The following is a 138,337-nucleotide window of genomic DNA, read 5'->3' on the forward strand; positions in this document are numbered from 1 at the left end:
ACCTACACATTGCACACCCTTTAGTTCGTCAGTTTTCATCTCTCACGATTTTATAATGAGCTATTGAAATGAAAACATTTAAAATAAATAATTTTAAATAGTGTGAGATGTAAATCGACAACAATTGTGTGCAATGTGTGTCTATGCCATCGGGTTTAGCTAGAGCCAGTTTTGAACATTTAAGGAATAATGGTTAAAGAGCTGTTGAAAATTGAAAACTGTGATTTGTCACTATGTTGACGGTCCCTAACTGCTGTTGGTGGATGTAAGGAAAACTACAGGCGAATATCCATCAAATATCCAACCTGAAACTGTCTTTACCTCGGGATTAGACCATTGTGCCAGTAACCGAAAGGTTGCTAGATCGAATCCCAAAGCTGACAAGGTAAAAATCTGTTGTCTGCCCATGAACAAGGCAGTTAACCCACTGTTCCCCGGTAGGTCGTCACTGTAAATCAAAATCTGTTCTTAACTAACTTGCCTAGTTAAATAAAGGTTACATAAATAATGTGCTTAACTAAGGGCGAGAGAGCCTACCTTTTCGTGGTTGTTTCATCAATAGGAATATAAAGTAATCAAATGTAAGAGGACTCCTGTGGTGTTTACATATTTGCAGAAGTCCATTCAGGTGTATTTTGTGGCTTCTGGCGAATGTGTTCTAATGATCTAAAGTCGCTTGTTTGGATATGTGCCTAATGCAGCTTTGATTGGCTACAGCGCACTGGTCTGTGTAGACTCCAGTCCTGGACAAGACAGATGTTTCATGTTTTATTTGCTGTTAATTTATCTGTTAATTGTCCAAATGCACGGCCGCTTTCCTACTCTATATTGCTATAGAATTTTCACATGCCTTACTATATCTAGTTCCCAAACATTCTAAGAATTTATGAAACTGTGAAAATTACCATATCTAAGTGGTCACTTGTCAGAAAATGTTTTTAAAAAATTGCCATATTCTTCCTGGAGGGTGTTTATGAACAGATTTTAACATGTCATGTTGCTAAGATGCTGTCAGTTCCACTTTAAATGCAACAATGTTTCACACACAAGTTATTTTCAAAGAGATGGCTAACAATAGCAATGTGATTGGTTGATTCCAAGCTAAAATTTTGCCCTAATACAGTTGAATGTCAGATACCTTTATCTAGCTACTGGATATTTTGAACTCTTATTGTGGTGGTGATTTGACAAAATTACAATCATGGTCTTGAATTGGACTCACATTTTCCTGGTCTTGATTCGGTCTCGGACCCCCTCTGGCCTTGGTCTTGACTTGGACTCGATTTGCTCCTGTCTTGGTCTTGAATCGGTCACGCTTTAGGTGTTCTCGAACACAACACTGGCTACACACAAGTCAAATTTATTCCCTAATAAATAACATAGCAATATGTTTGTATGGCGATTTATGATTTTTTCCCCCCTCAAAATAACAGAGGGCCTATAATTAAAAAATCTAATCTGCAAAGAGTACTCTACATATTACGGTAATGACTTCTGCGCTCTGTTGTGCGTACTTTGCATTACGTTAAAGCATAGAGTCGTCTGACCTGTGAGAAGAAAGCCACAATAAGGATTAGCCACAATAGTGGAATTTTTGTTTTGCCTGTAAATTAAAAGTCCCCATTGAATGTGACAAAAATGGATATAAACAGTGGAATCTGTTTACAATGCATATACTGTAAGTATGCCCCCAATACAATTCCAAAGTCTAATAGTCTTTTGTTAAATCAACATTCCCGACCTTGTTAAGCATGATCTATTGCAGATATGGAAGGATTCCATTTTTGAATAAGTTTGAATGACTTTCAATGCGGGACCTTTTATTTTGAAGGCACACCGAAGTTCCACTATTGTGTCTAATACTTATTGCGGCTAGCTTCACACGTCTCATTCTCCACTCCATTGCAAACCTGAACAGTACTGTCGCGATTTGAATATCGTGCTGCTTTTCAAATACAAGTGAAAGGGCAACTACTCTTCGGATTGTGGTCGCTTTTACACTGCCTGTAAGTAGCCAAACACATGAATTGTATTTTTTATATATATATTTTTTATCCTGCTCAATATTTCTTTGCATTTAGTTTTTTCGGTTTTGAAGAGAAGTCATTTTGTGCGTTGGCATGTGGCTTATTTTTTATGTATTATTATGCTGGAACTTCTGTGGATAAATAGCCAATACATTGGTAGATTGAGAAAAGTTAATCATGTCTAGCGTGTGGCAGAACTATTGGAATTTAGCCAATGTTTGATACTCATAGAATTTAAAGATCCACGCATATATAAATTCAACAGCGCCGCGCTCCACAACAAACAGCGCGTGCCCATTTGACGCTTCTGTGTAATGTTTATTCCTTGATGCAACGTTTTCACATCTGGGCGGAATGAGTCAACTGCAGCCTAGGCTAATTTTATTGCGTTTATTGTGAAACTTTGCCCAAACAAACTACTTTAGATTGAAAGGATAATCACAACATTGCGAATGTTTCTGTTCATCCTTCATATCTCCTTCATTTTTTTGTCTGGGGCGCTTACAGCCCACCCAGTTCTACTATACGGGCAGCGTAGTGTAGCTTAAAAGGCAAACGTTTATGGAGTAATTTCATGGAGAGACATACATATTAATTATACGTTTGATTAATCCAGGTGATTAGAGTGGTAATTGTTTTCTATTTCTGTTCTCTTCTGTCCATCTCCGATGCTGTGTGCCCAGTGGTGTTGTGTTGAATGTGTTGCTGTTTTACAGGCTAAAGCACATTTCTCTACTAGATATTTTCTCTCAGTGAATCTGTCATTCCTCTTCATGCTTCAATACGAACTGTGAGTGTGTGAACTGCAGAGGACCAACCATACGTAAAAGGATAAACCACCGTTTTCACAGATAAGATGCATTGAATGCCCTTTTTCCACTATAGGGACAAACTATCACATCTGTTCAATTGAAATAATCCTTTTGAAATGCTTTAAAAGAGCTGGAACCAATCAAATGCACTTAAATTTTGACAGATTTGAGAATACAGGGATTAAGGGCCCTTTCAGGTAGAGAGCGAGGGGGACTGAATGAGAAAAGGAGAATTATACTTTTGTCCATGTAGTGTACGTGGACACCCCATAAAATTAGTGGAACCGACTATTTCAGCCACACCTGTTGCTGACAGGTGTATACAATTGAGCACACAGCCATGCAACTCCATAGACAAATATTGGCAGTAGAATGGCCCTTACTGAAGAGCTCTGACTTTCAATGTGCACCGTCATAGGACGCCCCCTTTCCAACAAGTCAGTTTGTCAAATTTCTGCCCTGCTAAAGCTGCCCTGGTCAACGGTAAGTGCTGTTATTGTGAAGTGGAGATGTGACTGACCGACTCAAAACCGGTCTTATGTAGCAAAATGTGAAATTGTGTTTTTACATTGGATAAAAGTAGAGACTCAGAGCTACAAAATGCTATATCATACACTACAGTTGGAACTATGGGAAAGTACTTTTGCTTTGAAAGTTGATTAACTTGTAAACTTACTTTTGAGAAAATTGCCTTTGAGTCTATTGGTACTACTACTGGAGAGGCTTTTCTTTGTCCCCACCCACTCAACATCGTTCCCACCCTCTTAAGCTTTAGCCCCACGATCTCTTTAAAGGTTGATCTGATCTGATCTAATCTGATCTGATCTGATCGTGTAACTCTGTGTTGTTGTCTGTTCACACTGCTATGCTTTATCTTGGCCAGGTCGCAGTTGCAAATGAGAACTTGTTCTCAACTAGCCTACCTGGTTAAATAAAGGTGAAATAAATAAAAAAAATCGTTCTGCTCTAACAAATCAAGCACCCAAATTCACTTTCTAGCTACTTCCAGACACAAATGACAGAATAGCTCACTGAACATTACATGCCCTGGCAGAGCTGGTTAGACTTTTACATTGTCCAGAGTGTTGGTGACTGCAACTGTGCTGTCAGATTGTCGGTTCGTTAATTCACAACGTGTCGCTCTCGGAGCATTCAGCGTGCACACCGATGCTCTGGCCGATGAGTAGGGTTGATCCGAACGTTCTGACCTCACAACGGCACTCAGGCACCCAAGCTAACTGGCTAACATTGGCTCGCTTGCTAGCTACTTCCAGACACATAATGAGAGAACACCCCACTCTGACCATTTTACTCACTCTAGCAGAGCTGGTTCGGCTGTTTTCATGTTATCCAGAGTGTTGGTGACGAACTGCTGCTGGCAACAATTTCATTAGGCTTTCTTGCCGACGTTTACTGACACGGGACATATTCAACGGGTGTTGAGTGTTGGTAAATTCATCAGTTATTCTGCACACTCAGATGAGAGTGCTCTGGAATCGGAGTAGATTACCAGACTGAATTTACGAACGCACCCGAAATGGTTACTTGCATAGTGGAGTCTTTTGTTAAGAAATGTAGCTAGGTAAACAATGAACCATAATCCCAACTCATTACATTATTACTCTGCATGAATCTGCAGGTACCTAGCCATCCAGGTTCAATGTTAGCTAGTTGACTTCTTATGGCTGCAAGCCTGACGTCAGTACACTTATGACAACAGCCAGCTCAAGTGCAGGGCGCGAAATTCAAAATATATATTTTTTAAATATTTAACTTTCACACATTAACAAGTCCAATACAGCATATGAAAGGTACACATCTTGTGAATCCAGCCAACATGTCCGATTTTGAAAATGTTTTACAGCGAAAACAGCACGTATATTTATGTTAGCTCACCACCAAATACAAAAAAAGGACAGACATTTTTCACAGCACAGGTAGCATGCACAAAGCCAACCTAACTAACCAAGAACCAACCAAACTAACAAACAAACAACTTCATCAGATGACAGTCTTATAACACGTTATTCAATAAATCTATGTTTTGTTCGAAAAATGTGCATATTTCAGGTATAAATCATAGTTTACAATGCAGCTACAATCAGAAATTGCACCGAAAGCAGCCAGAGTAATTACAGACACCAACGCCAAATAACTAAATACTCATCATAAAACATTTCTGAAAAATACATGGTGTACAGCAATTGAAAGACAGGCATCTTGTGATTCCAGACAATATTTCCGATTTATCAAGTGTTTTACAGCGAAAACACAAAATAGCGTTATATTAGCTTACCACAATAGCCAAAAACACAAGCAATTTCCCAGTAGCAAAAGTAAGCGATCGTAACAAACAAGCAAAAGATATATAATTTTTGACTAACCTTGATTTTCTTCCTCAGATGACAGTCCTATAACATCAGGTTATACATACACTTATGTTTTGTTCGAAAATGTGCATATTTAGAGCTGAAATCAATGGTTACACAGTGTGCTAACTTAGCTACTTTTTCCCACCACGTCCGGATTTTTCCTGTCACTTTTTCTGACACACATATTCTGACCAAATAGCTATTCATAAACATAACTAAAAAATATATGTTGTATAGGAAATGATAGATCCATTAAGTCTTAATGAAATCGCAGTGTTAGAATTCTAAAAATAACTTCATTCCGATATGCAGCTTCGGTATAGCTAGAGTACCCAAACGTTGGCCGCCCACGACTAGTTCACATGTACGACAGCTATATGAAATAGCATCATAAAATGTTTCTTACTTTTGCTGATCTTTCATCAGAATGTTGGACAAGGTGTCCTTTGTCCAGAACAATCGTTGTTTGGATTTAGAACGGCAACTTTCCCTCTTGATTTAGCACGCGCACTAGCCAAGTGGCACGGATCTCTCCATCGTCAACAAAGTCAGAGAACGGAACACGGCAAAACTCCCGAAAAAAATTCAATAAATCTGATTAAACTATATTGAAAAAACATACTTTACGATGATATGGTCACATGTATCAAATAAAATCAAAGCCGGGGATAGTAGTCGTCCATAACGGCAGCTAAACAGAAGGCAATCCCACTGTCCACCTCGCGCTCCTCAGAGTACCGGAAATGAGGGACACGTCATACAAAGAGCCTGTATTCCACTTCAGACCAAGATAAACACGAAATTTCCTCTCTCACAGCCTCTTGACATCCAGGGAAAGTACACGTAGACTCTTACGTATCATGCCCATGTATAGGCAGGAAGAAGAACAGAGCCTCGATTTCAGACTTTCCACTTCCTGGTCAGGAAGTTTGTGCCAAATGAGTTCTATTTGACTCACAGATATAATTCAAACGGTTTTAGAAACTAGAGAATGTTTTCTATCCAATAGTAATAATAATAATATGCATATTGTACGAGCAAGAATTGAGTACGAGGCCGTTTGAAATGGGCACCTTTAATCAGAGCTACTCAATACTGCCCCTGCAGCCATAAGAAGTTAACATACATCTTGAATAACGTTCCAACCGGAGAATTACATTGAAATCAGTTGAGCGATGGAACGGAGCTGCCTCTCACGTGAATCCGCGTGGTCACCTCATGGCAGTGGTTACTCATTCCTGTCTCCTTCGGCCCCCCTTCAAAGTAGAGTCATCAGACAAAGTTCTATTGACTGTTGACATCTAGTGGAAGCCGTAGGAAGTGAAAACTCATCCATATCTCACTGTAATTTCAATGGGAGCTTGGTTGAAAATCTACCAGCCTCAGAAAAAAATCCAAACAGAATGTGGAACTTCTTAGGTTTTTGCCTACCATATGAGTTCTGTTATACTCACAGACATCATTCAAAAAGTTTTAGAAACTTCGGAGTGTTTTCTATCCAATACGAATAACAATATGCATATATTAGCAACTATGACTGAGGAGCAGGCCGTTTACTCTGGGCACCTCTGTGCACCTTTCATCAAAGCCACTCAATACTGCCCCTGCAGCCATAAGAAGTTAAAAAATGTATCGTATAGAGTGTGTGTGTGGCAGGCTTACAATGATTGCAAAAAAACAACATTTGAGTGCACTGACCCTGGTGCTAGAGGGGGTACGCAGCTGGAGGTTGAATGTTTTGAAGGGGTACGGGACTAACACAATTGGGAACCACTGCAGAGTGATGAATCATGCTTCACCATCTGGCATGTAGTGTAAGAGGTTTAGCCAACTATAGTAGTCCTCCAGGCTCTTTCATGGGCAGAATGGTCCAAAATGTGCCTGGCATAATGTTATGGTCTCTCCTGCAGAAGGTGGAAGAGGAGAAGGCAGTGTGTGTGTGTGTTGAGAAAGAGAGGGAGCGTGTAGGTCCATGTTTGTACTTGGAGAGTTTTTGACTCTGAAGTTAGGATTATTTGAGGAAATTTGGATGGATACCATGCATGAGAAGAAAGGTTCTACAAAGGGCTTCTTCCTGTCCCTTCCTTTAAATTAAGCTAATTGATTGCACCCAAATTGGCCATTTTTAATTGATAGGATAAATATAATCTGCTGCTTGGAGTATTGCTTCTTCATATTTTGTGCTGTATACCCTGTGAATTTGGTTGTTTTTTTCGCCCCCTGTTCAGAGAAATCCATATTTATTGCAAAGAAAATGTTGTGATTAATTTATGTAGTGGGCAAAACCTTGTATTTTCACACTAATTTATGCTATTGACTTCAATGGATAATGTCTCTGAACAAGGTGTGGGGAAACTATCACCCGAATACAGGGAATACATTAAAAGTGGTGAAGAAACAGTATTGCAAGCCGCACCTGTCACGATCGTTATAAGACGAATGAGTGGACCAAGGCGCAGCGTGAAAGAAAGACATCTTCTTTTAATGAAGACAGACAAAACACTTATAAACGAACAAAAACAACAAACGATCGTGAAGCTAAAACAAACTACGTGCACACATGCAACATAGACATAGACAATTACCCACAATCACCTAAAGCCTATGGCTGCCTTAAATATGGCTCCCAATCAGAGACAACAATAAACAGCTGTATCTGATTGAGAACCAAACCAGGCAACCATAGACTTTCCTAAACCTCTCTACTGAACACAACCCCATACACTCAACAAAAACCCTCTATACAATACAACCACCCAAGACGAGACAAAACACAAACATCCCCCCTGTCACACCCTGACCTAACTAAAAATAATACAGAAAACAAATAAACTAAGGCCAGGGCGTGACAGCAGCTCCATACTAATTGTCAGACATAGAGAACTGATCAGTAGACTGGTTGTTAGGGTGGGATTGGTGTGGAGGGTTCGTGGGTGGCTTTGTACCATTTTATTGGATTCCTCATCTCTTATGCAATGGCAGGAAGAATTTCGGTCCAAATCGGCTGTTGAGTACTATATTTGTTGAATCCTATAAAAGGGTGAATTTGCTTAATTTCTGAGATTACATTTCAACATATTTCAGGAATGGTGATCTGTTTCAAACTCCAGAAATTATTTAAACAAAACAATTAATGAACATGCACCTGTGGAAGGGATGTTAAGACACTAACAGTTTACAGACGGTAGGCACCTAAGGTCACAGTTATGAAAACTTAGGACACTAAAGAGTCCTTTCTACTGACTCTGACAAACACCAAAAGAAAGATGCCAGGGCAGTAAATTGCAATGCCCATACTGTGAGACGCCTAAGACAGCGCTACAGGGAGACAGGACGGACAGCTGATCATCCTCGCGGTGGCAGACCACATGTAACAACACCTGCACAGGATCGGTACACCCGAACATCACACCTGCGGGACAGGTACAGAATGGCAACAACAACTGCACGAGTTACACCGGGAACGCAGAATCCCTCCGTCAGTGCTTAGACTGTCCGCAATAGGCTGAGAGAGGCTGGACTGAGGGCTTGTAGGTCCTCACCAGACATTACCAGCAACAACGTCGCCAATGGGCACAAACCCACCGTCGCTAGACCAGACAGGACTGACATGAAGTGCTCTTCACTGGCCAGTCACGGTTTTGTCTCACCAGGGGTGATGGTCAGATGCGCGTTTATCGTAGAGGGAATGAGCGTTACACCGAGGCCTGTATTCTAGAGCGGGATCGAGGTGGAGGGTCCGTCATGATCTGTGCGGTGTGTCACAGCATCATCGGACTGAGCTTGTTGTCATTGCAGGCATTCTCAATGCTGTGCGTTACAGGGAAGACATCCTCCTCCCTCATGTGGTACCCTTCCTGCAGGCTCATCCTGACATAATCCTCCAGCATGACAATGCCACCAGCCATACTGCTCGTTCTGTGTGTGATTTCCTACAAGACAGGAATGTCAGTGTTATGCCATGGCCAGCGAAGAAGCCGGATCTCAATCCCATTGAGCACGTCTGGGACCTGTTGGATCGGAGGGTGAGGGCTAGGGCCATTCTCTTCCCCCCTTACAGAAATGTCCGCGAACTTGCAGGTGCCTTGGTGGAAACATCTCACAAAAAGAACTGGCAATCCAGTGCAGTCCATGAGGAGATGCACAGCAGTACTTAATGCATCTGGTGGCCACACCAGATACTAACTTATTTTGACCGCCCCTTTTTTCAGGGAACAACTTAATACATTTCTGTTAGTCACATGTCTGTGGAACTTGTTCAGTTCATGTCTCAGTAAATATATGTTCATACAAATATTTACACATGTTCATTTTGCTGAAAATAATGCTGTTGACCGTTAGAGGGCGTCTCTTTTTTTTGCTGTGATAGATATATACAGTTGAAGTCGGAAGTTTACATACACTTAGGTTGGAGTCATTAACACTAGTTTTTCAACCACTCCACAAATTTATTGTGAACAAACTATAGTTTTGGCAAGTAGGTTAGGACATCTACTTAATTTTTCCAACATTTGTTTACAGATTATTTAACTTAACTCGGCTTTAGAAACTTCTGATAGGCTAATTGACATTGTTTGAGTCAATTGGAGGTGTACCTGTGGATGTATTTCAAGGCCTACCTTCAGACTCAGTTCCTCTTTGCTTGACATCATGCAAAAGCAAAATAAATCAGCCAAGACCTCCAAGTCTGGTTCATCCTTGGGAGCAATTTACAAATGCCTGAAGGTACCACATTCATCTGTACAAACAATAGTACGCAAGTATAAACACCATGGGACCATGGAGCCGTCATACCGCTCAGGAAAGAGATGCCTTTTGTCTCCTAGAGATGAACGTACTTTGGTGCAAAAAGTGCAAGTCATTCCCAGAACAACAGCAAAGGACATTGTGAAGATGCTGGAGGAAACGGGTACAAAATGATCTATATCCGCAGTAAAATTAGTCCTATGTCAACATAACCTGAATGGCCGCTCAGCAAGGAAGAAGCCACTGCTCCAAAACCACCATAAAAAAAGTTAGACTACGGTTTACAACTGCACATGGGTACAAAGATCTTACTTTTTGGAGAAATGTCCTCTGGTCTGATGAAACAAAAATAGAACTGTTTGGCCATAATGACCATCGTTATGTTTGGAGGGAAAAGGGGGAGGCTTGCAAGCCGAAGAACATCAACCGTGAAGCATGGGGGTGGCAGCATCATGTTGTGGGGGTGCTTTGCTGCGGGATTGACTAGTGCACTTCACAAAATAGATGGCAACATGAGGCAGGAAAATTATGTGGATATATTGAAGCAACATCTCAAGACATTAGTCAGGAAGTTAAAGCTTGGTTGCAAATGGGTCTTCCAAATGGACAATGACCCCAAGCAGACTTCCAAAGTTGTGGCAAAATGGCTGTAGGACAACAAAGCCAAGGTATTGGAGTGGCCATCAGAAAGCCCTGACCTCCATCCTATAGAAAATGTGTAGGCAGAACTGAAAAAGCATGTGCGAGCAAGGAGGCCTACAAACCTGACTCATTTACACCAGCTCTGTCAGGAGGAATGGGCCAAAATTCACCCAACTTATTGTTGGAAGCTTGTGGAAGGCTACCTGAAACGTTTGACCAGAGTTAAACAATTTAAGGCAATGCTACCAAATACTATTTGAATGTATGTAATCTTCTGAACCACTGGGAATGTGATGAAAGAAATAAAAGCTGAAATAAATGACTCTACTATTATTCTGACATTTCACTTTCTTAAAATAAAGTGGTTATCCTATTTGACCTAAAACAGGGAATTTTTACGAGGATTAAATGTCAGTAATTGTGAAAAACTGAGTTTAAATGTATTTGGCTAAAGTGTATGTAAACTTCCGACTTCAACTGTATTTCAATATTTGGTTTATTAAATGTGATTCGCGTCTCTGCCGTGTGTAAAGTCTGTTTTTCTAGTTTACTCCCTTGAGTCATCTCTCTCCTTCTACATGCCATGTTCCACCACACACAGCAATCCCCGCCCCCTGTCATTCAGCCATAACCATGGCCTAATGATTGTGTTGAGGACCAATGATGTCTTTGATAACATTGCCTGCCAAGGAGTCAATCCTGCTACAATGAAGTCGATTCAATGTGCTTACTCACCTAAGTGGCACCTATGATAAGTTATATATCCTAAGAATTGCTGTCCTCGTCTGTTTCAGCTTGGTAGACAAGGTTACCAATGTGTCACAATAGGATGCGTTTTTTGCGCTACCTTCTTGTATGAATGAGGTAACCATGGCCTTAATGATGGATTCATTGTGTCCCTCTTCTCCTGAGTGCTTCTGTCTCTCTGAAAGCACGATCCAGCCACCTCAACCAACCCAGTAATTACCAATTAGACACTTGTGCTTAAAGTGGTTGTCCTTCGAGCTCATCACAATCTACCTAATGGGTTACATTTAGCATTTAAGGCATGGGCAACAATGGGCATGATATTATTGTGGCCTTAGGCAGCACAGAATAATCAATAGGTCTGACTGCACAGAGGTGCTTGGCAAAATAGGTTACAGCGGGAGACCAGCGTATGTGTGTTGGGGGAAATCCAAGCTCCATCAGCTAGGACTAGGTATTGGTTAATCAAATCTTCCCATTCCTGCTCAATTTGGCATGCCTCCCTAAACAGCCAAACTGTATACGGATTCAGTATTCTCTCTAGTTGGGCTCGGGGATGGAATAACTATTGAATATTTTCGCTTTTGATTGTGTGGGGTGAGTCTATGCATTCCAGTTCTGTTGACAAACATGTAGATTTTTTTCTCTTCTACTGCCAGTCCGTGTTATAGGTAACAAGTGCTTATATTACTGTGCATATTTTGACAATTGTGGGAATAAATTATGATCTAAATCCCTGACCTAAAACAGGGATTTTTTTACTAGGATTAAATGTCACGAATTGTGAAAATGATTTTAACTGTGTTTGGCTAAGGTGTATGTAAACGTCCGACTTCAACTATATTTGTGGAAAAACCTCCCTGATTAATTCTTTAGTCATTTTCCGGTTTACCAATTTACTTATGGCCAAGTTTACAGTGAACGCTGAGGCTGTACCCTTACAGTTTTAGACGGTAGCCAATAGGCTATTGTGGCTATTTGAGCATAATGCAAGGCATGACAACTTTCTTACTTGGTCTGTAACACCATGGGCCAAATAAGTCACTGTAAATTGTGTTGAATGATGCAAGAAACTACTTTCCAAAGAATTTGAAAATGTAGGCTACTCGTCTGCATACTGGATTATTTGTATATTCAAGCCGGTCTCAAACACAACACTGGCCCTTTAAGACCTAAACTTTTTATCTGACGCTTTTCAAAGACAACTTGAAATGTAGCCTACATATTTTGTGCTCTTGTAGGAAGCAGTAACTCCCCATTGCTGGCCTATACTTAGCCCAGTTATAGATAACTAGCGAAGAATTTCAACAAATGTGTACACACGCAGCTCTGAACTGATCTGAAAAGCGCATTTACTTGTGTGTAAGTGAAAGACCACTTGTGGGCTACCCCTGACAATAGAATTGTCATTGAAAAGGAGTTAATATCACGTGGATTCCATCATAGAAAAAACATTGATCTATATACAAAGAAACTAATACTTTAAAACAAAAATAAATTATAGAAAAAATGATAGTAAAAAGCTTTGGAGCATTTCAAATTAAGTTTAAGGGGAAAAAAGCTAACTCTGCTCCATCGTTCATTGAATCAGATGGCTCATTCATCACAAAACCCACTGATATTGCCAACTACTTTAATTACTTTTTCATTGGCAAGATAACCAAACTTTGGTATGACATGCCAGCAACAAACGCTGACACAACACATCCAAATACACTACAGGTCAAAAGTTTCAGAATACCTACTCATTCATTGTAGAATAATTGAAGAAATCAAAACTATGAAATAACACATGGAATCATATAGTAATCAAAAAAAGTGTTAAACAAAACAAAATATATTTGAGATTCTTCAAACTTTTCCTTGATGACAGCTTTGCACACCCTTGGCATTCTCTCAACCAGCTTCACCTGGAATGCTTTTCCAACATTCTTGAAGGAGTTCCCACATTCTGAGCACTTGTTGGCTGCTTTTCCATCACTCTGGTCTGACTCATCCTTAACCATCTCAATTTGGTTGAGGTCGGGGGATTGTGGAAGCCAGGTCATATGATGCAACACTCCATCACGCTCCTTGGTAAAATAGCCCTTACGCAGCTTGGAGATGTCCAATTCTAATAATATTACTAAACAGATAATAGTGAGCCGGCAAGATGATGTTCACTAGCTGGTGAACAGGACACTTTAACTTGCAATGAAAACACTCCAATTTGCTTACTGCCCCAATAGGTCCACAGACGACGCAATCGCAATCACACTGCACACTGCCCTAACCCATCTGGACTACAGGGAGGAGGTGAGGGCCCTTGGAGTGTGGTGTCAGGAAAATAACCTAACACTCAACATCAACAAAACAAAGGAGTTGATCGTGGACTTCAGGAAACAGCAGAGGCAGCACCCCCCTATCCACATCGACGGGACAGTAGTGGAGAAGGTGGAAAGTTTTAAGTTCCTCGGCGTACACGTCACGGACAAACTGAAATGGTCCACACAGACAGCGTGGTAAAGAAGGAGCAACAGTGCCTCTTCAACCTCAGGAGGCTGAAGAAATTCAGCTTGTCACCAAAAACACTCAAACTTTTACAGATGCACAATCGAGAGCATCCTGTCGGGCTATATCACCGCCTGGTACGGCAAATGCTCCGCCCACAACCGTAAAGCTCTCCAGATGGTAGTGAGGTCTGCACAACGCATCCCGGGGGCAAACTACCTGCCCTCCATGACACCTACACCACCCGATGTCACAGGAAGGCCAAAAAGGATCCTGAAAAAAAGAGAAGTCAATATTTGTACAGTCTTTGCTGCTATGCTTGCAGAATCAGATGTGCAAACAGTGCCGGCTCTGGATGTTCTGCCACCCTAGGCAAGACAAAAATATGCCTAACAGCAGCCCAATTAATAGGCCCGTGCTGCAAATTAAACACAATTTAACACCTAGTTAGTAGGCTATATAATCAGTTCAATCTGATTACATTGATAAAATCACCAATGCCCTGGAACAGCAACGGAAGTGCTTCCCTAAAAGCTGCCTGGGTTTAAACAAACATCTCTTTTCAGAAAGAGAAAGCTCAAATTATGGGCACAGAATAAATAGCAAAGTCATCTCCTCGAATATTATAGGCTGCAGTTTGGTTTCAGATTGTCATAGAGGAATCAATATATCCCCATTTGCATCGCCACATCTTTCACGGGCCTTTTAGAGCGTGTTTCTACCACAAGGCATCACCGAGTTATGCATTGTTATAGAATGCTTGATATAATCTGGATACGTTTTATGTATTTATTTCACAATCAATTGTTATTTGTCACATACACATGGTGAGCAGATGTTAATGCTTGTGCTTCAAGTTCCAACAGTGCAGTAATTTCTAACAAGTAATCTAACAATTCCCCAACTACCTAATACACACATCTGAAGGGATTAATGAGAATATGTACATGTAAGTATATAGATGTGCGATGGCCGAGCGGCATAGGCAAGGTAAAATAATGGTATAAAATACAGCATGTACATGTAATGTAAGATATGTAAACATTATTAAAGTGGCATTATTTAGAGTGCATTGTATAAAGTGACTAGTGATCCATGTATTAAAGTGGCCAGTTCTCTGAGTTAGTGATTGCTGTTTAGCAGTCTGATGGCCTTGAAATAGAAGCTGTTTTTCAGTCTCTCGGTCCCCGCTTTGATGCACCTGTACTGACCTCATCTTCTAGATGGTAGTGGTGTGAACAGGCAGTGGCTCGGGTGGTTGATGTCCTTGATCTTTTTGGACTTCCTGTGACATTGGGTGCTGTTGTTGTCATGGAGGGCAGGTAGTTTGCCCCCGGTGATGCGTTGTGCAGATCGCACCACCCTCTGCACAGTTTCCTAAGGACTCGAAGCGAAGCTGGCATCTCTATCGGTGCCATCTTGCTTACATCAATCTGTTACCGACCGGCTCGATTCGGTCTTATGTAGCAAAATTTGACATGTTGCCTTTTACATTGGATGAAAGTAGAGACTCAGAATTAGAAAATGCTATATTATACACTGCACGTGAGAAACAATGGGAAAGTAATTCTGCTTTGAAAGTTGATAAACTTGTAATCACACTTTTGAGAAAATGGCCCATGAATGTTTTGGTGAAAATACTGCAGAGCACTTCTTTGTCTACACCCATTCAGCCTAGTTCACACCCTCTTAAGCCTTAGCCCTACCCATCTCTTTAATGATTCACATGTGAGGTTATGCTAAACAACAGAAGATTTATGACTAAAGCCTGGTTTAGACTAAAGGCTGGTTCAGTTGTCGCAGTGACATCATGAACATTCTATTGTCGTCTGACATCAAACTTGTTGTCGTTTAAAAAAAAGTACAAACACAAAACCTACAGGGTGCAGACATTTGTGGAGTCTTGCATGAATTGGCACATTTTCTGGCTGGCGCTCGCATTGCCTTGTTGTTTTCCTTACAAATATTTACTATTGGACGTGTGCGTTCCTATCAAAGTAAATGGCTTATTTTCTGTATATAGTGTTGTCGTTTCTACTGTAGCATACATGTATGTATGGAGCATAATTTATTTACAGTTTTATTCACGTTTTTTTCAAGTTCTGGTGACAAATAATGCATTCCAATTATTGCATAGATTGTAATGGACACCTATGATGTGTGTGAAATACTTTTTGGAAGGTTGTACTGATAATAATGAGCTAATGCTAAGCTATTTACCAGATGTGTGTGGCGCCATGTTTGTTGACATTATATAATGCGTTCTGGTTGTCACGTAAATGTCTGTCAGACCAAAGATGTTATTATGAAGTGAAATGAAGGGACGTGAATGATCGTAGACGACATATACATAGTAATTGCTATTTGCTAATTCATATTGTGGTTTCTTAAAGCCAAGCGTTATCTAAATATGACCGCTTTTGTTACGTCAATATTTCTTCAGTTAGCGCTAGGACTAATGTAGCCTACATTTTCCGGTTTGGATGATAGTGTATGCTGTCACTACTTCTGTGAATGTCGTAACATTGCATCCAAAAATGAACTGGTCACATTCAGGACATAACTTTGTAAGGACTGTGTTTGTAAAAAATGTCAATCGAAACTGGACGTTCTAAAAAAGTGTTATCACACCGTTTTGAATGTATGCTGCAGGGACCACTGTAGAATGATCACACATGTTAGTTGGTACGTGTGATAAGGTTCAGTTAGCTGGTTAGCCAGCTCAAATAAGGACCATATCATATAGTTGACAACGTCTTCACTTTAGCTCATTTGACTTAGTTATTACAGGAATATAAACTCACAAGATCATTATTTACAAGTTAATGGCGAGCCAATTACAGAAAAGAGTTTACGGTTGTGAGTGACGAAATAAAAGCAGGGCGAACGTTATCCTAATTTGCTAACATTAAAATCATTGGCCTAACGTTATCCTAATTTTATTATTATTATTATTATTATTATTATTATTATTATTATTATTATTATTATTATCCTAAGCCTCTGGTAAACACATACTATATCAAATTAAAATCAATGTTTGTTTGTCACATGTACAGGATACAGAAGGTGTAGTGAAACAGTTACTTGCATAGTGGAGTCTTCTTTTGCTACAAGTCTAAACATCTAGCTAAGCAATGAACCATAATCCCAACTCATAACGTTACTTACCTGCAGGTAGCTAACCAACCAGGTTCAATGTTAGCTAACATTAGGATATAACTAGCAATGCAAATGGCTCTGAGATACTAATAATATTACTACACAGATCATACATGTAATGTTAGCTAGCGAGCCAGCCAGCTAACGTTAGCTAGCTAGCTAACAGTACGCTTTAACTTAAAATGAAAACGACTTTCTGACAAAATTAGGAAACAAATATCTTATACATGGGATGGATGCTTCTCGCTCTCTGTCACAGATGCCATGGTTGCCCTTAGTTTGAAGATGTAATCCGGAGACCAGTGTTTTATACAACAGGATTCTGTGTGTTCTCTTTCCAACTCTCGCTGCATGTTTGCTAGCAAATGGCAGAATTTTCTCCATCTCCTTAGCTATCATACTCGAATTCCACAGGGCATAACACTAATTTCCAAACGCAGTCCTCCAGAAATTGGAGAGCAACACGTTTGCAGTTCTACTACGTGATATCTTTTTTTTTTTTAAAGCACTGTTAGAAATGCTACATGGCAGACCAATCCGAACTCATCACCCGGCATGCCCAGCCCTTCCATTATCGCAGCCATTCATGGCTAGCGGGAAGGTTCCTGGCTTTTTCGATGGCTAAACCAACTAGGCTCGTATTTGAACAACTGTATTTACAGATACAGACATCATTTTGGGCCCTCGTTTCCTGCGCCAGTGAACTCCAGACAAACACAGCTGTAGGCTATTATAAGGGATAATAAGTAATCAAGTAGGCCTTTTTTTATGACGTTTCCACCAGATCTGAGCATTACATTTTTTTTTGGCTTTAAAACTTCTTGCGGATTAGTGGTATGCTAGCGTCCCAAATTAAATTACTATAAATATTAATCATTCATGAAATCACAAGTGCAATACATCAAAATAAAGCTAAACTTGTTGTTAATCCAGCCACCATGTCAGATTTCAAAAAGGCTTTACGGCGAACGCAAACCATGCGATTATCTGAGGACAGCACCCAGCACACATCATTTTCAACCAGGGAGTTGCCATACGGAAGTCAGAAATGGCGTTATAATATATGCCTTTGAATATCTTCTTCTGTTGGCACTCCAAAAGGTCCCAGTTACATTACAAATGGTCCCTTTGTTCGATTAAAGTCCTTCTTTATATCCATAAGAACTCAGTTTAGCTGGTCCTCTGGGTTTTGCCTGCTATTTCAGTTTTGTTATACTCGCAGACATTATTTTAACAGTTTTAGAAACTTTAGAGTATTTCCTATCCAAATCCACCAATTATATGCATATCCTAGCTTCTGGGCCTGAGTAGCAGGCAGTTTTACTTTGTGCACGCTTTTCATCTGTACGTCAAAATACCGCCCCCTATCCCAAAGAAGTTTATGCTGAGTGGTTATTGAAAGAGAGAGAGCTGCAAATATTTTTCAAGTAGGCTACATTGAGGAACTATTGTCATTCTCAAAGGATATAAAAAATACTTTGAAGTGATGGTGAGTTAAGACTCAGCAATAGTATCAGATACCAAAATAGGCACATTTTATAAGCCTACATTTGTGTGCAGGCAAAGTAGCCTAGGCCTACTTCCTATGCGTAATCAAGTGCGTTTCCTTACTCAAGATTGACAGGAGTGCTCCAAATAACAGACAATGAATACATTGACAACTCGTAAATGGAGTGAAATAAACCCAAATATTTTTCTCGCTAATGTAGCCTTGGTTTTGTGCTCTGAAAAAAATGGGTCCACTCCTACAATGACAATGGTAAGACTGTAATAATAATATACTGATCGCATTAACATAAATTACCGTATCCAAACAAACATTGTACATGACAAATTAAGGTAATTAACGGTAAATGTACTACTGGTGATACTGGTGTGCCATCCCCATGGCCTCCGCAATTGATTAGTCCACTCAGATTGCCTTGACTCAAACAGGTCTTTTTAAATATTTGGCACTTCTCGTCTAAAAAATCTTGATCGACCAGTCGACTAAATGGAGTCATCCCTAGTAATGACCCTATGGATTTTAATGTGATGTTCCCACCATTGATTTGCTGTCTACCGGTGCCTTTTAGTATTTGCTCTCTGCACTTAGTGGAGAATGAGAAACCAATCAGAGAGACTGGATTGGAACAAGACGTGTGTGTGTGTGTGTGTGTGTCGTTTTTTTGTTGTTGCCTTCTGTAGAATGAATTCTGCCCGGTGACGGCCAATGACTTGAACAACTAATGACCGCCTCGGGCAACATGAAAACAACAACAATGAAACACACCGATAAGATGAATTCAAGGAATGAGGTGCCATAATAGCTGAAAAGGAATCTAACAAATTGTCTTGCAAGGAAGCCATTCAAATCGCTAGACTGAAAGTTGTTTGAAAGAAAGCAGTAAAGTTGGTGTTGCCGGAAGAAAGATAGCCGAGTGAAACCGGAAACATGGGTCACGTTCATCAGAAACATTGAAACATTTGGTCCTTTTTCCATCATTTGGTGCCTACTGAACACTATCCTTGCATTTCCGGCTTAATCCCATTGTCCTGGTGCCATCACATGTGAACAGCTCACTAAACCAACAGTGAACACTTAACACTGATTTTATAGGGCATAAACTTGATTTGGACCATCTGTTTCTCGCCTTATTAACGTTATGGGTAGTAGAACCGAGTATTGGGAAATACACTACCGGTCGAAGGGTTTTGAACACCTACTTATTCAAGGGTTTTTCTTTTCTTTTTACTATTTTCTATATTTGAGATTAATCTATGAATCTATCTATCTATTAAATAACACATGGAATCATGTAGTAACCAATAAAGTGTTAAACAAATATGTATTTCATATTTGAGATTCTTCAAATAGCCATCTGTTGCCTTGCTGACAGCTTTGCACACTCTTGGCATTCTCTCAACCAGATTCATGAGTAGTCACCTGGAATGCATTTCAATTTCAATTAAGAGGTGTGCCTTGTTAATTTGTGGAATGTATTTCCTTATTGCATTTGAGCCCATCAGTTGTGTTGTGACAAGGTAGGGGGGTACACAGAAGATGGCCCTATTTGGTAAAAGACCAAGTCCATATCAGCTCAAATAAGCAAAGAGAAATTACAGTCCATTACTTTAAGACATGAAGGTCAGTAAATACGGATTTTTTTTCAAGTGTAGTCACGAATGCCATCAAGCGCTATGATGAAACTGGCTTTCATGAGGACCGCCACAGGAAAGGAAGACTCATAGTTGCCTCTGCTGCGGAGGATAAGTTCATTAGAGTTTCCAGCCTCAGAAATTGCAACCTAAATAAATGCTTCAGAGTTCAAGTAACAGACACATCTCAACGTCAACTGCTCAGAGGAGACTGTGTGAATCAGTCCTTCATGGTCGAATTGCTGAAAAGAAACCACTAATGAAGTACACCAAAAAAAAAGAGACTTGCTTGGGCCAAGAAACACGAGCAATGGACATTAGACCGGTGGAAATGTGTCCTTTGGTCTGGATTCCAAATTGGAGATTTTTGGTTCCAACCGCTGTGTCTTTGTCAGACGCGGTGTGGGTGAACGGATGATCTCCGCATGTGTATTACCCATCATGGAGGAGGTGGTGTTATGGTAGGGGGTGCTTTGCTGGTGACACTGTCTGTGACTTATTTAGAACTCAAGGGACACTTAACCAGCATGGCTACCACAGCATTCTGCAGCGATACGCCATGCCATCTGGTTTGGGATTAGTCCCACTATTATTGTTTTTTCGACAGAACAATGACCCAACACACCTTCTGGCTGTGTAAGGGCAATTTTACCAAGAAGGAGAGTGATGGAGTGCTGCATCAGATGACCTGGCCTCTGTAATCCCCCGACCTCAACCAAATTGAGATGATTTGGGATGAGTCGGACCGCAGAGTGATCATGAGCACAGATTTTTTTTATATTTGTATTTATTTAACCAGTGAAGTTGCATTGAAATTGACATGCTCTAACCAAAGGAAGGATATTTTACTAAAGCCCTAAGGCTTGCTTTGTGTTCCCCTCTTCTTTTAATGAAAATTCAGATCAGGGTTAGTGACAATTGATTGAATTTTCCAAGGCTAGTAGTGTGACACAATTTTAAGGATAGGGGGCAGCATTTTCACTTTGGATGAATAGCGTGCCCAGAGTGAACTGCCTCCTACTCTGTCCCAGATGCTAATATATGCATATTATTATTGGATAGAAAACAGTCTGAAGTTTCTAAAACTGTTTGAATGACGTTTGTGAGTATAACAGAACTCATATGGCAGGCAAAAAAACAGAGAAAAAATCCAAACAGGAAGTGGGAATTCTGAGGCTGGTCGATATTCAACTCATCACCTACTGAAATTCCAGTGGGGTATGGATCTGTTTGCACTTCCTACGGCTTCCACTAGATGTCATGTGTGATGTTGAGCCGGATGGGAGCTGTTTGAGTCAGTGGTCTGGCAGAGAGCCAGGTCCTGGTCATGCGCATTCCACATGATATCGACTTGCATTCCATTACTTCTATAGACACAAAGGAATTCTCCGGTTGGAACGTTATTGAATTTTTATGATAACAACATCCTAAAGATTGATTCTATACTTAGTTTGACAAGTTTCTTCAACCTGTAATAACTTTTTGAAGTTTTCGTCCGAAGTTCGCCTGGACCTGCACGAGCGTTTGGATTTGTGTACTAAACGTGCTAACAAAAGTAGCTATTTGGACATAAATAATGGACATTATCGAACAAAATAACAATTTATTGTGGAATTGGGATTCCTGGGAGTGCATTCTGATGAAGATCATCAAAGGTAAGGGAATATTTATGATGTAATTTCGTATTTCTGTTGACTCCAACATGGCGGAGAAATGTTGTTTCTATCTGAACGCCGTCCCAGATTATTGCATGGTTTGCTTTTTCGTAAAGTTTTTTTGAAATCTGACACAGCGGTTGCATTAAAGATAATCTGTCCGCAGCAGTCGGGGACAAGATGCTTTGATGCCTTTGCTTTTCACACTTTCAGATGTATTAGTAGGAACTGAAGCTCAATGAGCTGTCAACAAGCTGCTAGGGCTGTGGCGGGCTGGCAGCAGCACACTTCCTCCTCAGGGGCTGGATGCCAACATATTTGTTGAGACTGTGGCTGCAGCTACAATCATTCCCATGGCAGTCTAGGTTTTTTAAAAACAGGAACGATACAGCGAGGGCTCCTCCGCCATGACCCCCAGTCCTGTCAAAATTGACATGGCCGTGGATGTGAAACAAGTCATCCTCTCCCTGCCTCTCGGACTTGGTCTCTCACAAATTAAAATTGTATATGTTTTGATGGTATAAATGACAAGGTCTGTGTTGCCAAATCGAAGTGATACATATAAAAATTCTGAAAACAATAGCAAAAGCAATAAGACGAAGATATGTAATAAAATACGAAGAAAAAAAAATATATATACAGTGGCTTCAGAAAGTATTCACACCCCTTGACCACATTTTGATGTTACTGCCAGGATTTAAAATGTATGAAATTGAGATTGTGGCACTGACCTACACACATACCACATAATGTTAAAGTAGATTTTTTTTCAAATTAATTAGAAATTTAAAGCTGAAATGCCTTGAATCAATAAGTATGCAACCCCTTTGTTATGGCAATCCTAAAACAGTTCAGGAAGGAACATTTCCTTAACATTGCATGTACTCACTATGTGTGCAATAATAGTGTTATAAGATGAATGACTACCTCATATCTGTACCGCACACATACAATTGTGGTGGGGGGGAACTTACATTGAATATCCTTTTGAGCATGGTGACATTATTAATTACACTTTGGATGGTGCAGGCATCCTTCCTAACTCAGTTGCTGGAGAGGAAGGAAACCGCTCAGGTATTTCACAATGAGGCCAATGGTGACTTTAAAAAGGTTACAGAGGCTGGCTGTGATTGGCTGTGATTGGAGAACAATGAGGATGGATCATCAACATTGTAGGTACTCCACAATACTAACCTAAATGACCAAGTGAAATGAAGGAAGCCTGTATAGAATACAAATATTATGAAACATGCATTCTGTTTGCAATAAGGCACTAAAATATTGCTGCAAAGAATGTGGTAAAGAAATTAACTTTATGTCCTGAATACAAAGCATTCTGCTTGGGGCAATTCCAATACAACACATTACTATTTACCACTCTCCATTTTAAAGCATGGTGGTGGCTGCATCATGTTATGGTTATGCTTGTAATCGTTAAGGACTGGGTAATTTTTCAGGATAAAAAAGAAATGAAGTGTAGCTAAGCACAGGCAAAACAACATCACAACTTTTTCTCACTGATCTTTGTCGATTCAATAGCGCCTGTTTAAATTCAGGACAGCACTTTTTCAGTTCTTCATGATACAGTATCGTTAAAAAAAACACATACTGAGCAACTCATGTTATAGACAGAAGCAAGCTACATGGCAGACCAATCCGAATTCATCTCTCAGCATGTCCAGCCCAGCCATTATCACATCCAGTCATGGCTATAGGGAAGGTTCCTGACTTTTTCCGTGGCTACACCAACTAGGCTTGTAATTAAAATGATATTTGTATTGTTAGGTAAAAACTAACGCTCAAACCAAGTTTTCACCCAAAGGGTCAGACAGCTAAACAGACCAAGATATATTCACCTATGGCAAGTCTCCTCCTTACACCTCTGTATCTAGACAGAACTTTAGGAATATATGTTCTTCCTCACTTCATCTGACCTCAGCCCAAATTCCTCACTCCTCCCCAACTCATGGCTGCCATGTTGACTTGTACCAGACTGTGGCCCTAATCCTTCCCATAGGATTCCTGATGTCTAACAATATCATATTCTAACAGAATGTAAATGTTCTACATTTCCCCCTCTCCCTCAGTGACATGAGTAAGGATATTTCATATTTCACAGTCAGAATCCATCAGTCCCCCATTTTGAACATTACGTCCATACTGTTTGTTCACCGTTATATCAACTTGGAAATGATTTATCAATTAACAAAGAATGATAATAAAACATGAACAAAAAATTAAAACATGGTTAACATTCGCAGTTGATTATTATGTTCCAAAAATCCAAGACGTATGGCCTCTGTTCTATAATCACACTATGCACACTCTTATTTCCATTTCTCGCCGGAAAGCAGAATTACATTTCAGCTGGAGCTTTTGCCTTCTTCCATTTCAGCTTCTGGTTTGTAAGAGTAGTAGCACAAGACTTGATAAGCAAAAGTAAACACAAAACATAACAGTATTAATAATGTGTTTAAACTATGCATAATTAAATGCAAAGACAAAACCAAAATTTGATAACATAATAACAATTCCCACTCTCTCTTTGCCTGACTCTATGCCTTCAGGATACTTTTGTGCTGGGTTCCACAGAAATGAAGGCCCTAAAAAACCTACTCCTTTCAGCCAGTCTTCCCCGTTCAGACCACAGGCTCCAAGAGGTGTTCCCAGGCCAGGTCATTTTCACTTTACTCCCCATCTCCTCCTTCCTCCATAGCCACCCGATATACACGTGCGGTGGCCTTAATCAACTTTACCTCATCTTGAGGTAACTCAGCACTGTATATACCTTTCAACATCAATGCATTAGTCTTTCCCCTGCTTCCAGGGAGTGGCCCTATAAAGTCTATCTGTAATGATGTAAATCGTCCATCAGGCAGGGGTTGCTGTCGGGCAGGAGTAGGCATTGTAGGTGCAATATTGTGTTGAGCACATATCACACAACCCAATCCCGAAATGTTCCTAACACCCCCTGTCCCCATCATGTCGCCTTGAATTGAGAGTACATGTTCACAGCCGATTAATGTTGTTGGCCCGTGATACATTTCAGAAAGAGTAACATGTATCACTACTTGGTGCCACGGGCCTCCCAGTGGTAGTATTATACCACAACCCCTCAGTGTCTACTTGTCACCCCTGCTCTAACCACTCCCACATTTCTTTATTGTTAATTTGCTGCTTTAAATCTTTTAGACTTAGAATCCCAGCCCTGGTATTCACAATATTTACATGTGGTTCCTTCACACCTTCTTTGACTAAGGCTGCCGCCTGCTCAGCAAATCCCTATGTCTATTTTGTTTGTTTGACTAGTATGAGCTTCACATTTCACCACTGCTAATTTACTGGGTAGCTGACACGCTTCTAATAATGCCTCTACCTCCTATTTATTATTGGTGTTCCTGTCACGGTTAACATGCCCTGTTGGGACCATACTGTAAATCATGCACTACCCCAAATGCATATCGAGAATCAGTGTATATTGTTACATTCTCCCCTTCAGAAAACCTACAGGCTTCGGCTAATGCATATAACTCCGCTCCCTAGGCTGACACAGAGGCTAGCAGTGGGTCAGCCTTTACCACACACCTGTCATCACACACAGTGTACCCCGTTACTCTCTTCCCTTTTCTGGTCATGTAACTAGAGCCATCTGTATACAATAATTGTCCTAATTCCAATGCTGTCTCTTCCAAATCAGGCCTAGGCTTTGGCGTAATTTGATCTGGGTCACATGTATGCGATTCACCCTCGACAGGCAACGGCGTTAATGACGCAGGATTCAAAGCACCAACCTTATGGAATTGTAGACTTTCCCCATTTTAACATGAACTCCCATTTTGTCCATCTTGCGCTTTTGTCCTGTAACAATGGTTGCTACTGCGTGGAACATACAAATACACTTTTTCCCTCATTGTAATCGAAGCTGTGTTATGCAACACCATTTCTGTTGCTTGTACTACTCTCACTCATGGTGGCATTCCTCTCGCAACTGAGTACTCCAGTACATTACTGGTCTCTCTCTTCCCCCATGATTTTGCGTAACCAGCACGCTACAATGTCCTTCATGTTCATGAAAAAACATTTTATAAGGTCATTTTAGGTTTGGCAACCCCAATGCTGTTGCTTGACAAAGACTCCAGCCAACCAAGTCCTTGACTGTTCTCTCTGATGCTGCAAGGCAAGCGGTACCGGAGCGCCAAGTCTAGGTCCAAGAGGCTTCTAAACAGCTTCTACCCCCAGGCCATAAGAATCCTGAAAATCTAATCAAATGGCTACCCAGACTATTTGCAGTTCCCCCCCCCCCCCATCTACGCTGCTGTTACTCTCTGTTATTATCTATGCATAGTCACTTTAATAACTCGACCTATATGTACATTTTAACTTAGTTAACCCGACACGGGTGCCCCCGCACATTGACTCTTTACCGGTGCCCCCGGTATATAGCCCCTCTATTGTTATTTACTGCTGCTCTTCAATTATTTGTTATTCTTTTTTTTTTCGGGGGGGGGGGGTATTTTCTTAACTGCATTGTTGGTTAAGAGCTTGTAAGTCAGCATTTCACAGTAAGGTCTACACCTGTTGTTTTCGGCATATGTGACAAATACGATTTGATTTGACACAATTGCTTCTTTAGTTCAACAGAAGCTTCCGCGCACTTGACTCCTCTATCCTTTCATGGGGACACTCCCCCCATTGGTGCCCACGTATACTGCTCCCCCTGGCAACAAAACCCAAACCAATCCTCAGCTACCGGCACTGACAAATTCATTTTTCATGTCTAGCACACTGTACCATTCTGAGTCTGAGGGAATAGATATCAATAGGTCTGCCAAATCCGCTACCACTGGTGTGATTTTCACTGCATGTTTGTTTACAGTGGTGTAAAAATACTTAGTTGTTTTTGGGGGTATCTACTTTATTATTTATATTTTTTTACAACTTTTACGGTACTACATTCCCAAAGAAGATAAGGTACTTTTTACTTCATACATTTTCCCTGACATCCAAAAGTACTTGTTGAATGCTTAGCAGGACAGGAAAATGGTCTAATTCACACACTTATCAAGAGCACATACCTGGTCATCCCTACTGCCTCTCATCTGTCAGACTCGCTAAACATTGTGAGTGTAGCAATGTGCCCCTGGCTATCTGTAAATACATATTTTTTTTAAAATAAGAAAATGGTACCGTCTGGTTTGCTTAATGTAAGGAATTTTAAATGATTTAAATTTGTACATTTACTTTTGATACTTAAGTATATTTGAGCAATTACGTTTACTTTTGATACTTTAGTATATTTAAAACCAAATACTTTTTGACTTTTACTCAAGTAGGATTTAACTGGGTGACTTTTCTTGAGTCATTTTCTATTAAGGTATCTTTACTTTTACTCTAGAATGACTTTTAGGTACTTTTTCCACCACTGTTTGTTTGTTTATGCTGCGAAAATCCACATAATACGTCATTAGAGTCCCTTTTTCACTGGGAATAAAGGGCTGTTGCATCGAGCTGGTCCACGTACCACTATGCTGCGGTTAAGTAATTTTTGAAGATCCTCCAACACATATCTCAGCCTCCGGTTTAATAGGATATTGTCTCATTGGTGGTGGCGGTTCTTTCTCCACCACAACAACCTTTGATCAGACCCCAATCTAATGCTGATTTTGCCCATAGTGGATGATCCTGAAACAGCAATTGTTCGGCTTTCGCCGTTCTTACTACCAATTTTAATTTGTTACCTTTCAGAATCCACTCTCCTGGCATCTTGCAAAGACTATCCAACCCAAAAATCGGTTCTACTCCCCGTCGCCATGTAAAATGATCCTGGTATTGTTCCCCAACGACATGGGTAATAGCTGTATCACCTTAGATTGTGCCCGTGTTACCCGTTAAATGTGATACTTTATCCTGTCGCAAATTTAGCCCTATGAACCCCTATTGATCGAACCGAGGCCATACACAGCTATGTAAATGTTTCCTGCCCCGCTGCTTTCAAGAGGGTTTTGTTGCTGTTGTTTTGACAAAGAGTCAAAAGTTTGCATCGCAGCATTCCCTCCGAATACAGCAGGCTCCATTACCACTCTACACTCATTTTTCCAATGACCAACGGCCCCACATCTAAAACCAGAAATCGATTTCCCCACGCTTAGATTTTTTGTTGTTGTTGCTACGCTTCCCTCCCTGTTCATTTTGTCTTTCTTGAGCCATTTTAACCACTGTTGGTGACTTTCACTGTGGTGTCAGATTAGTACGCAACGCGTCATCCATCCGATCCACATAGTCGTGTATTCCTTAGTAATCCCATTTACAAATTTTACTCGCATCTGGTCGAAACAATACATTTCCAGCTGTAGTTAAGAATCCCTCAAGTTCGTCGTTTGCTGTCGCTGGGTCACACACTTCGTGTCCCGAGGACCAAGCCAACGTTCGATATCCATGTGCGAGTGTTGGCAACATGGCCCTTGGCAAAAGCGAGCGTACAATATGATCATAGTCACCAGCACGGAATCTAAAAATTCTATCCTGTCTCCTCAAGAAACTGATAAATTCCTGTCTCTCCCTTACTGGATCCAGTGCCTCTCTTCATAATACTACGCATTTGGCTGATGGTGATGCTGAATTTTGATCCGTACTTGGGGCTGTGCGTCATCTGGAATAGGGTTGTCCTCCCCTGGTATTATTTTGTCCCGGATAATATGTAACCGGGGTTGCATGTGTTCGTACTGGTTGCACATCTCTATGATTACCTGGATCATGCTGATCCACTATCCAGTCCGGCACTACTATGTTGGGACTCGTAATGTGCCTGTCCTCTTCCTCTCGCAACCCATATCTCTTTTTTTCCTCTTTAAGAGGGGGGTATAATGGTGGCCCACCAGATGTGAACTGTTTCACCTTATAGCATGTGTGCTTCTGTTCATCTAATCTATGCGCATGGCCTACGGATATGCCTAGTTTCTTATTTGCCGCTTATTGTCTACTGCCTGCTCCATTTTACCTCACAGGTCTCCATTTTTCTCTTTTTACAGTTTTATCCGCTGCTGATTTTAAACTGCAATGGTTAGAATGCCTACATATTTTGGTCTAGATTAAATAGTACCCTCAAAACACCAGTCTCAACATCAACAGTGAAGAGGCGACTCCGGGATACTGGCCTTCTAGGAAGGAGAATTGAAGGTCCCCAAAAACACAGTGGCCTCCATTCTTACATGGATGAAGTTGAGGCAGCAAGACTCTTCCTAGAGCTGGCCTCCCGGCCAAACTGAGCAATCGGGGGAGAAGTTTCTTGGTCAGGGAGGTGACCAAGAACCCAACGGTTACTCTGACAGAGCTCCAGAGTTCCTCTGTGGAGATTGGAGAACCTTCCAGAAGGACAACCATCTCTGCAGCACCACTAATCAGGCCTTTATGGTAGAGTGGATGAAGCCACTACTCAGTAAAAGGCACATGACAGCCCTCTTGGAGTTTGCCAAAAGGAACCTAAAGGACTTTGACCATGAGAAACAAGATTCTCTGGTCTTTTGAAACCAAGATTGAACTCTTTGGCCTGAATGCAAAGCGTCACGTCTGAAGGAAACCTGGCACCATCCCTACGGTGAAGCATGGTGGTGGCAGCATCATGCTGTGGGGATGTTTTTCAGCGACAGGGACTGGGAGACTAGTCAGGATCAATGGAAAGATGAACGGAGAAAAGTACAGATCCTTGATGAAAACCTTCTACCGAGCACTCAGGACCTCCGACTGAGGCGACGGTTCACCTTCAAAAAAGGACAGTGACCGAAGCATACAGCCAAGACAACGTAGGAGTAGCTTCGGGACAAGTCTCTGAATGTCCTTGAGTGGCCCAGCCAGAGCCTTGAACCCGATCTAACAGCTCTGGCGAGACTTGAAATTATCTGTGCAGCAATGCTCCCCATCCAACCTGACAGGGCTTGAGAGGATCTACAGAGATTACTACCCCAAATACAGGTGTGCCAAACTTGTAGTGTCATGCCCAAGAAGACTCGAGGCTGTAATCTCTGCCAGAGGTGCTTCAACAAAGTAAAGGGTCTGAATACCTAACTTCTCTAGGGTATGTGGGACGGTAGCGTCCCACCTCGTCAACAGCCAGTGAAACTGCAGGGCGCCAAATTCAAAACAACAGAAATCCCATAATTTAAATTCCTCAAACATACAAGTATTTTACTCCATTTTAAAGCTACACTTGTTGTAAATCCAGCCAAAGTGTCCGATTTCAAAAAGGTTTTACGACGAAAGCACACCAAACGATTATGTTAGGTATGAGCCAAGTCACAGAAAAAGACAGCCATTTTTCCAGCCAAAGAGAGGAGTAATAAAAAGCAGAAAAAGAGAGAAAATGAATCACTAAACTTTGATCTTCATCAGATGACACTCATAGGACTTCATATTACACAATACATGTATGTTTTGTTCGGTAAAGTTCATATTTATATCCAAAAATTTGAGTTTAGGCGGGATGCTACTGTCTCACTTGGCAAAAAGCCTGAGAAAATACAGAGCGCCGAATTCAAATGAATTATTATAACTATTACTATAAATATCAAACTTTCATTAAATCACACATGAAAGATACCAAATTAAAGCTACACTGGTTGTGAATCCCACCAACATGTCAGAATTCAAATAGGCTTTTCGGCGAAAGCAAACGATGCTTTATATGAGGATAGCACAATTGTAAACAAAGAGAAGAATATTTCAACCCTGCAGGCGCGACACAACACGCAGAGATAAAAACGAGCTTCTGTTGTTGGCACTCCAATATGTCCCATAAACATCACCAATGATCCTTTTGTTCGATTTAATTCTGTCTATATATATCCAAAATGTCCATTTATTTGACGCGTTTGTTCCAGAAAAACACCGGTTCCAACTTGCTCAAACGTGACTACAAAATATCTCAAAGGTTACCTGTAAACTTTGCCAAAAAATGTCAAACTACTTTTGTAATACAACTTTAGGTATTTTTTTTACATTAATAATCAATAAAATTGAAGAAGGGATGATCTGTGTTCAATACAGGATTAAAACCAACTATAGCTAGCTTTCTGGTCACGCTCTTCTATCTAACAGGACACCTCGAGTGACTCTCCTTCAAGATGGCCGTACTTCTTCATTACACAAAGGAATAACCTCAACCAATTTCTCAAGACTGTTGTCATCCATTGGAAGCGGTAGGAACTGCAAGCAGGTCCCTTAGAAATCTGGTTTCCCAATGAAACCTCAATTGAAAAGTGACCTCAAAAAAAAAAAATCTGAATGGTTTGTCCTCGGGGTTTCGCCTGCTAAATAAGTTCTGTTATACTCACAGAAATGATTCAAACAGTTTTAGAAATTTCAGAGTGTTTTCTATCCAAATCGACTAATAGTATGCATATCTTATCTTCTGGGGATGAGTAGCTGGCAGTTGAATTTGGGTATGCTTTTCATCCAAAATCCCGAATGCTGCCCCCTACCCTAGAGAAGTTAAGTATATGTGATATTTTCGTATTTTTTTGTTGCAAAAAGAAATCTAAAGTTTTTTTGATTTCATTATGGGATATTGTTTGTAGATTGAGGGGGAAAACAACAATTTAATCAATTGTAGAATAAGGCTACAACGTAACAAAATGTGGAAAAAGTTGAGGGGTCTGAATACTTTCCGAATACACTGTATATTGTATATATCCCAAAATCAGCTGAAACTGTCAATAGTAAAACAAAGCTTAACTGTTTTAAGTGAACCCTGAATACAGAAAATGAATGGTGAAGTCCCTTCCGGACACAGTAGACGACTCTTCCTCACCACTCTTGGGATTGAGCCCTGGTGTTGGCTTTATGTAGACGGAGACTGAGCCTTGCTGCTCTGTGGGTTTTGAACAGTGGTCCAGTCATGTTGTTATAATGCAGGTTTAGTTAATAGGAGGTTTCTTCTGTCTGCTCATTGCGAGGCTCTGCTGAACTCCCGGGGTGCGTCCCAAATGGCACCCTATTCCCAGGGCCTGGTCAAAAGTAGTGCACTATATAAGGAATCGGGTGCCGTTTGGAGGTACTCAACTGTCTGCTCTGGGTTTTACTGTGTGTCTCTTGCAGTGAGATGAGTCACACGCAGTGTGGGCAGAGAGGGAAAGTGTGAGCTCTGTTTTCCTCATCCTGTTCCTGCTGCTCCTGTGTAATCATTCCCACTGAGCTATAGACAGATCCGACCACATAGACATCACACTGAACCCCAGCCCCCCCATACCAGTACAAACCATTCCCCACCCCAGTACCTGGACAGTCAGTCAGTGTGCTAGTCGTTCACCACTTACTGCCATGTGACTGAAGTTTTGGGAAGAGTGTGTGCAGGTTGCTATGGTACAAAGTGTATGTGTGTGGTACTAAGTGTATGCCTGTGGTACACACACAGTGAGCCACTACAAAACAGTGTGACTGTGTGAAGGAACATTTAGCCCTTCCTCTACACTTCCTGTAAATATAATATTCACTGTGTACAAAACATTAAGAACACCTGCTCTTTCTGTGACAAACTGACCAGGTGAAAGCTATGATCCCTTATTGATGTCACCTGTTAATTCCACTTCAATCAGTGTAGAAGGGAAGGAGACAAGTTTAAAGAAGGAGTTTTAAGCCTTGAATGGGCAAGACTAAAGTGCCTTTGACCGGGGTATGGTAGTAGGTGCCATGCACACCGGTTTGTGTCAAAAAACTGCAATGCTTCTGGGTTTTTCACGCTCAACAGTTTCCTGTGTGTGTCAAGAATGGTCCACCACCCAAAGGACATTCAGCCAACTTGACAACTGTGCCCCACAAAAGATTAAGTGGACAGGGGGGCTCGCTTCACACCATATGGTGTACAGTGTTCCTGTCTCAGTGTTGTGTGCAGAGCATCGTTGCCAGGGCTCGTACCCGTGAGCTGCAATGTGCTGTAGCCTGGTCAGACTGAGGGAATCCTCTGCCTTCCCCTTTGATCTTTGTTGATAAGGAGCTGTCATAGCACTGAGCATTGTGTGTCGGTTTTTCTACTGTTTTCACTGCCCTTCTGCCCCCGCCAGCCTCTGCCATTGTTTCCACTGTGTAGGTGTCAGACATAAAAGGACTGTTGAGGGGAATGGTGGAGCTCAAACACTAAGCTGTCTGTAAAGAGGTAGCCTGGTACCAGGTCTGTTTGTGCTGTATAGCCAACTCCTATGGTCGTTGTCATGACAAGACGGCACAGACTGGCCGACAGATATAAAAGGGATGCTGATGGTGGTGAGAGGAGCCGTGGAGCCGTGGAAACCCTGATAGAGGCAGCTTGCTGTCGAAACGTCGCTGTCAAAATAAACGTATGTAGTAGCTAGTCGGCTACTTTATTTTTCTTCGTGTTTTATTCTGCTGGCTGATTTACATTATGAAATATCATTTGTTGTTCAACCTTGCCTGCACCTCGTTAACCCAGGTGTGAAAATGTTCCCTTCATCCAGAGAACTGTGAAGCTTTAACACAAACGGGCTGTAATCAGATGGGGCGATTCTGTGCTTCCTGTCGATAATGGAGGTGTTCATTTATCACCTCTGATTTGAAATCAGTAGTGCTGTGACTGCAGCACTCACTTTGTGTGTGTGTAAAATAAATACAAGCCACTTCAACCCAGTACCCCTTAGTCACAGTTCCTGTCCACGGCCACAGCCTCCAGGGCTTGCATTAACAGAAGCACAGTCAGCCTCTTTATACTAGCCAGCTCTCTAAACACTATGCTCCTAATGCAGCTTCTAACTCGGCCTTAAACACAGACGGCTCCTCCAAACCTGGTTAGGTCAGCTGGAATTTAATTCAGCTCCTAGGATGGCTGCTGTAATTCCATCAGTTCACATGAGTGTAGCTTCCTGTCACTCATCTACCCTCAGTACAGGCGCTACTGCTGGGAAAACGTACCAACGACCCACGTTGCCCCTTTAATCGTGTTGGCTCAAACATTAGCCAAGCGGCTAACTCTAACATGACAGTTAATGTGTTCGCTAGACTAAATACACCCACTATCGGCTAACTAATCTGTCACTAGTCTAGCTACACCCCCAAGAGTGGGCATCAACCAGAGAAGACTTACAGAGACTGTGTGTGTCTTTGACTGTGTGCCTTTCCGCGGAGTGTGACGAGACGCTCAGTCGGTGAGTACGTTTACATGCACAGTAATAATTCGATATCAAACTGTCAGTAGGAAGATTATGCAATAGTCATGTAAACACCTTACTCTGCTTATCTTAATCGGCCTATGGTCAAAATCGAAGTAAGAATATGCAGATTAAAACATCTGGTTTTCTGAGCCATTTTTAGAATGATTAGGACATGTAAATACTTTAGTCGGTGTTCCAGCAGTGTATTTTGATCTGCGCATGTGCTCGCACCAGACGAGCAAGCCTCCCTTTTTTAGCGCGAGTGAAGTGAGTCTGAATGTATGCATCTTAGAAGTAGTTTTCGCATACAACCGTTATGTCTGAACCCCGAATCAAACATGCTTCCCAAAAATAACATGGTCACTGTGGTAGACTGTTTATTTTGATTGGGGATCTTCTGCATTTATCAGAGTGCCATCAGGTAGACTGATTTCAGATGAGATCTTTATTCTTGCAAAGCTTGTAAACATTTGAATCAAACTGTTATATTAATCTGATTATCCACAATAATCACATTATTTTGTGCATGTATTCAGTAGCGCAGAGACTTTAATCTGGTTTTGGCACAGAGCAGCAATGCCAGAAGTCCCCAGCTGTGAGGGTGATGATTGGGGAAGTCAACAGAACAGTCGCTCTGCCTCTGAGACTAGACTAGTAGCTGGTTCCCCCGAGCTCAACTGAGGGTGCATCCCAAATGGCACCCTATTCTCTTTATAATGCAGGGCCCTGGTCAAAAGTAGTGCACTATGTAGGGAATAAGGTGTTTTTTGGTATGCAGACTTGAGACCAGTAGCTGGTTCCCTCAGACTCAACTGAGCGTGTAGGAGTTAGTGTACCGTGTGTTGGACCTTGCACACAGACACATGCCCACACACACCGATCTGAGTGAGAGATTTATTTATCAGCTGTCAAAAACAAGGATGGCATTCCATCTCTGAACCCCTGAGTAAGAGTAGCCTTACAGAGAGGGTGGAGCGAGGGGGGAAGAAAGGGCTTTAGAGATAAAAAAAAAAAAAAATAGCTTGAGAGAGAGTGAGCGAGCTGAAGAGAGAATCTACTGTATTGTTTTCCCGTCACTCTTTCCCCATAATGACCTTACTATTCCCAGGTTCCACCAGTGTGATTTATGTTAGTCTCACAGTAGACTTATTATGTTACTTTATCACAGTAGAGCGTATTAGAGCTCTCTCTCTCTTTTTCTCTGTCCATTATCTCCCTATCTCTTTCTTATTATAGTAGATCTTATTATGTTTTCTCCCTTGTGGTGTTTATTCATAGTCATGTATTTCTCCTTGATAGATTTGGCTCTTTATTTTAATAGTTGGATTTGAACTGGCTGTTCGAACCCTAAGGACAAATGAATACTTTTTCATTATCTTTGTAAAGCCTTCTAATCCCACTCTATGGATCAATGTTGTATCACTACGCTATGACAGCAAACCTCTCGATTGGTTGGGGCTCTCCTCTCCATTGCATTCTGCTTCAGGTGAATTAGACTATCACTTTCTAAGAAAGTGTCATATCTACCGATTGAGTGCAGATATCCTATGTCTCTCATAGAAAGCCATACTCAGGACCAACTGAATGACGAAATCGAGAGAGCACTGCTCTCGTAGCATAGTGATAAAATATTGATCATTGTAGAACGCTCTGAGATGCTTCCAGCTATAGGAACACATAAGATACCAGGACTCATACATTATGGGTTTCTTTAGCTAGGAGGGGAGCATTTAAAAAAAAATAAGTAATGTATATATGTATTGTGGTGTACAGCAGGTCAGGCACCAGGGGGAGACTCGTCGAGGCCTGGTGGCAGACTGAGTCTACATCACGAGGCGATTCTGCTGGATGTGCCTGGTCTCGACGGGCTCTCCGGCCAGGACTAATTGGGGCTGATTTTGGTTGGTGGGTAATCAAGGGCTGATTTCTCACCAGCTGTCACCAGCTGTTTCTCATAGAGCTGCCAGACGGGCAGCACCCAAGGAGAGGGACTGGGGGAAGAAAGGTGACTTCCGTATAGTTGGAGACGGTGCCCGAGCTAAAAGGAGGGAGTTCAATTTTTGTGCCCGACAGGATACAGCAAGACCCGGAGCCCAGAAGACGGTATCCCGGAGAGGGTCTCTTGGGGGAGACCTATTCTTTTCTTTTGATTTATTATTTAAATAAATACCCTTGAAACCGAGCTAATCCTTCTCTGTCCGTGTCTGATCTGTGTAAACGTATTGACCAAACCAGGCATTCTGATAACATAGTCAGATTAGGGTTGACGTTTACACAGCATCAGCATGGACGAGTTGATAGCTCAGTTCGTACGGGCCCAACAAGCACAACAGACGGTTCAGGAACGAACGCTGGAGGAACAGCGATTACAAAACGTCTGCCTCGTTGAGGAAATCAGGAAGCTGCAAGAAGGAGCGTCTCCTGAATCACATCCCAACCCGTTTTTAATCAAGCTAACGGAAGACGATGACATCGAAACATATCTCTGTACATTTGAATGGACAGCACTGCGGGAAGGATGGCCAAGGCCGAAGTGGGCAAGTCTCCTGGCCCCATTCCCCTCTGGGAATGCCAAAAAGGCGTATTGGGACCTGAACGACGAACAGGCGGCTAACTACGACGGACTCAAACGGGAGATACTCAGCTACTACGGGTACAGCCTGGCCCATCAGGCTCAACTGTACCCGACACATCCCCCCCGAGCCCAGATGAGCAACCTACTCCGCATCACCAGGGAATGGCTCCTAACCGATGTATCCACCCTCGACAAAGTGGTCCTGGATCGCTTCTTACGGGCGCTACCCCACGACATGAATGCAGCGAGTCAATGCGCACCCCAGACCTTGGAGGGCCTCCTGGAAGCAGCGGAGACGCATCAGAACACTCAGGCCCTGCTGAGTGGGAGCCGGAGACCCGTTCGAGGGGACGGAAGGACAGCCCCACCGCTGTGTACCCCGAACCGACAGTCGACAGGGCCAAAGGACCGCAAACCCGTGGAGAGACGGCTGGGTAGGGCCGACCCGCTACCGACTACCCCAGGTAGATGGAGACCAAAGGAGGTGTTTTGAGTGTGGTGCCCGGGGGCCCATTGCCTGGAATTGCCTGGCTCGAGAGGAGTTGATGCCATCAGCAAGCCCTGGAGGTGAGGTGGGTCACGCCGTAAACTATGTCACCTCCTGTTGGGCGCACCATGAATCAAATGCACCCATGGTCCCGGTGAAGGTTGACGGACAAGACACGGAAGCTCTATTAGACTCCGGAAGTATGGTTACACTCGTAACCACAAGCCTGCTGAACCAGGAGACCGAACGTGGTAGGGAGATGTCCATTTCCTGTGTTCACAGGGACACAAAGCGGTATCCAACCATATGGACCAACATCGTGACGCCACAAGGGAGCTACCAGATGATGGTGGGTGCAGTACCAGAGTTGCCGATACCTCTCCTAGTGGGACGGCATTGTCCATTGTTCGCGGCCCTACGGGGGCCGCGCCCGGTTCCACTAGCCCGGGATGAGGAGAGCCGTGGAAGACTGTGGCAGCTGCCCGAAATGTGTCAACTCACTGCCCCAAAAGCACACATCCGAAACCCACTGGTCCCCCTAACAATCATCAGGGTGCCTTTTGAACGCATCGCCATGGACATCGTGGGACCCCTGGTAAAAACAACACGAGGACACCGGTACATCCTGGTGATAGTAGATTATGCCACCCGGTATCCTGAGGCCATTCCCCTACGGGCGGCGGTATCCAAGGGAATCGCCCGGGAGCTGTTCCACCTCTTTAGCGGGTGGGCATCCCAAACGAGATCCTGACAGACCAAGGTACTGAGTTTTTTCCGTCTAATGAAAGATTTGTGTGCTCTCCTGCAGATCAAGCAGATCCGGACCTCCGTCTTTCACCCGCAGACGGATGGGCTCGTCGAGTGATTCAATAAAATGCTCAAACAAATGCTGCGGAAGGTCATCAAGCAGGACGGGAAGAACTGGGACACTGCAGCAAATAAAACAGAATAAAAACAGCTGTCTTGTTCAGGACTGGCCTCTACACAGACGCGCTATAGCCAATCATAGTTTCAGTAGGCCTTTATACGAACAAGCCTTTTGCCTCATGGGCCTGCCATCATTCACTTTGAACTGGATTTGTGTTTACAGGTAGTTGCAACAGCACGACTTTAGATCATTAGAATGCATTCGCCAAAACCACAAATACACCAATGGATTTCTGCAAATATTTAAATACCACGGGAGTCCTCTCACATTTGAGAACTTTGCATTCCTATTGATCAAACAACCATGAAAAGGTAGGCTCTCCCTCCCTAAGTTTTGAACATCAACAACTGTTTGCCAGAGCAAGATTAGCGAAAATCTAACAAAGGAACATTTGATTAAGGCTCAACTTTTTCAGCTAGTTAGCCGTCAAAACACTGATAAACGATGGGGAATTGTAGCCTCCTCATCCTTCTGCAGCTTGCCTGCCAATGCATGCTTGTCCAACCAAGCACCCAAGCTAACCGGTTAAAGTTGGCTAGCAAGCTACTTCCAGACACAAATGGGAGAACACCTCACTCTGACCATTTTACTCACCGTTGCAGAGCTAGTTAGGCTGTTTACAATTTATCTAGAGCGTTCCTGACTAAATCAAACTTTTTTTGGTCTACGTTTATTGACACCGGTCATATTCAGCGGGTGTTGTGCGTTCATAGATTCACTCTGGCACACTCAGAAGAGAGTGCTCTGAAATCTGGGTAGATAGCCAGAGTGAATTTGCGAACGCAAGAGATAAGCTAACTGGATAAGTCATTCAAGTTCTTGCTAGCAAACCATATGACACCTGCATTTCTAGCTGTGTATAGCCACCGAGGTGATAAAATCAGTCACTCAACCACTCCTCCAATGGCATGACATGACATCCATTGAAACTGAAACATCCTGAATGGAGGCAGCAAACAATGTAACAGGCCAGCTGTGATTTTACAACCTGATAGCAAATAAATTGGACTAGCAAGAAATTAATTGGTGAATTATAGTAATTATGCATTGAACTGCATCCATCTACTGCCAACAATTCCTTAGTTGTAGTCATGGAATGTTGAGTCAAATTGAACATATTTTGAAAGTTTGTAGCATAATCTGGAAATTTTATATTTTTGACTGATATTTTGAAGTTCTGTTTGTTTTATATCTGCAAAGTAGTTAAAATGCTGTCAGTTCCAATTTTAAACTAGGTCACTGGTTACTTTGTGTGCTTAACTTAAAATATTTTTGGGAATGTGAAGTAATAGTTGTACATTTCGATTGGGAAATGCTTAAATCTCTCTGGTACAACAACAGCCAGTGAAATTGCAGGATGCCAAATTCAAAACAACAGAAATCCCATAATTAAAATTCCTCAAACATACAAGTATTATCAACCATTTTAAAGATAAACTTCTTGTAAATCCAACCACAGTGCCCGATTTCAAAAAGGCTTTACTGCTAAAGCACACCATGCGAATATGTTAGGTCAGCACCTAGTCACAGAACCATACAGCCATTTTTCCAGCCAAAGAGTGTCACAAAAAGCAGAAATAGATACAATGAATCATTAACCTTTGATCTTCATCAGATGGCACTCATTGGACTTCATGTTACACAATACATGTATGTTTTGTTCGATAAAGTTCATATTTATATCCAAAAATCTCTGTTTACATTGACGCATTATGGTCAGAAATGCATTGTCTCAAACAAACATCCGGTGCAAGTGCAGAGAGCCACATCAAATTACAGAAATATTCATCATAAATATTGATAAACGATACAAGTGTTAAACATACGAATAAAGATAAACTTCTCCTTAAAGTGGCTATGCATAGATAATAACAGAGTAGCAGCAGTGTGGAGGAAGGGGGTGGGGGTTGCAAATAGTCTGGGTAGCCATTTTTTCAGGAGTCTTATGGCTTAGGGGTAGAAGCTGTTTAGAAGCCTCTTGGACCTAGACTTGGTGCTACAGTACTGCTTGCTGTGCGGTAGCAGAGAGAACAGTCTATGGCTAGGGTGGTTGGAGTCTATGACAATTTTTCGTCCCATCCTCTGACACCGCCTGGTATAGAGTTCCTGGATGGCAGGAAGCTTGATCCTGGTGATGTACTGGGCTGTACGCACTACCCTCTGTAGTGCCTTGCGGTCGGAGGCCGAGCAGTTGCCATACCAGGCAGTGATGCAACCCGTCAGGATGCTCTCAATGGTGCAGCTGTAAAACCTTTTGAGGATCTGAGGACCCATGCAAAATCTTTTCAGTCTCCTGAGGGGGAATAGATTTTGTCGTGCCCTCTTCACGACTGTCTTGGTGTGCTTGGACCATGTTAGTTTGTTGGTGATGTGGACGCCAAGGAACTTGAAGCTCTCAACCTGCTCCACTACAGCCCCGTCATTGAGAATGGGGGCGTGCTCAGTCCTCATTTTCTGTTGTCCACAATCATCTCCTTTGTCTTGATCACGTTGAGGGAGAGGTTGTTGTCCTTGCACCACACAGTCAGGTCTCTGACCTCCCCCTATAGGCTGTCTCATTGTTGTCGGTGATCAGGCCTACCACTGTTTTGTCATCAGCAAATTTAATGATGGTGTTGGAGTTGTGCCTGGCCATGCAGTCATGAGTGAACAAAGAGTACAGGAGGGGACTGAGCACACACCCCTGAGGGGCACCCATGTTGAGGATCAGCGTGGCTGAGGGTGACCCATCAGGAAGTCTAGGATCAAGTTGCAGGGAGGGATGTTTAGTCCCAAGGTCCTTAGCTTAGTGATGAGCTTTGAGGGCACTATGGTGTTGAACGCTGAGCTGTAGTCAATGAATAGCATTCTCACATTGGTGTTTCTTTTGTCCAGGTGGGAAAGGGCCGTGTGGAGTGCAATAGAGATTGCATCATCTGTGGATCTGTTGGTGTGGTATGCAAATTGGAGTGGGTCTAGGATCCATGGCTTCTGGTTGGGGTATGTACGTACAGTCACTGTGGGGACGACGTCCTCAATGCACTTTTTGATAAAGCCGGTGACTGATGTGGGGTACTCCTCAATGCCATCGGAAGAGTCCCGGAACATATTCCAGTCTGCTAGCAAAACAGTCCTGTAGTTTAGCAGCTGCTTCATCTGACCACTTTTTTATTGACCGAGTCACTGGTGCTTCCTGCTTTAATTTTTGCTTGTAAATCAAATAAATGTTTATTTGTCAGATACACATGGTTAGCAGATGTTAATGTGGGTGTTGTGAAATGCTTGTGCTGCTACTTCCGACCATGCAGTAATATCTAACAAGTATTCAAACAATTTCACAACAACTACCTTATACACACAAGTGTAAAGGAATGAATAAGAATATGTACATAAAAATATATATGGATGAGCGATGGCCGAACAGCATAGGCAAGATGCAGTAGATGGTATAGAGTACAGTATATACATATGAGATGAGTAGTGTAGGGTATGTAAACATTGTATAAAGTGACATTGTTTAAAGTGACTAATACATTTATTACATCCAGTTTTTAATTATTAAAGTGGCTAGAGATTGAGTCAGTATGTTGGCGATGGCTGATGGCCTTGAGATAGAAGCTGTTTTTCAGTCTCTCGGTCCCAGCTTTGATGCACCTGTACTGACCTCGCCTTCTGGATGATAGCGGGGTGAACATGCAGTGGCTTGATGATCTGAGCAGGAATAAGAGTTATGGTCAGATTTTCCAAATGGATGGCGAGGTAGAGCTTTGTACACGTCTCTGTGTGTGGAGAAAAGGTGGTCTAGAATTTTGTTCCCTCTGGCTGCACATTTAACATGCTGATAGAAATGAGTTAAAACTGATTTAAGTTTCCCTGTATTAAAGTCACCGGTCACTATGAGCACCGCTTATTGCGGAATACAGCTCATTTAGTGCGGTTTTAGTGCCAACCTCGCACTCTGGTGGAATGTAGACAGCTACGAAAAATAAAGGTCAAAACTCTCTAGGTAGATAGTGTGGTCTACAGCTTATCATGAGATACTCTACCTTAGTCGAGCAAAACCTTGAGACTTCCTTAGATATCGTGCATCAGCTGTTGTTTACATAAATGCATAGGCCGCCGCCCCGTGTCTTACGGGGCGGCTGCTGTCCCTCTCGCACTCTTTCGTTTCTCTCCCTGTAATAAAACCCAGCTGGGCAATTTGGCTTATGAATGAATCAAAAGTTATTTTGCTTTCACTTACGGATATTTGTGTGTGTCTAACTGGGTTGATACACTTTCAATTGGACAAATGAAGCCCCTCTGATTCACTCACAATGCTTTGCTTTTTACGTTCTTCAATAGCAAATGGATCTTCATGTGCCTAGCCAAGAGTTCGTTTTTTTCTCTTGCAATTTCCTGTAGGGAAATCATTATTTTAAGAGGAAGAGAACATTAATTTCCCTCGCTTGTTGTTCATTTTCTTTGTCTGTCCGAAAAGATTTGTTCTTATAGACAAATGGCAGCAGGGTGTTACAGAGAATATCAGACTTCAGTTCCATTGTCTGGAGGGCCGCATTGTATCTGTCCCTGAAGATAATCCACGCACTACCTGTCCCAGATTGCTTGTCTGGAGGGTGACAATGTTGTCTCTGTCACAACGTTGGTTTGGAGGGTCACACTTGTCTCTGTCATCCCAGAGCGTTGGCCTGGAGGGTGACACTGAGTCTGGTTCCCCCTTCATTACTCTGTTCTGATAATAGCCTGGTTCCATTCGGGCCTCAGTTGGGCCTCTAGCTCTATTCATTAGCCCTGATCAATAGGATCCCTACAGCGTGTCCTGTTCCTCTCATCAATGGTCCTTATGGATAGACGACTGACAGACAAGCAAGCAGGCAGACAGATAAACAGCCATCCATAGTCCTTATTCTCTGCATTGAGGGGTCCTCATAATGGACAGATATCCAGACAGGCAGGCAGAAGTGGCGAGCCTTTGTTGCTGCCGGCACAATGTGGGTGAGTGAGGTGTGATATGATACAGATTATAAAAGGTGATTTATGGATGATCAATTGATTTATTTAGTTCGCCAACGTGTTGAACAAGAGTCATGTTCATGTAAGAATGATGTGAATCTCACCTTTTACCTATATTTCGCACTAATCCACATTAGGACTCTCTCTGAACTAGGGATGGGCAGGAGTAATCGAATGGACGTCAAAACTTAGTCTTTAACCAGAGATAAAAATGTCTTGAAGACCACGTTCAGTTGCTTGGACTCTCATGTTCCATTTGTACATGTGCATTTGAAGGGCACAACAAAAAAGAAACCAAGCCAACCATCACAGTTCTCCCTAAAATCCTTTTCCCATCCATGTCTCACTCACTCAATTGCGCTCCGACCGCGCCCTCTGCACACGCGTGCCGAGTGTGCACACAAGCTCCCGTTAGGCCTACAGAAATAAATGCCTATAAGAATGTATCTAACTGATGGGGTACACAAGCTACACAGTTTGATCACAAATTCAAAATGGAATGGTTGACTGAAGTAGGGAAATGTGTTCCAACAATGAGCTGCAGTTTTGGAATAAATGCGTCCGGTCTATTTTCCGCTGAGGCTACCTGGTGAACTGCTAATGCCATTTTGGTTAGACTAGGCAAAAATCCCCGTAAACAAAGACAGTGAAAATATTCAAATACTTTAATTTGATAAAGACAAGTTTATTTTCATCAGAATCATTCAGCCTCGGCCTACTCACCAAACGTGTCATGGCAGTAATTCATCCCCATGTAGTATTCAATGTGGAGTTGTTAATCCCATCACTTCTGATGTTGACAGTGGAACCTAATCGATCTAGACAGAGACACTTCTGCCTCCAGAGAGACAATGACAGACGGCTCCACTTCAATGTGTGTGTGTGTTCAAATACTTCCTCACGAGACGCCACCAGGTGGTATGGTAGGCAACAACACATCTGCCATGCTGATCCTCAACACTGCGGCCCCTCAGAGGTGCGTGCTTAGTTCCCTCCTGTACTCCCTGTTCACCCACGACTGCGTGGCCAAGCACGACTCCAACACCATCCTTAAGTTTGCTGACGACGCAACAGTAGTGGAGCGGTCAAGAGTTTCAAGCTCCTTGGTGTCCACATCAGCAACAAACTATCATGGTCCAAACACACCAAGACAGTTGTGAAGAGGGCATAACAACACCCCTCAGGAGACTGAAAATATTTTGCACGGTTCCCCAGATCCTCAAAACGTTCTACAGCTGCACCATCGAGAGCATCCTGATCGGTTGCATCACCGCCTGGTGTGCAACTGCTCAGCATCCGACCATAAGGCGCTAAAGAGGGTAGTGCGTACGGCCCAGTACATCATCCCTGGTGACAAGCTTCCTGCCATCCAGGACTTATATACTAGGCGTGTCAGAGGAAGGTCCCAAAAATTGTGTAAGACTCTAGTCACCCAAGTCATAGACTGTGGTCTCTGGTACCGGTGCGTCAAGTCTAATTCCAAAGGCTCCTTAACAGCTTCCACCCCCAAGCCATAAGACTGCTGAACAATTAATCAAATGCCTCCCCCCCTGTTTTTACGCTGCTGCTCCTCGCCATTTATTGTCTATGCATAGTCACTTTACCCCTACCTACATGTACAAATACTTTACCCCTACCTACATGTACCTCAACTAACCTGTACCCCTGCACATTGACTCGGTACCGGTACCCCTTGTATATAGCCTCGTTATTGTTAGGTGCTCTGCACCTGTTGTATTTGGCGCATGTGACAAATACCATTTGATTGAGCTTGCCTGTTGCAAAGGAATCAATAGAATAGTCACAAAAAGTCCAAACCCTGCCCATCTGGCACTCCAGGCAGGGTAAAGCAAATGCTCAACCTATTTGAAAGATTTCAAAGACTATTTGTCATCGATACAGTGTTGAGTACTACCTGTATCTGCAGTATAGAGATACTGTACAGGTACTGACTGTATTGTATGGGCTCTACTGTAGGTTACCCTATGGTTGCTTGTCCTCATCTGTCCTATCTTACATAATGCTGGTGTTGCATAAGATACTGTACTCTCCACCTAGTGTTATTGGTACAGTATGGTTGTATTTTTGTCTGTGATATCTAAAGGCAGGAGAATGACATTCCAAGGTTTTCTGAACACTATCTCACTCTCTCTTCGTCTCTCCCTATCCCTCTTTCCTCTCTCTGCCCTCTCCTCTCTCTCTCTCTTCCGCTTCTCTCTCTGCTTCATCTGTGCCCCCCCTTCTCTCTCTCTCTCCCCTAAATTTCTCCCTCTTTCCTGTTGATCTTTTTACATGATTGTTCTGAATCGAAAGGCCATGCCAGCTCTGTATTATCCCCTTAAGTGCTAAAATGTGTGTTTAAAACTCTCTCCCACTCTATCCAGGTTAGTGTACCATGGCTTCTAAGCCCCGTCCTCCTTTGATGAAGAAACACAGTCAGTCAGACCTGGTGAGCCGGCTGAAGACCAGGAAGATACTTGGGGTTGGAGGAGAGGACGACGATGGAGAGGTGCATAGGTCAAAGGTCAGTATAATTGATCTCCCAAATATACAGTAAGTGTGCACTAGCTCATTCTCCATCACGGTGAATCAATCGTTGACATTGTGCAAGCATTGACTAGAGGGAGATTCTACCATGATTTAATTCAATAAAAGTAGTGTGGATAGAATGGAAAGTTCAAAGTAGGGTGACCCAAGTATGAACGTTGACTGTAGCTGGTACATTGATAAAGTTTGATCATAAAGTTACTGGTCCCCTCCCCCCCCGTGTCAAACACTTGGATTCAGGAGGCAGGCATTACCAAAGATTTACTTCTGGCTTCATGCAACGTCACAAAGTCATTAAAGTGTCTTATCATCTTTACTAATTTAAATATGCACCACCTTAAAATCATCATCATGTACGCTTACGCCTTACTTTTTTGTAAACAAAGCCAAAGCATGTGGACACTTGCTTGTCGACCATTACATTCCAAAATCATAGGCATTAATATGGAGTTGGTCCCCCCCCTTGCTGCTATAACAGCCGCCAATCTTCTGGCAAGGCTTTCCACTAGATGTTGGAACATTGCTGCGGGGACTTGCTTCCATTCAGCCAAAAGAGCATTAGTGAGGTTGGACACTGATGTTGGGTGATTAGGCATGGCTCGCGGTCGGCGTTCCAATTCATCCCAAAGGTGTTCAATGGGGTTGAGGTCAGGGCTCTGTGCAGGCCTGTCAAAATTGTCCACGCAGATCTCAACAAACCATTTCTGTATGGACCTTGTTTGTGCATCGGGGCACTGTCATGCTCTAACAGGCAAGGCCTTTCCCCAAACTGTTGCCACAAAGTTGGAAGCACAGAATCATCTAGAATGTCATTATATGCTGTAGCGTTAAGATTTCCCTTCACTGAAACTAAGGGGCCTAAACCATGAAAAACAGCCCCTGACCATTATTCCTCCTCCACCAAACTTTACAGTTTGCACTATGCATTCGGGCAGGTAGCGTTCTCCTGGCATCCGCCAAACCCAGATTCGTCCTTTCGACTGCCAGAATGTGAAGCATGATTCATCACTCCAGAGAACGAGTTTCCACTGCTCCAGAGTCCAATGGCGGCAAGCTTTACACCACTCCAGCCAACGCTTGGCATTGCGCATATCGATCTTAGGCTTGTGTGTGGCTGCTCGGCCAAGGAAACCCATTTCATGAAACTCCCAACAAACAGTTATTGTGCTGACTTTGCTTCCAGAGGCAGCTTGGAACTCTGTCCTCGGTTGCAACACTCACTACTGACTATTTTTACGCACCTAGGCACTCGGCGGTCCCGTTCTGTGAGGTTTTGTGGCCTTCCACTTCGCAGCTGAGCCGCTGTTGCTCCTAAACGTTTCTACTTCACAATAACAGCACTTATATTTGACCTGGGAAGCTATAGCAGGGCAGAAATGTGACTTACTGACTTGTTGGAAAGGTGGCATCCTATGACGGTGCCACGTTGAAAGTCACTGAGCTCTTCAGTAAGGCCATTCTACTGCCAATGTTTGTCTATGGAGATTGCATGTCTGTGTGCTTGATTTTAAACACGTGTCAGCAACATGTGTGGCTGAGATAGTCAAGTACACTAATGGTGTGTATGTGTACATATATTATTATTAGTGTAGCTAGCTCAAGGAGAACGTACAACCGAAGATAGTGGTAGACTTTCATCTGTTGTGTGACTGTTGTGACTGGATGCCATAGTGTAAATTGAACGCTAATTCTGAAGACGGATGCTGTACCATTGTTGACAGTGGATCTTGCAAGCGCTGACCATAACGTAAGTATCAGAGTTGGATGAGTCTGACACCGCATTTTGGGGGAATCGGGGTGCTAACGTTAGATAATCTGGCTCTCGCTGTTATATTTTCTGTGACACACCTGATAGCCACTTTTTTTTGTTCCATCCCTAAACCCCCTACATTGAGTCTGAGAACTGGCAACACACAGCTGGCATGAAGGAATATTGTCCAGAAAATGAGTTTTTGATAGACATTTTCGGAAATTCAACATCTTCTCTGTCTGCAAAGCTTCCCAGATGCCCACCGCAGCAGGAATGCTGTGAGACAAAATCAGCTTTCCCAAAGGCAAAGAAGGGGGAATAAGCTGTGAAGACAAACCCAAGATGCTGTAAATCATAGTTAGTTATTAATTTAAAATCTGCATCAATTGAGAATTTCAGGCACACAAACATTTCCAAATACGAACATTGAAAAGTTTCACAAAAAAGTGCACGACCAAATATTGCATATTTCAAATTGAGTACTTCAAAAACACAAGAAAACACATTGTAGAATGAGTAGATCACTAAATCAACGAATTGATAGCATCATAACTCAGAACAATAAATACACTGAACAAAAAAATATAAATGCAACGCCATACACCTGCCGACCTAGTCACTGCGCCCGGCCCACCACAGGAGTCGCTAGTGCGCGATGAGACGAGGATATCCCTGCCGGCCAAACCCTCCCTAACCCGGACGACGCTGGGCCAATTATGCGCTGCCCCTTGGCCACCAGTTCGCGGTCGGCTGCGACAGAGCCTGGGCTCGAACCCAGAATCTCTGGTGGCACAGCTAGCACTGCGATGCATTGCCTTAGACCACTGCACAATCTGGGGGTAAAACATTTCCCTTTTCAATAACATAACAGGCTACTTAGACAGGATCCTGGATCTCCTCTTCAATGAGGTCACCCTTTATCCAGCACCGTATGAGGGAAAGCTGTGCTTGCTCTCCATCCCAGGACTCCTGTCTGCCCAGTGTGAGAGCCTGACAAGGAGGCCATAGCTGGATTTGTCTCTCGCTTCAGTCTTGGGGGTGACTGAAGCCTGCTTGATTGTACATGGGTCTCCCTCCTTTCCCGCTCCCCTCCCCATCAATCTCTGTAGTTGTTTGTATTTCTTAAAGCCTAAGTATTTCACTTTTACATGATATTTTGTTTCTTTGTATTGTTTTTTTCAAGCATTCGGACGGGAGATGAGTGTTACAAAATGTATGACTCAATGGGTCCTGTGCACGGCTGCCAGGTGCCTATGTAACGGATGTGAAATGGCTAGCTAGTTAGCGGGTACGCGCTAATAGCGTTTCAATCAGTTACGTCACTTGCTCTGAAACCTAGAAGTAATGTTGCCCCTTTTGTGGAGCGATGGGTAACGACGCTTCGTGGGTGACTGTTGTTGATGTGCGCAGAGGGTCCCTGGTTCGCGCCCGAGGTCGGGGCGAGGGGACGTACTAAAGTTATACTGTTACACCTATATTAGGCTTATGGCTCTAATTATAATAAGAAGTGTATCAGTGAACAGTATTCTGTAATTAGTTACAAAACAATAGAAATGCAATTGTGTATTGCTGCTGTTTGTCTGATATCCAACAGTCCATGATCAACTCTGTTGATCACGAGTGCAATTTTCAGAGAACATTGGGTTGAGGCATTTTATTTAGGCTTGGAATGACATGCTGTCCATTGTTTACCTTGTCATCAATGACATGTGGCCATTGTTTAAGTTGTTACCTGGCAACAACGACCACAAGGGTGTTTCAAAGAGCTGCCAGTCAAGGCAAAGTGTTTTGGTTTTTAGGGGTGTGACAGAATCTAGGGTATTACGCAAGGTTAAATTTAGTTCCTCGGTTAGGTGGTTAACCGATTTTTGTACTCCGACGTCCTTGGGTAGGTGGAGGGAGTCTTGAAGGGCATTTAGGAATCTTTGTGTTATCTGAAAATGTATAGCACGGATTTTGATAATCTTTGGTTGGGGTCTGAGCAGATTAATTGTTGCAATTGCAAATGTAAAATGGTGGTCCGATAGTCCAGGATTATGAGAAAAAACAGATCCACAATATTTATTCCACGGGACAAAACTAGATCTAGGGTATGACTGTGGCAATGCATAGGTCCGGGGACGTGTTTGACAAAACTCACTTTGTCGATGATGGCTCCGAAAGCCTTTTTGGAGTGTGTCTGTGGACTTTTCCATGTGAATATTAAAGTCATCAAAAATGTGAATTATCTGCTACAACTAACATCAAGGCGGTGGCCCGTTCCTGTAGGTTCATGCTCTACAACATCCGCAGAGTACGACCCTGCCTCACACAGGAAGCGGCGCAGGTCCTAATCCAGGCACTTGTCATCTCCCGTCTGGATTACTGCAACTCGCTGTTGGCTGGGCTCCCTGCCTGTGCCATTAAACCCCTACAACTCATCCAGAACGCCGCAGCCCGTCTGGTGTTCAACCTTCCCAAGTTCTCTCACGTCACCCCGCTCCTCCGCTCTCTCCACTGGCTTCCAGTTGAAGCTCGCATCCGCTACAAGACCATGGTGCTTGCCTACGGAGCTGTGAGGGGAACGGCACCTCAGTACCTTCAGGCTCTGATCAGGCCCTACACCCAAACAAGGGCACTGCGTTCATCCACCTCTGGCCTGCTCGCCTCCCTACCACTGAAGAAGTACAGTTCCCGCTCAGCCCAGTCAAAACTGTTCGCTGCTCTGGCACCCCAATGGTGGAACAAACTCCCTCACGACGCCAGGACAGCGGAGTCAATCACCACCTTCCGGAGACACCTGAAACCCCACCTCTTTAAGGAATACCTAGGATAGGATAAAGCAATCCTTCTGACCCCCCCCCCCCTTAAAAGATTTTGATGCACTATTGTAAAGTGGCTGTTCCACTGGATGTCATAAGGTGAATGCACCAATTTGTAAGTCGCTCTGGATAAGAGCGTCTGCTAAATGACTTAAAATGTAAAAAATGTAAATGTCCGATTAGGAATTTAGGGAACTCAGTGAGGAAGACTATATACTGCTCAGGATGTCTGTAAACAGTAGCTATAAAAAGTGATTGAGTAGGCTGCATCGAGATCATGACTAGAAGCTCAAAAGACAGTCTTTTTTTTTTTACTATTGAAATTTGCTGTCGTAAATGTTAGCAGCACCTCTGGTCACTTGTAAACAGGAGGAGAGGCCTCGTTTACCACAGTAAATTAATCAGGCTTGAGCAATGTTTCAGTCACGCCACTCACATCAAGGTTATGAACCGTGGCTCACGGTTTGTTTGTTCATCACTTGTTGAGGCGTCTGTTCTTGCAGCGACAGTCATTTGTCCTCATGATTTTTTGTTGTTTTAAAGTTGCAATCTACCTCAACCAACCAAGGTTTTAGTGGTATTACATTGAATTGATAATAATGAGGCAAATAGCAGTACTTTGGCTGTTAATTTTAATCCATATTTGTGTAAAACGCACCAAACAAGCTGTCGACCTAACCTTCAATGGATACAGCGAGCCACAACTGCAGATATCATACACAAGCGATGTCCTGCTCAATCTCCGACCCTTTGCTGCAAGTCGACACTGCAATGGAATACCACCATTAATACGATGAACATGTTCCCAAGGAAAGGCTTCTAAACCAAGGAAACGTGGCAGTAGAAGAGGAATTCGGATTAAAAAACAGCCCTTCAGAACACCTCTTCCATCTATTATACATGGTGATGTATAAGGAATAAGACTGATGAGCCATGTGCTTGTACCCAATACCTCTGAGTACCGACAATCCTGCTTGATCTGTCTGAGACCTGGCATACGGAACAATAAATCAAGTCCGACTATCGTTTACATAGCCCCATCCGCTGACACCAAAATAGCTGCCGACTTAATCCATGACCTTCTTTCCAAGGCTGAGACAGTCACCTGAAGCAGTAAAGCTGAACATGGGAGAATTTAACATGTGCAATCTATCTGAACATTTAGAGAGAAGCATAAAATGGTGGAGATTTAAAAGAGGGACTCCTGAAGCCTTTCAGGACTGTTTTGAGTCCACTGGCCGGGCGACCTTGACGGACAGCGCGGATGACCTGGAAGAGGCAGCGGATACCGTCTCCTGAGTACATCTGTTTCTGTGAGGATCTCATTAATCCCAAAAAGAAAGTCAACATCTTCCCCAATATTAAACCATGGGAAACTCGTGAATTAAAAGCTTCTCAGACAGAAAAGAATAGTGTTTTTAAATCATGTGGCAGTAAAGAGGGAAGGAAAAATATTCAGAGGCGACTTTAAAGCAAAATCAAGGAGTGCAAGGCAGCATATAAAGACAAATTTAGAAAACCTTTTCAAGGACAGTAGTAAAGCCTGGCAAGGGCTACAAACCATCACAGGCTACAAACCAAAGAGACATTGTATGACTGTCAAATGACCTTGCTTTTGCAAGTGTGCAAGTTTCTATTGTAGGTTTGAAGTGTGATTTTACGACGCAGCAGAAAGTGGCCTTGGAAAGTATAGACAGCATACCAACTGTTGATGTACAGATCTCTGTGAATGACTTCAAGCAAAACATTCAACGTGTCAACCCACGAAAATCATATGGTCCAGATGGTGTCAGCAGCAAGGCACTTCAAGCATGCACAGACCAGCTCACATTACCGTTCCAGAAGCTGTTCCAGCTGTCACTGAACAGTGGGATAATTCCAGACTTATGGAAGAAGTTGCTAATTGTCGCAATACCTAAAAACAACAGGCTAAAAGAAAATAATGATTTATGCCCTGTAGCCATGACATCTATACCTAATGCAATGTTTTGAAAAAATAATTCAAAAACAACTACTCTCTGGTCTCATCCCAATTAGCCTCAAACCAATTTTCCTGCTGTGCCTCCAAGGGTGTTGATGATGCGTTACTTGTGGATAAGCTGGTCAACTTGGGGGTTAACTCTCTACTGATCAAGTGGATTAATAGTTTATTTATGAACCGTACTTATTAAGTGAAGTTTAACTCTGCCATCTCTACATCTAGAACGGTGAATACGGGAGCCACTAAAAAATCAAACGGCCTATGCACCCATGCTCCTCTTGCGAACGGTGGATAAAGAGTATTAGCAAAGCTTTGAAATGTGCGCAGTGAATTCATTTAAAATGCAGCGATTCTAGCTTTGGACATGGGGTCAATGAAGCCTACCGTTGCTGTCGGTGTGCTGTACCCACGGGGTGTGGGACCAGAGGACTTACCGAGGGTGGAGAGTGCACCGGAGGAGAGGGGGGGGGGTCCACAGCGGAGCGGAGGCAACCAGAGGTGAGTGACGGGGGACACGGTGGTGAGGACAATGGAGGGGTGCTCCATGGCGACAGAGGCCACCGGAGGCAGGGCAGTGGGAAGATAGCAGCGCAGTGGGAGGCGAGTTACAAATGGATCGGGAATTCAATGAGGCCTTTGGGAAGAAGGGCTTACATTTTGTGCACCTACTACCGAAGATCGATGAGATACGCCTGTTGGTTTGCAAATCAGAGGTGGGTTTCTTATGTTTTACTGAGACATGGTTGGATTCATCTGTTTGTGACTCAGAAATTAATTTAGGTAATTACTCTGTCATGAAGGATCGGAATCGGAACGGTGGGGGAATATGTGCATTTGTAAGATCAGACATTGCTTTTAACTTCAGATCGGATTTAAATGCTGATCTGGAGATTGTCTGTCTGGATATCTGCCTTCCCATGGATGGATGAAGCTAAGAGGGGTTACTTTGCTGAGAAAATAATTGAAAACAAAAATGACCCTAAAAAGCTTTGGAAATCATTTAAGGAACTAGGCTGTAGTAGTACCACCAAAAACAAACTAAACAGTATTGGACTGAAAATCAAAGGGGAGATGGTGTATGAAAAAGCAGAGGTTGCCAATGAATTCAACTCTTTTTTTTACTTCTGTTGCCAGCAAGCTGGTTAGCAAGCTGCCCACCAGTTCTGGTTTGTATGGAAGCAACCAAGTCCAGAAGTATTATGTAGAGTTAGGGGTTCAGCCAAACTCTTTTTCTTTTGCAAAGGTAGCAACAGCCAAAATAGGCAGTATGCTGGCAGAGCTTAAATGCTCCAAAGACACAGGTCTGGATAATATTCCTGCAAGGTTTCTAATAGATTCTGCTGAGCAAATTGGCCCTTGTATTACGCATATTGTTAATCTCTTTCTTGAGCAAGGCACCTTTCCCAGGGACATGAAACAAGCTAAAGTTAAATCTCTGTATAAGAAGGGGATAAAGTCTGACCCTGGGAATTATAGGCCTGTATCTATCCTCTGTGTAACATCAAAGATCCTGGAGAGAATTGTACATGAGTAAATGTATGAATATGTTAACAAACAGGGTCTAATGTATGATTGAACGTGCCGTCCTTGGCCAGCTCTCCTGCTATCTCTCTCAGAATGACCTTCTTGATCCAAATCAGTCAGGTTTCAAGACTAGTCACTCAACTGAGACTGCTCTTCTCTGTATCACGGAGGCGCTCCGCACTGCTAAAGCTAACTCTCTTTCCTCTGCTCTCATCCTTCTAGACCTATCGGCTGCCTTCGATACTGTGAACCATCAGATCCTCCTCTCCACCCTCTCCGAGTTGGGCATCTCCGGCGCGGCCCACGCTTGGATTGCGTCCTACCTGACAGGTCGCTCCTACCAGGTGGCGTGGCGAGAATCTGTCTCCTCACCACGCGCTCTCACCACTGGTGTCCCCCAGGGCTCTGTTCTAGGCCCTCTCCTATTCTCGCTATACACCAAGTCACTTGGCTCTGTCATAACCTCACATGGTCTCTCCTATCATTGCTATGCAGACGACACACAACTAATCTTCTCCTTTCCCCCTTCTGATGACCAGGTGGCGAATCGCATCTCTGCATGTCTGGCAGACATATCAGTGTGGATGACGGATCACCACCTCAAGCTGAACCTCGGCAAGACGGAGCTGCTCTTCCTCCCGGGGAAGGACTGCCCGTTCCATGATCTCGCCATCACGGTTGACAACTCCATTGTGTCCTCCTCCCAGAGCGCTAAGAACCTTGGCGTGATCCTGGACAACACCCTGTCGTTCTCAACTAACATCAAGGCGGTGGCCCGTTCCTGTAGGTTCATGCTCTACAACATCCGCAGAGTACGACCCTGCCTCACACAGGAAGCGGCGCAGGTCCTAATCCAGGCACTTGTCATCTCCCGTCTGGATTACTGCAACTCGCTGTTGGCTGGGCTCCCTGCCTGTGCCATCAAACCCCTACAACTCATCCAGAACGCCGCAGCCCGTCTGGTGTTCAACCTTCCCAAGTTCTCTCACGTCACCCCGCTCCTCCGCTCTCTCCACTGGCTTCCAGTTGAAGCTCGCATCCGCTACAAGACCATGGTGCTTGCCTACGGAGCTGTGAGGGGAACGGCACCTCAGTACCTTCAGGCTCTGATCAGGCCCTACACCCAAACAAGGGCACTGCGTTCATCCACCTCTGGCCTGCTCGCCTCCCTACCACTGAGGAAGTACAGTTCCCGCTCAGCCCAGTCAAAACTGTTCGCTGCTCTGGCACCCCAATGGTGGAACAAACTCCCTCACGACGCCAGGACAGCGGAGTCAATCACCACCTTCCGGAGACACCTGAAACCCCACCTCTTCAAGGAATACCTAGGATAGGATAAAGCAATCCTTCTGCCCCCCCCCCCCCTTAAAAGATTTAGATGCACTATTGTAAAGTGGCTGTTCCACTGGATGTCATTAGGTGAATGCACCAATTTGTAAGTCGCTCTGGATAAGAGCGTCTGCTAAATGACTTAAATGTAAATGTAAAATTGTCAGTCGGGTTTTAGAAAAACATACTCCACTGATTAATTTCTACTTTACTTGACTGACTTCATCAGGAAAGAGATTGATGAGGGAAATCTGTGTGGAATGGTACTGCTTGACCTACAGAAGGCCTTTGATACAGATACTCCTAATTTCCAAACTGGAGGCACTGGGGTTAAGCAGTATCCCTCTAGGCTGGGTAATGTCCTATTTATCAGGAAGGGAGCAAGTAGTAGAGGTTAATGGTTCACTGTCTCAGGCAAAACCAATGAGTTGTGGCGTTCCGCAGGGGAGCGTGCTTGGGCCTCTGCTGTTTTTATTGTATATTAATTAAATGCAAGATGCTTGTTCTTGCCGTCTTTTTCTTTATGCGGATGACTCTACACTTCTGGTGTCTCTCAAAAGTAAAACTATATTGGAGAGCATACTTAGCACAGAGCTTACTAACATTAGCAAATGGCTTGGAGATAATAAGCACTTAGGGAAAACTGAAGCAATTATTTTGGGATCCAGACCTAAATTGTGTAGGTTGTCTGAAATCAGAGTGGAGGTAGGGGGTGAGGTGCTGACAACTAAAACCTCTGTTAGCTACTTGGGATGTATCCTTGATGGAAGCTCGGGAGGTGTGAGCATGGCCAATAAGGTGCTAGGGAAGGTTAATGCCAGGACTAAGTTTTGGGCTGGAAAGTCCAAGCTGCTTGATAAGGACTCCATGAAAGTGCTAGCTATTGCCCTCATTCAATGCCATTTTGACTATGCTAGTACTTCCTGGTTTGGGGGCTTATTGAAACATATGAAGGGGAAGCTCCAGATAGCCCAGAATAAGTTGATCATGGTAGTATTGAAGGTGAGTCCACATACTCACATAGGCAGGAGCTGCTTTCAGGAACTAAACTGGCTGCCTGTTGAGGCTAGGGTGTCCCAGATTAGACTAGGTTTGGTTTACAGGAGTATTTATGGTACTGCGCCCAGATATCTAAGTGATGTCTTTCCTCGTGTTAGGGATGCACACAATCACAGCACCAGATCAGGTGTTGCTGATGTGTGCTTATACAGGTTCAGGAGTAATGTTGGGAAAGGTACTTTATTGTATACTGGAGCCTCAGAATGGAATGAGTTGCCTCTGCCTATAAAAACAACGACCTCTCTGGACAGCTTTAAAAAATAAAGTAAAAATATGTTTGATGTCCTCTGTGCCGATATGATGTTCTTCTTTTACGTTTTTGTTTTATTATTTCACTGCCATACTGTGTTCGATCTTGTCCAGCCATCTTGTCTCAAGAGGACCACAATAGAAATAAGTCTCAGACTTTATTGTGTGTTTTCCTCAATGATTTTATTCATGTGCAGATATGGCTTTTAAGTTTTGTGTGCTTGTTTTTTAAAATGGTTGAATTAATAAACTAAACTAAAAAGTTGCATACTTTCACCGAAACTATACACACTGTACACAAACAATTGTCAAGCCTCTGACGCAGCCCACAAATTCTTTAAATATGCAAATGACACTGCTGTTGTGAGTTTCCTCCACTCAGACCAAGCCTCTCCAAGGTTTTGACAGAGAAATGGCAAATTTCATCCAGTGGTGCGCAGATAACTTTCTTGAAAAATATAGTAAGAGATCAAGAGATTGATTTCAGAAGGAACATATTTCACCTTCACTTTAAATGTGTAGCTATAGCACTTTGAATTAAATCTATTGTGACGTTTCTGTGTTATGTACTGTATTTTTTTAAACACATTACCAAATGAATTTCCCCCTGGTGGGATAATAAAGTTGATCTGAAGTTCTGAAATTTGTGGAATTTCTTTTATTAATCCGTTTGAGCCAATCAGTTGTTTTGTGACAAGGTCGGGGGGGTATACAGAAGATAGCCCTATTTGTTAAAACACCAAGTCCATATTATGGCAAGAACGGCTCAAATAAGCAAAGAGAAACGACAATCCGTCATTACTTTAAGACATGAAGGTCAGTCAATACGGAAGATTTCAAGAACTTAGTTTTTGCGACTGCACTTGAATAAACTTATCAAGCACAATGATGAAACTGGGTCTCATGACGACCACCACAGAAAAGGAAGACCCAGAGTTGCCTCTGCTGCAGAGGATACGTTCATTTAAGTTTCGAGCCTCAGAAATTGCAGCCCAAATAAATGCTTCACAGAGTTCAAGTAACAGACACATCTCAACGTCAACTGTTCAGAGGAGACTGTGTGAATCCGGCCTTCATGATCGAATTGCTGCAAAGAAACCATTACTAAAGGACACCAATAAGAAGAAGAGACTTGCTCGTGCCAAGAAACACGAGCAATGGACAATAAACCATTGGAATCTGGAAGTGTAATGGTGTGGTGATGCTTTGCTGGTGACACTGTGACTTATTTAGAATTCAAGGTACACTTAACCAGCATGGCTACCACAGCATTCTGCAGCAATAGTCCCACTAAGCCCAAACCAGATGGAATGGCCTATCATTTGTTTTTTAACTGAACAATGACCCAACACACCTCCAGGTTGTGTAATGGCTATTTGACCAAGGAGAGTGATGCAGTGCTGCATCAGATGACCTGGTCTCCACAATCACCCGACCTCAACCAAATTGAGAGTTTGGGATGAGTCGGACCGCTAACATACCGGTACATACGAACCACATAGCATATCATTACAGCAGTAAGGACAGCGTAGCAAACAAATTGTCAGCCAACATAACATGTAAGGTAACATATTTGAAAAGTTATAACTTTATTACATTGAGGAGCAAGCTACCCCTTGGTCGTTAGGGCAAATCTGGTCTGTGATAGGAGGGGGGGATTTCACACCTAGCTCGGCTATTAGACTTAACAATAGTACGAAGGTATAAACCGCTCAGGAAGAAGACGCCTTCTGTCTCCTAGAGATGAACGTACTTTGGTGAGAAAAGTGCAAATCAAACCTAGAACAACAGCAAAGGACCTTGTGAAGATGCCGGATAAAACAGGTACAAAATGATCTATATCCACAGTAAAACGAGTCCAATATCGACATAACCTGGAAGGCCGCTCAGCAAGGAAGAAGCCACTGCTCCAAAACCGCCATTAAAATAAGCCAGACTACGGTTTGCAACTGCACATGTTGACAAAGATCATAATTTTTGGAGAAATGTCCTCTGGTCTGATGAAACAAAAATTTAACTGGTTGGCCTGTACTTGAATTGTAATGACCATCGTTATGTTTGGAGGGAAAAGGGGGAGGCGTGCAAGCCAAATAACACCATCCCAACTGTGAGACACGGGGCTGAAAGCAGCATGTTGTGGGGGTGCTTTGCTGCAGGAGGGGCTGGTGCACTTCACAAAATAGATGGCATCATGGGGGGGGGGGGGGGGGGGGGGGGGGGGGGGGGGGGGGGGGGGGGAATATGTGGATATATTGAAGCAACATCTCAAGACGTCAGTCAGGAATTTAAAGCTTGGTCATAAATGGGTCTTCCAAATGGACAATGACCCCAAGCATAAAAAGTTGTGAAGTTGTGGCAAAATGGCTTAAGGACAACAAAGTCAAGGTATTGGAGTGGCCATCACAAAGCCCTGACCTCCATCCTATAGAAAATGCGTGGGCAGAACTGAAAAAGTTTTTGTGAGCAAGGAGGCCTACAAACCTGAATCAGTTACACCAGCTCTGTCAGGAGGAATGGGCCAAAATTCACCCAACTTATTGTGGGAAGCTTGTGGAAGGCTACCCTAAGACAGGGGATTTTTGTGATGTCAGGAATTATGAAAAACTGCATTTAAAAGTATTTGGCTAATGTTTATGTACACTTCTGACTTCAACTGTAAATATATGGATGAGTGATGGCATACGGCATAGGCAAGATGCAGTAGATGGTATAGAATACAGTATATACATAAACTCAGCAAAAAAAGAAACATCCTTTTTTCAGGACCCTGTCTTTCAAAGATAATTAGTAAAAATCCAAATAACTTCACAGATCTTCATTGTAAAGGGTTTACAAATTCATTCCCCTGTCGTAACACTAGCTAGCTAGCAGGCTAATGTTAGCTATTCAGATAACTTGCTAAATAACGATTTTTGTAAATTAACTTTATGACTAAAAAATATGCACAAACGTTTCTCTACACTAGCTAACATATTTTTTGCTTGACTCGTTATGACGTTACAACTACTTACATTTGGTTCCACCGTAAAGGCTTTGTTAGCCATGTTTGTTGAAGAAAGCCACCAGGAACGGGTGGCTCGCGTCAAATTCATCATTGGAACCACTCGATATGATTGGTCATGTAAAAACCTTGGGACCCAAATGTGTAATGAGTGCTATAACTTGTGGCGAAATCCTGCACGTAGCCTTCACCGTGCGCTGCCACTTTAAGAGCGCATCAGCAGTAAGGAAGGAGGAAATAAAGACGGCTCGTTCAGCTCTCTGGGGAGGAGCTCTTGGGTGGCGCGACAGTTTGTGTGTGCTATGCTGCAGAAGTGTTGTTTTGTTTTCAGCGTGTGTATATTATAAAGTTTTTAACTCAATCTACGGTGTGACCGCTCTACGGCGTGGTTGTTTTCGTTTGGGACCGCGCCGGTTATGGATCGCATGGATTAGTAGCAAACGTTGTTGTGAAGCTTTGACATACAATCCATCAGACGGTCAGACAGTACACCGGCACGCCTGAAGACCACAGCTAAGATCTCTCTTGTTCTCTTTCTCTTCCCTCTATCGTTCCAGTGCTTTACCCTGCAACAGACGTTCGATTTTTCAGTTCATTAGAGCTGGACTATTATTCCCCTGCCAGAAGTATTTTGATGGACATTTTAGTTAAAAGGGAGGTTGCTTGCAAGTTGTGTATTGTTATTTGAACTGTATTGAGGTGGGGTGTACTAATGACATGTGGCCGAGAAGATTGTGGACATTTTTAAGGCCTTTGTTGTATCTATGAACACCCCCCACATTCATACCCTCTGCACTCCTCCACTGGAAGATAATACATATTACTACAAATCCTCTGTTGATGACTGGGTTCTTTTTTGTATGAAGTTGCTGTTAAATTGCTCTGCCATTATTATTATTATTATTATTGTATGAGGTATTCTTGTTGGGGTTACCCCTGTGCTGTGATGTGGGTTTTATAGGGTGTGTTCTCTTTTCTCTCCACTGGCTATCTGGTAAACAGGCTACACTCTAGGCAGTCTCTTCTGCTGATGTGTGTGGGTCTGGTAATGGTACTCTATTCTACTCTTTTCCTTTCAGCATGGTTAATACCTGCCTGGCGCCGGAACAAAATCTTTATATTTACCCCTCTCTAATAAATACCGCTACAAACTCCCCCTTGTGGTGGTCTGGAGCAATGAAGCCATGACGCTGGGTACCTCTAAGTCCCGCGGTGCAAGCTCGCAACTTTTAAAGGAGGAACCACTGTAGGTATAAGTCTACGAACCTAATTCATACAGTTTACAAAGCATTAAGAGCACCTACTCCTTCCATGACACGGACTGACCAGGTGAAAGCTATGATCTCTTATTGATGTCACTTGTTAAATCCACTTCAATCAGTGGAGAAGGGGATTTTTAAGCCTTGAGACAATTAAGAAATGAATTGTGTTTGTGAATGGGCAAGACAAACGATTTAAGTCCCTTTTGAACGGGGTATGGTAGGAGGTGCCAGGCGCACCGGTTTGTGTCAGAACTGCAACGCTGCTGGGTTTTTCACGTTCAACAGTTTCCCGTGTGTATCAAGAATGGTCCACCACCCAAAGGACATCCAGCCAGCTTTCGACACCTTGAGAGTCCATGCCTGACGAATTGAGGCCGTTTTGAGGGCAAAAGGGGGTGGGGGGTGCAACTCAATATTAGGTGTTCCTAATGTTTGGTATACCTAGTGTATAATGCATGTCATAACAAGATGCTCATCAGCTTCAAGCCTCCTCTTCAACTCTATCTCGCTCTCTGCCACCACAACATTTTTGTGGCATCTTGCGCCATATAGGCTACACTTCTGTCCATCACGCATGTAAAACAAACTAGCTTGCCTGCTCTATCTGCACTGATTGGTGACATCATTTAATGAGCTAAATGTAAAAAAAGGTATTTCATAAGTTAAAAAAGGAACAGAAAGTAACTATATAAATAGGTCATTTTGTTTGGGTTCGAACCGGTTCAGAACTTTAATTTGCTGGTCAGAACAGTGGAACGGGAAAAAAAAGTGGTTCTGTTCAGAGCGAACCGGTTGAGTCCGTATTGGTTTCTTAATTACTTGCTGACTGCGGCGCAATGCACTGAATGATTGCATTTTCTTCATGTTGGTTTGGTATTGGGTCCATTGACCCATCTCTCTCGATTTTGTTCTATTGCGTTTATATCCCCCATCACATCTGAATCACTTAATCATACCATCGTAGATATTGTATCGCATGCTGAGACTCTCCGCTGCATAATTCCTCTGTGATCCTCTCTCTCCTCGCTCACTGCTCACTCTGCACTTCCCTCATGTTCCCTCACATATGACGGATGCACACATGCATTCTCACGTGTGAGCTTACACACACATGCACCAATGAAGACAGGCACTGATGTACAACGCATACAAAGACACGTAGATCCTCACATAAAGAGACATGCACACATTTGTTGGACTCATAAATACAGGATTATCTTTTGTATTTCATCAAATGGCATTAGACACACAGACCAAAGTCTGGTCAGAGATTAAATAATAATCAGAAAGCAGGAGACCGGCATATAAGGTGAAGGTTGGCTTGTGATGAAACATCAGTCTGCATCCCCATCTTTCTCTTCCTCCAGTGTATGTGTTCTCTCCTGATGTTTTAGCAGATAGGCAGCTCTGATCTTTCTCTCCCTCATCTCTCTCTTTCTCCCTCCCTTCATCTCATCCCTGTCTCCTTACTGTTAGTGTTTTCGCTGGGAGGCAGCTCCCATATCTCTCTCCCATCTCTCTCTGCCTACCAAATCCTTTTCTCCCTTATCTCTCCATCCTCAGTGTTATAATTTTAGCAAGGAGGGAGCTGAACACAAATTGCCGTATTTGATCCGTATTTGTTTAGTCTCTGGCTGCTTCCGAAATCTCTTGCCTAATACTTAAACCGCATACCGTGTACTCATCGTACTACATACTATTTAGAATGTACTGGTTAGTAAAAAGGTATGTAGTAAGCAACAAATCAGCATACTACTCATCCATACTGAGGAGTCATCGTCGATGCGTAAAATTATTTGTTCCCCGCCATTCGTTCAATTATCAGCTGTTGTCAAACACAGGTGGGTGTGAAAAGACGATTCTCTTCCACAATCCTGTGCAGGGAATTCGACTAGATGAAAAGCCTAAATTATTATGAAATCCTGACTTTTAAATTATACACAATTTGTTTTATTTAACACTCAGGAGGAAGGGATGAGTTGAGGGAAGGGAGGGCGAGATATAGATGGGAGCGTCCTCTGCTAAAACGTCAGGTGAGAAAACATATACACATGAGCAAATTGTCAGGGGGCTGGAATATATTTACAAATATTTTGTAGATTGCAATTTGACCGCAAGAATCCAAAATATTTGACTAAAACATAATAAATTCCAACCTAACTTACTGTACATTTCCCTTACGATCACATACATCTCTCTACTATGCGTGGCAATACTTTGGAACATATTTCCTGAATTAAAATCCCTTGGAAGCATATTTGCTTGTGTTTTTACAGTCTCCAACAATTTATTGTTATTATTTTGCTCCAAACACTTTGCAGGGCAAATAAAATCACCCGCGGTCAGTGGGCAACCTTGCCCAATTAGATAATGGAGATAATGGAGAAACGCATACATTCATAATCACTCACTCTAGTCTTCTAATTAATTATTCTTTACCTCACATTTGTCTCATTCCAAACGTCGTAAATTGTTGGTTTTCTGCACGAACCCAGTCTTTACTATGAATCATCCACACACCAATTGTCTTAATAATTTATTTACTAACTAACCAAGTAATCACATAAATGCATAAACACACAAACAGTAGATATGGTTACAAGGAAATGATAGGGGAGGTTCCCTAGTGGGCTCAGCCGGTATGACGGCTTGGTGGACAAAGGGAAGTGGGTGTGGACTGAAAAAGGCGGGAAAGAAAAAAGGAGTCACTACACAATTAAAAATTATATTATTGAAATGCTAATCCTTCGGACATGAACGCTCACTCATTCTGGAATAATTGCAATCAATATATATATTTACGCCCAGTTTGTCGTCGTGATCTCTGTTGGAATCGTCCGTCCTTCTGTTGGAGAGTCAGTTCACCATCTCTCTCTCTGCCTCCCTGAAGATCAAGTCTTCCGTGGTTAGAATGAATACTTCAGAGTACCATTCAGAAATGTTCTCATAGAATCAATGTTTCAGCGGTTGTCGGTCTTCACATCCCAGGTTGACATAATTTCTAGCTGCAGACTAGTAACTAGTATCTAAGATTTCCTCTTATTCTGTTGGGATCGATACTCTGAGTTTTTAACCATTTCCACCCGTGTAGCCAATGCTCCACGTGTTATGGTTAGGAATTCAACAACCATTGTAATCTTAGCTGACACTGAGGTTTTTGTGGTCTCTACTCAAACCTTTGCCCCCTTAGCTGACCGAGGTGCGCATGGTCTGAAGAGGATTTCCTCAGGAGGGTTTTTTATTCCTAACAGTAGAAAAGGGAAGTTCCATGATGCCAGATCGTGTCTGTGCTCACGGGGGCGGGCCAATGAATTGCTTAAACTTTAAAGGGAATAGAATTCTCTTTCCTTAAAGTTGTAACATCACCTTGTATCATTTCACAAATAGTTTCATCTTTACTCATTCATTTTATACATTAATTAGATGCAAACCCCATAATTGAGAAATGTACAAATTCAGAGATAGTCATGTGTGTTTCCTATCCTCTCTGAGGTCACCAAATGAAACACACTCATCATACCTGTCCCTTAACTGTCCACTGACCATTCCCACAAGTGGACATTTTGTTTCATATTCTCATTTTGGGGATTTAGGAGTTCGCCATGTGAAATCCTTTGTTCTCTCTATGTATCTCTTTCTGCATGGCCAGGGGGAAAGAGTCTCCTCCAGGAATTTACAAACTGAGAACAGAACCTGGGTGTAGGAGAGTGTTGATGGAAGTTATAGCTTTAAAGGAATGATTAGAATACTCCACTCTGAAACCATATACTTGTAGAAATGGACTAGAATCATAAAGTTATAATTAATGCTGTGTGTAGTTTTAGTCAGTCAAACAATATGTCTATTATAGTGTCTTGAGCACAGACTGTCTGGGCAAGATTTGAGGCTGACCTTAGCTAGGGGCCACAGAGATTGGGGAGAGGACAGGGAGTGATTCTCGCGGTGTTCTCACGGTCCCTAATCTTTGTCGGCTGGGTAGCAGGACAGTGTGGGCGTAAGATACCTACTGTTTGTGTGCAAATGTATGTGCATAGCTATAAAATGGATGTCTTTGTATTCTTGACTTTAGAGCGTTCCGTGAATAAACCTTATTGAATATTTCAGTTGGGCCTCTCTCTGCTTCATTTCAATCAGTATCTTACAAATCCTGATCTAGCAGACTGAGTAGTTTGATTGAATTGGTTTATGAACATTGAGAACATAATTCTCTTCACAATTGGTCCTTCGAGCCGGATCTCAATACCTGCCTCTGTCGTCCCATGGAACTGCTGAAAACCGTGCACGGGTGGATCCAGGATCCGTAAGACAAAGACCTGACCTCTGAAATTGAGGGTTTATTTCAGGCCAGTGGTGAACTGGTACACGACAGAGGTGGTGACGGGATCCAACCAACATTGCTTTCCCCAGTCTTCAAGACGAAGGTCAGTAATCTTTATTCACGAATTTGGGGAAATGATTTAACTTCTCTGGGATATGTGGGACTTGGCCAAAAGCCAGGAAAAATGTAGCGCGCCAAATTCAAATATATTACTATAAAAACCTATCTTTCATGAAATCACACATGAAAGACACCAAATTAACCTTTTGTCAATACGGGGGGCGCCATTTCGACTTTGTCGAAACTGCCTCTTACTCAATTCTTGCTCGTACAATATGCATATTATTATTACTATTGGATAGAAAACACTCTCTAGTTTCTAAAACCGTTTGAATTATTTCTCTGAGTGAAACGGAGCTCATTCTGCAGCACACTTCCTGTCAGGAAGTGAGATTTCTGAAATCGAGGTCCCTGTTCTAGGGTCAGTCTATAAGTCCCCATGTAAGCTATGGCGCTACATGCACTGCATACGCCTTCCTCTAGATGTCAGTAAACGGTGAGAATTTGAATGGAGTGGATTGCACCATCTGGGGCACTATAAAAGCTCATGGAACGGAAGGTCCGTTCTTTTCAACGGGGCGCCTGGCGCAAGAGGGACATCACAATGGCGTCCTGAAAAGCTTTCGTTTTAGCAGTTCTATATCTCCGGCTCTGATTTAATTCGATTTTTTCTTAACTTCATAAGGTAGTTAATTTAAACCGACTTATAGCAGTTTATTGCGATTTTCTGGAATTTCTTTGTCTTGCGCTATCGCGAGTTGGACACCTCTCCGGTGGGTGGCTAGCGTTAGCTGCTATTTCTATTATGAGAAGAGGACATCTTTCAACCAAAAGACGATTGTTCTGGAGAAAGGACACCTTGCCCAAGATTCTGATGGAAGGTCAGCGAATAGTAAGCAGTCTTTATGCTGTTAATTCGTATTTATGTTGACAAATGTCAAATAATAATTACGCCATGAATTTAGGTGCGGTCTCGCTTTAGTGCACGCTGTATGCGAAGTAACGTTCATTTTAAAAATCTAACACAGCGGTTGCATTAACTTCTTGTCAATAGGGGGTGCTGTTAGCACTTTAATAATTACGTTCCCAAATTAAACTGCCTCGTACTCAATTCTTGCTCGTACAATATGCATATTATCATTACTATTGGATAGAAAACACTCTCTAGTTTCTAAAACGGTTTGAATTATATCTGTGAGTGAAACAGAACTGGACTTAGAGCAATTTTCCTATGTGGATGTGAGAATGCAAAATTTTGCAAGCTGCTCTGAGATCTGTTTATAAATCTGCCTGTCTTCTATCGGTTGAGATGCACTGCATACGCCTTCCCCTGGATGTTAGCGAATAGGGAGACTTGAAATGGAGTCTCTACGTGGATCTGAAAGGTTATAAATAGCCTGGCAAGGAAGTGTCTGGTCTTTTCCCTCTTCGCTCTGACGCACGGAGGACCTTGGCATATCGTACTAGAACCTTCGGTTATAGCTCTTAGAAATTTACGGCTGTGTTTTTATTCGATATAGGCTTTAAAGACATCATAATGTTGTTATTTTAAACCAAATTTTATCAGTTTATGTCAGTATATTGCAACTTTCGGGTATTTATTTTCGTGGCGTTCTAGGGAGTTGGGTATCTCTGTCTCAAATGCTAATGTTTACTGCTAATTGCAACGTTGAAGAGGACATTCTACAACCGAGCAACGATTCTTTTGGACAAAGGACACCTTTCCCAAGATTCTGATGGGAGTTAATCAAAAAGTAAGAACTATTTATGCTGATAATTCGTTGTTCTGTTGAAAAATGTCAAATGCATAAGCCGCCACTAATTTCAGTGTAGCCTCGCTTTAACCTGTTTGGCGTGCAAGCCCGACGTCGGTACACTTATGACAACAGCCACTTCAAGTGCAAGGCGCGAAATTCAAAATATATATTTTTGAAATATTTAACTTTCACACATTACAAGTCCAATAGAGCAAATGAAAGGTACACATCTTGTGAATCCAGCCAACATGTCCGATTTTTTTAAAATGTTTTACAGCAAAAACAGCACGTATATTTATGTTAGCTCACCACCAAATACAAAAAAGGACAGACATTTTTCACAGCACAGGTAGCATGCACAAAGCCAACCTAACTAACCAAGAACCAACCAAACTCTCCAACAAACAACTTCATCAGATGACAGTCTTATAACATGTCATTCAATAAATCTATGTTTTGTTCGAAAATGTGCATATTTAGAGCTGAAATCAGTGGTTACACATTGTGCTAAGGTAGCATCTTTTTCCCAGAACGTCCGGATATTTTTCTGACTCTCACATATACTGACCAAATAACTATTCATAAACATTACTAAAAAATACATGTTGTATAGGAAATGATAGATACACTAGTTCTTAATGCAATCGCAGTGTTAGAATTCTAAAAATAACTTCATTACGACATAAGGCTTACGTTATGGCGAGCGAGTGCCCAAAACCTGTGCACAAAACTAATAGTACACAGTTCGACAGATATATGAAATAGCATCATAAAATGGGTCCTACTTTTGATGAGCTTCCATCAGAATGTTGTACAAGAGGTCCTTTGTCAAGAACAATCGTTGTTTGGATTTAGAACGTCCTTTTTCCCTCTTGAATTAGCAAGCGCACTAGCCAAGTGGCGCGAAGCTCTCCTTCCTGAACAAAGGCACACAACGCAACACGCCTAACATCCCGAATAAATTTCAATAATCTAATAAAATTATATTGAAAAAAGATACTTTACGATGATATTGTCACATGTATCAAATAAAATCAAAGCCGGAGATAGTAGTCGCCTATAACGACAGCTTTTCAGAAGGCAATCCCCGGTTCCTTCTCGCGCCTTCCTGAAAACAGGAAATGGGTGACACGTCATTCCAAGAGGATTTATTCCACCTCAGACCAAGATAAACACCCCATTTCTTCTCTCACAGCCTCTTGACATCTAGGGGAAGGTGTATGACGTGCATGTATACTAATACGTATCATGCCCATTTATAGGCAGGACCTAGAACAGAGCATAGTTTTCAGACTTTCCACTTCCTGGTCAGGAAGTTTGTGCCAAATTAGTTCTGTTTTACTCACAGATATAACTCAAATGGTTTTAGAAACTAGAGTGTTTTCTATCCAATAGTAATAATAATATGCATATTGTGCGAGCAAGAATTGAGTACGAGGCCGTTTGAAATGGGCACCTTTTATCTGGCTACTCAATACTGCCCCATGCAGCCAGAAGAAGTTAAGGGGAAGGGACCTAAGAGAGAAGGGAAAAATGGATAGGAACCGAGAACAGAAAATGTTACAACTGTAGCAAGCCAGGACATTTGGCTAAGGAGTGTGAGGAACCATGCATGCATTGCGATACGGTGGGCCACAATCACCGAGACTGTAGAAAGGACAAAGGATAGGAGAGCGGGTCAAAGGCAAGAACAGAGAGAAAAAGGTCAGGCGCCTACAGCCAGACTCAGAGGAGGAATAGAAAAGAAAGAAGATCAGTAACTATCAGGGTAATTTTAGAGAATCAGAAAGGGGGAATCCACTAGCTATACCCAAAAAGGGCCACGCCATGACACCTCTTATGTCCCCATTTTCGAAAGATCGAAATGTATTTTCAGGACAATCAGCTACTATATAAGCATGTGAGATAAGAAAGAAGGATGAGTTCCTGAAAGCAATTTTCTGCTTGTCTGCCAGCGTTACTATTCCATCTCCCCTGAGGAGAAAATAAAATGGTATTACAATTACAAGTAATTGCTTTATTGAATGGCAAACACAAATTAAATGGTGTTGTTTTTGTTTCAGTTGAATTGTCCTCTTGCCGTATGTACCTCAGCAGTTAGTCCAACTCAGACAAAGAGACCCCTGGGATATTTTAATCAGGTTGCAAAAAGAGAGCAGAGTGGGAGTCAGAGGTTTGTGTGGAGGGAAGTGTTGTCTCAGGACACACACACAAACACATACTTCGTCACTGTAAACAATGTTTAAACATCCGTTTGTCATTCTGTTCTCCTGCCCTTCCGTGGTCGGAAATAAACATCCCTCGGTGAGGGACAGCAGTCTTTCCTGTGCTACGTGCCAAGCAGGGGCACAGGGTAGGTAGACTTGTGCCAACCAGAAGCATTGGGTGAGGGTGGGTGGACGTGCCAACCAGGATTTTGTACCCCGGCCTTTAGACATGTAGTCTACTATAGCACACTCCCCCAAAAATATATATTTCAAATGATATGTTTTATTGTCACATGCACTGGATATGTGCAGTGAAATGTGTTGTTTTACAGGTTCAGTCTTAGTAGTACGGCGCCTCTGGAGAAAATGAGGGTTAAGTGCCTTGCTCAACTGTACGTTGACAGATTTTTCACCTTGTCGGCTCGGGTATTCGAACCAGCGACTTTTTGGTTACTGCTAGGTTACCTGCCACCTTGTATGCAGGAAATAAGAGGTCATTTTGTGAGCCAATGCTAACAATCGTTAGCGCAATGGCTGGAAGTCTACACGAACATCCCATAGACTTCCAGTCATTGCGCTAACGCTATTTAGCGATTGCATAAAAAACACTAGAAAGCAACTTCCTGTAAGCTGTACACAGAGAAATAAAAATGAGTTCATCTGACTCTGGGGAAGTAAATAAAGGGCCTCATTGACAAAATCTCGAACTCCTGTTATATATTTATCAAGTCATACTGTTAAAATAACAACACAGGCATGTGTCATGTATGCTTAGGCTCCTACCAAGTTAGGGATACTGTTTTGGAGCCTAGTTCCTGTCTTTAAAGTTGTACCTGCTCAGTCAGGTTAAGACCAGTGAATTCCAGATACCCCAAAGCTGTCACAGCCCGAGCCAACCAGACAGAGGAAAGGCTTCAGTTTCGCTAGACAGTGAAATACTGTGGGCTGGGCTGGCCCAACAGATGGAGCTTAGATACTCCATGCTGTACATAAGCTCATTTAGTATTTTCCGTCTTTACACTGCAATTTAGACTCCTAATTTTTCCACTTCCTCCCTCTATTACATTGTGATTTGGACATCCTTAACATCCCAAATTGGATGGCTATAAAGCCAATTCAACCTTTATCTTTCTCGTTAGATTGTCCGGTGTGTGTATGTGCCTTAGGTTGTGCCCCCACTGAGGTTCTGATGGTGGGGAGTCTGGGTACCTAATTCTCTGCTTGAAGCCATCTCCAGGCTCTAGAAACCATGGGCAGCCATGTGAAATGTTAATCTCATTATTTTATGCAAACAGTAAAGGTCGGCATGTGTACTGTGACCTTCTCTCATGATGTCCTCCTGCCTTGAGCCAGTTATGACATACAGTAGGTGGAACATCTCCATTATATTTCCTTGATTCCTTGGCATTGCATGCTTCTCTCTCCTTGCAGTCTTCTCTTAACGCATTAGAGGAGAAGGCCCGAGGGGAGGAACCTGAGATCTTCTCCTCCAATTAGATTTTGAGAAGGATGCGAAGATAGAGGAGTATGAATCTAATCAAGGATAAACAATTGAGGTTCACCCATAGACAGAAGGGTAAGTGCATGTGAAGAAAGGGTCTTGGGAGAAATTAGGCTTGTGCTATAATCAATGTGCCCAAAGAGAAACAGGATATAGAGAGGTGTGAGGTGATATTACCAATTTTAACTTGAAGTGTTAGTTTGAGGTTGTCTGTACGGTGTGGAAACTGCCCGGAACAGACAAGGGTTCAATGGAAAAGCCCTTCTAGCCTTGTTCTAGGTTGTCTGTACGGTGAGACAAGGTTCACTGGAAATGACCTTTTCTCCTAGCCTGGTACTAGGTTATACTGTTGAAGTCGGAAGTTTACATACACTTCGGACGGAGTCATTAAAACTCATTTTTCAACCACTCCACAAATTTCATGTTAACAAACTATAGTTTTGGCAAGTCGGTTAGGACATCTACTTTGTGCATGACACAAGTAATTTTTCAAACAAGTGTTTACAGACAGATTATTTCACTGATAATTCACTGTATCACAATAGCATTGGGTCAGAAGTTTAAATACACTAAGTTGACTGTGCCATTAAACAGCCTGGGAAATTCCATAAAACGATGTCATGGCTTTAGAAGCTTCTGATAGGCTAATTGACATAATTTGAGTCAATTGGAGGTGTACCTGTGGATGTATTTCAGAATGACACAAATATACATTTTCACAAAGTCTGCTGCCTCAGTTTATATGATGGCAATTTGCATATATTCCAGAATGTTATGAAGAGTGATCAGATGAATTGCAATTAATTGCAAAGTCCCTCTTTGCCATGCAAATGAACTGAATCCCCCCCAAAACATGTCCACTGCATTTCAGCCCTGCCACAAATGGACCAGCTGACATCATGTCAGTGATTCTCTCGTTAACACAGGTGTGAGTGTTGACGAGGACAAGGCTGGAGATCACTCTGTCATGCTGATTGAGTTCGAATAACAGACTGGAAGCTTCAAAGGAGGCTGGTGCTTGGAATAATTGTTCTTCCTCTGTCAATCATGATTACTTGCAAGGAAACTTGTGACGTCGTCATTGCTTTGCACAAAAAGGGCTTCACAGGCAAGGATATTGCTGCCAGTAAGATTGCACCTAAATCAACCATTTTTCGAATCATCAAGAACTTCAAGGAGAGCAGTTCAATTGCTGTGAAGAAGGCTTCAGGGTGCCCAAGAAAGTCCAGCAAGCGCCAGGACCGTCTCCAAAAGTTGATTCAACTGCGGGATCGGGGCACCTCCAGTGCAGAGCTTGCTCGGGAATGGCAGCAGGCAGGTGTGAGTGCATCTGCACGCACAGTGAGGCAAATAATTTTGGAGGATGGCCTGGTGTCAAGAAGGGCAGCAAAGAAGCCACTTCTCTCCAGGAAAAATATCAGGGACAGACTGATATTCTGCAAAAAGGTGCAGGGATTGGACTGCTGAGGACTGGGGTAAAGCCATTTTCTCTGATGAATCCCCTTTTGTCCCCTTTGTTTGGGGCATCCGGAAAAAAGGTTGTCCGAAGAAGACGAGGTGAGCGCTACCAACAGTGCTGTGTCATGCCAACAGTAAAGCATCCTGAGACCATTCATGTGTGGGGTTGCTTCTCAGCCAAACGAATTGGCTCACTCAGAATTTTGAGAACACAGTCATGAATAAAGAATGGTACCAACACATCCTCCTTGAGCAACTTCTCCCAGCCATCCAGGAACAGTTTGGTGACAAACAATGCCTTTCCAGCATGATGGAGCACCTTGCCATAAGGCAAAATTGATAACTAAGTGGCTCGGGGGAACAAAACATCGATATTTTGGGTCCATGGTCAGGAAACTCCTCAGACCTTAATCCCATTGAGAATTTGTGGTCAATCCTCAAGAGCCGGGTGGACAAACACAAACCCACTAATTCTGACAAACTCCAAGCATTGATTATGCAAGAATGGGCTGCCATCAGTCAGGATGTGGCCCAGAAGTTAATTGACAGCATGACAAGGCGGATTGCAGAGGTCTTGAAAAAGAAGGGTCAACACTGCAAATATTGACTCATTGCATCAACTTCATGTAATTGTCAATAAAAGCCTTTGACACTTATGAAATGCTTGTAATTATACTTCAGTATTCCATAGTAACATCTGACAAAAATATCTAAAGACACTGAGGCAGCAAACTTTGTGAAAACGTACATTTGTTTCATGTTCAAAACTTTTGCCCACGACTGTATAAACAATAGTACGCGAGTATAAACACCATGGGTCCACGCAACCATCATACCGCTCAGGAAGGAGAAAAGTGCAAGTCAATCCCAGAACAACAGCAAAGGACCTTGTGAAGATGCTGGAGGAAACAGGTACAAAAGTATCTATATCCACAGTAAAACGAGTCCTATATCGACATAACCTGAAAGGCCGCTCAGCAAGGAAGAAGCCACTGCTCCAAAACCACCATAAAAAAGCCAGACTACTGTTTGCAACTGCACATGGGTACAAAGATCGTACTTTTTGGAGCCCCGCCCACATTCCAATGACTGATGAACAGAGTGCTTCGACCCCCACCAGCAGTACGCAGCGGCATATCTGGATGATATCATCATCCACAGCAAAGGTTGGGAAGAGCACCTGACGCTCCTCCAGGCGGTGCTGGACGCACTCAGACAAGCCGGGTTGACCGCAAACCCCAAGAAATGCAAGCCATCGTTCGAGGAGGTGGAGTACCTGGGGTATTTGATCGGACGGGGGAACATCAAGCCCCAGGAGAGGAACGTTCATGCGGTGCATGACTGGACCGTTCCATGCACCAAGACACAGGTCAAGTCCTTCCTGGGACTGGCAGGATACTATAGCCGGTTTATCCCCACTTTGCGGCTATTGCTTCCCCCCTCACCGATCTAACCAGGGCCCGCCTACGGAACTCAGTGAAATGGACGGATGAGACAGAAGCGGCATTCAACAGACCAAAGGAAGCGCTGTGCTCCCATCCGATTCTTGTAATGCCCAATTTCCAGGTGCCGATGGTGGTCTAGATGGACGCATATGATACGGGACTAGGGGCCATTCTGTCCCAGGTACACGAGGGGGAGGAGCACCCCATGTACATCAGCCGAAAGCTGATGCCTAGGGAAAATAAATACTCTATCGTTGAGAAAGAGTGTCTAGCGGTAAAGTGGGCGCTAGACACTCAAGTATGATCTGCTAGGTATCCACTTCACCCTGGTCACGGACCATGCTCCCCTGGTCTGACCAGGGGAAAGGACACGGGGAAAGGACACGAACGATCAGGTCACCAGGAGGTTCTTGTCCCTTCAACGCTTCTCTTTCTCTGTTGTGCACAGGTCAGGGGCGAAGCATGGAAATGCGGATCCCCTATTGAGAAGGGAGACCTACGTTGCACTGATGACAGTCCCCTCCCTGACAGAGCTAAGGGGGGGATGTGTGGCGTACAGCAGGTCAGCCACCAGGGGGAGACTCGTCGAGGCCTGGTAGTAGATGGCGTGTACATCACGAGGCGATGGCTCCATCTGCTGGACGTGCCAGGTCTATCAAGGGTGGATTGCTCACCAGCTGTGCAAGGCCCATAAAGCTGCCAGAAGGGCAGCACACAAGGGGGACTGGGGGAAGTCAGGTTCCAACTACTGTGTAGTTGGAGACCGTGCCCGAGCGGAAACGAGGGAGTTTGTGTGCCAAACAGGATACAGCAAGACCCGGAGCCCAGAAGAAAGTATCCCGGAGAGGGTCTCATGGGGGAGACCTATTCTTTTCTTATTTGAACTATTATTTAAATAAACACCCTTGAAACTGAGCTAATCCTTCTCTGTCCGTGTCTGATCTGGGTAAACGTCTTGACCATAGTGAATTTATTGAAGCAACATCTCAAGACATCAGTCAGGAAGTTAAAGCTTGGTCACAAATGGGTCTTCCAAATGAACAATGACCCCAACCATACTTCCGAAGTTGTGGCAAAATGGCTAAAGGAGAACAAAGGCATTGGAGCGGCCATCACAAAACCCTGACCTCAATCATATAGAAAGAACATTTGTGGGCAGAACTGAAAAAGCGTATGCGAGCAAGGAATCCTACAAACCTGACTGTTACACCAGCTCTATCAGCAGGAATGGGCCAAAATTCACCCAACTTATTGTGGGAAGCTTGTGGGAGGCTACCCGAAACGTTTGACCCAAGTTAAACAATTTAAAGGCAATGCTACACTCAACTAGGCATTAAAAGCAATAAGTCAAGTGAGGACAATATGTGAATAATCTTTGTCTTGGTCTCTCTAATGCTTTCTGTCTTTTTCTCTAGTGCCTCTTCTGTTTATGTGACCATGGATACATTTAAACATACAATTGAGAGACTGGATTTCATTTTTTCCTTTTGAGGTGGATCAGATTAGGTTATGACATGGTGACTGGGCCAGGACACATCCAAGGCTAATGTAAGGATAATGTAAACAGAAAAAGTTGCAAGTTTGATGTTGGAGAAAAGGCAGCTTTTCAGTTTGTTAGTGTAAATGTCGCAGGGTGACTGACCCAGGGTAATGTAAGCTTATACGTTGCAGATCTGATGTCAAAGAAGTTAGGACTTATTGCACCAATATTTCAACAACAAAAAAACTTGGTGCCCCATTTCACTCTTTCATGGGTCTGTCTTTTAAAGTCAACATCCGCTTTCTGCGTTCTGAATCCTAAACATCTATCCATAATGAATCATTCCAGGTTTATTTTTCAAATCCCAGATTTATAGGGTCAAGAATAAAATACGAAAGTTTTTTTTATTTTTATTATGTTATTTATCACAATAATTTAGCCTGAGTGCCAGTCTGTTTGTGCTATCATCCCAACTCCTTGTCACTCATTGGCAAGGCTTGACAATGAGCAATGGAGTTGGTAAGAGCACAAACAGATCTGGGACAAGGCTGCCAGTGTTGTGTTAAATAGCCTGTTGTAAAAATGAAAGTTAAGCCGAAGGCAGCCTCTCTGTTTTAACTGTTCCAGAAAAACAAATGAATTAGGAATGATTCTGTATCATTCACTTTGACATTTCACGGGCTTCTCATGCAGAAAACTACTTTGCGATTTGATAGTGACTTCCTTCCCTTGCAGATTCTTCATGCTCCCCACTATCCTTCAGTTACATAAACACACACCTCGATAACCACAATGTGTGTGTTTTAGACCTATTGTGAAGCGTATAGTAATAAGACCTAGGAGAAAAGAATGGACTTTAACAAATCCACAAATTGTTTACAAACACACAATTGTGTTTCTGTTTGTTTTGCTCGCCACCGATGTGGAAAATGTTGTAAAAAAAACGACGCAAGCAAACCCAGAAGGAACAGAGTACTGAAATCTTCTCATCCTCGAACAATACAACCCCAGTGAGGCCAGACCAGGTGTGTTTCAAATGCCACCCTATTCCCTATGTAGTACACACGTTTGAACCAGACCCTGGTCAAAAGTAGTCAACTATAAAGGTAAAAGGGTGCCATTTGTGACGTAGCACAATATCAAAGGCCTTCATTGAGTCGACTCCTTGAAAATCCGGTCACAACATGAAATTATTTTTGGCCTTGGAATGCAGCTTAACTGACCTGCCACGCAGGACTCCCAGGGCAGTCATTATCGCAGTACAGTGTATGTGCATGTGTGTATTTGTGTTCCCCTGTGTGTGTGTGACTCCCCTGGCTGCAGGGGACTGATATGGCCTTGGGGTGAGCCATGAAGAATTCACTGACTGGCTACAATGACATCTATTCAGGTAGCGTTAAAGGTATAGTTTGTGTCTCAAATGGCACCCTATTCCCTATCAATTACATCACTTTTAACCAGGGTCCATAGTGCCCCAGAGGCTGGTATTTGGTACTTCAGCCTGGCTTGGAGCAGTCTGGGATTCACCCAGTTAATTGCATTATGAATTATCATGTTATATACACACAGAATATTATAAAGACAAGACTAATAAACAGACTAATATAATACCAATGTCTTTTCCACAGTGAAGTCACAAATAATGCTATGTTTGTTTTTAAGAGATAATGTGAATTGAATTAGACACTCACAAACATAGCATTTTAGATACTAACACATTTTTGCAGGGATGATACTAATATATAATATGCCATTCCGCATGACTTACATATTGGTGGTCCCGGGAATCAAACCCACTACCCTGGCATTACAAGCACCATGCTCTACCACCTGAGCTACAAAGGACCACACTGTATGATAATGTATAATATAATGATGATGATTTATGCGGCATGCGTCTTCAGTTTGGAGGTACTGTGAGGTACGTGTGGTATGGCATTAGTTCTGTAAATGTTGTTAGATATTAACTGTACTCAAATGGTGTTATTTATTGTATTGCACCATCTGTGTTGACACGCTGGGTTCTAGAATGCTGCACAGAATTGAGTTCATTGATGGTTTATATACAGTGACACGTTGAATAAGCAATCATCTGATGTATTGCGCCATAGTGTGTATACTGTAACTCACACTAATTTTGCCGTGCATCACTCAGGTGTGTGCCGCACATTGGTGGTGGATGAGGTGAGTTTCCTCCCTTACTATGCAAAGTGCTTTGAATACCTCAGCTGGTAGAAATGCGCTATGTAAAACCAATCCATTATTATTCTTAGGGGTTCATAGCTTAGACCGTTAAAGTTCACTGCTCTGAAACCGAAGTTGGTTGGAAATTGACATTATCAGTGACTGAAAAGAGGGTGTTTTCAATGCTAAAATGTGAGCGACACTAACTTCACGTCCAAAAACCTTCAGGCTTCCATCCTACGGAATATTTGCCATATTTTGCATTGTGACCAATGGCAGAGAAGGAAAAATGGCTTTCCATCAACATTCCATTTTCAGAAATAGACTGAGACAGCACTTTGTAGTTAATGTGTGAGGTTGCTCATCGTCCGTCACCACCCAGACAGATTGTTCCCTTGATGTTACTAAGAAGATGGGCTTGTTACCAACACAGCACTCGCCTTACTGCAGGAACAAGATAGGAAGATAGCAGCAGGTTATAGGTCCGAGTGGCGATGGTCGGAATTCCCATGATTGCAACCATTTTCAGGAAATTCGTTGGACTCCCTCCAATGAACAATATGAAACTTGTGATCATGAGGTTACCTAATGTCATAGTGTCATGGGTTGGCTGGCTTTTCCTGGTACTGGTGTGTCCTTAGGGAAAAGTTGGTCCAAAACGATGAGGGTGCGGATGCACCGGCACAGGATGACGCAACATGGCTGGGCACCGCAAACCATGTACCTCAAAAGAAGGAAAGACAGGCTGCTCTCAAAGACCAGGGATGATCTTTGTTTTCCTGGTCTAGGGTCTGCTCTCTGCTCTTCATCAACTCTGATATGCGGATCATCTTCCTCTGAATCCTCATCTGATGTCATCTCCCAGGTGGGATCTTCATCACCTGCATCTTCATCTGCTCCACAACACACAGCCAACTCTTCTGCAGGGAAGTTTCCTCTTAGGGGTGACGATCTGGAGATTTACCTGGATTCCCCTAGACTATGTAGATCTTCTCCCAGGGGCCTGGCATGGTTGTATTACTACTGGTCATTTTGTGTCCCTTGGGTTCTGTGTTTTTGCTCAACCATATTATCATCCAAAGCAACATCCACTGTCATCCACAGCATGGTCTTGCCCAAATGCATTTGGAAAGTCTGGATTAGTAATTCATAGAAATGTGTAGTAGGATTCGTATGCACACAAGAAAACGATTAGACTACAAATTTTGTCTGACTATAGGCACCATTCCAGCTTTGCATTACGTTTTTGATTTGATTTATGAACTCAGCAAAAAAAGAAACGGCCCTTTTTCAGTGCACTGTCTTTCAAAGATAATTAGTAAAAATCCTTCACAGATCTTCATTGTAAAGGGTTTAAACACTGTTTCCCATGCTTGTTCAATGAATCATAAACCATTAATGAACATGCAACTAAGGTCACAGTTATGAAAACGTAGGACACTAAAGAGGCCTTTCTACTAACTCTGGAAAAACACCAAAAGAAAGTTGCCCAGAGTCCCTGCTCATCTGCGTGATCGTGCCTTAGGCATGCTGCAAGGAGGCATGAGGACTGCAGATGTGGCCAGGGCAATAAATTGCAATGTCCGCACTGTGAGACGCCTAAGACAGCGCTACAGGTAGACAGGACGGACAGCTGATCGTCCTCGCAGTGGCAGACCATGTGTAACAACACCTGCACAGGATAGGTACATCCGAACATCACACCTGCGAGACAGGTACAGGATGGCAACAACAACTGCCCGAGTTATACCAGGAATGCACAATCCCTCCATCAGTGCTCAGACTGTCCGCAATAGGCTGAGAGAGGCTGGACTGAGGGCTTGTAGGCCTGTTGTAAGTCAGGTACTCACCAGACATCACCGGCAACAACGTCGCCTATGGACACAAACCCACCGTCGCTGGACCAGACAGGACTGGCAAAAAGTGCTCTTCACTGACGAGTTGCGGTTTTGTCTCACCAGGGGTGATGGTCAGATTCGCGTTTATCGTCGGAGGAATGAGCGTTACACCGAGGCCTGTACTCTGGAGCGGGATCGATTTGGAGGTGGAGGGTCCGTTATGGTCTGGGGCGGTGTGTCACAGCATCATCGAACTGAGCTTGTTGTCATTGCAGGCAATCTCAACGCTGTGTGTTACAGAGAAGGCATCCTCCTCCCTCATGAGGTACCCTTCCTGCAGGCTCATCCTGACATGGCCCTCCAGCATGACAATGCCACAAACCATACAGCTCGTTCTGTGCGTGATTTCCTGCAAGACAGGAATGTCAGTGTTCTGCCATGGCCAGCGAAGAGCCCGGATCTCAATCCCACTAAGCATGTCGGGGACCTCTTGGATCGGAGGTTGAGGGCTAGGGCCATTCCCCCCCAGAAATGTCCGGGAACATGCAGGTGCCTTGGCGGAGGAGTGGGGTACATTTCACAGCAAGAAATGGCAAATCTGGTGCAGTCCATGAGGAGGAGATGCAATGCAGTACTTAATGCAGCTGGTGGCCACACCAGATACTGACTGTTACTTTTGATTTAGGTCCCCCCTTTGTTCAGGGACACATTATTCCATTTCTGTTAGTCACATGTCTGTGGAACTTCAGTTTGTCTCAATTTTTGAATCTTATTAAGTTCATTCAAATATTTACACATGTTAAGTTTGCTGAAAATGAACGCAGTTGAAAGTGAGAGGACGTTTCTTTTTTTGCTGAGTTTATCTGCATCATAGTATGCTCCTGAACAAAATCCAAATTCACTTGACTCCCACCAGGCCAACATCCGATGAAACTGCAGAGAGCTAACATTTTAAATATACCATTCGTAGTATTAAACAATATTGTAAATACATGTATCTTACATCATTTAAAATATGAATGTCTTATTAATCCAGCCGCTGTGTCAGATTTCAAAAAGGTTTACTGCAAAAGCAAACATGCGATTTTCTGAGGACGGCGCCCCACACACACAAGTATTACTAGCATTTTCCAACCAAGCATAAGCGTCACGAAAGTCAGAAATAACAATAAAATAAATCGCTTACCATTGAAGATCTTCCTCTGGTGGCAATACCAAGTGTCCTAACTACACAGTCAATGTTCGTTTTGTTTGATAAAATCCATTTTTATAGCCTAACACGAAACATTTGTAAACCGGTTGCGTCGTGATTTCTGTCTCATTCAACTTTGGACGAAGCGTTCGTGTAAATTACACACACTAAACAAACGTTTATCCAGTCATGGTTGGTTTCATTGCAATCCTCTGGTTGTTACTAACACAACCATACATGATGGCTCTTTTCCCGGGACGTATTGACCGAAACAAACCGATTGGAAGACACCAATCAATGACCTCATTGCGCACCAATGATAGGACCGGTCTATCGTTGATTGACTGTATTTTGGCCCAATGACCACTGATCATCTTGAAATCTAGCTTGGAAGATAGCCAATGAGCTGAGGTAAACGGCAATATGTAACGTTTGAAGACCAGCCTTTGTCGTAAATTCTGGCGTAAAAGAGGTTCATTCGCCATTGCAAATCCTACTTGACGGCGCCACGAGTGTAACACATACCAGTACATATTCAATAGCATTTTCAACAAGTTTATATATTTAAATTATGGCGAATAAATCAGGAAAAACAAAGTCTAGAGTCTGTGAACACCACAACCAGTGGTGTTCACCTGCCCAGATTCATCTCTGCAGGCATGAATGTGCCTCAGGGCAAAAGGGGCACAGTAGGGAGACGTCGTTGTGCGCTTTGTCACAGGAAATGCCCCATCACCTGCACCACCTGTTCAGTAAGCCTCTGCTTTACAGCAGAAAGAGACTGCTATGGCACCAGCAGCATATTTTTGTGTAGAGGACTGAGGGTCTTCACAATATTGTAAATAGAAAATGTGTAAATAGTTACCCTTGTTATGTTTGTTTATTATTATTATTTTTATTTTTTCATATATATATATATATATATACACTGCTCAAAAAAATAAAAGGGAACACTTAAAAAACACAATGTAAGTCCAAGTCAATCACACTTCTGTGAAATCAAACTGTCCACTTGGGAAGCAACACTGATTGACAATACATTTCACATGCTGTTGTGCAAATGGAATAGACAAAAGGTGGAAATTATAGGCAATTAGTAAGACGCCCCCAAAAAAGGAATGGTTCTGCAGGTGGTGACCACACACCCCTTCTCAGTTCCTATGCTTCCTGGCTGATGTTTTGGTCACTTTTGAATGCTGGCGGTGCTCTCACTCTAGTGGTAGCATGAGACGGAGTCTACAACCCACACAAGTGGCTCAGGTAGTGCAGTTCATCCAGGATGGCACATCAATGCGAGCTGTGGCAAAAAGGTTTGCTGTGTCTTTCAGCGTAGTGTCCAGAGCATGGAGGCGCTACCAGGAGACAGGCCAGTACGTCAGGAGACGTGGAGGAGGCCGTAGGAGGGCAACAACCCAGCAGCAGGACCGCTACCTCCGCCTTTGTGCAAGGAGGTGCACTGCCAGAGCCCTGCAAAATGACCTCCAGCAGGCCACAAATGTGCATTCTTTGATTTCCATTGATCATTTCTGTGTCGATTGTTTTTTTTGTCAGCACATTCAACTATGTAAAGAAAAAAATATTTAATAAGAATATTTCATTCATTCAGATCTAGGATGTGTTATTTTAGTGTTCCCTTTATTTTTTTGAGCAGTATATATATATATATATTTTTTTTTTGGGGGGGGGGGGGTGTTAAAATAGCATTTATGTATTTTGTTTATAGTTCTTTCCTTCAAAATGTATCACTGTACCAATTCGGCCACTTGGGTACATTGTCATGTAGCTCGCTCATTTTTGAAGTAATCTGTCTAAAACTTTGCTCAGCCATTGTTACCATTTTATGTTCTTCATCCACAGCATCCTATCTGTATGTTTGGCTGTTCTTGGTCATTTGAAAGATGATGCAGCAACAATAAAAAACAGAAAACGTGTGTTTAATCCCTTGTATTTTCTTCTACCAGATCTATTGTGTTATGTTATCCTACATTTAATTCACTTTCCACAAAATGCAGAGTGTTTCCTTTCAAATGATACCAAGAATATGCATATCCTTGCTTCTGAGCCTGAGCTACAGGCAGTTAGATTAGGGTATGTCTTTAGGCGGAAATTGAGAAGAAGGGGGGGTGCCCCAAAGAAGTTAAGGTCCAGGAACGAGCGGTCAGCAGCTGGGGACCACGTGAATAGGACGTTGGGAGAGGTGAGTGCTGACGGGGGAAGCCAGGGTGCTGTAACTCTGGATAAAACAGCGATAGAAATGGGCAAATCCTAATAAATGTTGCATTCTGGAAGGGGTTTGGGGCCAATCCACCAACGCTCTCACCTTTCCCGGATCCATCTGCACATTCCAAGAAGCGATGATGTATCCAAGGAAGGAGATGGTGGAGGGATGGAACTCAGATTTTTTGGAGTGGCTCAAGTGTGTAGCGTTTCTTAACCATGATGTCATTGAGGCTTGGTAGTCGATGCGCGGTGGGGGCAGAAGGACGGATACCCCCTGCAGTCCTCAATGTATGTCTCCATAACCTTGGTCTCCGGACCCAACAGTGAATACAGCTGTCCCCGGGGTGGTGTAGTACCCGGGAGAAGGTCAATGCGAAGGAAGCTTCCCGGAGATCCTGGTACTCCGTGAGAACGGCGGAGGGGTTTGAATCTTCTCCCAACCCCACAGGAAGATGTTCCGGGGCAGGCTGCGCCGATTTCAGGCAACAGGCATGGCAGAATGGGCTCCAGCCCACGATAGTACCAGCAGTCCAGCTGATAAGGGGATGTTGCTAACATTTACGATAGCATTTTTTTTTTTAAATGACTTTTTCGTGTTTTGAGCTTCTAGTCATGAAATCTATGCAGCCTACTCAATCACATTTTTTAGCTACTGTTTACAGGCCTCTTGGGCCATATACAGCGTTCCTCACTGAGTTCCCTGAATTCCAATCGGACCTTGTAGTCATAGCAGATAATAGCAGATAATTAATATTCACATGGAAAAGTCCACAGACCCATTCCAAAAGGCTTTCGGAGCCATCATCGACTCAGTGGGTTTTCTCCAACATGTCTCCGGACCTACTCCCTGCCACGGTCATACTCTGGACCTAGTTTTGTCCCGTGGAATAAATGTTGTGGATCTTAATGTTTTTCCTCATAATCCTGGACTATCGGACCACCATTTCATTACGTTTTCCATCGCAACAAATAACCTGCTCAGACTCCAACCAAGGAGCATCAAAAGTCGTGCTATAAATTCTCAGACAACACAAAGATTCCTTCATGCCCTTCCAGACTCCCTCTGCCCACCCAAGGACATCAGAGGACAAAAATCAGTTAACCACCTAACTGAGGATCTCAATTTAACCTTGCGCAATACCCTAGATGCAGTTGCACCCCTAAAAACTAAAAAAATTTGTCGTAAGAAAATAGCTCCCTGATATACAGAAAAAACCCGAGCTCTGAAGCAAGCTTCCAGAAAATTGGAACGGAATTGGCGCCACACCAACCTGGAAGTCTTCCGACTAGCCGTGCAGTATGGAAGAGCCCTCAGTGCTGCTCGATCATCCTATTTTTCCAACTTAATTGAGGAAAATAAGAACAATCAGAAATTGTATTTTTGATACTGTCGCAAAGCTAACTAAAAAGCAGCATTCCCCAAGAGAGGATGGCTTTCACTTCATGAACTTCTTTGAGGAAAATATCATGATCATTAGAAAGCAAATTACGGACTCCTCTTTAAATCTGTGTATTCGTCCAAAGCTCAGTTGTCCTGAGTCTGCACAACTCTGCCAGGACCTAGGATGCAGACCTAGGGAGACCCTCAAGTGTTTAACCTCTTGGGGATGTCATTCGAAAACATAATGTTAACTTTCACTGCTATGAGGATGACACACAGCTGTACATTTCAATGAAACATGGTAAAGACCCAAAATTGCCCTCGCTGGAAGTCTGTGTTTCAGACATAAGGAAGTGGATGGCTGCAAACTTTCTACATTTAAACTCGGACAAAACAGAGATGCTTGTTCTAGGTCCCAAGAAACAAAGAGATCTTCTGTTGAATCTGCCAATTTAGCTTGATGGTTGTACAGTCGTCTCAAATTTAACTGTGAAGGACCTCGGCGTTACTCTGGACCCTGATCTCTCTTTTGACGAACATATCAAGACTGTTTCAAGGACGGCTTTTTTCCATTTACGTAACATTGCAAAAATCTGAAATTTTCTGTCCAAAAATGATGCAGAAAAATGTATCCGTGCTTTTGTTACTTATAGGTTAGACTACTGCAATGCTCTACTTTCCGGCTACCCGGATAAAGCACTAAATAAACTTCAGTTAGTGCTAAATACGGCTGCTAGAATCCTGACTAGAACCCCAAAATTGTGTCTTATTACTCCAGTGCTAGCCTCCCTACACTGGCTTCCTGTTAAGGCAAGGGCTGATTTCAAGGTTTTACTGCTAACCTACAAAGCATTACATGGGCTTGCTCCTACCTATCTTTCCGATTTGGTCCTGCCATACATACATTAGGCCTCCTAATTGTCCCTAGAATTTCTAAGCAAACAGCTGGAGGCAGGGCTTTCTCCTATAGAGCTCCATTTTTATGGAATGGTCTGCCTACCCATGTGAGAGACGCAGACTCGGTCTCAACCTTCAAGTCTTTATTGAAGACTCATCTCTTCAGTAGGTCCTATGATTGAGTGCCGTCTGGCCCAGGAGTGTGAAGGTGAACGGAAAGGCACTGGAGCAACGAACCACCCTTGCTGTCTCTGCCTTGCCGGTTCCCCTCTCTCCAATGGGATTCTCTGCCTCTAACCCTATTACAGGGGCTGAGTCACTGGCTTACTGGTGCTCTTCCATGCCGTCCCTAGGAGGGAGGCGTCACTTGAGTGGGTTGAGTCACTGACGTGATCCTCCTGTTTGGATTGGCGTCCCCTTTGGGTTGTGCCGTGGCGGAGATCTTTGTGGGCTATACTCTGCCTTGTCTCAGGATGGTAAATTGGTGGTTGAAGATATCCCTCTAGTGGTGTGAGGCTGTGCTTTGGCAAAGTGGGGTGGGGTTGTGTCCTGCCAGTTTGGCCCTGTCCGGGGGTATCATCAGATGGGGCCACAGTGTCTCCTGACCCCTCCTGTCTCAGCCTCCAGTATTTATGCTGCAGTAGTTGATGGGTCGGGGGGCTAGGCTCAGTCTGTTATATCTGTAGTATTTCTCCTGCCTTATCCGGTGTCCTGTGTGAATTTAAGTATGCTCTCTCTAATTCTCTCTTTCTTTTTTTTTCTCTCTCTCGGAGGACCTGAGCCCTAGGACCATGCCACAGGATTACCTGGCATGATGACTCTTTGTTGTCCCCAGTCCACCTGGCTGTGCTGCTGCTCCAGTTTCAACTGTTCTGCCTGCGGCTATGGAACACTGACCTGTTCACTGTGAATACTATTATTTGACCATGCTGGTCATTTATGAACATCTTGGCCATGTTCTGTTATAATCTCCACCCGGCACAGCCAGAAGAGGACTGGCCACCCCTCATAGCCTGGTTCCTCTCTAGGTTTCTTCCTAAGTTTTGGCCTTTCTAGGGAGTTTTTCATAGCCACCGTGCTTCTACACCTGCATTGCTTGCTGTTTGGGGTTTTAAGCTGGGTTTCTGTACAGCACTTTGATACATCAGCTGATGTAAGAAGGGCTATATAAATACATTTGATTTGATTGTGGAGCTGGAGCCAAGAAAACTTCACTACCATGGGAACCTGAGGAGACTTGATGAGCATAAACTGTATAACTGTATTGACTCACTGTGGTTCCCGGACACACGCAGGTGGATAGGGCTAGTATTGTGGGTAAGCCTGCCTATAGAGCGCCCTCCAGTGCTTTAACGTCCAGGATACTGGAGAGTGGCTGAGTGGGGATGCCTGGCTCAGACACCAGGGTGGCGTCCATGAAACTCTCGGCGACCTAGAGTCAATGAGAACCCAGAGAGATGTAGACTGGTCGCCCCACAGCAGGATGGCATGAAAAGGGGTGCAAGTAAGGGGAGAAGAAAAACTCTGTATGGCCCACCAGAGTACTCGTACCTACTGATGAGCCTGGTCAATCTAAAGGACAGGTAGACACACAATGACCAGCAGTTCCACAATACAGACAATTCTTGGTTTTAAGTCTGCGTAATCATTCGGCTGGAGACAGACTAGCTCTGCCGAGTTGGATCGGCTCCAATAAAGGCGAGTCGGTAGACTTCGGGGGAACTCTGAGCTCGGATCCTTTCGGGGACAAGCAATTGGGACCGGAATCAGACCTCCTCTCCCCCCTAAGTTCCCGTAGCTGCCTATTGATCCAGATGGTCAAGGCGATGAGCGAATCAAGATCTGTAGGCAGTTCCCAGGCTGCGAGCTCGTCCTTAACCTCCTCCGATAATCCATGAAGGAATGTGTCGAACAGGGAAATCCGGATTCCTGGCACTCAGCAGCCAACGTGCGGAAATCACCCGCATAGTCCGCCACACTGCGGGAGTCTTGGCGAAGCTGGAGTAACTTCCGGACAGCCTCTCTCCCGGACAAAGTAAAATCTAAAACCTTTTTTACCTCAGCCACAAATTCCTCCAGGCTGAGAAACACGGTAGATTGTTGTTCCCACACCGCGGTAGCCCAGGCGAGAGTCCTCCCGGTCTGGAATCTGTCCATAAGATCTCGGAGTAACTCCTCGTGGCTCCTTGGGAGGAGATGGCGTTGCGGACCTGGTCCCGAGTCTGCTGAGTCAGTCATGGCCAGTTCGTACTATCAGATCTCAGAATTAGACCCAGATGCAGGCAGTCGAAGTAACACAAGTTTATTACAAAAACAGGGGGCAGGCATAGAACAGGTCAAGGGCAGGCAGAGGTCAGTAATCCAGAGCAGAGTCAGAAAGGTAAAGAACGGCAGGCAGGGTCAGGGCAGGCAGAATGGTCAAAACCGGGAAAACTAGAAAACGGACTAGAGAGAAAAACATCAGTACAGGAAAAACTCTGGTAGGCTTGATGAGACAAGACGAACTGGCAAACAGAAAACACAGGTATAAAAGCACAGGGGATAATGGGGGAAATGAGCGACACATGAAAGGGGGTTGGAGACAAGAACAAGACAGAAAGTATTCATACCCCTTGACTTATTCCCCCAAAAATTCAGCCTGATTTCATAATGAATTAAATCAAATTTCTCACCAGTCTACACAAAGTACCCCATAATAACAAAGTGAAAACATGTTTTTAGAAATGTTCTCTAATTTATTAAAAATTAAATACAGAAATATCTCCTAATCATAAGTATTCACACCACTGAGTCAATACTTTGTAGAAGCACCTTTGGCAGCGATAACAGCTTTGAGACTTTCTCGGTAAGTCTCTAAGATCTTTCCACACCTGAATTGTACAACATTTGCCAATAATTATTTTCAAAATTCTTCAGGCTCTGTCAAATTGGTTGTTGGTCATTGCTAAACAACCATTTTCAGGTCTTGCCACAGATTTTCAAGCAGATGTAAGTAAAAACTGTAACTCGGTCACTTAGGACCATTCCATTGTCTACTTGGTTAGCAACTCTAGCGTCGATTTGGCCATGTGTTTTAGGATATTGTCCTGCTGAAAGATGAATGAATCTACAAATGTCTGGTGGAAAGCAGACTTAACCACGTTTTCCTCTAGGATTTTGCCTTTACTTAGCTCTGTGCTGTTTCTTTTTTTGATCCAGAAAAACTCCCCTATCCTTAATGATTACAAGCATACACATAACATGATGCAGCCACCATTCTGATTGTAAATATGGAGAGTGGTACTTAGTAATGTGTTGTATTAGATTTTTCCAGACATAACACTTTGTATTCAGGACAAAGTAAAAAAAAATTGTAGTAGTACTTTAGTGCAGAGGTCTCCAACAGGTAGAAAGTACAATAATTTTCACGTGTTCCACTGCGAAATGTCATAAACAAATCTCGCAAGTATCACAAGCACCCAGCTACCACCATGCTTCACTGTAGGGATGGTGCCAGGTTTCCTCCAGACATGATGCTTGACATTCAGGTCAAAGAGTTCAAACTTGGTTTCATCAGACCAGAGAAAATTGTTTCTCATGGTCTGAGTCTTTAGGTGCCTTTTTGCAAACTCTATGCCGGCTGTCATGTGTCTTTTATTGACGAGTGGCTTCCGTGTGGCCACTCTCCCATAATGGCCATGATTGCTGGAGTGCTGCAGAGATGGTTGTCCTGCTGGAAGCTTCTCCCATCTCCACAGAGGAACTCTAGATCTCTGTCAGAGTGACCATTGGGTTCTTGTTCACCTTCCTGACCAAGGCCCTTCTCTCCGAATTGCTCAGTTTGGCCTGGCGGCCAGCTCTTGGAAGAGTCTCGCCAATCAATTTGTAGAAACATCTCAAGGATGATCAATGGAAACAGGATGCACCTGACCTCAATTTCATGTCTCATAGCAAAGAGTCTGAATATTTATGTAAATGAGGTATTTCTGTTTCATTTTTAATCAATTTGCTAAAATGTCAGATCTGTTTGCTTTCTCATTATGGGGTATTGTGTGTAGATTGCTGAGGATTTTTATTTATTTAATCAATTTTACAATAAGGCTGTAATGTAAAAGAATGTGGAACAATTGAAGGGGTCTGAATACTTTCCGAAGGCACTGTATATTGACAGAAAACAAAGTGCTCTACTTTCTCTTATAGGGACCAAGGGGAGAGGAGAAGAATATGCCTTTAAGAAAGCTAGAAAAACATTTATTGCATTTAAGAAGCTCCCATGCCTTGTTGTAAACAGGATGCATGTTTTGGAATATTTTTATTCTGTAATCTTCCTTCGCTTCACTCTGTGGAGCAACTACAATGTTGCTCCATCCTCAGTTTTCTACTATCACAGCAATTAAACTCTAACTGTTTTAATGTCACCATTTCCTCATGGTAAAATCCCTGAGCGGTTTCCTGACTCTCCGGCAATAGACATTAACTAGCTCTAATTAGAAAATGTCTTCATGATGTTCTTTCCTTCCTCGTCATCTCTCTCTCTCTCTGTCTCTCTCCCTGTGTGTGTCTCTTTCTCACACACACACACACACACACACAGCTCAGTCAGATGTTGGGGAATGACATCAAGTATCAGGTGCGAGAGCCTGTTGGACTGAGGGTCTGGATCCTCATCTCTGCAGTAGCCTTCACAGTCATGGCCTTGATGGTGAGTTGATAGAGTCTGAATGACACACAGTCACAACACACACATACAGGTAACTGCCAAAATAAAGGAAACAGCAACATAGTGTCTTAATAGGGCATTGGGCAACTGCGAGCTGCCGGAACAGCGACAAAGCGCCTTGGGGTGTATTCTACAAGTGTGTGTATCCGTTTGAGGGACGCAACACCATTCTTCCACAAGAATTTCCATCATTTGGTGTTTTGTTGATGGTGGTGGAAATAGGGCTGTGTGGCGGTCATGAAATGTTGTCAGCCGGTAACTGTCATGCAAATTACTGCCGGTCTCATGGTTGTTGACTGTTAATTACACATAGCATACAAGCCACTGATGCTGACCTTTGGAACATCAACATTTTAAAAAGCCAAAATCCATTTAATATAGCCTACACCAGGGGTAGGCAACCCTGTTCCTGGAGTGCCACAGATACTGCAAGATTATGTTCCAACTAGGCACCACACCTGACCAACTGAGCTAATTGATCAACTCAGTGATTGCCTGGTTAAATCGAAAACATGAACTGGCTGTGGCACTCTAGGACCAGGGTTGCCTGCACCATCCAAATAAATTGAAAGAAAAATTATAATATGAAGAAAATATTGCATATTTCAGAACGACAGAATAGCAAATGAAATACTTCATGTGGCATTATTGTATATTATTTAAAAGTAACAAGAATAGAATTGAACATAGCTGAATAAAATGGAAAGGATATTTTCCCCAAACAATTTCTGAGGTAGTGTGCACTATTCTGTGTTGAGCAGTTAACAAACTGATCATTTCAAACGGGTCCTCCTACATGCTTATTTTAGAGTTATGTATGCTGCTTTAGTTGTGATTAAAAAAAACGTATGTTGAATGTTTTGATTTCTAATGCTTTCTCAGGCTGTATGATGTGACTAATGATGATTTGAAAAAAGTAGTTTGAAAAGCATGGACTCAGCTCTGGTTTTTGAGCACTTCCTCAGTCTCTTATTCACAAAAACCCATACCTTTTAACTAGGCTATGGGCTCTCCAACCTTGTTCCAGGGGTCCTAGGCCTATAGGCTACTCTTAGATTTATTTGGCCACTTTAGTTGTGATACAAACCTTATCAAAACATATAGGCCTATGGGCTAGGCTACATTTTTACATATACTAAATCATGTACAGTACCAGTGAAAAGTTTGGACACTCCTACTCATTCAAGGGTTTTTCTTTATTTTTACTATTTTCTACATTGTAGAATACTAGTGAAGACGTCGACACTATGAAATAACACATATGGAATCATGTAGTAACCAAAAAAGTGTTAAACAACTCAAAATATATTTTACATTTGAGATTCTTCAAAGTAGCCACCATTTGCCTTGATGACAGCTTTGCACACTCTTGGCATTCTCTCAACCAGCTTCATGAGGAATGCTTTTCCAACAGTATTGAAGGAGTTCCCACATCTGATGCACCACTCCATCACTCTCCTTTGTAGTAAAATAGCCCATACACAGCCTGGAGGTGCGTTTTGGGTCATTGTTCTGTTGAAAAACAAATTTTAGTCCCACTAAGTGCAAACCAGATGGGATGGTGTATCGCTGCAGAATGCTGTGGTAGCCATGCTGGTAAATTGTGCCTTGAATTCTAAATAAATCACACACAAGCAAAGCACCCCCACACAATAACACCTCCTCCTCCATGCTTCACGGTGGGAACCACACATGCGGAGATAATCTGTTCAACTACTCTGTGTCTCACAAAGACACAGCAATTGGAATCCAAAAATCTCAAATTTGGACTCATCTGACCAAAGGACAGATTTCGTGTTTCTGGCCCAAGCAAGTATCTTCTTATTATTGGTGTCCTTTAGTAGTGGTTTCTTTGCAGCATTTTGACCATGAAGGCCTGAATCACACAGTCTCCTCTGAACAGTTGATGTTGATATGTCTCTTACTTGAACTCTGTGAATAATTTATTTGGGCTGCAATCTGAGGTGCAGTTAACTCTAATGAACGTATCCTTTGTAGCAGAGATAACTCTGGGTCGTCCTTTCCTGTGGTGGTCCTCATGAGAGCCAGTTTCATTATAGCACTTGATGGTTTTTGCGACTGCACTTCGCCGGCTTCCCAGCCGGCGAAGCTACACGACGCCGAAAAAGGGGCAAACGTAGCGGTCTCCTGGTCAGGCTTCGGAGACGAGCACATCGCGCTCCACTCCCTAGCATACTACTCGCCAATGTCCAGTCTCTTGAGAATAAGGTCGATGAAATCCGAGCACGGGTAACATTCGAGAGAGACATCAGGGATTGCAACGTGCTCTGCTTCACGGAAACATGGCTAACTGAAAAGACGCTAACGGAGTCGGTGCAGCCAGCTGGTTTCTTCACGCATCGCGCAGACAGAAACATACATCTTTCTGGTAAGAAGAGGGGCGGGGGGGTATGCCTCATGATTAACGAGACGTGGTGTGACCATCATAACAACACTCAGGAACTAAAGTCATTCTGTTCACCTGATCTAGAACTCCTCACAATCAAATGTAGACCGCATTATCTACCAAGGGAATTCACTTCGGTCATAATCACAGCCGTATATATTCCCCCCCAAGCAGACACATCGATGGCCCTGAACGAACTCTATCTGACTCTCTGTAAACTGGAAACCACACACCCTGAGGCTGCATTCATCGTAGCTGGGGATTTTAACAAGGCTAATCTAAAAACAAAACTCCCTAAATTCTATCAGCACATCGATTGTCCGACCAGTGCTGGCAGAACTCTGGACCATTGTTATACTAACTTCCGCGACGCATATAAGGCCCTCCCCCGCCCTCCTTTCGGAAAAGCTGACCACGACTCCATTTTGTTGATTCCAGCCTACAAACAGAAATTAAAACTACAAGCTCCCGCGCTCAGGTCTGTTCAACGCTGGTCCGACCAATCTGAATCCACGCTTCAAGACTGCTTTGATCACGCGGATTGGAATATGTTCCGCACGGCGTCCAACAACAACAATGATGAATATGCAGATTCGGTGAGCGAGTTCATTAGGAAGTGCATTGACGATGTCGTACCCAGAGCAACGATTAAAACATTCCCAAACCAGAAACCGTGGATTAACGGCAGCATTCGCGTGAAACTGAAAGCGCGAACCACTGCTTTTAACCAGGGCAAGGTGACCGGAAACATGACCGAATACACACAGTGTAGCTATTCTCTCCGCAAGGCTATCAAACAGGCTAAGTCCCAGTACAGAGACAAAATTGAATCGCAATTCAACAGCTCAGACACAAGGGGTATGTGGCAGGGTCTACAGTCTATCACGGGTTACAAAAAGAAAAGCAGCCCCGTCGCGGATCAGGATGTCTTGCTCCCAGACAGGCTAAATACCTTTTTTGCCCGCTTTTAGGATAATACAGTGCCACTGACACGGCCCACTACCAAAACCTGCGGGCTCTCCTTTACTGCAGCCGAGGTGAGTAAAACATTTAAACGTGTTAACCCTCGCAAGGCTGCAGGCCCAGACGGCATTCCCAGCCGCGTCCTCAGAGCATGCGCAGACCAGCTGGCTGGTGTGTTTACGGACATATTCAATCAATCCTTAGCCCAGTCTGCTGTTCCCACATGCTTCAAGAGGGCCACCATTGTTCCTGTTCCCAAGAAAGCTAAGGTAAATGAGCTAAACGACTACCGCCCCGTAGCACTCACTTCCGTCATCATGAAGTGCTTTGAGAGACTAGTCAAGGACCATATCACCTCCACCCTACCGGACACCCTAGACCCACTCCAATTTGCTTACCGACCCAATAGGTCCACAGACGACGCAATCGCAACCACACTGCACACTGCCCTAACCCATCTGGACAAGAGGAATACCTATGTGAGAATGTTGTTCATCGACTACAGCTCAGCATTTAACACCATAGTACCCTCCAAACTCGTCATCAAGCTCGAGACCCTGGGCCTCGACCCCGCCCTGTGCAACTGGGTCCTGGACTTCCTGACGGGCCGCCCCCAGGTGGTGAGGGTAGGTAACAACATCTCCACCCCGCTGATCCTCAACACTGGGGCCCCACAAGGGTGCGTTCTGAGCCCTCTCCTGTACTCCCTGTTCACCCACGACTGCGTGGCCATGCACGCCTCCAACTCAATCATCAAGTTTGCGGACGACACTACAGTGGGAGGCTTGATTACCAACAACGACGAGACGGCCTACAGGGAGGAGGTGAGGGCCCTCGGAGTGTGGTGTCAGGAAAATAACCTCACACTCAACGTCAACAAAACAAAGGAGATGATTGTGGACTTCAGGAAACAGCAGAGGGAGCTCCCCCCTATCCACATCGACGGGTCAGTAGTGGAGAAGGTGGAAAGTTTTAAGTTCCTCGGTGTACACATCACGGACAAACTGAATTGGTCCACCCACACAGACAGCGTTGTGAAGAAGGCGCAGCAGCGCCTCTTTAACCTCAGGAGGCTGAAGAAATTCGGCTTGTCACCAAAAGCACTCACAAACTTCTACAGATGCACAATCGAGAGCATCCTGTCGGGCTGTATCACCGCCTGGTACGGCAACTGCTCCGCACACAACCGTAAGGCTCTCCAGAGGGTAGTGAGGTCGGCAGAACGCATCACCCGGGGCAAACTACCTGCCCTCCAGGACACCTACACCACCCGATGTCACAGGAAGGCCATAAAGATCATCAAGGACAACAACCACCCAAGCCACTACCTGTTCACCCCGCTATCATCCAGAAGGCGAGGTCAGTACAGGTGCATCCAAGCAGGGACCGAGAGACTGAAAAACAGCTTCTATCTCAAGGCCATCAGACTGTTAAACAGCCACCACTAACATTTAGCGGCCGCTGCCAACAAACTGACTCAGCTCCAGCCACCTTAAAAATGGGAATTGATGGAAATTATGTAAAAATGTACCACCAGCCACTTTAAACAATGCCACCTAATATAATGTTTACATACCCTACATTACACATCTCTTATGTAAATGTATATACTGTACTCTATATCATCTACTGCATCTTGCCATCTTATGTAATACATGGACCACTAGCCACTTTAAACTATGCCACTTTATGTTTACATACCCTACAGTACTCATCTCATAGGTATATACCGTACTCTATACCATCTACTGCACCTTGCCTATGCCGTCTGTACCATCACTCATTCATATATCTTTATGTACATATTCTTTATCCCTTACATAAGGTAGTAGTTGCGGAATTGTTAGGTTAGATTACTTGTTGTTATTACTGCATTGTCGGAACTAGAAGCACAAGCATTTCGCTACACTCGCATTAACATCTGCTAACCATGTGTATGTGACTAATACATTTGATTTGATTTGATTTGAATAAACTTTCAAAGTTCTTGAAATTTTCCGGATTGACTGACCTTCATGTCTTAAAGTAATGAAGGACTGTCGTTTATCTTTGCTTATTTGAGCTGTTCTTGACATAATATGGACTTGGTCTTTTACCAAATAGGGCTATCTTCTGTATACCACCCCTACCTTGTCACAACACAACTGATTGGCTCAAACGCATTAAGAATGAAAGAAATGCCACTAATTACTTTTAACAAGGCACACCTTTTTAATTGAAATGCATTCCAGGTGACTACCTCATGAAGCTGGTTGAGAGAATGCCAAGAGTGTGCAAAGCTGTCATCAAGGCAAAGGGTGGCTGCATTGAATAATATAAGATATTAAATATATTTTGATTTGTTTTAAGACTTTTGGTTACTACATGATTTCAATTGTGTTATTTCATAATTTTTATGTCTTCACTATTAATCTACAATGTAGAAATTAGTAAAATAAAGAAAAACCTTTGAATGAGTAGGTGTGTACAAACTTTTGACTGGTACTGCATGTGAAATTAGTTGATTTAGAATGGAACAGGGGCTGGGGAAAAAGATGCCATCCATATTGCACTTGAATAGTGAATGGAGGACGCTTTTCCTGCAGTTAATTTTTATGCCAGCCAGGTAGACTACCTTGGTTGTAAAGCAAAGCAATGTGCTTAATATTAGGAAATTTTACAAGTCAATATAGTATGCCTAACCTATAGGAAGCTGATGGGATCCTCGTCTTTTTAAGAGGTCATTTAAGAGGTCAATTTCATATCATAGCCTATAGAAATGTTGCGCCCCGTGGGCTCATAGGAACACTTATTTCATTCCATGCATCAACCACCTATGAGGAGCTGGCTTTCGCTGCTCAAAAGATGATCCTATTCTGCGTAAACTCTTCATGAAGTGTTTGATTTGATTTTCGATCGCATTTGCATTTATTAAGAGGGACAGTAGAGCGCTGAGTTCCAGGCCATTAGCACGTTTGGTAGGCTACTAATGACCATCGGCGACATCAAAGCGCAGTTTTGGAGAAGCCTAGTTACTGTGACTCAACTGTCGTGTGGAATTTGACTGTGGTCACTACTTGTGACTGCCGGTGTGGCGGTAATACGGTCACCGTAACAGGTGGAAAGGGAGAAAGCACTGTCTCAGGCGCCGCTCCAGCATCTCACATAAGTGTTCAATTGGGTTGAGATCTGATGAATGAGACACACACACTCCTTTTAAGAGACCCATTTTTCAAAGTCATTGAGATCTCTTCTTCTAGCCATGGTAGAAAATAATGGGGAGCAGGTTATCTTTATACATGGCCCTAAGCATGATGGGTTGTTAATTGCTTAATTAACTCGAGAACCACACCTGTGTGGAAGCATCTGCTTTCAATATACTTTCTATCCCTCACTTATTCAAATATTTCCTTTATTTTGGCATTTACCTGTAGTAAAACATGATCCAGACCTCTGTAACCACGACTCACCTGAAGTGTTTCTATTCTCTGGCTTGACAGTAGGGTTATCTTTCACCGTTTAGAACTTTCGCAAGTGGTTTAGAACTGTACTGTACCAAAATATTTCACTAGGAGTTAAGGAAGCAGTTTTGTCCACTCTTTCAGTCTCCCCTCTCTTTAGTGAACAAAGTCCCATACAGTTAGTCTTCACTACACTATCTCTATGGGACATCTGGGAGGAACAGCTCAGCCTTTGTCTGCGCCTAAATATACTGTGTAGCTGAATGACCTTAGACCCTGTTACTATGTCTGTGAATGGTTTTACTGCGGGGGTACAGGAAGCCACATTGTTTATTGGTAAATTAAGTTATGCTCTGTCGAATGCTCTATTTGAGGAGCAACTGCCTGGTGATTTTGTCACAAACAGCCTTAGCTTTCTTGGAGCAGTAGTTAGAACCGCGGCCCGTGGTTGATCGAGCTATGCTCCGGGACCTCAAACTATCCCCCGAAGTATTGCTACAATGGTGCGTGTTGTGATTTAAGATGATGAGTGTGTTGTGTTGTGTTCCCTCTGCAGGCCCTGGTGTTGCCCAAGCAGCTGTATGACATAGTGTTTGAAGAGGAGATCAACAACACCAGTGTCTCCATCAGACTCTATGGGGGAGCACTGCTCAGTGAGTGCACACATATTCTGGATGTACAGTTGAAGTCGGAAGTTTACATACACCTTAGCCAAGTACATTTAAAATACGTTTTCACAATTTCTGACATTCAATCCTAGTAAGACTTCCCCGTCTTAGGTCAGTTGGGATCGCCACTTTATTTTAAGAATGTGAAATGTCAGAATAATAGAAGAGAGAACGATTTATTTCAGCTTTTATTTCTTTCATCACATTCCCAGTGGGTCAGAAGTTTACATGCACTCAATTAGTATTTGGTAGCATTGCCTTTAATTTGTTTAACTTGGGCCAAACGTTTTGGGTAGCCTTCTACAAGCTTCCCACAATAAGTTGGGTGAATTTTGGCTCATTCCTCCTGACAGAGCTGGTGTAACTGAGTCAGGTTTGTAGGCCTCTTTGCTCGAACACATGTTCTATAGGATTGAGTTCAGGGCTTTGGGATGGCCACTCCAATACCTTGATTTTGTTGTCCTTAAGCCATTTTGCCACACTTTTGGAAGTATGGTTGGGGTCATTGTTCATTTGGAAGACGCAATTGCGACCAAGCTTTAACTTCCTGGCTGATGTCTTGAGATGTCAATATATCCACATAACTTTCCTCCCTCATGATGCAATCTATTTTGTGAAGTGCACCAGTCCCTCCTGCATCAAAGCACCCCGAAAACATGATGCTGTCACCCCCGTGCTTCACGGTTGGGATGGTATTCTTCGGCTTGCAATCCTCCCCGTTTTCCCTCCAAACATAACGATGGTCATTATGGCCAAACAGTTCTATTTTTGTTTCATCAGACCAGAGGACATTTCTCCAAAAAGTACAATCTTTGTTCCCATGTGCAGTTGCAAACCATAGTCTGGCTTTTTTATGGCGGTTTTGGAGCAGTGGCTTCTTCCTTGCTGAGCGGACTTTCAGGTTATGACGATATAGATACTTTTGTACCTGTTTCCTCCAGCATCTTCACAAGGTCCTTTGCTGTTGTTCTCAGATTGATTTGCACTTTTCGCACCAAAGTACGTTCATCTCTAGCAGACAGAACGCGTCTCCTTCCTGAGCAGTATGACGGCTGTGTGGTCCTATGGTGTTTATACTTGTGTACTATTGTTTGTACAGATGAACGTGGTACCTTCAGGCATTTGGAAATTGCTCCCAAGGATGAACCAGACTTGTGGAGGTCTACAATTTTGGCTGATTTCTTTTGATTTTCCCATGATGTCAAGCAAAGAGGCACTGAGTTTGAAGGTTGTCATTTAAGCCGAACAGAAGCTTCTAAAATTTAAAGGCACAGTCCACTTAATGTATGTAAACTTCTGACCCACTGGAATTGTGATACAGTGAATGATAATTGAAATAATTTGTCTGTAAACAATTGTCGGAAAATTACTTGTCATGCACAAAGTAGATGTCCTAACCGACTTGCCAAAAACTATAGTTTGTTAACAAGAAATTTGCGGAGTGGTTGAAAAATGAGCTTTAATGACTCCATCCTAAGTGTATGTAAACTTCAGATTTCAACTGTATAGGCATACAGTACCAGTCAAAAGTTTGGACACACCTACTCATTCAATGGTTTTTCTTTATTTTTTACTATTTTCTAGATTGAAGAGTAATAGCGAAGACATCAAAACTATTAAATAACACATGAAATCATGTAGTAACCAAAAAAGTCTTAAACAAATCTAACTATATTTTATATTTGAGATTCTTCAAAGTAGCCACCCTTTGCCTTGATGACAGCTTTGCACATTTTTGGCATTCTCTCAACCATCTTCATGAGGTAGTCACCTGGAATGCATTTCAATTAAACAGGTGTGCCTTGTTAAAGTTAATTTGTGGAATTTATTTCATTCTTAATGCGTTTGAGCCAATCAGTTGTGTTGTGACAAGGTAGGAGTGGTATACAGAAGATAGCCCTATTTGGTAAAAGGCAAAGTTCATATTATGTCAAGAACAGCTCAAATAAGCTAAGACAAACTAAAGTCCAACATTACTTTAAGACATGAAGGTCAGTCAATCCGGAAAATGTCAAGAACTTTGAAAGTTTATTCACGTGCAGTCGCAAAAAACATAAAGCGCTCTGATGAAACTGGCTCTCATGAGGACCACCACAAGAAAGGAAGACCCAAAGTTACCTCTGCTGCAGAGGATAAGTTCATTCGAGTTAACTGCACCTCATATTGCAGCCCAAATAAATGCTTCAGAGTTAAAGTAAGACACATCTCAACATCAACTGTTCAGAGGAGACTGTGTGAATCAGGCCTTCATGGTCGAAATGCTGCAAATAAACCACTACTAAAGGACACCAATAAGAAGAAGAGACTTGCTTGTGCTCCGACGCTGGCAAACTATTACAGATTACAAAGGGAAGCACAGCCGCGAGCTGCCCAGTGACACAAGCCTACCAGATGAGCTAAATTCTATGCTCTCTTCGGGGCTAGTAACATTGAAACATGCATGAGAGCATTAGCTGTTCCGGATGACTGTGTGATCACGCTCTCCGTAGCCGATGTGAGTAAGACCTTTAAACAGGTCAACATTCACAAGGCCGCAGGGCCAGATGGTTTACCAGGATGTGTACTCCGAGCTTGAGTTTGTAATACCAACATGTTTCAAGCAGACCACCATAGTCCCTGAACCAAGAATACTAAGGTAACCTGCCTAAATTACTACCGACCTGTTGCACTCACGTCTGTAGCCATGAAATGATCCACTCCAATTTGCATACCGCCCAAAATGATCCACAGATGATGCAATCTATTGCACTCAACAATGCCCTTTCCCACCTGGACAAAAGGAACACCTATGTGAAAATGCTATTCATTGACTACAGCTCTGCGTTCAACACCATAGTGCCCTCAAAGTTCATCACTGAGCTAAGGACCCTGGGACTAAACACCTCCCTCTGCAACTGGATCCTGGACTTGCTGACGGGCCGCCCTCTGGTGGTAAGGGTAGGTAACAACACATCCGCCACGCTGATCCTCAACACGGGGGCCCAGCAGGGGTGCGTGCTCAGTCCCCTCCTGTACTCCCTGTTCACTCATGACTGCATGGCCAGGCAAGACTCCACCATCATCAAATTTACCGATAACACAACAGTGGTAGGCCTGATCACCGACAACGATGAGACAGCCTATAGGGAGGAGGTCAGAGACCTGGTCGTGTGTTGCCAGAACAACAACCTCTCCCTCATGGTGATCAATACAAAGGAGATTATTGTGGACTACAGGAAAAGGAGGACCGAGCACGCCCCCAATCTCATCAAGGGGGCGGTAGTGGAGCAGGTTGAGTTCTTCAAGTTCCTTGGTGTCCACATCATTAACAAACTATTATGGTCCAAACACACTAAGACAGTTGTGAAGAGTGCAGGACAAAGCCTATTCCCCCTCAGGATACTGAAAAGGTTTGGCATGGGTCCTCAGATCCTCAAAAAGTTCTACAGCTGCATCATGAAGATCATCCTGACTGGTTGCGTCATTGCCTGGTATGGCAACTGCTCAGCCTCCGACCGCAAGGCACTACGAGGGTAGTGCGTACGGCCCAGTACATCACTGGGGCTAAGCATAACACCAAATTGATCAGAAATACAGTGTAGACATTGTTAATGTTGTAAATGACTATTGTAGCTGGAAACGTCAGATTTTTTATGGAATATCTATACATAGGCGTACTAAAAAAGGCAAATATTTCTGACCAATTTTATGTTATTTTAATGGACAATAAAAAGTGCTTTTCTTTCAAAAACAAGGACATTTCTACGTGACCCCAAACTTTTGAACGGTAGTGTATATACAGTACCAGTCAAAAATTTACACATCTACTCATTTCAGGGTTTTCCTTTATTTTTACTATTTTCTACATTGTAGAATAAGAGTTTAGACATCAAAACTGTGAAATAACACATATGAAATCATGTACTAACCTAAAAAGTGTTAAATCAATCAGATTCTTCAAAGTAACCACCCTTTGCCTTTATGACAGCTTTGCACACTGCCAAGCCCAAAACACACTTTGGTGATGAATTGTCACTTCCTTATGTTATAAAATACATTTTACTAAGCCAAATATGATTATTCATGTTCTGATTCGTTCAGTGGTGTCTTTATCTAACATTTCATTAAAGATACACTGGTTCTTAATGCAACCGCTGTGTTAGATTTTTTTTAAATGCTGTGCTTTAGTAAAAAGCACAGCATGCAATAATCTGAGACAGCGCTCAGCCATTCTCCGCCATGTTGGAGTCAACAGAAATACGAAATTACATCATAAATATTCCCTTTGATGATCTTTCATCAGAATGCAGTGCCAGGAATCCTAGTTCCACAATAAATCGTTTTTTTGTTTTATAATGTCCATTACTTCTGTCGAATTAGCAACTTTGGCTAGCATGTGTCGTTCACGTGTTCATAGAACTTTACGCTAATGAACGAAAACTTCAAAAAGTTATATTACAAATCGAATAAACTGGTCAAACTCAGTTGAGAATCAATCTTCAGGATGTTTTTCTCATATATATCCAATAACGTCCCAGACGGAGCATTTCTTCATGTCTATCTAACGCATTGCAGACAAGGACATCACATGCGTAGTGTGCGTGGCCAAGAACTGGCAATATGCCTGACCAGTCACTCCAAAGACTCTCATTCGGTCCCACATCAGGCTAGACGCTTCATTCCACGTTCTACTGCCTGTTGACATCTAGTGGAAGGCGTATGAAGTGCATACAGAACCATAAATATAAGGCAATTGAATAGGCGATGCCTTTCACAGTGACCCATTTCAGAATTTTCACTTCCTGTTTGGAAGTTTGCCTGCCGTATGAGTTCTGTTTCACTCACAGATATAATTCAAACAGTTTTAGAAACTTCAGAGTGTTTTCTATCCAATAGTAATAATAATATGCATATCATATGATCTTGGACAGAATACGAGGCCGTTTAATTTCGGCACCAATTCATCCAAAAGTGAAAATGTCGCCCCCTAGTCTTAATAAGTTTTAACAGTCAAATAAGCACCTACAGTGCCCTACACTAATATTGACACCCTTGGTGAATATGAGCAAAACAGGCTGTAAAAATAAGTATTTAAGGTTTATTCTCTTGGTCTTTCATTCAAAATATTTACAAAAATCGAAAGAATTTTATCTGTGTGCCACAATTATTGGCACCCCTTCATTCATTACTCACTGATCCCATCGTGTCTCTTGTATATATATTTTTATATATTTTTCTTCTCATATCTTTTAAATACATTTTCCGAAACGTCAACTTCTAAATACTCTCCCGCAACTCGCCTCACCCAATGTGGCGTGGATCAGTTTTTTTCTGAAGTAGTTCTATTTACTTCGGATCTGGAATCCCTCAACTGAAGCTAGCCAGCTAACTAGCTACCAGCTATCAGTCAGAAAACCACTGCTAGCGGTCATCAGCTAAACTTTAGCTCGGAAAGCTCTCACCAGTTCGTACAACGTGACTTAAACCAGAGCATAACGGACCTGTTTTTCTCTCCATATCCCCGGATTCCTATCGCAAACTCTGAACCTTTTCATCTGGATCTTCGCAACTAGCTAACCGAAATCCCGGGTGACTACTCCTGGCTAGCGTTTCCATCCTGGAGCAAGCGCCAATTATTCTGAAGCTAGCCCGGCTACTGCTCCAGGGATACCACCGAAGCCCACACCTGGGCTACAATATCCGGAGCCCTTCTACTGCCGGTACGGGGCACGGAACCCCGCCGATCCTCTATGACTGGAATACCGACATAATCTGGCCGAGGATTCCAACAGGCCCCTCAGGCGCGATTTCCGCTGAAGGCCCGTTCTGCTAACCGCGGCCTGCTAGCTATCTAGAGCTACATGGAACCCTACTAATTCACGACTGGTCTATCGACGTCACCGCATGAGGAGGCAAACAGACTTTCCTCCATTGCGACGTCCCCCAAAGGCCCTTCTGCTTACGTGCTAGTGCCGGTCTGCTAACTGCTAACTTGCTAGCCCCGGTCTGCTAGCTTGCTAGCCCCGGTCTGCTAACTGTCTGAATCGCCGTGTCCCCAGCCAGTCCAACCACTCACTGGACCCATATGATCACTTGGCTACGCATGCCTCTCTCTAATATCAATATGCCTCATCCATTACTGTCCTGGTTAGTGATTACTGTCTTATTTCACTGTAGAGCCTCTAGCCCTGCTCAATATGCCTTAACCAACCATGTTGTTCCACCTCCTACATATGCAATGACATCACCTGGTTTAAAGTCTCTAGAGACTATATCTCTCTCATCATTACTCAATGCCTAGGTTTACCTCCAATGTACTCACATCCTACCTTACCTGTGTCTGTACACTATGCCTTGAATCTATGCTATCGTGCCCAGAAACCTGCTCCTTTTACTCTCTGTTCCGAACGTTCTAGATGGCCAGGTCGTATAGCCTTTAGCCGTACCCTTATCCTACTTCTCCTCTGGTGATGTAGAAGGTAATCCAGGTCCTGCAGTGCCTAGCTCCACTCCCACTCCCCAGGTGCTCCCATTTGTTGACTTCTGTAAAAGTAAAAGCCTTGGTTTCATGCATGTTAACATTAGAAGCCTACTCCCTAAGATTGTTTTACTCACTGCTTTAGCACACTCTGCCAACCCGGATGTCTTAATCCTGGTTTAGGAAAACCACCAAAAACCCTGAAATCTCCATCCCTAACTATAACATTTTTTGCCAAGATAGAACTGACAAAGGGGGTGGTGTTGCAATCTACTGCAAAGATTGCCTACAGAGTTCTGTCTTACTATCCAGGTCTGTACCCAAACGATTTGAGCTTCTACTTCTAAAAATGCACCTTTCCAGAAACAAGTCTCTCACCGTTGCCGCTTGCTATAGACCACCCTCTGCCCCCAGCTGTGCCCTCGACACCATATGTGAATTGATTGCCCCCCCCCCCCCCATCTATCTTCTGAGCTTGTGCTACTAGGTGACCTAAACTGGAACATGATTAACACCCTGGCCATCCTACAATCTAAGCTTGATGCCCTCAATCTCACATAAATTATCAATGTACCAGGTACAAGCCCAAATCCGTAAACACGGGCACCCTCATAGATATCATCCTAACTAACTTGCCCTCCAAATACACCTCTGCTGTTTTCAATCAAGATCTCAGCGATCACTGCCTCATTGCCTGCATCCGTAATGGGTCTGCGACTAAACGACCACCCCTCATCACTGTCAAACGCTCCCTTAAACACTTCTGCGAGCAGGCCTTTCTAATCAACCTGGCCAGGGTATCCTGGAATGACATTGACCTCACCCCGTCAGTAGAGGATGCCTGGTTATTCTTTAAAAGTGCCTTCCTCACCATCTTAAATAAGCATGTTCCATTCAAATAATGTCGAACCAGGAATAGATACGGTCCTTGGTTCATTCCAGACCTGTCTGCCCTTGACCAGCACAAAAACATCCTGTGGCGTTCAGCATTAGCATCGAATAGCCCCCGTGATATGCAACTTTTCAGGAAAGTCTGGAACAAATATACACAGGCAGTTAGGAAAGCTAAGGATAGCTTTTTCAAACAGAAATTTGCATCTTGTAGTACAAACTCAAAAAAGTTCTGGGACATTGTAAAGTCCATGGAGAATAAGAGCACCTCCTCCCAGCTGCCCACTGCTCTGAGGCTAGGAAACACTGTTACCACCGATAAATCCACTATAATTGATAATTTCAATAAGCGTTTCTCTACGGCTGGCCATGCATTCCACCTGGCTGCCCCTACCCCGGTCAACTGCCCGGCACCCTTCACAGCAATCCGCCCAAGCCCCCACCATTTCTCTTTCACCCAAATCCAGATAGCTGATGTTCTGAAAGAGCTGCAATATCTGGACCCCTACAAATCAGCTAGGCTAGACAATCTGGACCCTCTCTTTCTAAAATTATCTGCCAAAATTGTTGCAACCCCTATCACTAGCCTGTTCAACCTCTCTTTCGTATCGTCTGAGATTCCCAAAGACTGGAAAGCTGCCGCAGTCGTCCCCCTCTTCAAAGGGGGTGACACTCTAGACCCAAACTGCTACAGACCTATATCTATCTTACCCTGTCTTTCTAAGGTCTTTGAAAGCCAAGTTAATTAACAAACAGATTGCCGACTATTTCGAATCCCACCGTACCTTCTCCGCTATGCAATCTGGTTTCCGAGCTGGTCACTGGTGCAACTCAGACACGTTCAATGTCCTAAACGATATCATAACCGCCATCAATAAGAGACATTACTGTGCAGCCGTATTCATCAACCTGGCCAAGGCTTTCGACTCTGTCAATCACCACATTCTTATTGGCAGACTCGACAGCCTTGGTTTCTCAAATGATTGCATCACCTGGTTCACCAACTACTTCTCTGATGGAGTTCAGTGTGTCAAATCGGAGGGCCTGTTGTCCTTACCTCTGGCAGTCTCTATGGGGGTGCCACAGGGTTCAATTCTCGGGCTGACTCTCTTCTCTGTATACATCAATGATGTCGCTCTCGCTGCTGGTGATTCTCTAATCCACCTCTACGCAGACGACACCCTTCTGTATACTTCTGGCCCGTCTTTGGACACTGTGTTAACTAACCTCCAGACGAGCTTCAATGCCGTACAACACTTACAACTGCTCTTAAATGCAAATATAACTAAATACATGCTCTTCAACCGATCACTGCCCGCACCTGCCCGCCCGTCCAGCATCACCACTCTAGACGGTTCTGACTTAGAATATGTGGACAACTACAAATACCTAGGTGTCTGGCTAGACTGTAAACTCTCCTTCCAGACTCACATTAAGCATCTCCAATCCAAAATTAAATCTAGAATTGGCTTCCTATTTCGCATCAAAGCATCCTTCAATCATGCTGCCAAACATACCCTCGTAAAACTGACCATCCAACCGATCCTCGACTTCGGCGATGTCATCTATAAATTAGCCTACAACACTCTACTCAACAAATTGGATGCAGTCTACCACAGTGCCATCCGTTTTGTCACCAAAGCCCCATGTATCACCTACCACTGCGACCTGTACGCTCTCGTTGGTTGGCCCTCGCTTCATACTCGTCGCCAAACCCACTGGCTACAGGTTATCTGTAAGTCTCTGCTAGGTAAAGCCCCTCCTTATCTCAGCTCACTGGTCGACATAGCAGCACCCACTCGTAGCACGCGCTCCAGCAGGTATATCTCACTGGTCACCCCCAAAGCCAATTCCCCCTTTGGTCGCCTTTCCTTACAGTTCTCTACTGCCAATGACTGGAACGAACTGCAAAAATCACTGAAGCTGGGGACTCATATCTTCCTCACTAGCTTTAACCTCTCTAAAATATAGAGCGCCAGATTCAAAAAAAAATCTATAAAATCAAACTTTATTAAATTACACATATAAGATACCAAATTAAAGCTACACTCGTTGTGAATCCAGCCAACATGTCAGATTTCAAAAAGGCTTTTCGGCGAAAGCATAAGATGCTATTATCTGATGATAGTGCAATGGCTACACTCTCTTTGTTGACAATTTCAACCATGCCGGTGCTACTCAAAACGCAGAAATAAAATATAAAACATGCATTACCTTTGACGAGATTCTTTTGTTGGCACTCCAATATGTCCCATAAGCATCACAAATGGTCCTTTAGTTCGATTAATTCCGTCCATATATATCCAAATTGTCCATTTATTTGGCGCCGTTGTACCAGGAAAAACAGCCTTCAATTTGCGCAAAATCACGACAAAATATCTAAAAAATTACCTCTAAACTTAGCCAAAACATTTCAAAGTACTTTTGTAATACAACTTAAGGTATTTGTAAACGTTAATAATCGATCAAATTGAAGACGGGTCAATCTGTTTTCAATACAGGATATCAACAAACTCACGGTACTTTTCAAGTCTTGCTCAACTCTCAAACATAAATACAAGACGTCACTCCACTTCCGGGTCAATATCTTTCTCAGTTTACTAAGAAAAAACCTTAACCTTTTTCCATACAATGGCGACATCCAGTGGAAGCAGTAGAAACTGCGTGGATAGTGATTAGAATTCTGGTGTGCCCATGATAACCCATTGAACATACAGGAACTTAACAATAAAAAATGTAGTCCTCAGGGTTTTGACTGCTATATAAGTTCTGTTATACTTACAGATATGATTCAAACAGTTTAAGAAACTTCAGAGTGTTTTCTATCCAAATCTACTAATAATATGCATATCGTATATTCTGGGGATGAGTAGCACGAAGTTGAAATTGCGCACGCTATTTTTCCCTAAGTGAAAACTCTGCACCCTATTCTCAAGAGGTTTTAAGCACCAGCTGTCAGAGCAGATCACAGAACCTCTTTTTGCCAAGATAACAGCTCTGAGTCTTCTCCTATCATGCGTAATGAGGTTGGAGAACACATGGCAAGGTATCTGAGACCATTCCTCCATACAGAATCTCTCCAGATCCTTCAGATTCCGAGGTCCATGCTTGTGGACTCTCCTCTTCAACTCATCCCACAGGTTTTCTATGGGGTTTAGGCCAGGTGTCTGGGATGGCCATGGCAAAACCTTGTTTCTGTGATCAGTAAACCATTTTTGTGTTGATTTTGAGGTGTGCTTTGGTTCATTGTCCTGCTGGAAGATCCAACCAAGGCCCAGTTCAAGCTTCCTAGCAGAGGCAGTCAGGTTTTGATTTAATATCTGCTGGTACTTGATGGAGTCCATGATACTATATATCCTAAAAAGTTGTCCAGAACCTTTGGAAGAAAAACAGGCCCACAACATCAAAGATCCATCACCATACTTCCCAGTGGGGATGAGGTACTTTTCTCCATGGAAGTCTTTCTGTTTACGCCAAACCCACCTCTGGTGTTTGTTTCCAAAAATGTCTATTTTGGTCTCATCTGACCATAGAACCCGGTCACATTGAAAGTTCCAGTAACGCTTGGCAAACTGTAGGCACTCGAGTTTGTTGTTTGATGACAGCAAAGGCTTTTTTATGACAACCCTCCCAAACAACTTGTGGTTACGTAGGTGGCGTCCGATCGTAGTTTTTGGAGACTTTCTGACCCCAAGACCCAACTAACGTCTGCAATTCTCCAGCTGTGATCCTTAGAGATTTTTTGGCCACTCTAACCATCCTCCTCACTGTGCGTGCGGTCAATATACACGCACGTCCTCATCCAGGCCGATTGTTAACATCTCAAGTTAAACTTCTTAATTATTGCACTGATAGTGGAAATGGGCATTTCAACCATTGAGCTATTTTCTCATAGCCATTTCCTGATTTGTGCAGCTCAACAACATTATGTCCCACATCATTACTGTTTTCTCAGGTCTTTCCCATAGTGATGGATGACTATGGGAACTTCGCCTGTAAGTCACCTCATATTTATACCACAGTGAAACAGGAAGTCATGGCTTGCCACTTAAGTATTCCTTATCACTCAGGTGAACTTAAGAAATGTAAAATATGAATGTGAATATACTTCAGTACACATAAGAATGTCTAGGGGTGCCAATAATTGTGGCACATGTTTTGGAGAAATGTTTTATTTAATTTATCTAAAAAAAATGTACAACCCATTTTACTCATGTTTACCAAGGGTGCCAATATAAGTGGAGGGCTTTGTAACTCTGCTGACAGAGCAGTGCAGCATTCTTTGAACAACTTTGATGATTTTACATGTTGTGGTGGTCGTCTTCAAAGTTTTTTTTGCGGGTCACAAAAATCTAAATTAGCATGACATGAGCTGAGGTAAAAAGGCTTTGAAAATAAAAAGCTTGCTGTACGCTCAGTGCTCCGTTGACATTTCAGAAATACGGTTGTTTTTGTGAAAAATATTCTATCAATTCAAGTTTGGGTCTGTATTAACTTTTTGCGTCCCTAATGAATTCGTGGAGCTTGTTCCTGCTTCCTTTGTACGCGTTGGGCGCCATCGAGCCATCAGGGTTTGTTCTGCTTGCATTGAATGCTGCAGTACGGGCTCGCCGTATGGTAGGGATATCACCGTTCATTCAGGGGTTTTGGTTGGGGTATGTCTGGATTGTTATTGTGGGTAAAACATAATCAGCACATTTCCAAATGAAGCCTGTGACTGACGATGTATAATCCTCAATGTTGGTGATCCTGGGTGGATGAATCTTTGAACATATTCCAGTCAGTATTCTTGAAGCAGTCGTGGAGCATTGAGTCTGCCTCTGTCCAGCGCCTCACTAGTCTCTATGTTGGTGGCTCCCTTTTGAGTTGCTGCTTGAAGGCGGGGAGTAACAACAGATAGACGTAGGGGTGGCGGATGGCTTTGTACGCATCACGGATGTTGGTATATACACTGAACAAAAATATTAATGCAACATGCAACAATTTCAATGATTTTAATATAAGGAAATCAATCAATAAATTCACTAGACCCTAATCTATGGATTTCACATGACTGAGAATACAGATATGCTTCGGTTGGTCAGAGATACCTTAATATAAAAGGTAGGGGCGTGGATCAGAAAACCAGCCAGTAGCTGGTGTGACCACCATTTGCCTCATGCAGCGCGATACATCTCCTTTGCATAGAGTTGATCAGGCTATTGATTGTGGCCTGTGGAATGTTGTCCTGTCACTTCCTGTTGAACGAGGGAGAGCTCGGTTTGTTGTTTTGAAAATATTGAAACGTTTCTTAGTAGCTACCTTTTTGAGTGTGGATCCCGCGATGCGGTTGGCATCAGTTGCTGGGACTGCTACTACCTGTCCAGTGATCCTGCCAACCAAGACCGGGTCTGAGGAGCTGTTTGGTGTAGCAGCTTGCCTAGCTGCGAGCTAGCTGCTTATCAAGCTAGCAGGGTTTTCTTGATGGCTTGAAAGCAGCCTGCGATGCGGTTAGCCCTTGTGGCTAGGACCGCGGATTGTCCTGAGGAATTCCCGGAAGCTGTGTGCCAGAAGAGGAAAGAACTTATCCCAGCCAGGAAAGCTGCCAGAAAGCATGGGACATGCTTATTGCTATGAAAGGCTCAATGTCCACCCTCCCTCCGAATAGCCTGATTGGGATGAGAGAGCCAAGCCTATGGGTTCGTAGCTTCAACCCCACAGCACACACACACCAATTAATTAATGCTAAATGTATCCTTTTGCTTTATTTGCTCTTTTCCATATGTGACCCGTTTCAGGAAACTAAGCGTATGTCGCGGGTCACTATTTCAAACGAGAGCCATTTGAACGTAATGTTTTTTTTTAAATCAAAATGCGTTTTTTGGCAGAAATGCCTTTTGGAAAAAGTTAACTTTCATGTGTCTTAATAACAAACTTGTATGACATCTGTAAATACGAATAAAATTGTTAAATTACTAGCCTGGTTGGTTTAGCCACAGAAAAAGGCAGCAACCTTCCTGCTATCCATGATTGGCTGAGATAATGACTGGGCTGGAAATGCCGAGAGATGAGTTTGGATTGGTCTGCCATATAGCGTGCTTCTGTCTATTTGAGCTGGTAAGTATGTGTAGGTAATGCTGTCTAACGCAGCTTTAAAAAATATGCCGTTCTACTAAGAAATATATAAGTGTTGCTCTCGACTCACAGTTTTGAAATCATTGGAATTAGAGTATGATAGCTAAGGAGATGGAGAAAACACCTGTCTCCGGCGATGACATCTTCAAACTAAGGGAAACCATGGCATCTGTGACAGGGAGAATCATCCAACTAGCTGGCTAGCTAGCTAACGTTACGTGTATGATCGTATTATTTGTATTTCAGAGCCATTTGCTTGGCTAGCATAATGTTCAAGTGGAGATAGGCTCGTTGCCCAACGCTGCAATCCTCCTCCTCCTCAGCCGAGTAATCTTCCTCCTGGTCACTCTGCTCTACTACTACCACCTGGGCAGAGGACGACCCAAGAAGATCTGATGGCGAGGGGACAGTTGCTTCCAGATGTGGGCTCAGAGGGAGGTGGGGTGTATTGAGGGAGGCGGGTAGCCTAGTGGTTGTTGGTTTAGCTTTCTGTAACTTTAGCAGGTACAGTCTGCATGTGTAGGTGCTTATTGAGTCATGATTGCAAGGGGTCCCGATATCTTTTCCAACTGTCCTGATAGAAAATATATAACTGTCCCGTTATCTAAATTTTTGTGAATTTCATTGACATTGTGTGGCTTGAGGAGGATAAAGTGATGAGCAGAGGGAGAAAGGGATGGTGAGGGCATGAAGAGGGAGAGATTGAGGAGGATAGGGTGATTGTAAATCTTCAGGGAGTGGGGGGTGGAGAAAAGAGGGAGAAAACAACATTAAAAGAGGGATAGAAAAGGAAGAGGGAAATGGAGAAGAGCGGAATACATTAAGCAGGAGGTTAGGGTGATTTTACACACCACAGAAGAGAGGGAGGGAAAGAGTGAGAGGAGGAGAGGGAGATGGAACAGATGGATCCTGGCATGCAGGAAGGATATACATACATACTGCTAGCTCCATCACTCCACGGTCACACCATCCTCATCCCTCCATCCCTCCCACAGTCACCCCTCAGCTCAGCACCCCATCTTCTCCCACTTTCCCCCTTCCCATGTGGATGTGTGGGTGGATGAAAGGACTGGGATATACTGCTAGCTTCCTCATCACAACCACCCTCCTCCTCGCTCATCTCATTGTCCACCTCCACTCACCTCCCTCCCTCGTCCTAGCATGTGGGGTGTGTGGGCAGACGAGAGTAATGAGAGATGGAAAATCAACCTGGAAATATGTCCAAGACTTCGATAAAAGCCCACATCCTTATTTGTCTGTACTTTCATGCTTGAATCTGAACCAGTAGGCCTAATAATTACATTGGAATATGTTTTACTCTGTTTCAGGAAGACCTCATTATCTACATTTTGGGTGATCTTTTTATTTTATTTGAGCCCTAAAATTAGGTATTTATTATACTGTAGATAGCTTGCCAAGGGTTTTTTGGAGTGTGCAATTTCCTCATTCACTGAACACTGCAGCTTATACAGCTTGCATTTAGATTTGGAATAGGAATGCCTACATAATATTGGCCCCTCTCCCATGGCCTCTCTAACCCCTGACCTCTGACTTGTGATTCATGGCATTTCCTCCCTCAGGTCTAATCTCTCATCTTGTGGAACGGGGTGTACACATGAGATCATCATTCAATGTGTTTACTCTAACCCTGAGCTCTAACTGACCCCTTCAGGTCTGTCCCTCATCATGTGGAATGGTGTCTATACACAAGAGAAGATCATCATCCAGTGGACTCTGCTCAGTGAAGCATGCTACTTTGCCATCCAGTTTTTAGGTGAGTGCTTAAGATTATAAAACCTTTCATATTTCTACCAATTCACACGTTTGACTGAGGGAGGCTCCTCAGACCTTCTGGCCGTATACTCTTTCCAATGCTGATAAAAAATAGTTTGATAGGTTTTCATGCATTGTTTTCATCTAGCTAGACTTTTTGTTGATATCAAGGACCTTGCTCCTGCTGTGCAATGCACTGTCTTCAGACTGTGTATGAGTTAACACTGTCCTCTAGTGGTCAAGACACAATAGCACAGTTTGGAGTCTCATTGAGCTGCACATGTGGAAGAGTCACTCTTCAGTTTCATTAAATATGAAAGGGATATTTCCTGCTGACTGAGTGTCATACAATATTTTTTATTCTGAGTTATAACTGTTGTCTCATTCTGTAATTTCAGTGACGTCAGTCACTCTAGTGGAGATAGGCTCGTTGCCCAACGCTGCAATCCTCCTCCTCCTCAGCCAAGTAATCTTCCTCCTGATCACTCTGCTCTACTACTACCACCTGGGCAGAGGACGACCCAAGAAGATATGATGGCGAGGGGACAGTTGCTTCCAGATGTGGGCTCAGAGGGAGGTGGGGTGTATTGAGGGAGGCAGGTAGCCTAGTGGTTAGAGCGTTGGGCCAGTAAAGGTTGCTAGATCGAATCCCCGAGCTGACAAGGTAAAAATCTGTCCTTCTGCTCCTGAACAAGGCAGTTAACCCACTGTTCCTAGGCCATCATTATAAATACGAAATTGTTCTTAACTGACTTACCTAGTTAAAATAAAGGTTAAATTAAAAAATATATATTAGTTGAAAGTGTAGAAATGTAATGTGCAGTGGTGCAAAAAGGACTACATTTACATACTTGAGTAAAAGTAAAGACACAATAGAAAATGACTCAAATGAAAGTCACACAGTAAAATACTACTTGAGTAAGTCTAAAAGTATCTGGCTTTAAATGTACTTAAGTACAGTGGTGGAACAAGTACTCAATTGAGTAAAAGTACATTCTATATGTCAAATGACTTATAATAAGCAAATCAGATGGCACAATGTTCTTTTTTAATTTATTTCACGAACGGACGGGCAGACTCCAACACTCAGGTCGTGTCTACACTTGACACTTACATGCGACTTCTGCTATCAGAATAATAAGATCGCATTGAAAAGACTGGTCTGATTGTGTTCATTCTGTCTGAATGCTTTGCGTGCGGGTTTCTCCTCAGTCTGGACACAATCAGGCTACTGAATTGCGCATACAGTGGGTGACGTGATCAGCATTCCTCGCGCAAGTCTCCAGAAAACGTGTGTATTGGGACCGAGGCACCTTTTCATTATAACGTTGGAGGAAATGCGTTCCTAGCGGGTGAGGATAGTGTTTGCTGGCCTCATAAATGCTAGCCAGAAAGCTAATATTCAGAAAAACTGTTTTTGCTTGGCTAGAGTTATGCTAACCCGTTTGCAATCCCTTTAGAGTAGCTTGCTGGCTAGTTACAGAGGTTAGCTACAATAGTTGGGTATTGCCATCAGTTGTGGCGTTATTGTCCTATTTGGCCTATTCCACCGTTTGTAGAATGCATATTGGCATTTGAATATAGCGCGGGAAAAGGGAATTCGGAGACACTGTGGACAGGGTAGACACATTTACATCTACATTCGGGAAGTATTCAGACCCCTTGACTTTTTTTCACATTGTTACGTTACAGCCTTATTCTAAAATGGATTAAAAAATAATAATCCTAACCAATCTACATACAAAACCCCAAACAGGTTTTAGAAATGTTTGCATATGCATCAAAAAAAAGTTTCGTATTACATTTAGATAAGTATCCAGACCCTTTACTCTGTACTTTGTTTAAGCACCTTTGGCAGCAATTATAGCCTTGAGTCTTCTTGGGTACGACGCTACAAGCTTGGCAAACCTGTATTTGGGCAGTGTCTCCCATTCTTCTCTGCAGATCCTCTCAAGCTCTGTCAGTTTGGATGGGGAGCGTCGCTGAACAGCTATTTTCAGGTCTCTCCAGAGATGTTTGATCAGGTTCAAGTCTGGGCTCTGGCTGGGCCACTCAAGGACATTCAGAGACTTGTCCAGAAGCCACTCCTGCGTTGTCTTGGCTATGTGCTTAGGGTTGTTGTCCTGTTAGGTGAACCTTCGACCCCAGTCTGAGGTCCTGAGCGCTCTGGAGCAGGTTTTCATCAAAGATCTCTATACTTTGCTCCGTTCATCTTTCTCTTGATCCTGACTAGTCTCCCAGTCCCTGCCACTGAAAAACATCCCCACGGCATGGTGCTGCCACCATCCTTCACCGCAGGGATGGCTCAAGGTTTCCTCCAGATGTGACGCTTGGTATTCAGGCCAAGGAGTTCACTCTTGGTTTCATCACACTGGAGAATCTTGTTTTTCATGGTCTGAGAGTCCTTTAGGTGCATTTTGGCAAACTCCAAGCAGGATGTCATGTGCCTTTTACTGGGTAGTGGCTTCCATCTAGCCACTACCATAAACACCTGATTGGTGGAGTGCTGCAGAGATGGTTGTCCTTCTGGAAGGTTCTCCCATCTCCACAGAGGAACTCTAGAGTGACCATCGGGTTCTTGGTCACCTCCCTGACCAAGGCCCTTCTCCCCCGATTGCTCAGTTTGGCTGGGCGGCCAGCTCTAGTGAGAGTCTTGGTGGTTCCAAACTTATTCCATTTAAGAATGATGGAGGCCACTGTGTTCTTGGAACTTTAACGCTGCATAACTTTTTTAGTACCCTTCCCCAGATCTGTGCCTCGACACAATCCTGTCTCGGAGCTCTACAGAAAATTCCTTCTACCTAATGGCTTGGTTTTTGCTCTGACATGCACTGTCAACTGTGTGACCTCATATAGATGGGTGTTTGCCTTTCCAAATCATGTCCAATCAATATAATTTACCACAGGTGGACTCCAAGTTGTAGAAACATCTTAAGGATGATCAGTGGAAACAGGATGTACCTGAGCTCAATTTAGAGTCTCATAGCAAAGTGTCTGAATAGTTATTTAAATAAGAATTTTGTAAAAACTTGTTTTTGCTTTGTCATTATGGGTTATTGTGTGTAGATTGATGAGGGGGAAAAAATGTAATCCCTTTTATAATAAGGCTGTAACGTAACAAAATGTGAAAAAAGGGAGGGGTCTGAATACTTTCCGAATGCTCTGTAAGTGTAGACACAAGACGCGTTTGGAATTCCATGATCAGAATCATAAAGCTGCATGAAGTTGTCAAGTCTAGACACGGCCTCAGACATCATTTACAAACACAGTGTTTAGTGAGTCCGTCAGCAGATCAGAGGCAGTATGGATGACAACGTGTTATATTGATAGGTGTGTGAATTGGAACACATTGCTGTCCTGCCTGAGCTTTTGAAATTTGGGTCAAATGTAAAAATACAAAAAATCAGGAATGTAGTGGAGTAAAAGTTGTAAAAACATAAATAGATACCCTCAAAAATGACTTAAGTAGTACTTTAAAGTATTTTTACTTCAGTACTTTACACCACTGGTAATGCGTAGGGCTGACATGCTTTACGTAAGTCATGACAGACACTAATGCCTGGTCTACACAATATAGTTCTATCTAAACGTTCTGTGACGTTATGTTCTCCTGAACAGGGATGTGGGAGGGGCTTGGTGCGTGTATGGGTTATTAAATGCATCCAGCCCCTTGCAATACTAGACCCCAGATTTGATTATTACCACAGCAGTCAACACATGGTGGTCTGGTGGTGTCATAATCTGTTCTGTATATGGAAATGAGAATGGGTCTGATTGTGAAAATGTACAAAGAGATTAAGTCATGCTCCTCCAAATACTGTACACTACTTGTGTGTGGAACAAGATTATGAGTAAGAAAGGTTGTCGTTGTAGAAAATGGGGCAAGACATTTGCAGTAAGGTTGTTCTGGTACTGTACCTCCCAGCCTCCCAGTCATGTGACTTAGTGGGTGTGTAACAAATAATACCCCATTTCCTATATAGTGTACTACTTTTGACAAGAGCGCTATAGGCCCTCATCAAAAGTAGTGCACTATAGGAAATAGGGTGCCATTGGGAATAGGCCCGAGATGTACAGAGTAAATTGAAACACTAGGCTGTGTTTTTATGTCCAGTAATTTTGCTTTGTTTTTAAATTGCAGTATTGAGTGTGCTCTGATCTGTGGGTAGAGTTACATTTTGAACATGCTGTGACTTCAAGGACCAAGAGTTTTTTTACTTGTATTTACATTTGTTTTTCTCAATTTTTATGGTGTTGGTGACGTTTTTACTTCTCCTGTGCATGAAGTGAATTCTGTATACATTTTCTCTCTCTCTCTCTTGTATCGCTTTCTATCAGTCCTCCAAATTAAACATAGAATGACACGACACTCTGTTTTAAGGGTGTGGAGTGTAATAGCATCATAGCCATAGAAATACAGGCACTAGAATGGACATTCCCTTTCAAGTCAGTTATTCTATTTCAATGATCAGTCCTGCTGCCTTGTATCTAAGCTTAGAGTTGATATGAAATGCTGACTCCCAAATGGTGAGACAAATTCCAGCTGACAAAGTGTGGATCAGTGTTTGTATTATTGTCTGTTCTCAATGCTTCCTGGACCAGAACATTGAGGGAGGTCAGAGGTCAGCTTTTCATTCTGCCCAATGGGCATAGAGGTCACATATGATAGAGAGAACTCGTCTGCTAACATGTTATTGAGAGTGAGCTTACAATATGGAGCACCTAGGGAATCAAAACACTTTTTTTCTGAGATAAAAACCTTTTTAATTCAATTATCTGTCAAGATTTTTGACCAAAACGAATCCACTAATGACAAGATGTTTATAGGCTCACTGTACACAGAAATGCATAGTGACGCTTCATTGCAGCTTGGACAGTGTACATTCACACAGCCATTGGTTACTGATGATCATATCTCCTGTTGGTAACAATACAACTTTTATTGGTCCAACTGTTACCTAACCAAACCATGCACATGTGTATGGTCTGTCCATACCAGCATGGTGAAAGGCAGAGTAATAACAATCGCTTGATCGGTACACTTATTTTTTTTACTGTGCGCTTAATGTGACCAGCAGAGTATGTCTGTGTTATGTCAGGGACTTCTGTATTAGTAATGTAGCACACTCTAATAGATAGCTAACATATCTGTCTTTAGTCTTGCCTTAAAAAGAACTCACAACCAACACACAATTCACTTGATACTTGTAAATGAAGTAGCCATATACTGTACTGCTGCCATGTGGTTTAGTTCATTTGAACAGAACAGGGAACGTATACATTTTATAGATCATTAGTTGAATGTTTTCCAAAGGTGGATTAAAGGCCCACTCTCTGATTTGAGGAGTGATCCTGGAATGGTTTTTAACTATGCAGTGACTGGAGTCTAAGCCCTATTTAATTGTTTTTCATTTAAGTGGTATGTGTCTTGTTTTGATAATGCGTTAGTTGACAATTGCATGCAATATAGTCCCTTGTGTACAGGAATGTAGCATGTGTCTTTTGTAGCACACTATACTGTAATAAAGGCTAGAAAGTAAGTACACAGAGGTGTGATCAAGCACGGGAATAAATGGTGAGTAAATGGTGAAAAAATGGATGTGTTAACCATGAACAGAATGAAAGTATTATAGTTTTGACAAAAGTATATTTATATGTATATTTATATGTTTGTGCATGAGGGAGTTTCCTCACAACATAAACACATGGGTTGTGTCTGAAAACATTACTAGCTTGCTACATCTTTCCTCAATTTCTTTCAACGTTCATTTTGATAAGGATACCCGAGGTAGGGGCCTTGGATACTCTCCTCCAATGAGCTTTGAGAGGAAGCAAGGATTTTCATAGACGCAGCCCATGTTGTCAACCGAACACCACTTGACTCTCCTCTCCTACAGCTCAGATCTGCTTGGCTGTACGTCCTAACTAGGTCTTTACACGCTCAGATTGTCTGTCTCGTTGTACTGTACGGTAAATGGAGTTGGATAGAGAACACAGATGTCTTACAGTGCGAGAGACTAACGATGCCCATAATGAGGTTAGCTAATTACCATGTTGAGTCCTGTCTGAGAAGGGTGTAGTCCTGGTGGCTTTCAATCTGTGGGCTGCGGCACACTCTTGTGCCTTGAGGAGCTCTCAGGGGTGTGGCCTAACATTTGTGTGTTGGGGGGGGATACAGGTACATTATCCATTTCAATCTATACGTTTATAAATCATGTACTCGTAGGCTTCCACTCAAAAGGAAAGCAAAAGTAAGAAATACATAGAGGTTAAGTAATAACAAATTCAGTATAAACAGGAAGAAGAAGAAAAACTCACATCGGGGGCCAGTCACCCCCCCCCAGTCCCCCCACAGGGAAAACCCTTTAAATATACTGTTTGTATGTACTGTATGTGTTGGGCTTTATCTGAGATTTTTCTTTACAGAGTCAAGTATATTCATCCAGGCCTCAATTGTTCCTTGACTCGCACCACTCATTCTCTGTTGATAATTCATTCGAATGTTAGAACTTCTGAAGTAACTGTATCCACTGGTGAATTCATCACACCTAAATGTGATGAGTTTGCGGCGTATTTCAGTGACAAGATATCAAACATTAGGCTGGGTAGCAGTCAAAGCAAGACCTGATGAGACGTTTGATATGGGCCCTAGCCTTTCCCACGCAAAGGCATTATGTACTATAGTTATTTTCCCTGGTCGACACAGACATGCTCAGGAACATGACATCACGACTTCAGCCTTCTACCTACCTTCTCGATCCTATCCCCACCACCTTCTTCAAAACAGTTTTAAAATGCATATATACTATACAAACGTATGTGGACACACCTTCTAATGAGTGGATTTGGCTATTTGAGCCACACCCGTTGCTGACAGGCGTATAAAATCGAGCACGCCGCCATGCAATCTCCATAGACAAACATTGGCAGCAGAATGGCCTTACTGAAGATCTCAGTGACTTTCAACGTGGCACTGTCATGAGATGCCACCTTTCCAACAAGTCAGTTTGTCAATTTTCTGCCCTGCTAGAGCTGCCCCGGTCAACTGTAAGTGCTGTGGTGGGTGGCGGGACACAATGCAGATAGCCCGGTTAGCTAATGTGTGGGAGCACTGGTTGGTCGGCCCTATTGAGGTAGTATGTACATGAATGTATAGTTAAAGTGACTATGCATATATGATCAACAGAGAGTAGCAGCAGCGTAAAAAGAGGGGTTGGGGGGCACACAATGCAAATAGTTCAGGTAGCCATTTGATTACCTGTTCAGGAGTCTTATGGCTTGGGGGTAAAAACTGTTGAGAAGACTTTTTCTCCTAGACTTGGCACTCCGGTACCACTTGCCATGCGGTAGTAGAGAGAACAGTCTATGACTGGGGTGGCTGGGGTCTTTGACAATTTTTAGGGGCTTCCTCTGACACCGCCTGGTGTAGAGGTCCTGGATGGCAGGCAGCTTAGCTCCAGGGATGTACTGGGCCGTAAGCACTACCCTCTGTAGTAGAGGTCGACCGATTAATCGGAATGGCCGATTTCAAGTTTTTTCATAACAATCGGTATTTAACTAGGCAAGTCAGTTAAGAACACCTTTTTTTCAATGACGTTCTAGGAACGGTGGGATAACTGCCTTGTTCAGGGGCAGAACGAAAGATTTTTACCCTGTCAGCTCTGGGATTCGTTTTTGCAACCTTTCGGTTACTAGTCCAACACTCTAACCACCTGCCTTACATTGCACTCCACGAAGAACCTGCGTGGCAGGCTGACTCCCTGTTACGCGAGGGCAGCAAGAAGCCAAGGTAAGTTGCTAGCTAGAATTAGACTTATAAAAAACAATCAATCTTCACATAATCACTAGTTAACTACACATGGTTGATGATATTACTAGTTTATCTAGCGTGTCCTGCGGTGTCTGTTAATTTCTCATCGAATCACAGCCTACTTCGCCAAATGGGTGATGATTTAGCACTGTCATTGCACCAAACCTAACCATAAATATCAATACCTTTCTTTAAAATCAATATACAAGTATATACACTGCTCAAAAAAATAAAGGGAACACTTAAAAAACACAATGTAACTCCTAGTCAATCACACTCTGTGAAATTAAACTGTCCACTTAAGAAGCAACACTGATTGACAATAAATTTCACATGCTGTTGTGCAAATGGAATAGACAAAAGGTGGAAATTATAGGCAATTAGCAAGACACCCACAATAAAGGAGTGATTCTGCAGGTGGTGACCACAGACCACTTCTCAGTTCCTATGCTTCCTGGCTGATGTTTTGGTCACTTTTGAATGCTGGCGCACTTTTACTTTCTTCTTCAAAACTTAGTTTTTGCATTATTTAAACCAAATTGAACATGTTTCATTATTTATTTGAGGCTAAATTGATTTTATTGATTTATTATATTAAGTTAAAATAAGTGTTCATTCAGTATTATTATTGTAATTGTCATTATTACAAATAAAAAATTAAATCGGCCGATCAATCGGTATCGGCTTTTATCTTTCTCTCCCTCTCATACCAGCTAGCTAGCTACTCCTCTCTCTCTCACACTCACACACACAAATGGATGTCTTCAATGTAACAAGCTTAGGAAACATAATTCAGTGGGTTAACATTAGCCCTTTTGCTTGCTAGAAAAGCGAACTGTCCCGTAATGGTTTAAATGCAGATTCTGCTTGTATAACTTTGTTCTGTTGGGTTAACATGGAGTCAAGTGAATACAGTTTTTTTGTGCTTTAAAAATGTGTCTCTGTATCTAAAACAGCTAGCTCACTAAAGCTAACTCAACTCCATGATTTACGATAGACTTGAGTTTAGCTTGGCTAGCTAACATTAGTGAGAGAGAGCTAGATAGCTACTGTAGCCATAATGGGGTCGAATTTAACGTAATCTATCTAGCTCACTAGTTAGTTTAACAAGCTTATGTTAGCATATAGCTAGCTTTCTACAGTTTGCTCATTAGCTAGCTATCTAGCAATACCAACAAATTACAAAGCTGAACCAAACCCCCCCCCAAAAATTGCAGCAAGCGTCTACATTAGACCGCATACCTTCCATTCCGTCCCCTAGACTACACTAGCTAGTCATACCACATAACATAAGCTTCCACTCAACATTCCATAGCAGTCTGAGCTGTAGCTACACATTGTGCCACCTACTGTCTCCCTCCCTCCACTTCTCCACAACAGTCTTCCAAAGAAGTTTGCACTGAAATTTTCTCTTACAATCATCCACTCTCCTCCCCTTAGCAGTCGTCACTTCCGGTTCTTGTTGCATGAGCAGTTTGAGTCTTCCAATAATCACTCTGTTGCGGCATTACCTTATCAGTTGTTAGTTGAATATTACATTTTTTAATCGAGGTATAGCGATGTTTATAAACTGGGTAGTTTGAGCCCTGAATGCTGATTGGCTGAAAGCCGTGGTATATCAGACCATATACAATGGGTATGACAAAACATGTATTTGTATTACTCTAATTACGTTGGTAACGAGTTTAAAATAGCAATAACATGCTACCACACCGCTCGTGCGAGTGTTGCAAATTAAATGTACACTTGCATGTTATTCAATCATTGTACCCACACTGCTCGTGAGCACCAACGAGCTTCTGCATTGCCAGGCGCTAAAATAGAAGTTGCTTCTATTTGTGGCGCAGAACGTGCTGCAAGTCCTGCCTCTCTCATCTCCTCATTGGCTTTTAGAAGCATTTGCCCACGTGCCATCTCCTCATTGGTTATATCCACGTGGGTGACTGAAAGATGAACAGAGGTCGGTGGTGGTAATACACCTTATGAAAGTTTGTTGCCAATCGCCATATAAAGTCCAAAGAAGAAAAAGTTTGTGTTATAGGGCCAATATACCACGGCTAAGGGCTGTGTCCTAGCACTCTGCTTTGCATCATGGAAAGGAACAGCCCTTAGCCGGGGTATACCGGCCATATACCACACCCCCTCGGGCCTTATTGCTTATATAACGCCTCATATGTACTAGCTACGGAATCTAGAGTCAAATGTGGTGGGTGCCTCGTGTGTATTACTAAATATAGCGTTAATAAGTGCAGCGCAGCAAAGCCTGGGAGAACACAGGGAATACGTTGTTCGGTTGAAAGGATTTTATGTAACCATAGCAAATGTTAGAAAGCTAGCAAGGTGTTTATCTCATTCTCACATGCAGAAATCCAGACGCGATATGCAAATATCATACATGCTACCTTTCGCCTTGGCTTAGTTTTGAGGCTGTCATAGCGGTAAATTAGTGTGGATATCAATATTGTGTTCTGCTTTGCTCATTAGGCAAACATTTTATTAGAATGTATTGAAGTTGAACGGGGCTCTGTTTATATTAGTTGTGTTAGTGTAGTGCTGACTATTTTAGATGTGACATTTAAAATGAGATGATTACCAGGGTCTCATTTTCCTTTCACTAAGTCCTGTCTGGCTCAGTTGGTAGAGCATGGTGCTTGCAACTCCAGGTTTGTGGGTTCGATTCCCATGGGGGATCAATACAGAGGAGGGGAAAAAAGTATGAAATGTTTGCTAAGTGATGAAAATGTAAGTGGACTAAGGATGCTGAAGGAGGTGAGTGATTGCCAGAATTTCAGTTTACAGAAACCCTAATAGTGAGCCAAATGTAACTTTGTTTAATGTCTTTCAAGTTGTCAAGAAACCTATCCTGCCTACCATGGACGTAAAAGTTTACGATGAATCTGACATCGATGAAGAAGTGTTCCAATATCATCTTCAGAGACCAGACAGTGCTAAAAATGTGTTTACCCAATGAAACGAGTTCTGTGGGTGAGTTATTTGTCTACAGTACAGAAATGTGATCAATTATTTGTTCATACAATCCCAGCTAGCACAAATGATATGGCACATCCGACCTGAGTTCAGCAGGCCGGATCTAATCCTGCTGGCCCAGTTCTAGCACCCGGATCCAGATGGAGGTCTGGTGTTTTCAGGGATGATACAGTAAAGGGGGGGGACCGTCCCCCAAAGCCTGCGGGGGCACCGCTGAGACATTTAAATGCCAAACACGCTTTTGGGAGGGGGGAGTTTGCCAGGGGTCCAAGGTTTGGAGGGATGGAGTCACACATTCTGTGGCCTGTCACAGATCACATCAGGCCCCATTAATTGTATAAGGGTACATTTTATCTCAACATCCAATATAGAATTGTAGGTTAATGATTTATTAACATATTATTTGGGCCTGCCATTTAAAGCATGCTAAATGGGGTTCAGTGTATGACTAACAATCAAATGTAAAGACACAGATATGCTATTTGGCTGTATTACCCCAGTAGCATTGTTGAGAACAGAGCATTCACTTATTCATGTAATCGGCAGATTCTGTTAACTCTTTTGCAAGCTGCCCCGTGAATGTTGGTGGTTCATCAGACTCTCACGCTGTTACCCAGAAACAGTCTTGCACAGCATTTTCTAATCACTTTTCAAGTTGCAAAGCTGTCTTATCATAGCACTGCTGCTGTTTACATACTCTAATTTTGAATTGAAGATGACATCAATCAAGCTTTGTGTATGTGAAGGTGACTGAGGAGCATTAAACATTACACAGTCCCTGCAACTGTTAAACTTTTCTTCCAGATTCTAACATGCACCAGTGACAAATTTGCTTCAGGTGAACAAAAGGTTTGTTTATTTTTTTGTCTGTGTATATAAAGGCCCACTATTGCAATGCAGAAGACGGGAGTGGCTTCTTGGCATGGAGACACCTGCAAAAAGAGGCTGCAGAGGGAAGAATACAGTCACCTTGTATATCACTAACAGGTAGGTCAGCTTGTATTTGTATTCATTATGGATCCCCATTAGCTGCTGCCAAGGCAGCTCTTCCTGCTGCCAACCCTGCTCTTCCTGGGTTCCAGCAAAATTAAGGTAGTTTATACCATTTTAAAAACATTACAATGCATTCACAGGTGTCACAACACACTGTGTGCCCTCAGGCCCCTACTCCACTACTACCATATATCTACAGTACAAAATACATGTGTACGTGTGTGTATAGTGCGTATATTATTGTGTGTATGTATGCATGTGTCTGTGCCTATGTTTGTGCTGCTTCACAGTCCCCGCTGTTCCATAAGGTGTATTTTTGTTCTTTTTTAAAATTCAAATTTTAGTTACTTGATGTAGAATAGAGTTCCATGTAGTCATGGCTCTCTGTAGTACTGTGCATCTCCCATAGTCTGTTCTGGACTTGGGGAATGTGAAAGGACCTCTTGTGGCATGTCTTGTTGGTTATGAATGGGTGTCCAGCTCGGTGCATTCAACATGGCAATACCTCTCATAAGTACAAGTAGTGATGAAGTAGTGATGAAGTCAATCTCTCCTCCATTTTGAGCCAAGAGAGATTAACATGCATATTATTAATATTATCTCTCTGTGTACATCAAAGGGCCAGCCGTGTTGCCCTGTTCTGAGAAAATTGCAATTTTCCTAAGTCCCTTTTTGTGGCACCTGACCACTCGACTGAACAGTAGTCCAGGTGCGACAAAACTAGGACCTTTAGGACCTGTCTTGTTGATAGTGCTGTTAAGAAGGTAGAGCAGCGCTTTCTCCCCATCTTAGCTACTGTTGTATCAATGTTTTGACCATGACAGTTTACAATCCAGGGTTACACCAAGCACTTTAGTCACCTCAATTTCCACATTATTTATTACAAGATTTAGTTGGGGTTTATGGTTTAGTGGATGATTTGTCCCAAATACAATGCTTTTCTTTTTAGAAATATTTAGGACTAACTTATTAATTGCCACCCACTTTGATACTAACTGCAGCTCTTTGTTAAGTGTTTCAGTCATTTCAGTCACTGTAGTAGCTGACATGCATAGTGTTGAGTCATCTGTATACATAGGCACACTGGCTTTACTCAAAGCCAGTTGCATGTCATAAGTAAATATTGAAAAAAGTAATGTGCCTAGACAGCTGCCATGGGGATTTCCTGATTCTACCTGGATTATGTTGGAGAGGCTTCCATTAAAGAAGACCCTCTGTGTTCTCTGTCTTCTGTTAGACAGGTAACTCTTTATCCAGATTATAGCAGGGGGTGTAAAGCCATATCACATACGTTTTTCCAGCAGCAGACTATGATCGATAATGTCAAAAGCCGCACTGAAGTCTATCAAAACAGCCCCCGCAACCTTTTTATCATCAATTTCTCTCAGCCAATCATCAGTCATTTGTGTAAGTGCTGTGCTTGTTGAATGTCCTTCTCTATAAGCATGCTGAAAAAGTTTGTCAATTTGTTTAGTGTAAAATAACATTGAATCTGGTCGAACACAATTTTTTCCAAAAGTTTACTAAGGGTTGGTAACAGGCTGATTGGTCGGCTATTTGAGCCAGTAAAGGGCACTTTAATATTCTTAGGTAGCGGAATTACTTGTGCCTCCCCCCAGGCCTGGGGGCACACACTTTCTAGTAGGCTTAAATTGAAAATATGGCAAATAGGAATGGCAATATCGTCCGCTATTTTCTATCCAAGTTGTCAGACCCCGGTGGCTTGTCATTGTTAATAGACAACAAAAAAAAATTCACGCCTTCCACACTCACTTTATGGAATTCAAAATTACAATGCTTGTTTTTCATAATTTGGTCAGATATACTTGGATGTGTAGTTTCAGCATTTGTTGCTGGCATGTCATGCCTACATTTGCTAATCTTGCCAATGAAAAAATCACTAAAGTAGTTTACAATATCAGTTGGTTTAGTGATGAATGAGCCATCTAATTCAATGAATGATGGAGCTGAGTTAGCTTTTTAACCTAAAATGTCATTTTAAGGTGCACCAAAGCTTTTTACTATCATTCTTCATGTCATTTATATTTGTTTCATAGTGTAGTTTGTCCTTCTTTTTAATTCAGTTTGGTCACATGAGTTCTCAATTTGCAGTACGTTTGTCAATCGGTTACGCAGCCAGACGTATTTGCCATTCCTTTTCCCTCATCCCTCTCAACCATACAATTTTTTCAATTCCTTATTAATCCACTGGGATTGAACAGTTTTTACAGTCATAAATAACTGTCTTATTTGTCTGTATGGTTTGTGCTTGCTTGGGTGCAGGCACGTGAGGGTGTGTTAATAAGGGAGTGAGACTTGTTTTTTATGGGTTTTTCTCACAATTTAGTGTAATGGGGTGTGGTTGGACTATAACAGTGTTCCTGTTGTTTTTAATCTTTGGTTGAAAGTGGACCAGCTGTTGAAAGAGAGCCCTTCACCGACGAAAACTGGCTGAGTGAAGAAGGGCAGTGACGAGAGGCCATCACACTGATGAAACACATGTATGATGAAGCAACCGTAAAAGAAAAGATGAAGCTGACCTTTGCCTACTGCCAAAATATTGTCCATGACCCACAGAACTCCTCTGACATACTCAGTGTTTCCGTGGTTCCTGGCCATACTAGGCATGGTATGTATGAAATGGACTCTGTCAAATCCATAGTATGCACGTGTGAGAACGCTTGAATGACATGTATTGATGTATTGTTTTTTTTACAAAGCATGACCATGTCGCAGTGTTGCCATTGCCAGACACTGCACTTGATGAATTTATGAAATTGCTTCTTCCAAATATTGATCAACATGCACCTGTTGTGAAACTGACTGTTAGAACTGTTAAGGCTCCATGGATTGAGGAATTTAAAAACTGTATGGCTGAAAGAGATGGGGAAAAAGGAGTGTCTAATAAATCTGGCTGCACATCTGACTGGCTGAAATGCTGAACATTTTGAAATTATGTGACTAAACTCAGTACTTTAAATGAAATGATGGTCCGAAAGACAAATTCAACTCCATCTTTCATCGAATCAGATGGCTTATTCATCACAAAACCATTTGATGTTGCCAATTATTTTAATGATTAATTCATTGGCAAAGTGGGCAAACTTAGACAGGAAATGCCAAAAAAGAACAGTGAGCCATCGTATTCATGCATAAAAAAACAAATAATGAAAGAAAATCATTGCAAGTTGGAATTTTAGTTAGTGTGGGAGAGATGGAAAAATTGTTATCGATCAGTAATGACAAACCTCCTGGCATTGACAACTTATATTGAAAGCCACTGAGGGTGGTGGCTGACTCTATAGCCACTCCTATCTGTCATATCTTTAATCTGAGTCTAGAAGAAAGTCTTTGTCCTCAGGCCTGGAGTTAAAGGCAAAGTCATTACGCTACCCAAGAGTGGTAAAGCGGCCATTACTGATTCTAACAGCTGACCTATATGCTTGCTGACAGTTCTTAGCAAACTGTTGGAACAAATTGTGTTTGACCAAATACAATGTTATTTCTCTGTAGACAAATTAACAACAGACTTTCAGCATGCTTATAGAGAAGGGCACTCAACATGTACAGCACTGACCCAAATGACTGATGATTGGTTGAAAGAAATTGATAATAAGAAGATTGTGGGAGCTGTACTGTTAGATTTCAGTGCAGCCTTTGATATTATTGACCATAACCAGTTGTTGAAAAAAATGTATGTGTTATGGCTTTTCAACCTCTGCCATATGTGACTCACCACCTGGATTCGGTCTTATGTACCAACGTTTGAATTTCTGTTTTTTACATTGGATAAAAGTAGAGACTCAGAGCTACAAAATGGTATATCATACACTGCATTTTAGGAAACAATGGGAAAGTAATTCTGCTTTGAAAGTTGATCAACTTGTAAACTCACGTTTGAGAACCATCTTTCAATGTTTTGGTACTACTATTGGAGAGCCCTTCATCTACACCCATTCAGCATTGTTCACACCCTCTTAAGCCTTAGCCCCACCCATCTCTTTAAGGGTTGATCCGTGTGTTTTGTACTAAATTGCCTGCTACTTCCAGACATCTTAGAGAGAGAGAACAGCCCACTGAACATTACTTACCATAGCAGAGCTGGTTAGGCTGTTACAGTATGTTATCCAGAGCGTTGGTGACTCTAACAGTGCTGATGGCAACAATTGAATTACGCTTTGTTGCCGACGTTTACTGACACTGGACATTCAATGTGTGATGACCATTCACAAATTAATCAGTTATTCTGCGCTCTGGCATACTGTCACGTTCTGACCATAGTTCTTTTGTATTTTCTTTGTTTTAGTGTGGTCAGGGCGTGAGTTGGGTGGGTTATCTATGTTTTGTGTTTCTATGTTGGGTTTGTCATTTGGCCTGATATGGTTCTCAATCAGAGGCAGGTGTTTGTCATTGTATCTGATTGGGAACCATATTTAGGTAGCCTGTTTTGTGTTGGGTTTTGTGGGTGGTTGTTTTCAGTCTTTGTGTGTCTGCACCAGACAGAACTGTTTTGGTTTTTCACATTTGTTGTTTTTGTATTTTGAGTGTTCACCTTCATTAAACAAGATGAACAATTACCACGCTGCACCTTGGCCCTCCGATCCTTCTAATTTCTCCTCCTCAGACGAGGAGGAAGACGAAAGCCGTTACACATACTAAGACGAGCATCTTTTGTGAAGACATGTAGCTAGATAGCTAGCTAGGTAAACAATGGATCCCAACGCATTACGTAACGTTAGTTAGTGAGCCAGCCAGCTAACGTTAGCTAGCTAGCTAACAGTACACTAACTTCAAATGAAAATACTTTGTCAAAATTAGAGCTAAACAATGGACCATAATCACAACTCATGACGTTACTACCCTGCATGAATCAACCAGGTTCTATGGCTATAACTAGTCAAGCAAATGTGTCTGAGATACAAAGAATAAGATCATACACATAACGTTAGTTAGTGACCCAGCCAGCTAACGTTAGCTAGCTAACAGTACACTGGAAATGAAACCAGTTTCTGTCAAAATTGGAAACGTGTAATATCTGAAAATGTGGCTAGCTAGACTATCTTACCAGTATACATCATGGTTGGACGCGTCTCCTGTCTGATGCCATTCACAATGTAATCCAGACTTGTGTTTTCTCCATTGCCTTAGCTATCATACTCGAATTCCACTGATTTCCAAACTCGGTCCTCCAGAAAGTGGAGAGCATACACATAACATTAGTTAGCAAGACAGCACACTTGAACTTGCATAGGTTTATGCAGTTTTACTACACAATACATTTTTTGAAACGAGATTACCTAGACATACTGACCAGCTCCAATATGCAGATGCGTGCTATATGGCAGACCAATCCCAACTCATCTCTCGGCATGTCCAGTCCACTCATTATCTCAGCCAATCATGGCTAGCAGGAAGGTTGCCTACTTTTTCTGTGGCTAAACCAACTAGGCTCGTAATTTAACAATGTTGTTCGTATTTAGAGATGTCATACAAGTTTGATATTAAGGCACATGAAAGTTCACATGTTCAAGAAGGCATTTCGATTTAAAAAATAAATGTTTCACTTTTAAATGGCTCTCCTGTGAAGTTGTGACTTGCGACATACACCTAGTTTCCTGAATTGGGTCACATATTGTGGATTCGGAGCTATCTAGCTAATAGAACTCAAAGGGTTTTCTTTAATGGAAGCTTCTCTAATGTCAAAAATGCAACGTGTGGTGTATCGCAGGGTAGATCTCTAGGCCCTCTACTCTTTTCTATTTTACCAATGAACTGCCATTGACATTAAATAAAGCATGTGGGTACATGTATGCTGATGATTCAACCATATACACATCAGCAACCACAGCTAATGAAGTCACTGAAACCCTAAACAAAGAGTTGCAGTCTATTTTGGAATGGGTGGCTAGTAATAAACTGGCCCTGAACATCTCTAAAACTAAGAGCCTTGTATTTGGAACAAATCATTCCCTAAGTTCTAAACCTCAGCTGAATCTGGTAATGAATGGTGTGGCTGTTGAAAAGGTTAAGGAGACTAAATTACTTGGCGTTACCTTAGATTGTAAACTGTCATGGTCAAAAAATATAGATTGGGAGAGGTCTGTCCGTAATAAAGAGATGCTCTGCTTTTTTGACACCACACTCCAAAAAGCAAGTCCTTCAGCCTTTAGTTTTGTCTTATCTTCATTATTGTCCAGTCGAGTGCTGCAAGGAAAGAACTAGTTAAGCTGCAGCTGGCCCAGAACAGAGCGTCACGTCTTGCTCCTCATTGTAATCAGAGGGCTGATATATTCTTTGGGACTGAGGGGCAGTATTGAGTAGCTTGGATGAATAACGTGCCCAGAGTAAACTGCCTGCTACTCAGGCCCAAAAGCTAGAATATGCATATAATTAGTAGATTTGGATAGAAAACACTCTGAAGTTTCTAAAAATGTTTGAATGATGTCTGTGAGAATTACAGAACTCATATGGCAGGCAGAAACCTGAGAAAAAATCCAACCGGGAAGTGGGAAATCTGAGGTTTGTAGGTTTTCAAGTCTTTGCCTATCCAATATATAGTGTAAATGGGGTCAGATTGCACTTCCTAAGGCTTCCACTAGATGTCAACGTCTTTACAACTTTGTTTCAGGCTTCTACTATGAAGGGGGAGCGAATACGAGCTGTTTGAAGCAGGTGTCTGGCAGAATGCCATTAGTTTAGTCACGCGTGTGGTCGTGAACACGAGCTCTGTTCCTTTTCATTTCTAAAGACAAAGGAATTGTCCGGTTGAGGTTGGGGCCTCCCGGGTGGCGCAGTGGTCTAGGGCACTGCATCGCAGTGCTAGCTGTGCCACCAGAGACTCTAAGTTCGAGCCCAGGCTCTGTCGCAGCCGGTCGCGACCGGGAGGTCCATGGGGCGACGCACAATTGGCCTAGCGTCGTCCGGGTTAGGGAGGGTTTGGCTGGTAGGGATATCCTTGTCTCATCGCGCACTAGCGACTCCTGTGGCGGGCTGGGCGCAGTGCACGCTAATCAGGTCGCCAGGTGCACGGTGTTTCCTCTGACACATTGGTGCGGCTGGCTTCCGGGTTGGATGCGCGCTGTGTTAAGAAGCAGTGCGGCTTGGTTGGGTTGTGTTTCGGAGGACGCATGGCTTTCGACCTTCGTCTCTCCCGAGCCTGTATGGGAGTTGTAGTGATGAGACAAGATAATAACTACTAACAATTGGATACTACGAAATTGGGGGTAAAAGGGGGTACATTTTAAAAAGGAAAAAATAAAAATAATAATTGTCCGGTTGAAACATTATTGATGATTTATGATAAAAACATCCTAAAGATTGATTATATACAACATTTTAACATGTTTCTACGAACTGTAATATAACTTTTTAGACTTTTCGTCTGGACCTAGTGCCTGCGCATTTGGATTACTGGACTAAACGCGCAAACAAAAAGGAGGTAGTTGGACATAAATGATGGACTTTATCGAACAAAACTAATATTTATTGTGAAACTGGGATTCCTGGGAGTGCATTCTGATGAAGATCATCAAAGGTAAGTGAATATTTATAATGCTATTTCTGACATTGGTGACTCCACAACATGTCGGGTATCTGTATGGTGGCTGATCGCTGTACTCAGATTATCGCATGGTGTGCTTTTGCCATAAAGCTTTTTTGAAATCTGACACAGCGGTTGCATTAGGGGAAATATATCTTTAATTCTATGCATAACACTTGTATCTTTTATCAACGTTTATGCTGAGTATTCCTGTAAATTGATTGGCTCTCTGCAAAATCACCGGATGTTTTGGAGGCAAAACATTACTGAACATAACCAATGTAAACTGAGATTTTTGGATATAAATATGAACTTTATCGAACAAAACATACATGTATTGTGTAACATGATGTCCTATGAGTGCCATCTGATGAAGATCATCAAAGGTTAGTGATTCATTTTATCTCTATTTCTGCTTTTTGTGACTCCTCTCTTTGGCCGGAAAATGGCTGTGTTTTTCTGTGACTAGGCGCTGACCTAACATAATCGCAAGGTATGCTTTCGCCGTAAAGCCTTTTTGAAATCGGACACTGTGGTTGGATTAACAAGAAGTTTATCTTTATAATGGTGTATAATACTTGTATGTTTGAGGAATCTTAATTATGAGATTTCTGTTGTTTGAATTTGGCACCCTGCAGTTTCACTGGCTGTTGTCAAATCGATCCCGTTGACGGGATTTGAGCCAAAAGAAGATATAAATACTATGCATGCCAGTCTCTCTTGGTTAAGAGTTGAGGAGAGACGGAATGCATCACTTCTTATTTTTATTTAAAAAATGAACATGTTAAGTATCCCAAATTGTTTTGCATAATCAACTTACACACAGCTCTGACACACGCACTTACCCCACCAGACATTCCACCAAGGGTATTTTTACAGTCCCCAAATCCAGAACAAATTCAAGAATGCATACAGTATTATATAGAGCCATCATTGCATGAAACTCCGGTCCATCTCATATTTCTCATGTGAACAGCAAACCTGTTTTCAAAAAACAGATAAAGCAACACCTCACGGCACAACGCCTCTCCCCTCTTTGACCTAGATAGTTTGTGTGCCTGCCCTTGAGCTGTTCTATTAATATTCTGTATTATGTCATGTTCCATGTTTTGTGAGGATCCCAGGAAGAGTAGCTTCTGCTTTGGCAACAGCTAATGGGGATCCTAATAAAATACCAAATTACCAAATTACCTTTAAAAGGCGACAGAACCATGTATTAGAAATCCGGTAGCTGTGATTTTATTGTTGTCTTTGTGTCTTGTCTGTAGATTGAGCAAGATTTAGCACTGATGTTTGGTGAAGCAATTTCCGCAAAATTCCTGGGGAAATGGCCTACTGTCTTCAAACTGCAGGGTCATGGACTCACACCAACAACCGAGCTTCAGGACCTGATACACAGCTGAGGTGGAAAATGGTACAGTCATACCACTTTATACTGTAATATGAAGTTCTAGGATGAGCATGTGGGAGGCAGACATGTTATGAAAGTTTTCTGTCAGAATTAAAATGTGTGTTTCTAGGCTGGGAGAGTGACAAGTCGTTCATTCTTCTCCTCGTCCATCTTCTGCCTCCCTCCGCTCAATGCCGCAACAAGCTTGGAAAAATTAACATCTTGTGAAACAGCTGAACATCTTATGAAGTTCCTAAGGGTCAGGCTACATTTCAACACAAATGTGTTATTGATCCCCCTCTTGCCCTTCACCCCTCAAGTGTATAAACACTTACCCCAACAAAGAGCACTATCATCAGCTCTACTGCTATAATACCTCTTACTAGTTGCACTATAACTTTAGCAGTATAAAACTGTAATACATATCAGAATCACTACTATCTGGTTTGTGAGACTTTTAGTAGATGTTGTGAGAATTAATAGTGGATGTCCTAATGATATATTATTGTCTTATCGGCCGCAACCAGCAGCATCTTGATGGCATCGCTGGAAATCAACAGCCCTATCTGCTTGCTGTGGGGACCCAGAGAACGAGCATTCATGCCTACTTCATCATGATTGACAAACATGCGGCCCCGTGTAAGACATCTGGCTCACTGGGCTGTTTTTGATGAGCTTTCAAAGCTCACTTTGTCTGTGGTATCTCATACAGTCAGGGTCTGGCAAACGGGTACACTTTTCTACAAACAACAATCTACGACACTGACATTGATACAACTAAGGCGAATATGAGGGTAGCAGAGCTGAGGGCCAGAATGTTGCATTTAACCTCTGTTTGAGACACAGAAATGTTTTGTTTTGCTTGCAAATGCCACCAGGCAAATGCCAATAGCCTTGGAAAACATATGAAGTGAATCCAATGTCTTTGTCTAAGGAAATCTCTGTGTTTGAAGTGTGGTCAGGTTGGTTGTTCACATGTATTTGGCACTTTTTCTGGATGTAGAAAGCATCTTAACAGGGCATATGAAGAGCGTACCGAAGCAGTTTCTGATAATGATGGCGAAGGCTCCTCTACAGCTGCTAACAGTTTTGCAGCAAACGGTGTTGGTGATATGCCAGCACCAAGCTCACATTGTGAATCAGCTCTGTATAATAAGAGTGTGGTGGATAATGGTGCCACAACAATAGCTCAACTCAAAACAGCAGGAGTTGGTGAAACAACAGTGAAGACTTTAGTCAGTTCCATGGGAAAGATAGTTGATGATATCCACAGTCAAGCTACAGAGTCAGTGAATACGTTTCTGACTTTACAGGAAACGGGCAACAATGATATTGGGTGTAAAATAAATCAGTGTTTTGGGCAAATAGAAAATCCTTTCAATGTATTGAATTCTGAAACCAAAAGGTTTAAATATTTCTGAAGAGAAGTGGGGGACTGTAGATCCAGGTGAATATGTTCTTGGCACAAGATTTGAGACGCGACGCAATAGAACCACTGGAACATATGACCAGGTTATTGTTAAAGATAAATGAATGTGCAAACCCATTTTCCAGACGTTAAGTCTATTTACAAAAAATGCTGACAAACAAAAATTTGCAGCCTGTGGATGGTCCCGAAGAAAGTCTACTTTATGACTTTCGTGGTGGATTTTTCTTTAAGAATCATGCTCTATTCTCAAAAGGGAAACATGCAATACAAATTCAACCCTTCTATGAAGTCTTTGAAACCGCAAATCCTCTTGGATTGAAGCGTGGCATACATAAATTGGGTGCCCTTCACTTTAAGAAATGTCTCTCCAAAGTTGAATTCCTCTGCTCAATATTCACCTGGTTTCTCTATTTCATACTCAATATACACTGCTCAAAAAAATAAAGGGAACACTTAAACAACACAATGTACCTCCAAGTCAATTTGTGGCCTGCTGGAGGTCATTTTGCAGGGCTCTGGCAGTGCTCCTCCTTGCACAAAGGCGGAGGTAGCGGTCCTGCTGCTGGGTTGTTGCCCTCCTACGGCCTCCTCCACATCTCCTGATGTACTCGCCTGTCTCCTGGTAGCGCCTCCATGCTCTGGACACTACGCTGACAGACACAGCAAACCTTCTTGCCACAGCTCGCATTGATGTGCCATCCTGGATGAGCTGCACTACCTGAGCCACTTGTGTGGGTTGTAGACTCCGTCTCATGCTACCACTAGAGTGAAAGCACCGCCAGCATTCAAAAGTGACCAAAACATCAGCCAGGAAGCATAGGAATTAATTTTGTGGAATCTTTTAGTGCAAGACATAGCTGCAAAAGTTACTTGAGGGTTTCTGTCTTGCTGAGAAAGAGGACTTTCAGACAGAGTTTAGTGAAGACAGTTCCAAGATAGTGTTGCGAACTAAAGAGATGCATGTGACATGCTAATTCAGAGATTCCACTATGGTTATATGGAAAGAAACAAGTTACTTGAGGGTTCCAATGATTTGGACTAAATGCCATTCAGTCTTGTTTTCTACTGCGCAATCTATTTGAAGCGCTTGATTGCAGAAAACCACAGATGTTTAAGCATTTGTTTCCTGGAAAAAGGTTGTTACCAAAGCAATTTTATGGTGCATTATCCGTGATCTATTCAGAAAATCAGGCTGATTCTCCATAGCTGGTGTATGTGCTGCGAAGCAAAACACAATCAAGAAATATATAAATACAATGAAAAGCTTTAAAAACATAACTAAAACATTGGCAGAGAAACACCAAAGTGGCATGACATACAACTGCCAAACATTTGACCTAGGTAGATTGGATATTGGTCCAGGGACAATGGTGTCCTTAAATGTAATGGAAGGAGCTCATTAGCTGGCAAATGCACTCTGGGTGCCATCTCCCATCTCAGAGTGGGTTTGAGTGTAAAATGGGCCAAACATCAAGGGAATGTATACCGTTCAAATTTGGTTGTGTGCACTAAAGTTCATTGTGAGATGTATTTCACACCAGCAGTATGTTGTCATCTTTGCTTTAAACACACTGTTTCTTTGTGAACGCTTTAATGTGTTTAAAGTTGTACAGACAGGAAAGGGACCCCATGTTGTTGACGTTAAAGATCTTTTGTATCACAAAGCATTCGACATGCAGATGTCCTGTGGTGGTGATGATTCAAGTTAGTTTGTGGTCCCCGTACTGCTTGATGTGATTTCATTTCCACGCTTGTACACAGTATCAGAACAATTAAGACATTTGCCCACGGAGACACGGGGGTGTGGCTTTCAATTCATACTGTCCCTATTGCTATAATTTATTTCAAAGATTGTACACCACTGTTTGGGTTGTTTTGGGCATCTCAAGTAATAAACAAATGCTGTTTTGCAATATTTTGTGTTGACTGATTTATGGTAGTAATTACATTTTTCTGCGTTTACCCTGATCAAGGTCAATTTATTTTAGCGTTATGAGTCGGAGTAAATGTGTAATGACACTGGTAGGAGTAAACATTACACTCAACAATTAACTCTAGAATACTGAACAACACTGCAGAGTAAAAAAAGGGACAGTTATTTAATATTAATACTGTACAGAGTGAAACGCAATGACGCAGGAGTTACATTTCTACCCTAAGTTGAGCAAATACAACTCTGAAAAAAAAACTTGCCAGAGTACATTTTACTCTTTGGACTGGGACCAAATGTTATCTTTGGCAGAGATACATTTTCTTTAAATAGAGTTAAATTCACTCTGTTATTTTTACTCTGTACTTGTCTTGAGCCTCTTCGTGGTACACACACACACCTAACCACATGCAAAAAGGGTTTTCTATTATTGACTGCAGGTCGGTGGTGGGGTCATCTTTCTTACGCAGGCGAGACGATGAGCCACCACACACACACACACCCTACATTACCTGTGGTGAAGGCTTGACCTAAAAAAAACTCCCTTCCACTGTATAGAGTACTGTAGATGTGTTTCTGGTTTCTCCTCTGATTTTCATGAACTCTAAAACATAAACTATAAAAGCATTCCCAACAGGATAATAATAGGCTCATCAAATCTGCTTTCGTTCAAAAGATGTGAAGCTTCAAAGTTGACATGTTGAATTTCTACACAGCTGGATCGTCTATTTTTACTGAAACAATCATAGTTACTGTAAGTATTTAGCCCAATGACATACAGTAACAGCAGCATAATAACATAGTAACACACAAATAAAATGGGACCTGAGGCTCCCTAGTTCCTCACCACTTCTATGAAGCCACACTGATGCTTACCTAACTTAACACTGAAGGGAAGAGCAGGGGAGAGAATAAGAGAAGTAAGTTATACCCCTTACAAACCAAGATGAAAACCTGCCAACTTTAGCATGCTGGCAACTTTTTTCCATCTTTTCTATGTATCTGTCTGAAAGATGTTGCTGGTATCAAAGCCCAAACTTTTATTGCCCCCAACCGACCTAGTCATGATTGCGGTAAAGTTCTGCCTACGGCATAGTATAATATAAATGTAGCCATAAAGCTGATGCGGCATTGGCACAAATTACATTTAAAATATTATATTGTTGTCAGACATCACACTTGTTCTTGTCAATCACAAAGCTTCACAGAAATGCTTTTAATGCATTTATTCTCTCCATTTAAATGTGTGTAGTTCTGTCCTTGAAATGTTCTAGTATATTGTCACAGAAATGCTTTGGCATTTAGCCTGGGGGAATGCACACAGCAATTTCATATATTTTTTTCAATATTTGACAGGTAACTATTTAATGCTCGTATATTTAGCTAGTAAATGATGGCTTGATCTGCATACGTTTTCAACTTAGCCTACTAGCAATGTGTAGTTTATCTGTCTTCAGCCAAAATAACAAATGTGGACTGGGGAATTTGAAAAGAGAGTACGTGCACGATGGGGTAATCACATCTAACATGGATTTTTAAAAAATTCTCTCAAATCCAGGTTAGATTTTTTGTTTAACATGATCGGAAAGAGCAGATTTAGTGTTTTTCTAAAAAATTAGGACATGGGCTCTGTTTCAAAATACTACTTTTAAATTAGCCTAGGTTATATGACAGTGGTTCCATATATTCCATGGCACTCAAGTTGTGTGGGAAAAATATGATTTATATTTTATATTCCATTATATCTGAAATATGCGTGTTGACTGTAATCAAGGCAGGGGAATGTAAGTGTCTTGTCTATTTAATGAACAAAATAAGAACTATTGATTTAATTTGCATGGCTCAGCCTTGTAGCCTAAAGGTTGCACAGACCAGTGACATAGTTAAACTCAAAATATATGTAATTAGTCTTTTGTTTGTCATGACCTGACTAAATTAATAAGTAATACAGATAATGGAAACACTTACCGAGGGATACAAAGTATATTGAAAGCAAATGCTTCCACACAGGTGTGGTTCCTGTGTTAATTAAGCAATTAACATACCATCATGCTTAGGCTCATGTATAAACATGCTGGGCAGGCCATTATTTTGGCTACCATGGCTATGCCCTCATAGGATGACAATGCCCCCATCCTCAGGGCACGAGTGGTCACTGAATGGGTTGAATAGCATGAAAACCAAGGCAAATCATGTATGCCATGGCCGTCTCAATCACCAGATCTCAACCCAATTAAACTCTTATGGGAGATTCTGGAGCGGCGCCTGAGATGGTGTATATTCAATGGATTTATTAGACGCCCACCCACATCGACACACCCCTACCACACTCAATGTGTCAGCATGGTTACGGGATATGGTCAGGTTAACTCTTCTATAGGCTGGTATTAGTGGTCAGGGTGGGAGTCAGACAGGAGGGTGGACGCACGGCTCCATCAGCAGTTTGGCACTCCTCTATCTATGACTGTCGGCAGCTCTG

At 42.7% G+C, this 138,337-nt stretch overlaps 1 protein-coding gene and 1 long non-coding RNA gene across 3 annotated transcripts; both read left to right on the forward strand.

Moving 5' to 3' along the window:
• The first annotated feature begins 1,881 nt into the window (after positions 1-1,881).
• LOC129866603 (tumor protein p53-inducible protein 11-like) lies at positions 1,882-117,321 on the forward strand. 2 transcript variants are annotated; one of them, XM_055939359.1, is made up of 6 exons: positions 1,882-2,006; positions 45,310-45,449; positions 88,940-89,047; positions 96,432-96,528; positions 111,678-111,779; positions 112,177-117,321. In XM_055939359.1, exons 2-6 carry the CDS (start codon positions 45,321-45,323, stop codon positions 112,311-112,313), a joined length of 573 nt encoding a protein of 190 aa, XP_055795334.1. In that variant the 5' UTR covers positions 1,882-2,006; positions 45,310-45,320; the 3' UTR covers positions 112,314-117,321. The 2 variants fall into 2 exon arrangements, with proteins under 2 accessions (XP_055795334.1, XP_055795335.1); XM_055939360.1 differs by lacking the exon at positions 1,882-2,006 and adding an exon at positions 33,703-33,937.
• Positions 117,322-121,913: 4,592 nt separating this feature from the next.
• On the forward strand, positions 121,914-135,841 carry LOC129866605 (uncharacterized). The gene is made up of 3 exons (XR_008761497.1): positions 121,914-123,563; positions 125,978-126,198; positions 132,378-135,841. It is a non-coding gene; the product is annotated as an uncharacterized LOC129866605 (long non-coding RNA).
• The last annotated feature ends 2,496 nt before the right edge of the window (positions 135,842-138,337 follow it).

This window comes from Salvelinus fontinalis, chromosome 12 (assembly GCF_029448725.1).
Source record: "Salvelinus fontinalis isolate EN_2023a chromosome 12, ASM2944872v1, whole genome shotgun sequence".
NCBI lineage: Eukaryota > Metazoa > Chordata > Actinopteri > Salmoniformes > Salmonidae > Salvelinus > Salvelinus fontinalis.

What these genes read in the sequence shown, in the direction of transcription:
- LOC129866603 (XM_055939359.1), top strand. Translation starts at nt 45,321, where the DNA reads ATGGCTTCTAAGCCCCGTCCTCCTTTGATGAAGAAACACAGTCAGTCA. An exon ending in GAGAGGTGCATAGGTCAAAG is followed by an intron (nt 45,450 to 88,939) that starts GTCAGTATAATT and finishes ACACACACACAG; the next exon opens with CTCAGTCAGATGTTGGGGAA. An exon ending in CTTTGCCATCCAGTTTTTAG is followed by an intron (nt 111,780 to 112,176) that starts GTGAGTGCTTAA and finishes CTGTAATTTCAG; the next exon opens with TGACGTCAGTCACTCTAGTG.